Here is a 143,465-nt window from a genome sequence, read left to right on the forward strand (position 1 = left end):
ACAATAGTCAGATAAGTCAAAAGAACTGAAACTCAGCTTTATTATTTTTCTTTTAAAAAGTATTCTACAATAATGGCTCAGAATACTACCACAATGTGCAGGGACAAGGCAGTGCTCTGGGCTATGACTGTAGATTACTCTCATATATATATATATATTTAAGAGCTTAAGAAAGGTTGAAGCATGGCAGTTCGACATTTCTTAAGCATATATTTCATAATTTTAACATCTTCTAGATCTCTCATATTACAGCAGGATTTATCAAATGCAATGTAGTCACAGAAGTCTTGCATAAATACAAATATTGATACTGTACTTTGAATATTGTTTATGATATAAATTCTGCCTTACCTTTAAAAAAAATCTCCAGATCTTTATGTGACCTGAGAGTCTTTCCTTTTCTTCCTCTTTAAGAGTTTTTAAATATATATATATATATATATTTATATATATTTGCTATTGTACATCAAAGTATATATGAATCCCTTCATTCCTGTTTTATTTTCTGCAGACATGGTCTGAAGCAAAATCACCAACAACTAAATCAAAAACTTCCTGGTTATCATAGGAAAGCCAAAGAGGATCTTTCCTCTTTTTTTTTGTTTTTCAGTACTGATATTTTTTAAACTTGAAAGGATTCTTCATAAAGTAGAGGTCCATAGATCATTTAAAGCAGTCTTTATAAGCAAATTTACATATTTTGACATGCTTTTGTGAGGCAGTTAGTATCAAAATCCAATAGCAATTCTTACAGAGCCATATGACTTTCTGCGATGCAGATATACATTTCATTTCTAAAAAGCCACAGTTCTTTTTCTACATCTGCTCTCATCAAATCCCCAGGATTCATTCATAAAACTGCTGCTGTTCCAAATGCTGATGCTGTTTTCCCCGCTGTGGATTAAGACATACACCCAACCTGGTGACATCATCGCGTGGAAGATTGATAAGTAGGAAAACACCCTCCCCAAATCCACAGAGTCTTTTCTAGCTCGGAATCCTCATGATTCATGTCACCCAACAGTGCAATGTGACGAAGACACGACTCAGTGCAGGCTAAGGGTCTTCTTCCATCAAAGGAATCTCTAGGAGAAACAAAGAAATACCATTGACTGCTGATTGCAATTTCTCTTTTTGCTTTTTGCCGAGTATTATTGTTTCCAGTTCTACAAAACCAGAAATGGACATTACAGATATCTGAACAAGACATGGAATATTGCCAATTCTAGATCCTCTCAGACTCTAACATCTCTATGAAAATGAGATAACTAAAAGTACACAGCTTTTCTCCAACAATTTAGGACCCCAAAAACCTAAATGTAAACATCCTTGCTACAACATTAATCAATGAAGCAGCATTCAGAGGTGACAGAGACTTTAACTGGCAGCCCTATAATTTCTTCCTCTCCTCCTGGGTGCCCTGTTCTCCTTGTGATACCAGTAAAACTACCCAAATCCCTCTGAAGCAGAAGACTTCCTCCACCCAGACCTTCATCCACACTGAATTTAAGATGCTGATCTTCAGCTCAGTGACAATGAAGAGTAGGATATGAGCCTCTCCCTCTAAATGTCTCCAAGGAAAGGCATCTATTTTCCTTAACACAGTGAGTAGCACCAATCAGAACCCCATGAAATGGTGTCAGTACATGCTCATGTTGGATTTAAAGGCAGGCAATAATACATGACAAATTCCCTCCTGGCATATGGACCTCTGGGCACGTTCTCTTTGTGCTGTGACTTCCATGTCCATGGCTTAAGGCTCACATACCTCAGATGGAAGAACGTTTTGCTGGATGCACAGACTTGATGTGTTTGTCAATAAAGACTGCTAATTTTGGCCAGGATGAAAATATGATTTATTTTCTCTTTCAAGGAGTAAATCCTGTTATTTGCTGTGAAAGCCAGGGTATGTGAGGGAGCTGTGAAGGTAGGCGCTGAGGAGCAGGTGAACAGGCCAGTACAGGCAAGGTGAGGGTTGGCTTTGCTGCTGTACACAGGGGTTTGCTGACATCCCTGTTGATGAGGCTGGGGTCTGGACAGGAGCCTTCTGGCCTGGCATTCAAATCACACGCACCACAGCTAGCAAGGACACATCACAGATATGAAATTCTATGACCATGGAGTTGTATGATTTAAAACAAGTTTCAAATAAAGGTGTAGACAAAACCACAGAGATAGTATGAGTCAGCTGTGCTCTGCCAGTACAGACAAATCATGTCCCCTGTTCACAGACTCACCTATTGCACCTATGCAAGACTCACCATCTGTGATATCGATCCGGGGACTCGTGGATGCAGCGTCCCCGTCAGTGCTGGGGGATACATCAGTTCGATCTGGGCTGGGAGGCGCTGCCCCTTGGCATGTCAGGGATGGGTACAAACTTTGGAGCAGTTCAGAGGAACCCGACCCACTGTCACAGGTCTCAAATTCACTGGGCTGCGTGTCTGGAATCCTGGGACCGGGGTAAGCAGGAGGATTCTGATCTTCTGTCTGCAAAATGTGCCCCTGCCCTGCAGCAGCCGAGTATCCGGGTGCCAGGGCGTTCAAGCTGCTGCTGACAGCTTCGTCGTAGGAAGGCAGCATGACAGGAACACCATCCACCACCACGAAGTCAGGGTCACCCATGGAGCCCTCCTGGTTGCCTCTACGTCAAACACAGAAAGGTTATGGCAGAGAGCAGGAGCAACTGCTGAACTTCAACAAACACAGCACATTCGAGCGATGCCAAATGAAGCTGCAGGGTCATTTACAGTCACAGAAATGTTTCTGCCAAACTATGCTTGGGTTGACAGGGGGAATCTGTTACAATTGGAAAAACTGAAACCAGTAATGGGAAGAACAGTCCCAAGAAGGGAAGGTAAACAGATAAGTGGAAGAGATAAGGAGCACCATTTGCTGTGCCGTGCACAGTAGGTATCATGGATATAAGATCACAGATGGAATTCACCGGGCAAAAGTGTCTGAACCCCTGGCAAAATGCATGCTAGAGCACAAAAGTGTTTACAGCCCAAGTAAATAGGTACTGAGATCACTACTGCTGGATGACAAGGGCTTGATGGAAAGATTTGTTGTCTCCTTCAGGCCTTGATTTCAAAGGATGGGGACTTCTTTAACCAGTATTAAGCTGGTTTCTTTTTTAAGCAAAACATTTCTATTAATTGGGAAAGTCTGTTGAACCCTAAAATATCTGTTTAGTAGCCTATTAAACACATTATAGTCCACGCAGGAGGGAACTGGTCTCAGGTACTTTTAAAACATGAAAACATCTGAAAAGGAGAGGGCTGAAAGCCATTTTAGTAAGCTAGATAAGTTCAGGCTACAGGCCTTCCTCATGAAGAGCACAATGTCAATCAATGAGAAATGCTCCTAGCTCCGTGATATTTTATGGAAATAAAGGAAGATACAGGAGATGTTTATGAATTGTGATGAAAATAACACTAATGAAGATAAAGCAAACCTTTAATATGAATTTGTCCATAGAGAAAAAAGAAATTCTTTCTTAAAACTTACATTACTAAGTCTACAGTAGTTAAAAAATTAATTCCCCCAGCACCTGAAAATGAGTATTTAAAAATATTGTCAGCTATTTTTACAGGCAGAAGTAGCAGCTCTCAAATGAAGAGTGGTAATTACTCCCAAAGTGAATCTGGCAAACTTTGCCTTTTATCTTAGCTGCATGAAGGACTACTGCAGGTTTTTGGGGGTGCCTTTCCACCACTGGTTCAGGTTCAGGGACTTCTGCTCAGAGCAGAACAAAGTGTCTGCAAGGCTCATGAGCTGCTCCATCTCTCCAGCAAGGAGGGCTGAGTGTGAAAACTGAATCAAGGCCCTCAACCTTCAAAATAAGAAAGAAACCAGTACAAACCGTGGAAGGAAATGCGTCTTAAATTTGGTCTGGAACATCCTGGCTAAAATAACCAGTAGCAGTACTAATAAAACACTGGTAGCAGTAAATGCCACTATTTTCCATGTAGTCAGGAGGGTCTCCTGTGTATTTGGCCAGGTTTGTTCTGTAACAGAAAGACAATACAAGAGTTGTGCTTATATATTCCTGTTGTTATTTTATATTCAACACTGCTGGGAAGTGCCAGTTAGGACCAGACATTTTTTATATGCAACTTGTAAAACCACACATAAACCCTTTGCCACGTACCAAAAGCAGTGTTAACATTAAGCTGTCACAGAGGCTGGATCTTGCTTTTTCCCCTTGACTGGTCTTTTATACATGCAATCATGACCTTAGCTTGCATACATATAAAAATACCCAGATGTTAAAAAATACATTTGATTGATCAAAATGTGTGGGAAAGGGATTTGTTGAAAATTCTCAAAGCCTGACAGAAGGCTCACATAGTATGCATCTGTATGCAAACATCGAGATAGATGACTTAGAAATGCCATGGAATAGGACAGACATTCTTGAGAGAGAAATGGAACTAGAAACAAGTTCCAAATGATGGCCTTGCAAATTAAACTAGATACTTTGAAGAAAAAGAACTATGAAACTATGAAAAGTGCATGGAGTAGAATCCATCAGGGTGATTTTAGATGACTGGCTTTAAGGCATTAATAGCATTGTGTGGCAAAAGCTGATAGGCCAAGAAACACTTATAATGTATTGTAATTAGGAAATAATTGGCTTCTGATTGTGATGGCGTGAATTATAACATCTGTATTGCCTCATCCTTCACATGAGACTGAAAATAGAATAAAAGTTTCTAAAATGCCTCTCAGTTGCCCCATCTCTGGGCATAATCTGAGAGGCATAAGGGTATAATCTGACAAAAATGGTTTAGAATCCTTCAGGATCTTATGAATGCATTATATTTAGCCTTTTCCAAAACCTGAGACTCTTGAAAGAAGTAGCATCTTAAAATCAATGCTCATCGCTTAACCATGAAATAGATGAAGCTCACCAGGCATTACCAACCTACAAATTAATCCAGAACGCGGGACTGTCACAAGACAGGACTGTCAGGACAGGGCCATCCTTTACCTGTTTTGACACAGTACACTTGGTAGGAGGGGAACCACTCTCCATACTGGCAGGTGATGTACTTGTAGTCGTTGGTGAGGGTGTAGCCAGGGTCGCAGTAGAACTCCACCACCGTGCCGTGGTTGTAGCGCTCGCAGGGCCGCGGGTGGCAGATGTAGTCTCCGTGACTCACCATTGGAGGTAGTGGGCAAACTTGGGCAAACAAACAAAGAGAAAAGGAGGAAGACATTAATGCCAGCAGCCCACCACTGGGCAGCTTCAGAGTGCCAAAATGCAGCAGGCACACCTCAGGCTCCCTCTCAGCTCCCTGCGGTTCTGGGTACGTCAGTGGCACCAGGGCACTGCCCGTCCACACCACTGGAGTGATGCACACGCCAGGTGGGATCTGGGAAACTGCCAGTCTTTGTGGGAAAAGGTGGGTAAGAGGAATACAAAAGGGGAGACACATGCCCATCAGGTGGCTACACAGGAATGGAGCAGGGTAGTCAAAATAAGGAGAATCATGCTTTTCATGAAGCATTTATAATTCAGCTGTAACATGCTATTTTTTGTTTCATTAACATAATTAAATGGTTATATGCATTAATTAAATTACTTTAAAAAATAAGTTTGCCATCAGCAGTGCTGCAAGAGATGCAAAGCACCTAGTGTTGCTTAAGCATGTGGAGTCTGTATCACTGTAATTTTATTAAGTTGAGCTTAAAGTCTACTGGTGGTATTTGTGTTTTGTTATTTCTGAACAGCCCAACTGATCTCAGTGGGACCACTGGTGGAGTGAGGTCTTAAATATAGCAGAGGCTGAGCCTGTGTTAATTAAGTAGAGTGGTTTACTTAGGGTTAGATAAATAAGAGAGAATTGCAATATAAACATGAGGGACTTTTCCTGTAGGCCCTGACAGCCCAGGCAGATGAATTCCATGGAGGACTGAGGGAGCACTCTGGAAAACAGCAGTGAGGAAAGCAGCTCACAAGCAGTATTTTTACAAGAGACGAAACTTTTCCACTGTGTAAGTGTTGGTTGATTACTGACTTCTTAAGTGCTTCCAGCACAGGGCAAAAAACCCCCGTACAAAGTGTAATGATGTTTCAAGTGACTGCATGCTGACCCAAAAGGGGCTTCAGTTACTGGATGGCTGCTTTTATTTCCCTTCAGAGGCAGTTCCCATCTGGCTCAGTGCCCCATCTGCGGGCCCTTCCCGTCACTTCATGCCTTTCTCATGCAGGCAAGACCTACTGCACTGATTTAAATAATGAAAATGACATCTCTTGGAAGAAGAATCTTCCCAGAAATTACAATTCAGCTGCTTCTCCCTGTGAATCTTGTTACATGAATAATGCATTTCATAAAAAAATACACAAGATATTAAATGAATCTTCAAGAGAGGCTGATTACAATGTGCAGCAATGTCTATTCCCCATCCTCTGGAGACATGGTTTTGTTTGCATTTTCACTGGCAAGGCTTAATAATAACTTGAAATCAGAGTAAGTAATTCACATAAAAATTCACATCCTCAATGCTCTGCACACTTTCCAAAGTCTCTGGGCCCACAAGAAAGGGGATTACTTTACTGGGAAGTCAACTCGAGATTGAAAACAATTTTCTTAAGACTAGGGCGAGGTTGTCAGACTGAAATAGTAGGAAAGCAGCTATTAATAATCCTTGTATTAAAAAGAAAATGATCAGTGAAAGCCATGATCCTGGCCTACCATAAGGAAACCTGGTATATTTTTATTACCTATGCTTAGAGCATGAGAACAAAGGAAGAGAACAATTTAAGCTCCTCTGCAACTGAATCTTGCCAAGCTCTGGCAGTGCACAAGAGATGTACAGATGCTCACAACCTGTCTAGCAATGAGCAAGTAGAGCACACCTTATCACAAAGAGCAACACTCAGAGAAACTAATTTTCCCCTCCAGGAATGTAGCTGCTACATCATCCCTAACCTCTTAATGTCATTGAGAGCCAAAGCAGCGTGCTGAATAGAAAAATCCCTCAAAGTGGCATCCCAGCAATGTGGGTCAGCTCAGGAATGACACATTTCCAGGCAGATTTAAAGCTTTATACTGTGGGAACAACCCAGATACGGAGCTGTCAGTCTGTTTACAAATGGAGGTGTATTTTATAACACCCCAAAAGGAGAGTATCACTCTTTGTGTAGGATATGTCCCCAGTACTAAAAAGAGAGCCACCCCTTCCACGGACACATCCATATTTCAAGGGAAGTGTTTGTGTATTAGTGCTGCCTGGAAACTCCTGCAAACAATTTTTTATTGCCCTGTCAAGTATTAGTCATGAATTAGTCAAGGTTTACAGGGTCATACCTGCCAACAGCTCCTGCATGAAACACTGGGAACCAACAGATGCAATGGAATAGGCTTGGGACTGAGGGTTTTTAGCTCAGCTGAAAGAGTGCTTCATTCCTATGTCAACTGGACTGCAAGAGTCAGGCATTCTAGCCCACCTGTACTATCACTCACCACCTCCCGTGAACTTTATGTTCAGCCAGTTTCAGGATCCCTTTAACAATTCCATGGGCAAACTGGCCCCATGTACAGTCTGTAGAACTCAGGTCCAAAGCCTCTTTTCACAAATCAAGTCAAAGATACATCACAAACAACCCTAAATGAACTCACTCAGAGCTCCGGGCAATTAATTGTACACTCATTCCTTTTCTCAACTCACTTCATTCCCATGGTCATCCTGATCCAAGATCTTTTAAAGCCGGTGGAAGGACAGCCAGCAAGTGCCCTTGGTTTTGAGCACAGAAAACAAAGATTACGAAAGTCTGGAGGGCTGCTGAACTCTCTTTGCTCTCTTAGAGAGAAAATTTTTAGTGCAGAGCCAGTCACCTTAGAGGGTCTGAACCCTTATTTATGCCGGATGCCAGTGTATGATACTGGCTACACGGATTAAAGGAATGTGTCGGATCAAGTATGGAGGGAAACTCAGGTAACAAACCTAAGGCCACTGAAGTCTTCTAGGAAAGTTAAAATTCTAGCATTCCCAGTGATGAACCCTAACTGTGTTTGGAAATTACAGGCCATGGACTTCAGGCAAATGTATCAAACTCACAGAATGAAAATAGCCTGAAACTGATCACAATAAAAGCATATCTGACAAGTACATTTTCACTGCCAAGCCAATAGCAGTATGCATAATAATCGTAGAAACAAGGGAATTCTACTTCAGCAAGTCCTCACAGATCAAAAAAAGCCCTAAGTGCTGTTCTTAAATGTTATATTAAATCTTTACTACCAATAGCTTTCAGCATCTTCACTTTATAAGGCTTTGGAGACTTTAATGCTCTAATTACAACATCCAGCATGGATAATCCAGTAGTATTTTCTGACGACCAGCATTAAAAGACCACATGCCTGTGTCCTTAACTTTGGAGCTTTGCAGAGGGATGGACATAATTCAAACAGTGTCTGCTGGTGGTTCTGCAGGAGGTGATCCCAGGCCTCTGGATCTGTCTTTGTACAGCAATTGGCCACAGACTCTAAGGGGATTTACAGGAACTTTATAGCTCAGCATTCTCAGCTGAAAAGTTGAATCATTCATCAAAAAGAAAGAGCAATTGTGTTTATATGGCAAACAAATCCCTTGCTGGATGCTCAAGAGTCCCGTTACTCAAGGAAGTTGAAGGCAAAAATTCCCGATTCGATTTGGGGGACTTTCCTGCCTGCTCCTAGGAGCTGCTGGAGCTCTCCTCTGAGATCAGCTTTCTGCTCTGGCTGATTTTAATGAAGGACTAACACTATCAAGAAGAGCTTAAAACCCGGGGAGCTGAGCCTTGTGTTACCAGCAGTGTGACACTGTGACCTGGAGCAGGGCCAGGCGAGGGTGGCACAGGCTGAGGGCACTTCAGGAATTAGTGAGGTTCAGCCAGTGATTCTTCCTACCCATTATGGTCAAGAAGCTTTTTAAACTCTGCCCAGAGGATGCTGCAGTAATTCTGCAATGTTGACACTGGAAGTGGAGGAGGGAGGAAAGATTTTTTGGCATTAGCATATTCTCAATTAACATCGATGGCACAGAATAAAGACACTGCATGACTTTTTAAAAGCCACTAGTAGAGAGATAACAGTGGAGTTACAGATATTTACACAGCTCGAAACCCATTTGTTAGACAATGTTCAAAGCCTAGCAGTTTTAGTCTGTTGTCAAAGTAGACAGGTGGTACATCATTCAGGTTTTGCCCAGCATTTTTTATGTGAGCCAAAAACTAAAAGCAAAAATGTCTTGAAGTACAGGACACTTACTTTTTAAAAAACAAATAGTAAGGGGTAGGAACAAGCAAGCTTATTTTCCACCTGTGATTTTTTGAACAAGCCACTAGTTCACCTTTTGTGTAGGATATTAGTTTTTTTGGTTAGCTGGGTTAGCAGAAAACACAGTGTAAGGGCAGCCATTTCTGTTTGACACAGGGACGGAGAGGATAAGAGACATTTGTAGCTTATAAAGAATAACACCTCTTCCAAGCACATCGTGAGTGCCTGCTCGTTATGCAGAAAGTGAGAACAGATTAAGATGAAACTTCCAGATGAGAAAGACACAGATAAAAACCTGCCAGTTCCACTGTGCAGGAAAATGCTGGTGTGTGTCACTCAGAGAATCGTCTGAGAGGGGGAGACACTGTATGCTTTGCTCACTAATTGAAAGAGAACAAGAATTCCTCCTAACCCTCACTAGTCATTTTTGTACACATCAGGACACTGATTATCACCAGGAACCTCGACACCTGTCACCTGGCTACTGCATCCCAACCACTGTTTAATTCAAGCTGTCACTTACTCCATGAGATCACAGCTGTGTATGTCCCAGCAGACCTGACCCTTCCCATAGAGGGTGGCCAGGTCCCCACCTGGAGCTTTACTGGCTGGCTCCTGGATCTTTTTCCATATACTGCCTCTGTACAAGCACATGCTTAGGGCTGCAAGATTGGAATTTTTTTTTTTTTTACAGGAACATAGAAGATGAAGATTATGGTTGTTCCTTTTCCTTCTTCTTTATGAACACTGTGCTAATAAACTTGGTTTCTTGGTTGCCTCAGTGTCATCACCCTTCATACCTTCAGAATAAAACAAATCATCAACCAAGAAGTTCTTCTCTTGTATTCATATGAATTCCTGCCCAGTTCACCTGACAGACCTGTCCATTTCCACAGGTATTACCAGCAAATGAATCACACCTGCACTGCACAGTACAGAGCCTGAGGAAATTAATTCTGCACTTTGAATACTAAAAAAGGGATTTTTCTATTCTATACTTAGATTTCAATTTACAGAAATGTATAAAAACCAATGTATTTTAGTTTTAAAATAGCAAAACAAAAATTCCCATTAAAATGCCCAGTATTCTAAGTAGCATGGAAGAAAAACTACTGGACTTAACTGCTCATATCCAATCAAAAGTTTGAAAAAGAAATTTAGAGGTTTGTAAAAGGAAGGAAATAGCAGATCCAATTGCTTTAAAATAAGCCCTGTCAAAACATCTCATTCTAAGAGCAGCTGCTTAATAAGACTTTTTCTAAAATTATACTCTTCAGGAATGTAAGCAGAACAGGAAGCATTACTGGAGTAAATTTTCATTTATCATGAACATCAGCTTAACAATATCCTAATGAAACATTCCTACAAGAAATGCTGCTGGCACTGTGAAGGGAGACTTGGTGCCTATTACAGCTGTACTGGAACAAACTTGGAGGCTGTTGAATTTGTTTTCTGAAAATGATGCCATGCTTTCAGGAACTTTTCTGATTACTCATTCCCACAGCAAAACAACAGTACCAAGAGTAATAACAGAATAGAAAATTTGGTGGAAACAACTGAGCACTCATATATAAAGTAAATCCTATTTAAGCCTGACTGAAGATTTAAAGTAATGAAGATACAAGATGCTTACCTTGAACTCTCAAGTTGCCAGAGAATTTATTTCTTGAAAGCCTAGAGCAAAAATTATTAATAATATTGTATTCTTAGCCAATAGTGTCCAAACTCTTTTCAATCCTAATCTTTCTTGATTACTTAACCTTCATAATTCCACTTAGATGTTTTCTATTGAAAAGATACCTAACAGGTAAGCAATTTCTTCTCAACCACTCAGCAAGTCAATGTTCAAGCAGCCAGGAACACACCCCAGGTCTCCTGGCTCCAGACTGCTGGCTGTACCCCTAGAAAATCACCCCAGGGTAATTCTGACCCAGCTTTGACACTGAAACAAGCCTTTCAATGTGCACAGAGTGAGAACAACTTCTCACCTTCTACAGAGTGTGAAATGAATTGAATAATTAAGTTTTTTAAGAAAAGCTGCTTTTCTGGTCTAGCTTTGACACGCACCATCTCACTGAGAATTGCATGAAACTATATAAAACTTGCATGAAACAGTATAAAACTAGTTTCAAACTATGTTTTAATAATAATTTAATATTAGCTGATTCCAATATGGAAACAGACAGTGTTTTACAATCACTTATGGGACACACTTCCTTCCTGGAACTGCAAATTACCCAGCAAGTTTTGCAGTTCCCGTCAGCTGAGCTCCTAACAAGAGCATCATGTCAAATTCACACTCAACCTCAACAACTCTGCCCTTCCCAGCAGAGTTGTTGTATCAATGCTGAAGTCTTTGGTTTCAAATGCATTTCACAACAAATACAGGATGAAGCACATCCCAAGTGATCCTCTTCCTATAAATTATAAGTTAAACAATGAAAGTTTCATTTAAACTACAAAAAATTGATGACTAGTTGCAGCTAGAGAGCTAGGACTTCTTTTAGAAAATGGCTCACTATTATATTTAAGGAAATATTTATATTCATTATTAACGTGTGAGTGCTTGGAGCACTGTGGCCTCATTACAGCAGACAAATCTGGCTTTCTTCATCACTTGCTTCCAGTTTTGTTTCTTCCTTCCCTCATGAGTGGATGGCTTTATGATCAGCAATGGTCTTCTCAGGCCATTGGGAAACGGATGCTGGGAACTACACAGACACTTTGCAGGGAGGAATTAGAAAACTCAAAAATCAGTCAAGGCTTGGGTATTTGACAGGCATCCCAGGATAACCTGACGACTGGAAAAGGTCAAAGTATAATGGAAGGGAGAGAAAGAGCAGTCAGAAAGCTGGCTAAGAAAACCAGACAGCCAAAAGCTCCTGTCAGGAATGTTTGAAAAAGCCAGTGATCACTGAAAGCTGGATGTATCAGTGGGTTTTTATGTTACTTTAATCCCTCTTTTTTGAATAGCTTTTTATTCTTTGTCATAAGCAAGACTCCCTTGAGCTTGTGTGAGGTTACCTACACACATCATCAGGGACTGATGGAGACAAGGAATGCTGGAATAGACAACCTGTAATCCAGGGCTTAGCTGAAGGCTGAGGAAATCAAGCTAGACAACATAAGGAAGGAAAAAGCACAAGGTCCCATTCCCAATGGAGAGCTACAAGGAAAAAACCAACAAAATGGGGGCGGGGGGAGGGAGGAAAAACAGCACATGACCTTAGCACTGTAATTTCACAAACCATCTTACAAGACCAGGAAGGCATGGGGGAGTGTTGGTTTCTGGTATTTATGTGCAGTTCCCAAGTGCCTGCCTACACTGATTGGTGGAAGTGCCGCCCTTTAAATATTGGGTTTTGTCTCTGGAAATGAACAAGTGAGTGGACTTTCTGATGCAGAGTCCATAGCTACAGTTCCTTCCATTTGTGGAAGATGTTCTGTGAGTGCACTGTGTGGCCAGATTTAATTAACATGTCCATAAAGCACAGAGATACTTGATTTCAAGGTAGGCAATGTGTTATTTTCCCTTCCAAGCAGTCTTGTCAGATACATTTAAGATGAATATCAAAAAATAGCCCTCAGGAAGAATCTTTGCTTGCTTTCCCCCACCTAACTCACAGTATATTTAAAGCACTACAGATAAAACACTACATGCATGTGGCAGCTAATATGGAACTTCAGGGCAGAAATTATGGCTCCATGAACAAGTTGGGATGTCTGGCTGATTCTGGAAATGCTAAGGAGTTCCTGAAATGTACAGAGGTGATAGAGCAGGTGTAAAACAATGATTTACTGTGGCAGTCCTGTGCAACAAGAAATACCACAGACATGAAAGAAACAGATTACAAGATGTTATTCTGTTGCTTTCTTGAAAAATTACAAACAGTGAAGAGGGCATTTATTTCAATCACAGCCAAAGTCAAAGAAGATTTCTGTAATGCAAAAAAGGAGCAGTCACTCAGAAATATAATGCTAGTTATGTTCTTCAATGTCTTTGACTTGGAGTCTGTTCTCTAAACCCTCTATCCCTTGCAACAAGAGCTGCAAAAAGCCCAGTTTGTTGTGTATCCATTCTGTCTTGGATTTGGACTATTTTCCTTCATGTTTCACTTTGCAATACAGGTGCTGGAGTTAAGAGATTGGATGAATATTTAGCAGCATAATTTGACTTTTCTGTCTAGCATTTCATGTCTCTGTGCTCCTTTTGAATTCAATTTTTTCCACACCTCTTCACAGCTGTGGGTAACAGATCAAGTTCAGCATTTTCCAACAGCACAAAAATTCAGATACTCTAAGTTAAAGTGTTCACCTTCCACACTCCCACATGGATGCATATAATTTCTGCACTCCTGAGTGACGAATGAATCAACTGTCTACAGTGCAGAAAGAAGCAGATTTATTGAATGACTTTTTCAAAAGAAAAATATACTCTTAATCTTCTTCCTCATACTTGCTTTCCACAACAAGCACCCCCAGGGTGAGACACTGTTAGCCTATTTCATCCTTCAGGTATCAGGCTGAAGGTGTCACTGACATAAAGGTGTTGCCCTGGTAAAGGTCCTTAGATATATGGTTGTCTGCAGCTATTTGAGCATTTACTGCTGGTTGTAGTTTCTGAGTCACACATTTTGCTGTAGGCAGTGAAATAACACTGTAGTCAGAGCCATTAAAAAGCAGGCTACCAATATGTCCTACGCTAACATTAACTCAGTTGACCTGGATGACCTCTCTGGCAGTAGAGCAATACTTAATTTATTCTCCCTCCTGCCTGCAAGCTGAGTAGGTGCAAGCCTAAAACAGAATCCTGGTATCTACCTCACTTAATTTTCTCAATACCACAGTGTTTCATAACTTGCTCGTATTGCTGCCCCTCTGCTCCCTCTACAGGACTTGTATCTGTTGGAGACGTGCTGCATCAACATTATCATCCCTGAGGATACACATCAGTCTGTCATGTTGGAATTTATCTAAAGCCTTCTCAAAGTCAGCAAAGTAGCACAGAGAGAAATCCATTTGTACCACTGAATAACATCTCAGGCTCAGGATTGCTTACTTCATCCTGTCTCCTGAACATAACTGATTACAGGCTGACTTCTATCCTTTTCTCTCAGGGTGTTGCTCCATGTTCCTTCAAGAATTTAAAAGATTTCAGGTGGCTAGTTTATCAGATAGACAGCTCAGTGTCAATCACTGTTCCTAACATTAGGAATTGTTATGGAAGAACGTGAATCTGTGAAGCTTTCCTTCAAAGTGTCCTGCACATAGCTAGCTATTTTGTTTTGAACTATTACAAGGCTATGGCATTTCATCTGTAATAACACCCTCTTCTGTCATACCCTTTACTTTCTAGGGTCTAAGTCAGAATTATCAGCCTCTCTCTATGAGTGTCTACCCCCAGGCTTATGAGAAGAAAAAAATTAAAGCTCTGTTCTGTATTCTGACCTGTCATTCCAGAGTATTTTTTTTTTCTCTGCAGCATACTTGGTTGGTTCTGATTTTCATCTGGCTAATCCTTTTTTATTCGCCAGAAATCTCCTGATGCCCAGGTAAAGGGGGTTGTGTTCCCTTGTACTTCTGGCTTTGTTATAAAATTTCTTAATTCCTTCCTTCTCCTACCTTTCTTCCACAGTTTCTACAATTTTCAGAACCCTGTCAGTACCTTTATGGTTGCTTAGCTTTGTATCTTTTCATCTACTCTCACAATGAGGTGGTTTTATATTCCAGAGTTCAGAAATACCTTCAGGCTTTTTCTGTGTTTTTAACTCTCTTCCGTTTATTGAATCTGCCCTTTGAAGTTTATTCCTCATGTTTGTTTCACTCTAATTTCAAATCTACCTACAAAAATTTGAAATTTTCTATTTTACCTTCTTTCAAGTTTAACCTCAGCTAGAGAATCTGCTGGTCCCAGAAAGCAGAATGAAGTTTTGATATTGCAATATATTTGATTTCTTGCAAGACCAGCTTTTCTGTTCAGCTGGGATGATGCTGAAACAAGACATTCTGGATAACAGGATCATGTCTATTGTTTGAAAATTGAATCAACCTGTTTTCCCTTTTACTCTTAAATATAAAGCCAGGAATTCCCAATGACACTACCCATACAGCTGCTTTATTTTCTGGCACTATCATCAAATTCTCCTAGCCCTTCCTCTCTTTATCTGCTTCCCTTACCACTCCCCACCCAGTTCTTTATAAGTTCTTGCACCTCCTTGGAAGATTTCCAGAGGGCATGAAAAATTAAAATACAGACTCCAGATGGCAAGGAGTGTAATCATATGCAGATCATGTTCCCAAAAGTACTCATGGCCAAGGTTTCTTTTTCCAGTTTGGTTTGGGGTTTCTTGGATTCAGGGGTTTTGGGGGTTTTTTGTGGGTTTTTTTCCTCAAAATCCTGTGTAATATCTTAATTCACTTTAAAGTACCATATCATAAACATTTCCTACTTTAAAATGTTGCATTTCATGAAGTTCCATACAGGTATGTTTTCAAGTGTTTGTTCTCCTCTATGTTTTCGGAAGCCGTTTGATTTATTTTACAATTAATATTTATACCCCCTGTGGTATTCTTCACTCTCATTAATTCTGCACCCATGTTTTGCATACCAGATTTTATAGAAGGCAATAGCTAACTTACATCAGTTTCTACAGATGGATAATTAACCCCAATCTAGTAATTTAAAAATCATATTAAAAAAAACCCAAATACCATTTTCCTTCAATTTTCTTGGAAATGTCTATTGAATTTCAGTACAAAAGAAGGTTTAAAAAGTTTCTGCATAACTGTGGAAGTCCACTAGAAGATAAAAGAAAATTCAGTGTGAAGATGCATCATCTTATCCTCTAAATGACTGTAAAATTTTCTAGAACTGGTAAAACAACATCGTTTCCCTTACTGTCCTCTGATATCACTCAGCCAATTCAACTGAAGCCACCCAAATGATTCAGCTTGAAGCAGACACTCAAAAATCAATCCAAATGTTTTAAACCTGGCAAAGGTACAAGCATTTAAGAAGAGGATCTCGTACCAGTGAACACTTGGCTGAATCTGAGCCAGAGGCATCTTTTTTCACCTGAGCCATAAGCACTGCCCCAGCCAGAAGCAGCTGTCCCTGAGCAGTGGCTGCTCAGCTCTGCACTGCACTGCTGGCTGCACTTCAGTGCCAGGTGACACAGTTCCTATGCTCTGCTCTGACTAAATCAGCACTGATTTCACTCATCAGAAAAAAAAGTTTCCTTCCCTAACAGCAAAAATCAGTCTCTCACCCAAGCTGGTGGAAGCTCCGTGCTCACTGATATTGAGGGTGGGCCTGGGAAGGCTCAGAAAGCTGATGTGCCATAGGAGCTGCGTGGTCCCTGCTGTGACCTTCTATTTAAATAGAGCTACAAACCCTTCATTCAGAATTTATTCGCCCTGACAAAGAGGAAAAAATTCACCAGATTGATGTGAAGTATTTTTGTGACTACACACAAATTTAGGAAATCCCTTCTATGGAGGCTTCAACAAGAACATACATCTAAATGAGGAAGCTGTAAGCAGCATTGTTTATAGGAGAATAAAAGCTCTCAAATGGCTTGCTATAGCTTCCTAGCAGTCATTTGCTTTTAATCATTACCATATTAAAATACTGAGCAGGAAATGTCATTACAATACATATTTAATTGAACATGGGAAGAAATAAATGGAATTAATTTGTTATTTGCAGATTTCCTCTGTGAAAAATACTGCTTGGTGAGATTACACTGCACACAGAAAAGGAACGCTGAAAAATGAGCTTGACATTGGAATGCAAGGTGGAGAATTAAAAAAAATATGCAGGGAAGGAATTTTGTCCACTAATTAAGAGTAGTGGATTGTAACAAGATTCCTGGAGACTGGCACTCCTTGCATAAATCACTTGAACAAGCACTTTCAAACAAGGGCATCTCGCGCTGATTTACCCTATCTGGATTCTTTCTGAAGATCACTGCACACCTGCTAAAGCAGCCCTGCAGCAGAGTTCACAAGGAGAGCTGTCAGGAGTGACCTTTCAGCGCTGCTGGAAGCTCTCTCTTCTCCCCCAAAGCTGAGCAGAACCAGCTCTTGCAAGTGTTGTGCTCCAGATTTGGTCTCCTGTGGTTCACTTAACAAACGCACTGATGGGATGCCCACATGAAACCACCATGGAGAGTTTTGGCATTTAAAGAGAGCACTAAGAAAGTGATTCAAAGGGAGGCTGAATGGAAATTGGAACTGAGGAAGGCTCCTCGATGGCCTTGGCCCAGAGTCTGGCACACACTGATGCCCCCCATCACAGATCATCATGGTTGGATGGGGACGATAATTTTTGACGTGTAATTTAAAATGTAGAACTGTCAGGGCTGAAGTTCTTGCCTCATGTTTTAAATTATCAAGAAAAAGAGCCTCTCTATAACCTTATAATACAAGCAAGAAACAATGAGCACATGAGTTTTCTCAGATATTTTGATAGCAGCTGGGATGCTCACCTGTCTTAAGTGACAGTAAGACTCAACTTCTTCTGCTTCACATGCTTGAGTTTCATGCTCTTTTCTAACTGAAGAATTGTCATTTTTATCAAATCAGTTATATTGTTTGGATTAAGCCTAACAGGGCCCTTCTGATTTTTTAATGTGTTTTCCATGCTATAAACAACAACAAACAGGCCTTCCAAAAATGGCTTACATAGAGCCGATTGAGGATTAATCTTTCATGGTGAGCTAAACAAACAAACAAACAAAAAATAATCTTGTTTTGTCATTCCAAAATTGCAAAGGCATTTTTGAATTTTGGAACTTGTATTGTCAGCTAAAAATAAGGCTCATTTAATCATTTTTGTGCAGTTTATCACTTTGTTGATGCTTTTGGCAAATTTTTGCACTTCCAGAATGCTTAGCATTTAATTCAGTGACATAAGCATCACATATGAATTACTCTAATTGCTTTTAGCTAAATTCTACATATAGAGAGCTTCCTTACAGGCTTGAAATAGAACAAAATTTAGTTCTTTTAGGGGAATGAAATGCCGAGGATGTATTTGGATTCTCATGACTCCCTAGGACGTTTCATTCAAGATGTGAAGATGGGGGAGGGTAGTTAATGCAGTTTTGGCAACGAATGGAGCAATCCATCCAGTATCACTGTGTTAAATGTCTGGGATGCAAATACAAATGCACTACAACACACTCCATCCCAGCTCTAGCCACAAATTATTCCTTTTGGCTCAGTAGGATCTACCTGTTGCGCACTGAATGGTTTTTACGTTCCTCATCAATAAATTAGCTCAGTTGTTTTAGCTGTCAATCCTTCTTTAAGGCTGACTGCTACGAGAGACGGCGAACACTCGAGCGTGCAGCACCGTGTGGTGCTGAGTAATGACTGCAGCTGGCACAGCCCAAACCGAGAGCTTCTGTGGGGTATGTTTTAGCTGATCATGGAAATCTATCCATACGTGTAGGAGCTCTGACCACCTGCACAGGAAGGCGAGTTATGTAACCTCTTCAGCATCCTGATCAGCAAGGCAGCAGAGAGTTGGCATTTCACAGGCAAAGCAATCATTAGGAGCTTTCCCTCTTGCACTTGGGACACTGCGAGAGCAAACGCTACTTGGGGAGCACCACGGGCTGAGGCTGCAGCCGAGCACAGCGGGCTGCACACAGCAGAACCCACACGGGCTCTGCACACCCCGGGGAAACGTCACCGGGAGTGGGCCCGGGGCTGCAGCCCTGAGGAAAAATCACAGGGAGCATGCAGATCTTGCAAACTGGAAAGATAAAACAAACAGTAAGACATTTACCTTCCACATCAAGGCACCTAGGTGGGCTATCTGACCAGATAAGGTTATACATGCACTCAAGGATCTCTGGCCCTTCTAGTTTATATCCAGGAAAGCACTGATAGTACACCACTGTTCCTACGGGGAAGGAGCCCCCGAACTCAGATACGTTAATGTAACTATGAGGAAGAACCAACGGCCTCAGGCAACCTGCGAATTAAAGAAGAGGGAGGTTTCTTTTATTATCAAGTGCTTATCTCAGTCATCTTCACGCATCTCAGTTACAGCTTCTAAATTGAGGAGTGTGATATTTTTCATCCTCTCCACTATGAATGGCATGTCTGCACGATCTCCCTTGGATAGATCTGCCTCATTATCCTGTTTCAAACCCTTTTGTTGTTTAGCCCACACGCTTTGCTAGCGTGGGCTTGGCTCCCAACAAATCCAGGGAAGGCTTTCGGAAACTGGCAGTACTTTGTTTAACAAACATGCACCGTTTCAGCAGATGGCAATTTCTTTCTGAGGTAGAATTTTTAATAAATGAAGCTTGTCATTTATATAAATGGTGAGTTTTATTCCTCCTCCTAAAAGTGACAGGCATGTAAACCCTCTTAAATATTAAAACTGCTCCTGTGACAAAGTGCACGCAACTGTAAAAGATTTGCAGGCAGAATTAATGACTTTGAAATTCTAGTCTGAGAAAGTCCATAGGGACATGACTTCCTAGGAGCAATCCCATGATAAACATTGAGAGAGGGCTTAGACTAGGTTATCAAAAAGGTAAAGTCTCTGTTATCATCAGAAATTGTAAATGTAGTCAGAATCAGAGACTATGTTCCAGTTCTACTTCTGGAATTACGCCTCAGGGATTTGTATCATGGCTGGCACTGAGCAGTGACAGTTAAATGGTCACCAACCAAATTTGGGGCAACAAAGAGCAGTGAATTTAACAGATGCCATGTCTTTGTAACATGTCATTCCTCGTGGCCCTAGAAATGACCCTCTGGGTAGTACTTGATACTGTTTAATTTTTTAATTTGCAATAATGTGGAGAAAAGATGACTAATAATCATGGCACGAAAAAGAATATTTTAAAATTATGTGACTAATGGAAGCTGCATTATAGCAGTCCATAAATAGGTCTCTTGCCACTACTAGGAGTTTGTGAAGGATATTCATAGGACTCCCATAATTTTAAGCTAGAAGAGGAAACAAAAATCAGTCTGAGAACTTCTTGTAAAGTACTGGCATTTAAAACAAAAAGCCTCAGCAGCATTTCAAGCAGCCATTTCCTTGCAATGGTCTTTTGAGGGAGAGGAACAAACCCAAAAGAAAACAAAAGAAAAAGCCTGAAAGCTTTTTGCAGCATGCTGTACCACCAGAGCAATGATTTCATAGCTGTTTAAGCAGCTGGTTATGTCCCTGCTCAAATAAAGCCCCAGACATCCTATCTGCTGGCTGCTGCTTCTGCCCTGATCAAGAATGCCCCACACACAACACACTAATTACTGCAAACTGAGAACCCCATCGAGCAGGACGACATAAGCAGCCCCCAGTGGGACAAAAAGAGCACAGACTGCCCAAGCAAGACCAAGCTTACTCTTCTCTGAACTGTATCTGGGAAAATTTGGTCCTGCTGGCTCAGAATTTTAATGCTCATTATGTTCCTGGTCATGCAGGACAGAGATTTATTTGAATTTGAATGACAGCCAAGCATTTGTGAAAATTCCTACGTCTCCAAACTAGTCAAGCTGCTTGAAAAACTTCATTTTGACATTTTTGGCTAAATAACATCATTCCAGACCGGTAATTAATATTATTATCTCATGGCAAAAATAGAGGTTAGATTCTCAAACACTCTATAATCCTTCCCCACTGCTCTGGCAAGGAAAAAAAAGCATCTTAGTGTCATCAGACTCCCCTGCCTTTTGTAATCAAAGGGCTGTAGAAGTGTAACTGACAGCCTACCTGGACCAAGCAGACAAGTGGCTTTGATCTTACCAATGCCTGACGTGGCAAAAAGGAAATTCTGGAATTCTGCAGTAACTTTCTGGAATTTTGCAAAACATGGGTCTTGAATCTGAATTGCCTATTCTCTGCCTGCCTGGTAATCACAGCACTTGGGTCTTGTGCAATTGATTTCTTAACTTTTATTAGCAGGGCTTTCATTTTGAAAAGCAATTAATATTGACTATTGAGTAGGAGCAATTGATTGTGTTTCACAGTGTAAACACAGCAATAGAAATAACAAGCCAAGGGTATTTGGGGTACTTCTGCTTACTCAGTAAATATTGCCTGTCACAAAGTTTGCACCTGGATCTCTGGCAAATACAGCATCTGCAAATCAATCTTTTAAGCATTCATCTCCCCCTACTGCAAGAGTCTTTTAATTTACCTAAATTAGATGTGAGGTGCACCCCCACAGAGAGGGGCTGTACACTTCCTACTGCCACACCTGATGCCATGGCTGATAAGGTACCCCAAAACTGGCATCTGCTTTGCTATGGTTTTGCAAAATGTCCCCTTTGCTGTTAGGCCTGTTCAGATACAATGTGTGCATCTAAGATGCTGAGCTAGCCTGGAAATATGTCTAAGGTTCTGCCATAGTCAAAGGCAAGATCTTGGGGGACAGTCTGATGTGCTATTATTGCTCCTGAGAAGTGTCCCAGCTCCCCTGCCTGCTTGCCCTGACTCTGCAAATTGGTGTGACAGTGCAATTAGGTGCCTGCAGAGGAGTGTTAGCTCTATGAGGTGACAGATGGGTTTGAGGGAAGTTGGGACTAACCCAGTCTGCTCCTCAGTTAGAATCTCTGGCTGCTGTTCAGTGGGCCAAGCTTGTTACCAAGACGTGACTTGGTTAAAGCGGAGTCAGTGGTACTCAGACGTGCTTATTAGAAATCTGAAGGGAAAGGGAGCCCAGGGTTATTGAATTTCCATTCACTAAATCTGGCTTACCCCCAGCCATTCCTCACAGTCTAAGCTGAGCTGGGATCCCATGCTGTTGATATTTCTAATTCTATGGCTAATGGCTTTTTCTGGTCAAAATCATCCCTGTGCACACTCTGAATTTCCAGTCAATACGTAAACGTTTAATGGACTGTGAATCTAATCAACAGCTCTGCTGAAAACTCTGACAGAAGAACACGTTCCAGTTTCTCTCCTCTTCCCCTGCCCTCTGCACAAGGTAAAGGAAGATAAAGTGCAGTTAGAAGCTTAAATTTTTCCACAAATTCATTGGTGAAAAAATGCAAGATGCATTCAGAACTTCTGACTGATTACCTTGGTTGTTTTTTACTTTTTGATGCAGTGTATCTGTGTCAGATTTGAGCTTTGCAAACAAAAAAGCAGTATTTAAAGTAGTATTATAAGCATGGGAATTTTCAGGAAGCAACATCTTTCCTGGAGTTAGCAAAGGGGGAGAGAAATAAAAAAAAAATCTTAGCAGCAGTACTAGTCAAACACTGCACTGTGGAGCTTATCAGATCACTGACATTCTTACAACCGTAGGAAAAAATATTGGCAAACTATCACAAGATGCATGAGCTATAAAACAGGACGTGCTGGAGTACTAAACCTTGACATATGGGTAGATTATCCCATGTTCCATCGTCTTGACATATGGAAACCATGTTGTCTAAGTCAGGGTAACGGATCTGGAATCCTTCATGACAGCTGATTATTAACTTATCGCCAGTCCTGTATGTCTTGTTATGAACCTCTGCATCTTCAACATGTGGAACAAGGCAATCTGTGACTTCATGAGAAAAAGAAATAGTAACTTAATTAAAAAAACATGGCTAGCTATTCAGTAATCAAGCTCTTAAACAGAAGTTAGCATTCAATACAAGTGCTCTGCTTAAACTGTTTGGAAAATACATGCATTTCAGTAAAAACACCCTTTCCCTAGTAAACCACCATTTTATGAAGTCTATAGCACTGTAGGAGAAGCTGAAGGGATACAGTAATGGATCATTCCCCCAGCCTTTTTAAAACCAACAAAATTAGGAGCCTTTAGGAAGACTGGTTAAATTTGGCCCTCCATTCATCATGTGTGCAAAATACACCCCCAAGTCTGACTATCCCAAGGCTCCACGCGAAGGCAGACTCTGACAGAACTAAGGACAGAACAAAAGAAAAGATAAAATACAGATATGACACAAGGAACACAGAAAAGCTGCACTTTTAGCAGAGAGACAGATGAAAATCAGGTACATTCACAAGGGTTTATCCAGCTCCATTCCACAGAGTTCATCATAAGAATGCCTTCCCTTTATTCTCCTTGATTATGTTTTAAACCAGATAGTTTTGTGTGCCTGCATTCATATGCCATTAGAGGACATGATGTTTAGGGTCCTGAGCAGTATCTTGAGTGCTTGTAGAAAACTCTCAAGAAGGGCCTGCAAACCTGAAGTGATATACAGGGATGGGCTCTAACACCTGTCTGTGACACATGTGTCAGTCAGTCACATGTCTCACTCTAGGTACCAGTGCCAAAGACACCAAAATACAGAATGAAACTCAGAAAATTGAAAGATGTGGAAAGTGGAAAGGGAAAGCAGAGGAAAATCCCCTCGTAATGCTGAATAACTGAGAAACAAGCCAAGAGGGTATGAGGGAATAGTCTAGGTGACTCAAGGTTCATCCTCATCACAAAGGCAAAGTGAGATGAAACAGAAGACAGGGAAAGATTAAATATTGGGAAAAAAATTTTGCTTGTCTGCCAGCAGTCAATCCATGACAGAGATGGTAATAAAAGTTTCCAGGCATCAAGACCCAAGAATTATTTCAAACACAAGAAAGACAAAAAAAATATTATAACCCTGTGTTATGCTGTTTTATTCCCTCAATAATTCTACCATGAGAGATAATTATATTCATTGAGGAATACTGTATTTTTTGAGAAAATAAAAAAAAAGAAATCCCTTGAGACTTGCATAGAAGAAAAAGTTTCTGCCATTTTCATGGGTAATTCTTGCTAAAGAGGAAGAGGCAAAGCTAAATTTGTATTTAGCAATTAATTGTTAGTATGCACTAAGCAAAGTGATAGTGACACTATCACACTTGTGTTTATTTAGAAGCACAAGTAGAAGAAAGATAAACTGTCATTTAGCACTCACAAACTATTAAGAGCAAATGTATTTCATAATGTTTTTATTTAGTTGGGGGACATCTATTACTCTGAGATCCCATCATTATATTTTATTATCCTGAAGGGGGACACAGTGTTGCTCTCCCAGTTAAAACATACTTTGTATCTTCCCATCACAGGGATGTTTTTAAAATACATTGTACTTAGCTAACTTTTTGGTATGGGGACTGAGCACATTATTAGTTAAAAATTCTTCCATTTCTCTTGTTACTTTTTAGCTTCTTGGCAGCTGCTGCAGGTGCCTCGGGCTGCTGGTAGCAGGAAGGGCTGGCAGCCTGCCAGGCAGGCAGAGAAACTGCAGCAAGAAGTTTTCTTAGGATTTATTCATTTATAAATGCACAAGTCTGGGAGGATCCATGCCCTAACTGGAGGCTGTAAAATACATTGGCAAGGGTGCAGACATTGCTTTCAAAGATGGAACAGTTTTCTCTCTCTCTCTACAAAGTTAATCAGCAGAGAAGACAGCAGAGGATGCCCCAGAAGAAAAGCCTTACACTAAGCCATAAATGCTGTCATGAAGAGGCTGTCCCGGGCACCCCACGAGGATGGGATGAGATAGATGGAGAACCTGCTTGGCAGCCACACAGCAGGAGGCTGAAGATGGATGCCAGAAGATAACGTCAGTGAACAGCTCCCTCTCCTGCAACAACCTCTTTCTGTCGCTATACAAACAAAGGAGGTGTGTGTACACACAGCAGGGTAAAACATGAGAATTCACTCTCAAACTGGGGGAAATTGATTCTGTAACAATGATCTATCACAGTAGCTCCATCCCCATTATTCCAAGGAACAGCTGTAGATGGGATCATTTTAATCAGGTAGATGTTGGCAGAGAACAGCGATAAGTTGCTCACGGTGCTGTCCTCTGCCTGCCACATCCTGGCTGACTTTGATAACAGGCTTATTACAAGCCCCAGCTAAATGCCAGACCAATGGACCACAATATTACAGCTCTTTTTCCTGATGCCTTGCAAGCAAATGCTTTCCCACTGGCTAAATTCATATTGTTTAGCACTTAGTCAGGCATAAACTGCAGTAGCCACCTCTCCACAAACAACTGGATTAGCTGGCACCAATTCTGCGTGGAAAAGCTAGAAGGAAGTGACTGAATTTTAAAATGTCCTGTCCTAGAAAATAAACTACTTTATTCTAAGTCCTTCTCAGCAAATCTGTGGAAGCTGCTAAACCATTTAAGGGAATATATGGTCTTTAACCAGCATCGAACAGCAAAGGCTGTGACTTACACCCCTTTCTGGCAGTTTTACATGATCTGCTTATATCTACTGTATGAGTATTAAAATGGGCCAGCCAAAAGGACACATTTCTTATCTTGCAGGGGCAGAAAGAGGTGGGGTAGAGCCAGCAGGCTCAACAGCCTGACAGGCACGAGGGCTCACCTTGCCCTTACTTTAATGAAGATTTGTCCAATAGGAACTCTTGGCTTTACTAAACCAAATGCGTCCACCATCACAGAAAATTGGTCTGAAGAACAAAATTTGTTAAACAGTATAGTCAGAGTGTTTTGCTGAGGTGCAAACCATGCAGAGCCTCTCAGAACTGTTCCTTCCAGCCCATGGGGAAGGAAGATCACCCCATCTCCTCCCAAGAGCACATGGACCACAGAGGTAGCCACACCATCCATGGGTACCAGCTGGCCTTGGATGGCTTGTTGATTGCAGGTGAGCCCTTATCATCCAAAAATTATTCCCGGTCCATTCTAATCCAAGGTGCTTGTAGGATTTACTTGGGACTACTGCTGAATGTTGGCCAAAACCACGCCAAGGAACTTTCCAACACTGTAAGAGTGTGTACAACTGAAGAACAGTGTCCCAATCCCTTCTCTGGCACTGTTTTGTTTACTAGCTGTATGTATGTCTACTATCTGCATGCAGAGGTCAGATGCTCCTGTGTATCTCACTGTGGACAAGTCTCGGAATTAGCCTTGACTGCATTGAGTCACACTGCTGGCAGGCTGGAACAGGGAGAAACAGGAATGAAGGATGAAAGGAGTATCATGAAGAATTGGTTTGATGCAGGGTCAGCTCATCTACACCCTGTGCTCTTCAAAGTAAACATTTAAGAGCAATATTGTCTCTTGTTTTAGTTTGGTGGGTTTTTTTTGTTGTTGTTGTTGTTGTTGTTGTTTTTTTACTAGTGTTAAATCCCAATACTCTGTTATTAGGATTGTTCTGTGGATGGCAAGTGGTATTTTAGCGCATATTAAATAACACTTTACTGTCTTTGCTCGTATTGCAACAGATGCAGAGAGACTTCATCTAAGATCTGTGGCCATTGAGCTGTGGGCTGGTTACACATATCCACACAGTGCTCATAACCAAGCTTAAGAATCAGCAAACGCTGGGCAAGACAAGTAAGAGATGGGGAAATAAAAATATTTCAGTCATCTCACAGACTCAGGGACAAAGGCAAAGCAAATGGAGGGCTAAATGTCCTACAGGAAAGCTGTAGTCAAACCATGTACTAGTTCACTACTTTCACTGCAGGTTTATCATCCCTGTCAGTGGGAGAATGAGGCACTAAGAACATCTCCAAGGTGTCTGCCTGCAGAAGCACAGGGAGAGGAGGGCACAGCTCTTCGCTTCATTGCCATCTCCATGCAGACTGTAAATTTAGATTCAATCTCATAGGAAAGAGCTAGCATTTGTTCCAAGTAGGGCAACAGCCTCAGCAGCCACATTATCACAGTGGGAGAAGATTAGATTAAAGTGTGAACAACATGACATACTGCTCTTAAACAGTAAATACAAAATTCCTACCTCAGAGGTTTGGTATTTATGTGCATAACCGTATTAGAGCTGATGAAAGGTACAGTCACAACATGCTGTAAATCAACATAAGGACATAACTCTAAGCCTACAGATTTTTGACAGGGCACTTATTGGGCACCAAGTCATGCAACTTCATTCTGGTCCTGACACTTAAAATCTCCTGCCTCTTAACGAGAAATGACAGACCTATAAAATCAAATTGATTGGGTGAAGAGCTCCAGGCAAACGTATTAGTTCCAAAATCAATTACATTCTGAAACAGGTTGCTTTGCTTCCTTTGGTAAATAGCATCCATTTGTGATTAGAGATTGTGCTAGTAAACACATAATGACAATTAAACGTACATAACATATAGACATAAAATTATCCTTCACCGATCCCAAACTCCTGAGAATAAATGAACACCAAAGTAGGGAGTGTTTTTACTGTTCAAGCTCAGCTGGCACTGCCTGACATTTATATATGCTGGGATGAGATGTGTGTAGAGCATACCATAGCCCACGGAGCAGCCAGCCCCCACCGTAAATGGTAAATGCAGCATAAAGTTTATTTCACCTTGTGATAGGTAATGATGAATGGGAAAACATTAACTTCTCCCTTCTCCAGCAGTTGCTAGAAACTTCAAATTTCTTTCTATATATGATCACAGAACTTCTGCAATGAAGACTTTTATGTATGTCATTAGACAGCTGAGAATCACAAACCCTGTTGTAATTCTCTCTTAACTCGTCTCCAGATGTGCCACATTCCTACACTGTCCACCTCCCTATCATGGCCCTCTCTCGATATTCTGCTCCCAGTGTGCAAAAGGATCAGTCTAAAAATCACTTAAGCCAATGCTTAGGCCTCATGGACTTCCACTGAGCCTTTGCTTAGTATTTCTCCTGAATCAGTGGTGCTATTGTGCATTGGAAAGAAGAATTAATGCTGTAATCTAATACCTGAGGTATTATTATAATGTTAATCAGGGAAGTACTTAAGCACTTGCTTCACTAAATCCTAAATCAGGGTCCTACTCTTTGGTCCAAATAATAACAAGCATTTTTGCATCTGCCTAATTTTAAGCACAGAACTTTAACAAGACTAATCACATAATTACAGCTATGCTCCAGCTTAAGTGCTTTGCTTGATCAGAGCATTGGCTAGCAATCCTTTTTAAGCGTTTTGTGCTGGAAAGTAATTATTATCTCTAAAGCAACTGCTGTCACATCATCCATCACATTCTCATCTTCCCATCCTTCCTTTTTTGCAAACACCTGGCTCGAGTGTTGATCACACTGACATTAGTGGCAGTTTTGTTGCTGGTGGCACTGTGATAAGAAACTTCCTCCACAGATTTCCACTGGGCTGGAGGGCCTGGGAAGAGGTTTGAATATTCAATAAAACACGTTAATGCTTATTTTAACAACTGCAGTGGATGATACGGGCAACATTTCAAAGATTCACATCAGCATTCCTAGCTCCCTGCTGTGCTTAAGGAAACAGAATTTCCAAGCATTAAAGCTTTTTCTGGTAGTTCCAAGGGCCAGTTTAGACACAGGCTGCTGTCAGTCTATATGTATTTTTTCTTAAATAACCATGAAATGAGAGACAAGGTCATTTAGGGAAAGTGGCTGTCACAGAAGAGGGCACGATTTTCATACATAGTTATTTTTAAAAGCACCAGGCTGTTTCTTTGAATCTGACCCATGTGACCATATGATGAGGTGCTCTTGGCACCCCTCTACCTTTATCTCTAGACATCAGCTGTCACCTCATGGGACAGCTCATGACTGTGCCCCTCATGGCTCAGTAGCCCATGGCCTCACACATGTCCAGGAGAACATATATTACCAAAATTTCCGCTGCCAACAGGCCAGCTGCCTGAAAGTCCATGTACTCCTTACCAGCTGCCTCTGGCTACTCTCTCCAGCATCTCATGCATCACTTTCACACTGGCCACTATTTAGGATTGTTCCCTTCACATGCCACTCCTGAGTGTGGTCTTCCCAGGCCCTGCGTGTCCCGATTGTGGCACATCCCTGTCCTGGCACAGGATGCTCACACCAATTCCCCCAGGATCACGAACAAGTACCTGCAGTTTTCATAAAGGCTAAGTGATGCATAAGCCTATGCAGTAAGTGTATTTGTGAGCCACATAACTCTTCGACTACCTCTGAATAAAGTCCATGTATTTATTTGATTTTAAGTGGTGAAACATAACCTGAAGTAGAATTTATTTTGCTCCACCATGAAGACAATGAGGCAATGGCTAATGTCTTCAATGGAGAAGTCACAACTCTAAAATGTAAACACTTTATTTAACTCACACTTTTCATGTCTGTTGACTTTAATAGCTCTGTTGACCAAAAATAAATCAACAACAAGGACAGGTTATATCTTTAATATACTTGGTGAAATAAATAATTTGTCCTGCTTGGGTGTACTTTGGCCAAAATTTACAGTTATAAAATTGAAATTAATCCTGTCTCTAAAACATAGAAGAAGAAAGCAGTGTAACATACTAAGTATTTAAAACCAAATACAATTTCAAATATACAATAAAAATAAATTGGTTTATGCCATAATAGTCTGAATTATCTCAGAGTAAACTTCTATCCTGGCTTTAAACTTTTGCAGTCTATGTGTATTTGATTTTGCTACTTGACTCAGACTCATGCATACATCATAAAATACTGCTGTGTAAAATTCCTGATTAGCAGGAGCAGTAGCATAGGAAACATTGTACTTTCCTAGTAAAATACTGCAGAATGGAATATTAAGTGGGCAGCTTTAATAAATAGTTACAGTTACCTTATAATGGAGGTTGTTTTTCCTCTCTGCATCAATTTTTAACTAGTTAAAAGGGGAGGTTAAATTCTGTTTTCATATATCTTTATGTCCCTTTCAACACACACAGCTTCTCATGGTACAAATGTAACTGACAAACAAGGATTGTGGATGGAAAATTAAAGTATGGAAAATAAGACACAGTGAAATGGACTCCAGCCTGTTGTGTTTTGTCCAGAGACATGTACACAGACATGCTACATGGACGGTAAGAAGAACTGACATGGTGAGCAGCTTGAAGAAAACTGACTTACCTTCTTGTAGGCACACAGGTTTATCACTGGGTTTCCAGCTCAGGGAGCCATTAAAGTGTCTCACACAAAGTTTTTTGGAAGTGCCATTGAGCCTGTATCCCTCCTGGCAATGGAACCGGACCACCACGCTCTCAAAGAAGACGCCGGCACTGGGCGTTTTGTAGCCATGCTCAGGAGCTCCAGGATCAGCACAGGCCTGCAGGTCATCAAACCCTGTGTCAGACAAAGATACAATCAAACTGTGCTCGTTTACCCCTCATGCTGTTTCTGTCTTCATCCATTAGCTTCATGAGGACCTTGTATCTTCCATGTCAGCCGCTAGGAACCCTGCTCGGGTCCCAGGAACTCCAGAGTTGGGAGAGGACCCTGCCCCAGCTACAGCTGAAATGCTCAGGTGACAGAAGCACTCCTGTCTTTCCCCACAGCTGCTGGGGAAGCAGAAGTCAACACACTCCTCGGTAGCTGCCCTGGATAAAAATAAAGCACTTGACCCAGCCTACCAGCAGGGATTGCTCAGTAATGTATCTGTAATTACTTTTGGGGACTGTGGGATTTTGAAGGTCTCGTGCAGTCACTGGTAAGAATAATAATGTGTCAGAAGCAGAGAGGAAGAGGAAATAAAGGGGCATGAAAACTTAACTGCCATCCAAAGACACAGTAATTGAAATAGGAGAACTGCTAAGTACAGGGATATTTCAAGATGGGATGGAGATCTGCCACAGGGCAAAGGGACACTGTGGTGTTGAATGGATGTGACCCTCTTATCACTTTGGCTTGGTGGCCCTACCACACTTTCCAAACACTGTTACAGGAGTGCTGTATTACTTCACTGATACCAGAAGGGAGTTTGTAAAGTCCTTTACCTCTACAAAATTAACTGTAAAATAACAAACTAAACCCCAACAGTTACAATCATTAAATGTGCCTGTTTATCACTTTATCAAACTCATTTCAATGCCATTTGCATAAGTAGAAGCTTTTTTTGTTGCAAAGCAGCAAAGGTTTAGTGCAGCACTGAACAAGGGCTGCATACAGAAAAAGCAAATAGCTTTGGAACAGGAACAGCAGGGGGGCAATTAATGCTAGCAGGAGGGACGGCTGGAAAATGTGAAAATCATTGCATGGTAGTTTTAATGTTTTGATTTGAAAAGAATAGTATCAGAGAGCCTCAGCCACTTCCTGCATGATAAGAATGAGATGCCTCCACAGTGCAGTCAGAGAGAAGGAAGATATTACAGTAAAGGACTTTTGGAAATAAATCTCCGTTTCCCGAGGGTAAATCATTCCCTCTGCCAAGGGCTCATTGTGACGCTGTGGCAGCCAAATGGAGAGCACTGAAGGTGATGAAGGGGCTCTTGCATTCAAGCACTGAATGTCTCTGCTCAGTCCCCTGGCTGACAGCTGTTAGTGGAGGAGCAGAAGGCCCACACCAAGCCACTGTGTCCTATGTCCCATTACTGCTCCTGTGAGCAGAGGCTGGACACACTGCGGGTGTCCACCAGGGTGGACTGCACATTCCTGATTTCCAGGTCCTGTGCCGAGCCCCCAACCAGGCTATAATTCCCAGCAGGTGACTTGATGGACGGAACCCACCCCAAACTTCATGACCAACAGCCAGCCTGTGCCCCTCTGCAGTGCTCCAACACCCATGGACCTCCCTCTCCACTTCACCAGCATCCCCTCTGCTGGCTGAAACAAGAGCAGCAGGGCAGCTGCACTCCTCCATCCAGTGCAGTTTGTCCTGGGAACTGAAGGGTCAGTGCAGCGACCAAGTCAAACACGTCCCTGAATTCCACCCCCGCCTGCTCATCTGTCACACAGCTCAAGTCCCCCAATGCAAATCGGCCCAGACTCTGCCATTTGCCAGTGGGATGAACAAGGAGAAGCACAGTCATTATGATCATGGGATTACACGCTGTAGGCAATACTTATTAACAGAGAAAGGCTGTCCATTTTTACTGGAGATTAAAAAGAAGCTCCTTATGCTTCAGACAGCAAACCCACATCCTTTAATAATGTCAGCGAAGATCTTAATTATTTCCCATTAAACCAAGGGATAACATGACATTTAGATCAATTTTGTTACTTCAGTAATCTCGGAATTTGCAGTCAGGCGAGGAATATTGTAACCCACCTTGAGATATGTGTCCTTTCTCACTAGCTGCATCAGGGAAAAGTACACTACTGCCTACCAATTTGCCTCTGCAACATCATAGAAAAAGAAAAGGTGCTGAGGTCACACACAATTTGCCTGCTTAAAAAAAAAAAAAAAGAGCCAAGCTCATTTCTCAGTTTTCATTAAGTGTAATATGCAAAGTTCGAGATTTTGTGCCCATCAGCACAAAACCCGACACAGAAGGCAAAAATGTTTTCTCCCCTTGTGCAGGCTAATTCTGTGACCCTACTGCCACTTTTCTGGTGACCCTTCACAAGCAAAGATTTCAATTCCTCCTAGGGATCCTTTTGCAGTGTGTTGGTCTCTCAGGTTCTTTTTCTCGAGTGCAGTTAGCGAGCAGACAGATCTATCCCCAAGAGGAATTCCCAAGTAAAAACTGGAACACGAATGGGAAAATTGAATTATGCACCCTCTAGTTTCTACAGAGCCAGCAGCCAGCTGTTATTCAGCTACCACATAAGAGATGACACATGGACTCGGCACAGGATCATCGCTCCCTTGCTTGTTCCTGAAGCAAGGAAGAAAGAAAAAGCCTCAGGGAAGAGTCAGTTAGGCAGATGGGACATGCAATACAGTGACATCTCATGGTAAAGCCATGAAGGCAAAGCAAACGAACCCCTAACCCCAACTTTGCTCCATATGTAGCAACAGTAGACTCAGCCCAAACTGAAGCCCTGCTGGAATCAGTGGAAGGCACCTGTATGTCAGGCTTCTTTATGAAGATGATCCAGGCACAAAGCAGGGAAGCCAGGGCTGTGCTTGGGCTGGGAAGGAGGAAGGACACATATGAGGAAGGTGTGGGGAGGCTGCCCCTGTGCTGAGGATCTCCAGAGCACAACAGGTACTGCAAGTGTTCCAAAGGGGACATTGCCACCATCCAGAGGAGCCAGAAACTGCTCTGATTTTCACCAGGGCTGCCCCTCTCTTACACAAGAGCTGTGCTGAAGTTTCAACAGCTTATTTAGCTGACAGCTAAGTCCATTAGTCTTTTCCAATTAAAGTATAAAATTTCTGGTACAATATTCAAGAACAACAGCAGTCAAACATCCCTGAGAATTGTCATCTTTCAGTCCTTTGTATTTACAGCCGATTTGAACCCTTTACATAATAATCTTTTCCATATAATCTCATCTAGTTAAACTCCACCCTATCAAAAATTTGTAAATACATGTCTTTGATGAGATACAGATTGGTAACTTTTTTTTCCTCGCAATCTTTGTTTTCTTTTCTTTTTCAAAACTATGCATTTAAAAGCAGCTACTGCAAGTTGTGATACAGTAACTTTCTGATGGTTGGAGTAATCCAAGATCATAGATGAGATGCTCCAATCCCTTTAGAACCTGATGAAAAAGCCAAAAAACTTCTCAGCCAGAGCCACAATATAAATCTTTGGAAGAGAAAGCCAGTCTTTTGGCTACAATAAAAAGCTGCAATCCTTCAGGAAAAAAAGTATCTCAAATAACATAAAAAGTAACTTCAAACTACAGTGGACTCTCTTTCTTGACAAACACTTCAATGAGTCTTTGAGGAAAAGAAAATTACTGGTCTTTTTCTCATGGTAAAAAGGAGGGAAGGGGAAATCATCATCACCACCTACTAGTAAAAATTACACAACACACTTGCTAAATAAAGTAGTAAACTTTCATGTTGCCTATATAGTAAAAATTTAGTAAGGCCAGCAGCCATCATAATCAATACTACATCATTAGCAGCAACTTTATGGGATGCTATTGCATGGCTTTAAATCCCTAAAGTAAAGACCACACAATTACTGCTGGAACTGCCTCAGTAATCAGAATAGGTTAATATTTGGTCCAAGTTGCAGATTTTCTGTATCACAGCACCTTTAAGGGATATTGTGCAAAATATAATGGACAATTATGTCTTCTTGGCAAGGTTAATGAGCACATAAGGTGACTATAACCAACAAAGCATGCAGTTGATACAGAATATATTTTGGGTTTAGTATTTGCCAATTTACCACATTTCTATAGTTGGGCCAAACAGAAAATAGCAATGTTCTTATTTTAGATAATCCTCAAGAATATTATATGGGTGCTTACTTTACCTAAATTACTTGGTATTGTCAGTCAGGTAAAATAATGTAAAACTAACGAGAAGATTGAAAAATAATCAACGCCCTCCTTGGGGTATAAAATGAACCACTGCAAGTAACTTGATTGGATTGCTCCTAGAATTCTGCATTGTATGTTCTCAAACATAAAATGATTCATCTCATCCCCAGTGGAAAGCCTGAAATGTTGGAATCCAGGGGAAAATTACATATGTGTGATGACAAGAAATCATGACAGACACAAGTGAGCTTCAGATACACCTAAAAAAAGCAGGAGGAAGAATCCCTCAGTTCATCCCATAAATCTGTTTTTGTCTGTTTCCTTTTCTCAGTTTCATGTTGTGTTTTCCTTGTTTCCCTCTTTCCTCACCTCCTTATCTTACAGCTCCTTGTAAATTCATGGTGCTGGCAAGGTGATTTCTAATCCAGATTTGATGGACTTCTTTGCCTCTAAAGCTGCTATAAAACACTTCACTGACACACTGATGATGCATGTGAGCTCAGAACTGGCTGCACTCATTCTTAAACAGAGGCATCACTCTCATTTCAGTTTGTTACATGCACCCAGTGAATGAGAAGTGACATACAATGTGCAATAATATTAAAGATAGAGAATATTTTCAGTGTTTGTCTTCAGTAGGATGGAGGAGGGGCTTCTTGTACATCAAGACCTGCTTCTGGGTTCACTAAATCTGTCTCAGCCAGAAGCAGAGGGAGGCAGAGGCTCCACAGACTGTGGCAGGACCAGACTGCCAGCACGCACATTTTAGAAGGAGTCTGTAAACACTGCAGGAGCAGGTTATCTTAGGCCAAATTTCAGTAAAAAGCCATTCTGGGACTAAAACAGAAGGGCCACGAGTGCAGACATGCCAAGGGCTGGCTTGTCTTGTACAAAGGAGAAGTCGTTTCCATCCCTTTAGGAGTTTCTGCCCCGTTTCTGTGAAAGCCATGCAGGCAGAGCGCTGTGTGCCTCTGGCTGTTTATGCTTCCTTGCTGTGGATGATGTTAATTGAACTATCCATGTACCCCAGGAACAAGAAAAGGAAGGATGTGCTTCGATTAGCATCTAGACTTCGAAGTGAAATTTAATTATAAAGCTATGATTTCATTAGTGAAATGCCTGCTAAAATCTAAACTCTCCTTAATCCCTGAAGGGTCACTAGTGCTTAAGCTTCCCTGAGACTTCAGCAGCTTTGTAAAACGCTGCCCTGTTTAAGATGTGGATCACAACCTCCCTTGCTATCCTTGCAGAACACGCTCCCAACTCCCAGCAGGGCTGGATATCCCTCCTCACTTGGCTAAGCCTTACCCAGGGCAGCCTGACAAGCCGCTGGAAGAAAGGGAGAAGTTCAAATCATTTTGTAGGAGAAAAAGAAAAAGACCTCCAAGGGCAGGTATTTTGCTTAAGCCACAAGCTGTTCTATCAAACCAAGAACACCATTAAGCTTTTTTATCCTTCTTACAACACAAGATCATCATAGCAGCAAAAAGAATCAGTGTGTAATGCAGCTCATGAGCACCAAACTGACCCATCTGCAGTAAAAAATGAACATGGAAGCTTTGCATGAAGGGCAACAGACTCCAAGAGAGGCAATTGGTCATTCAAAAGGGTGAAAGGTTGATTCATTTGCAATTCCTTGTTTTCCTGATCTTTCACCTTCTCCCACAACCCTGGCCTCCCACCTGTATTCTCTATCCTAAGATAGAGAATATATCTCTATATAGATAGCTCTATCAACCCACCACCTGACCCTGCACTCTCCTCCAAGACAGTGCTCCCAAATCTTGCCCACCACCATGTTTCTCCTCCTCTCAGTGGGCCCTTGGAAAGGGTCAGTCACCCAGAGACTCTCCTAAGGGTGACAATCAGCTCAACCTTAAAATCCCTACTCAGGTATGACAAGTCCCTAGGCATTTTTGTGCTAAAACAAGCTGACATCTCCCTAGAAAGCCCAAGAATTGCTGCTGCCTCCAGAGCAGGTAGCAGGGGAAGGAATGTGAGGAGCCGTATGCAGGATAAAGTGTCCTCAGAGGACAAAATGGGTCTTTTAGGAACCACCCAGGAACTGCTTCTGCCTGGGAATGCCACCAGGGAGAAAGCAGCACAAGCCGCAGAGTCAGCAGGGCAGGTTCCAGGGCCCTGCGTAGATGACTGCAGTTGTAATAACAGCATCTTTATTTCAGGGGTCACGCCTCCAATTAGTTACTCCAATTACCATTCAACACTCACGGCTGACAGCACACCCCAGCTGCTGCTGGACCAGTGTCATACAGCAGGCAACAAGCTGAATTTCCTAGACATGGAAACCATCACCAGTTTTAATTTTGAATGTGAACCTTGATGCAGGATTCTTTTATTGCCTTGACATTAGGCTAATACACAAGGAAAAACCACTTAAAATTGCTGGAAAAGGAAGGCAGTTCAGAATACAATCAGCAAAGTGCTTCATAAACCCACAGCAAACTAAAAAGATGCATTTGTTTCTTCTGGAAAAGGAGTTTCTTCTAATTAACATCTTAAACAGCACAGGCCTATCCCTTTATCCCTTTAATCACAACTTCTCACAATTAATATAGCTATGTCATCTTTGTAAATAAGCCATTTCATTTATAATGCAAGAAGCACTTGTTACTTCCAGGCTTTTGTAATCCAACAAGTCTGACTGCATAATTTATGAACCCTTATGAAATGTCATATGCTGCTCTGTGATCCTCTGAACTTGCCATCACTTAAATGAAAAACAAAAGGCAGAAAGCAAATTTGCTGCTGGTTCTGCTGACAGAGCTCACTTCTGTGTTTTTGTTACAGAAAGTTACCATGGCTATCCTGGGATATGATTCAGGGGGAATAAAAGCCAATTTACCAAATAATAAATCCCACAACCTCCTCCCAGCTCCTAAACTTTTTAACTGGATATATATTTTTCCAACAGAGCCATTGAAAATGAAAAAATTGGTACTCTGAGGCCTTGACTGGGGCTTACCCAGTCAAATCAAGTATTAGGCTGAAATGATTAAAGACCTGAAGACAAAGTTTGGTCCGCTTTCTGCAAATATAGGGTGAATATTTTCTGAATCTCCATTTGCTCAGCTAGTTCAGTTTAATGACTAGTTCTATTCAAGCTGCAAACTCCACCAGAAATTTAAAAAAGTATAAAACCAGAGAGGTTTTTCCCTATTCTGTAAAAAAGCATGTGAGAATAAATTACTTCTTCAATTTCCAATACTATTTCATGTTTCTAAGTTAATTTAAAATACAAAATGTGCTTAAATAAGCTTATCTGTGTGCATATTTATTATCCTTAAGGTAATTTAAACTACTTTAAAATGGTTCTTCTTGGAAATGGTAGTTCCACATTTTTTATCGGAACCTTGAACATCTATGAATTCTAATTCCTATCTCTTTTATTTAATCTAGTTTCTATTTAATTTACTTATTCTAATTTCTATCTATTAAAAAAATTCTGAGCATGGTTTGACAAGGATGAGTAATTTTTGAAACAATCCAGTTTTAAAAAATAATCAAATACCACCTTTCACCATAATAAAAACAAGAATGCACACTAAGCTCTCTGTATGCTTCAGTAAATGGACAAATACCTAACACAACCTCCTATTCATTTTGCTGATGAGGCACTGTAATAAAGATGATATTTGCCAATGTGTGCTTGTAGACTGGTGACCCATAAGCATCATCATAAGGAATTAAGTATGTACAAATCCAGAATATAAAATATTAATACATCACTTATGCCAAGATTTTTTTTTACTGATTTAAATGAATAAGTGAGCTCATTACTTGGATTTAAACCGACCAACCCCATTTCTGTTTTCATCCTCAGATGTAACATTTTATATATTAGCTGTCTAAGGGTTTCATTAGAGTTGCAGTACTGTCAGTGTGGAAATCCAGCCTTAGGTCACTAAAATTGATTAATAACAATGTAGAAAGGCACTAATAAAAAAGTGACAAACAAAATAAAACAATATTCCCATAATTTCAAGAATGTTATGGGCCTGCTGTGTTTTTCAAAGAGCAGTATCTAAGTATTGTTGTTTATCTGTCCCATATTTTTAGCACTCTGGAAAAAATTAATTACCATGAGTTAGTTTAAACAGTCTCAGTCTAGACAGGCAAGCCTTAGGAAATACAGCAAAAAACCAAAAAACATAAGAAATGAATCATGAGCTAGTTACTATAGTAATGCTTCTTCTAGACCAATAGCATATAATATTATTCATCACAGCAAACCCAAAGTGATGAAATGTCACACTGCTCAGCAGAGATGCTTGTTTCTATAAGATGCAGGAATCAAATACTCAGGGGTATGAGTTGGGGGTTGATATTTATACTCTCATCAGCCACAGGCTTCCCTAGATAACACTATATTTTTATTGTATACCACAGTATGGTAATCCAACAATCTTTTGCTTTTCAGCTGTGCTGTATAAATCGATTTTATACTTTCTCAAGACCAGGCAGAACTGGATATGGGGACAATCAGGAATAATGTGTGAATATTGTAATATTAAACTTTTAAATGAAGTGCGCACTAGAGAAGACTGAGAGACAGGGGATTTAAAACGCTGGTACAGACTAAAACAGGAGAGCAGGCAGACACTGTTTCCACCTTTTGCAATGATTCCTTATCACAAATCCTCTGATGCTTCAGGGTACTCTGGCAGCTCTCACACCCTACAGTGGTTTTTCCCTATTTGCACCTACCCATGAAACCATGGCCTTTCCTCTTCAATGGAGACCTCATCAAAGCCATCCATTTTTAACTCATCTTTTCCTCTGTGCACGTTTCACTTGCAGGTACTTATTTACTTGGCCTTGCAAAGTTGGGATATTATTTAGCTACAGGTCTAGAAGATGTAAAGGAAGACGAGGTGGCCTTGTGGGTTCACCAGCATTTCCCACACGAGGACTGGCACTGCACCTTCCACATTTGCTTCAGATCACCCTGCAAAGAATTTCTACTCAAGTAAAGCTTTTATAAAGCAAGCAGATAATATCCACTGGGGAAAAAAGAATAATACCCTTATTGATTTTGGTCCTAATCTGGACCCAAGGCGAACTGCTTTTCTTCTATACTGAAAAGTTCCTGTATGCTTCTGTGCTCTGCTAGTACTGTTAGCATAAAATACAGGTTTTCCTCTGTTTCTCTTCATGAGAATGCATGTTCTGAAGAAAAATGGAATATAATCATCCTGCTCTTTTCCAAATATGTGATAAACCCCAAATTTATATAGAAAGGCAGCAAGAGTCTGGCTGGGCACTAATAATGAAGTATTGCTATCATATCCAAACACTTCAAACTTAAATTACTCATTCAATGTGGTTTGTCCTGTGAGTTATTCTGTCCATACTGAGAAGACTGGAAAAATCAGGAGGAGGTTGGGATGATACAGACACATTTTTATTCCCTTTCTTTTTGATTCATAATTGTGTTACACTTAATCCTTATGTGCCCATTTTCCTCACAAAGTCCTTCCAAGGAACTCCCAAAAGATAGAAAGTGATGGGAGGCTGCTCACAGCATCTGAACAAGCAACTCAGAGCAAAGTCTCAGAAGAGCCAGTGAGCAAGATGGAAACATTTATAATTAAAATGCTGTGCAACTACACAGCCACCATGCTTAACTCCCTAAAAAAATTTCAAAAAAATGTCAGTGACAAATTCCACCGGCATACTCAATCTCGGTGGCATCACCAAAAAATCACTGGCGTACAAAGTCCACTCTGGTCCACTATTTCCCCTTCCAGTGCAGTCTGTTTACCCTCTAGTCAGTTTTCTATCAATTCTCCAATTCTTCCATGAGCCCAAAGCTTCACAAATACTTTCCCTGGTGGCAGTTTACAAAAGTCAAGGTGGACAGTATCTGCTATATTTTTCATCCTTGGGAAACCAGCTGTTTTCTCAGGAGATTAACAGATTATTCTGACACAACCTTTCTTCTAATACAGGTTTTATTTTATATTATACCTCCAATATTTTTAGCTTTACTACCTTAAAACAACTCTAAAATCTCAAATTCTTGAAGCGAGAGAGCCGAGTCCCTGATTGCCAAATCCTGTGGTTTTCTATCTTTTTTTTTTTTTTTCCCTTTAATCTGTGAATATTACAGATAGTGGATTAGGGAAACACTGGAAGTTGCTCCATTTCAGTTCTATGGCAGTGAACTGAGGCAGAAGAGGAGGAAGCTGAGGGTGGAAGAGAAACTAAAGGAACTGGAGCAGGAACAGCAGGAGAAACTTGGCAAAGGTACAGAACTGGGATGTAGGGACATAGGAAAATATGTTAGCCTGGAAGGTGACTGGCAGCTGTTTGGATGGTGATGCACTAGCAGGTCAGAGGAGGAGATGGGAACACGAGAAGCAGCCCAATAGGGTTCCTAGAAAGCTGAAACATGGAACTGGAGAGGGACAAGGGGGAAGAGAGGGAGAGACCCTCAGTCACAGGCAACAGAGATGGGCAGTGCCTCTCAGGACAACTTTGGAGGCTGGTAAGACACTGTGAGAGCCTCCTCAAAGGTTAATGGCCTACCCTTTTGGATCAGAAAACATAATTTATTTTTTTTTTCTGATGACACCTCTAGAAACTACAGACTCCATAATATACCTGGCGTTGACAACACTGAAGTGGAGACTGTCAGATAATTCTGATAAAATTTATATAACACATACACATCACTATTAGTCAGCTGAAAGATTGAGAGTTAGGGTATTCTTGTGCGCAGATAATAGGTATTGCTGAGCTACCTGATGCTCAAAATATTTTCATAAAAGCCAATCTGAAAATCACATATGCTAGTTAAATTTAAAGATTATGGGCTTTTGTTCTTCAGAAACCATTCACATCCCTACTTTTCATGAAAATAGGTTCTCATCATTTTGAAGAAACAGAGGAAGAATAAGCTGTTATTAGATTGTTATGGTACTGTAAGTTGATTAACTGGGAACTAGGAAAGGTCTAGAGCTAATAAAGTGATAGTTCTTTGTTCTTATTCAAGGGACAGGAGTTTTAACCATATACACAAGCAATTCATTTGAAACTTATTTTTCTTAATAGATATTCATTTGAGGATCTCTGCAGCCTCTCTTTCCCCAGAGTGTTAGATCGTTCTTTTCAGAGCAACAGCTGCAGCAAACCTAGTTAAAATAAAGAGCAGGCAGCACACAGATCCATACATATGCTTTGCGAGAAACAGGCAGCATATCCAGATTTATATGTGTGCCACTCCCCTAGGATATCATAATTGTGTTTGTTCTTTTAATAACTTTAGGCTCCAGTGATCAGAATAAAAATTCTATGCTGAAGCTAATGCTTCATCCTTAGTTCACCTCACTACCCTGAATTATATAGTAAGCAGACTTAAATAAATGCAGGAGTCTGGCTCCTTCCTTACACCAGACTCCAGCCACACACATAATAGGTTGCCTGATTTAATTCAGGGTCTCTCTCTTCAAATCTTATTTTGTTTTTACAAAATATTCTGCTCAGCCATTTCTTTCCGTGCACAGCTTTCCGAGCCCGCCTTCCAGCATTTGGTGAATTGCAGTCTCCCTGATAGGAGCAGCACATCAAGCTTCCTGACTTGCAAGAGCAGTTGGGTTATTTAGACAATCGTGTTCTGCCTAATTATTATATCTACACTTTACATTTACAACCTCTTTCCACAAACATACCCTGAATAACTGAGTTAGTTGAGCAGCTTATTAAGTAGGCATGGCCTTTCAGCAGCTATTGTGACTACAGCATGCCAGTCCTAATCTAATGATTACATATGATTTTTTAATTACTATAACCAGGGATTTTTTAAATTACTACAACCAGGCTGCAGATTACCTTGTAATGAAGACAGATTTATACAATCTATACAGTTCCCTTATAAACTGCCAATATCCACGAGGGGCATTGAGACAGAGGTCATAGGTAGCACAGGCTAATGGGACAGTGGTGAGCAGAAAGCCAAATCCCAGCCAGTCAGTGCCTAGCCCAATGTGTCATACAACATCATGGCTAAAAGTGAGCTGAACATGCCTAAATAAAGCCCCATTTTCAGCTTCTGACCACCTCGAAGGATTTTTTTTCTTACATGATCATGATTTCTTACATTTTTTCTTACATGAACACCATCTTGAACCTTATTTGAGATCAGAGATAACTGCTTTAGGAAGTTATAAAATCATAAAGGGGTTTGGGTTGGAAGGAATTTTGAAAACAATCTAGTTCCAGCCCCTATCCTATGGGCAGGGACACCCTTCTACTAGAGCAGGTTGTTTAGAGCCCTCTCCAACCAAGCCTTGAACACTTCCAGAGATAGGGCATCCACAGCTTCTCTGGGCAACCTGAGAACCTCACAATCTTGGCCTCACCACCCAATTCTTGCAAAATTCTTGGATGCCTTGCTGGATTAGGCAAGACTATTTGTCTTTGTTACATGAAATACATGAGCATTTTTTGCCTTCAACAACTCAAAAACAGTTTCACAATAAAACTCCAAGCAAGGCTGTTGATAATGCCGGTGGGAAAAGAATGTTGATATGCACCAGTTCCCTGGCACTGCATTATGTTGACCCTTTTCTCTTCATCGTTACCAGTCCTACTGTACTCCTGAGAACAATAATGCTCCTTTGTTTCCGTATCTCCTCTCTCCTTACTTAACTTTCTTCTGTGGCTCTGCTGGGTGCCACCTTCCAAACACCTCCCTTAAAATATTTTCCTTTCTTCCTTTCCATGGATGGGAGTCACCCAACATAATTTGACATCCAGTGTCCGGTGCCAAAACTGCCTTTCTAGAATTGCCTGAAATCCCATGTCTCTGTTTTTCCCAGTAATGTCTCTGCCATTGTGTCAATCTCTCCCAGGACCCTGAGGGCACTGACTGGCCCCACCTGGAACCCCCACTTACAGCCTCTGCCCATGGCCAGGAGCTCCAGGTAGCTCAGCCTTGGGCTTCCAGACCTTGTCTGGGCTGTGCTGTAACTGTGCCTGTCTCCAGTCCCATCTCCTGGGTGAACTTTGGACCAGTGTTGGATCCATAAGCACGTTCTGCTGCTCTGGCTGGATTCGTCCCCTGGCTGCTTCTGGGGCTGCTCCTGGACCCCATCACCACCCCCCAGCTCTGCTGAGGCCCTGTGGGACTGTGCCCTGGTCAGTGAGAACACAAACCCTTCACTGTTTTCCTTTCTTTTCCTTGTGAAGTTCAAGCCCCTCAGCCTGTTCTTCCTCAACATACATCCCTATTCTCCATTTTTTCTGTGTCCTGATTTCCTTCCACGTTCTCCCCAGGATATTGTTTTGGCTTCTTTGTTTTTTCTCAAGCTTGAATTTATCTTTTTATGACACTTTCCTATTCCCCCATTTTCCCCCTTTCAAGTCCAGTTCTCTTTTAAAACCCTACCTCAAAACTCCATTTAATTCATTTATTCAAGCTGCTTTCCCCTTTCTGGATTGTCCTCCATGATGTCTTTGAGTTTAGGCAATAAAATCCACAGAGCAGAAAGCACCTTACCACACTTGGTGGCCTCAGACATAGTCTGCTCTAACCTTGGACTGAAAATGTTAACCTTTTAACTATTTGTTTCTGGAAAAAGCCACCTTTCTTCACATATCATTAGTTTTTCTCTGAGTATGTTGCTGTACATATAAACAGAGAGACTTGGATTGATCTGACCTGGCTTCTTGTTAAGGAATACTTGTTCCTGGCATGAAAAGAAGTGTCTCTGCTCATGATTGCTGACTCAAGCCACTTGGTAGCCCACATGCTGCTCACCAAACACCTATCACTCATCACACATCAGGCAGGAGTGACCTCCACAGGTGGTCAGAAATTCCCTCACTGAGATATCCCACATGGCTTCACCCAAAGTTCTTTCCCACTCACAAAGCAAGCCTGTCCTCCAAGCAATTCAGACCTTCTGCTCTCGTAAAATGCAGCATCTTGTGCCTGATCAGCAACCTGATGAAACTAGGCATGGATAGGGGAATGATTAATGTATTATTTTTATTTTCCACTGTCTTAATGGAAAAAATAATGTATAGCTATATGTTCTTGCCCATTTTAAAACTCAGCACATTTCCTATGTCATAGATACAATTACATACACAGTGCACCATATACACAAGTCTAACTGGAAACTGAGTGAAGGCAGAGGGAAAATAACTGTATCCCATGGAAAAAGTGAGGAAACTGCTACTTCTCAAAGTCTCTGCATGCAATCCTGGCTGAAGTATCTCAGCTTTCTCTCAGGAGGCAAGGGATGCTCTCTCAGCATTATCAGCTGTTCTACATGGTATGGAAAAAATACCAGAACAGATACTCCAAATTGGGATGAGTTCAGCACTTTTTTTACAGTTCATTTAATCAGTAATCAGGTAAACTTAATGTGGTGCCAAAAGCCCACATGGTTACACCTACTTTTGAAACCCAAATGAGGGAGGAAATTGCTTTAGTGTGATTTATAACGGCAATGAAGTTATATTCTTTTTGGTAATGACGTTGTGTGATACATTTTATCTTTGGGGAGAAAGGCTCTGAAGTGTTTTAAGCTGTCTCATCTACCCTTACAGACTCCAGCAAAACTGTGGAATCCTCACGAGAATCACGACTGTATAAAAATCCAGTAATAACCCACAAGCTTCTCTGCACTTTGGTTGTGGTTTTTTTTGTTGTTGTTGTAGATTCTAGGCTCCATCAAACTTTCATGGAAAATTTGCCAGTTTTATAACTCATTGGGCCATTGAAAGGGCTTTAGCTGTATATTATGGCTGCTGTGTTTGTGGGCAGCTTTTAGAGTGAAAGGGGAGAGGCAGAACGCGATGAGGAGGGAGCACAGCTTGTTCACGACCTACAGAAAATGAATGAACCGGGCAGCACAAACTCCCACTGTACAAATGGCAAGGGCACTACTTGAATCCAGTCCTTGCTTTGGCAGCTGGGAGGGTCAGTGGCACCTCTAGGGCTGGCAGAGGCTGGAGCTGGTGCCTGTCCCATCCCCCTTGCACAGGTAGCGTGCGGCAGCAGCCCGTGCACTCTCTTTGTCCATGAGATGAAACGCATTAGCTTCCACTTCCTGCAGCCACACTATTTACCAGATGGATTCCTAACAAACAGCAGAACCCAACTGCTGAATTATTTTACATATGCTTGGAAAAGCCTGGGAGGAAAATAAACACAAAATAAATTACTAATGGGAATTGAGTGATGCACTTTTGAGCGCAACAGACCCCATCATTATTTCAAAAATCCTCTGTGCATTACAATTCCATTAAAAAACGTCAAAAATCAAAGTAGTTTAGCACTCTAAGTGAATTAAGAGGTCTAATTTTCACTCAGTAGAAATATGAATCCTGTTCCTATCTGAGCACCTGTTCATTAGCAATGGTGTACAAATGTATTAAAGCTCATATTGTGCTGCAAATATGCTTCAGCTTTGCCTGCAAGAAATCCCCTTTCCCCTCTTCACTACGAATTTACATTGCTGCTTCTGAACAACAGCTATTATTATTATTATTGTTATTATTATTATTGCTATTATTATTATTACTACTTTTTCTTTTGGTTTAGGCTTTCAATCTTAGGAGAAAAAGCTCTGCTTTTTCAGCTTTTTTTTTTTTAAAAAACAACATCCAAATGAAGTTAATGCAGCCACGAGAGGGAGCCTCTGATGTCTTTGTAGAGAAGAAAAAGCTATTGACAGTGACAGAGAAATTAATGAAAATAATTATAGTTGAGAAATTGAATTCCAAGAAGCAGTGACTTTGCCTTAAGACCAAATTCTATTTCAGCGTAAGGTTTTGTGAAAAGATGTAATTTATAGTGTAACTGCCTCCTTTCAATATGCAAAATATTCAGAGGAAGGACAAAAATCTGACTGGGATGAGAAGAACTTTGATTAACAGTTGCTTAATCGAAAAATGCAGCAACTCTTCAGTCACAGTGAGTAGCAGAAGCAATTCAGGCTACTCAAGAGAGCCAGCCCTTTGCAAGCAGATATTAATATATAAATAACAGTAGGGTAGTAGAATAGTACCAAATTGTCATTATCTAGACAAACTTTTTTATGGATTTTGCAAAAGAAAACATGCAGCTTCTTTCCTCTGTGTGAAGTCTGTGTGAACACAGGTTTTATATATGTCACGGCTGCCTTGGCAAGAAGGGGATGAAACCAGAGCTCTCCAGAAAAGACAGAAGAGCTTTCTCAAACTTCACGACATCTTGCATAACCCTATCATGTTCCCTAGACAGCTGACCTTCAAAATGTCATAAAAATAGGCAATATTAAAAGTGCACTTCTACAGACTAGCATCTGTGCTTTATATCCCATTCCTGCCATGGCTCTTCAGAAGAAATCTGCCTTAAAGCATATTTTGCTTAAAGGATATAAAAAGGATATAGTATGTTTGCAACTAGTATCTTCAACAGTACATTTAGTGAAATATTCATCACTTGTTCTAGTCCCTGAACTACTTCTGAATTGTTTATGTCATTTTTTAGAAGATACTCACCATATAAAGACTTTTTATGTTGGTATTTCTTAACTATCATCCTTCTAACCAAGAAATTTTGCCAGAGGGGCTTTACTTCACAATTATAAAAACTTATGTTTTAGTTTACTTGGTCTGGAACTGTTAAACTTCCCTTTCTCCTCCTACTAATGGAGGAAAATACTGCTAGGGATTGATTGATTTCTCAGATATATAGTACTTACCATACCCCCTCAAGATGTTTGTCATGCGTGCTAGGGGACTCAGTTCTGGGCTTTTCTTTCCCATAAATGACACAAATATGCTACTGGAACCCACACCAGTAACACTGCTCAGCTGAAGCCATCTTTCATTCTCATATCCAAAACAACTCCGCACAGGCAACCCAAGGAGTAGCACAGTGGGCACAATTAGGTATTTTAAATATCTTGTCCTAATATTTCCCAAAATCCAAAGCTATTAAGGCAGAGATAAAACAAGAACAGAAAATTTCATTTAAATGCTTCAGTGCAAAGTGACAGGGCACTGAAAGTTAGGATTCCTACTGAAGCAGCTTTAGCTGCAAGCCTCGCTGCCAACTCCACCTTCCCCAACGCAGCACAACCCCTCTCGACTACACATCTGTTCATCACACCTAATATAATCTCAGTTATATAAGCAGCTCCAGCACAAGGCACTTGATATAAATGTTGATGTCATGGTGATTTTTAAAAACAACATTTCTATTAACATTCTGTCTTCAGCCTTCCCAGCTGGCTGACTGCAGACCATTTCCCAAGATGTTCCAGTTCTTCCCTGCAGAGCTTTCTCATGTATCTTAATAATAATTCATAACATTTCTATTGCACCTTTTACTTTGACTCCCACTGACATATTCAGCTGTGACTTCAGAGTAGCAGTAATACTGTTGTAGCTGTGATTGCCTCCAGGATACACCAAGGCAACATTTGTCAGGAAAAGAAATATATTTTACTAGACCAATTAAGTTAATTATAAAAAACAGACCATCTCACAGTCACACAAGGCCTTCCTCACAAAATCTGCTGTATTGTCTCTCCTGCAGTTATGAACTAGAAAATGCCTGCTTAATGGTGTGCTGGCCAGAAGACTGAATTGATTGGGAATGTAACCTAGCCTCATTACAGGAGTTACAAGTTTGCAAATATTTTTTATTTCAAACAGGGGCAAAATCTAATCAAACTAGAAACGTATTTTCAAAAGCACTTTTCCTCTCCCTCTCATCATTGGATCTCCTTAACCTTTTCATGTATATGTGGATCAGTGAGTAACTATTTACATTTTACATGCTGAAAATTAAGAGGCCAAGAAATGCATGCCAGAACAAAGAAGAGAATGTAGATCAATCTGATGGTAAAGCAATCAAGGAGAAAATGAGGTAAAATCACTTTGCACATCTGTCCCACATTTTCCCTCCCCAGTTTCAGGAACGAGTACAACAAGCAATCACATGCTACTATAAATTAGCCTACCTCTAACAGCATATACACAAGCCCAAAAACCAGTGAGCAAACATCCCTGAACATAGTCTAAAAAGCATAAAAGTTATTTTCCTTTTGGAAAGAATGTAAAATACTATGAAGTAAAACACCAGAATCCTTAGTAGAGGGTGATTGCAAATTTCTCCCATAGCCCCAGCAGTTCTGTCTGATCCCAAGGAGTTAAATTCTAGAATCAAGCACCGTTCAACTTCCACAATCTCATCCAAAGCCGGCACCTCTGATGAGACTGTGAAAGGTCATGAGGAGACCATGCGGGATACAGACATCTGAGCAACCGGAAAATCCATTTTACATGTGTGAGTTCATTTAATTATCTACTTAGATGGCAGGAATCTCTTGTCACTGTTGAACTAAGGTCATTGAATCGTGAGCTTAAAATACAGTATTCTTCATCCCTCTGTCCAGATTCAAGGTGTCAAGGCCATCATGGCTTTTATGTAACCAACTATGAGATGCTGCCAAGGGAGCAGTCATTTCATTGCTACACAAGGGAAACGTACCCACACGTTCAGAATCAGATATGTGAAGGAACGTCTCAAAATGCACGTATGTCTGTGAAATCAGTCACTTTGCAACTTCTGAAAATCTTTATTTCTGTGTGGTATGTCCTTGCCATATTTGACAGATGCTTGGTATAATCTGTGCAATGGAGAATTACATCTAGGGCTGAATGGTAGACAACACCTAACTGTAATAGCCAGCATATTCCACTGAAAGCCAGTTCATTTGACCTTCTGCATCTTGTTTCAACCAAGCCAGGAAGGCTCCTGCTATGCCATCTGTTCCTACCACGGAAGCAGCAACACAAGGGCACTGAAGAAGACGAGCTGTGCCTTAGCAGCCTGGTCCTACTTGAGCCAAGGCAGCATACGGTCATGTTGTGTGTTCACCAAGACACCAGTGCGACCAACTTCCTAATTTCAGCTGAGGACGGTAGCCAGGCTATGCTAAAAACAACTGTGTCACTCATAACAGCAATAACAAGGCTGGTAACAGTGACACCAAACCACAGCAGCACGGCCCTGCCTAAGGTCTTTATAGTTTCAATTTTCTGCCACTCACTTCACTTACATTGGGATGCAGATATCTAACTCTGTATTGAAAGACTTGCTAAATTGTTTCACCCTGCCCAAGTGCTCCATTTATCTGGACTAAAGTTAGAAGAGATATGAAAGGGAAGGAAGAGTAGTTACATGTTGCCAAAATTAAGTATTTCTTAGGCCATATTTCCAGGCTGGAATTATCCAGGTTCTGAAACATGAGAAAAAATGCTCCCATGTGTATACACAAATCTTGCTAGATACACTTGAAATTTCAAATAGCAGGTCTGAGATCTTCATACGCTTCTTCATGTTGTGAGTACACCACAGCCTTGCACCCAGCTTGCCATAAGTCCATGTACTTTGGACATGACCTGCACATCACACTCAGCCATTCCATAATTATACAATGTCTGTGTAACAGAGTGTCTCCCACAATTCTCGTTTCCCTGACAGGAACAAGTCTGACAGGGAGGCTTCCTCTGATGTGTGTTGATATTTGGTATCTCCCAGAACAGCAGAACTGCTGAGGCTGGAAGGGACTTTCTGATCATCCAGTCCACAGCCCGAGCTCAGCCAGGGACAGCTGGAGCAGGCTGTGTCCAGTACTTGAATATCTCCTCAGATGGAGACTCCACCACCTCCCTGAGAAATCAGCGCTTGGTCACCCTCACAATGAAAAACTCTTTCCAGATGTTCAGAAAAAAATCTCCTGTGTTTCAGTTTGTGCCTTTTACCTCCTGTGCTGCCACTGGACACCATTGAAAGTCTGGCTCTGTCTTCTTTGTCCTCCCCATTCAGGTTATTTTTACACATCAGCAACAGCTTCCCTGAGCTTTCTCTCCTCCAGGTTGAACAGCCTCAGCTGTCCTGGCCTCTCCTCACAGGAAACAAGCTCCAGTGCCTCTCTTCCCCAGTCCAGCCCAGGATGCTGTTGGCTGCCATTGCTGCAAGGGCACACTGCTGGCTCATGGTCATCTTCTCGTCCACCAGGACCCCAAGCTCCCTCTTTCCCAAGCTGCTTTCTATCTGCTCAGACCTAGACTGACTAATAAGGCTTGTAAGTGTCTGAAAATTATTTCCCCTTTAAAATGTGTTTCTGCAAAACACCAGACTTGGATGTAGATGCACAAATGGCAAAGAAAAAAAAGAGATCCTTTAGACTAGACCAGGCAGTGGAATTTGTTACAGCCAACTGTGAAGTGTTGATGAGTCAAACATGAGACTTGAAGTGCTCAGCTTGCAGTACCCTGACTTAAAACATTCCTCTCAGACATTCACATAGGACCAGAACAGACAGCTAGAGTCTTCTGCTTTGAAAACATCTCCCTGGTGTAGTTTGATAAGATTCCACTCTCTCCTGTACAATAAAAGAAGATAAATACCCATGAACAGCATTTTTATGCCTCCTATGAAACACAACTCATCCTCCACCTTCTACATCCATCATTTCGAACACAGAGATGAGACTTCCACGGGGCTATCTCAATTCTCATGTCTGGCCAAAGAAAAAGCAAATCTTTGAAAAGGAAAATATTCTACACGACTTGCTACATCATGAAGACTGCTTCCAAAATCAAAGGCCAGTGATCAGTAGCCTGTTGCAGTCTGAAGTGTCTTCTGGATTCTTAATTCAATATTCCACAGTTAAAAGCTTCTTCTATGACTTGAAGACATGGTGAAAGCACACTGTGTCTTTCTCTGGATCAACTCTGGATCTTCTGGATCAACTACCCTATCCCACTGTATATGGCAGCAGATGGAAGCTACCGAGTTCATACCTAAGGGAAGGAAGAACACACTCCCAATGACCCAGTACGCCAGGAGCCAAAACCAAATTGATCTTCCAAATCACACGGTGAGAAGGTTGCACCCTCTCCTGAAATTGCCCCTTCATGGCCACAGCAGTGTTCTTAGGATCAAGATTCCAAAGACAAGACGCGCAATACAACAGATGCAGGGACAAAGGGTGGCAGAATTCCACCTCTTCTGCTGAGATCTCACCTATGGAATATGATTGTGATCTCAAAACTTACTATTGCCAGAATGAAGCAAAAGGCTCAAGTCACAATAGCTCACAATTCTATAGGAATTTTCTCAATGAGAATAAATGGAAAATGCATCAATAAAATTTTTGCCATGTTGCACTGTTGCTTAATGCACTGCAGAGGAAAGGGGGAATATATACGATCAGTGTTTCCTTTTCTGACCTTTTGTTTTTCACAGAAAGCTCTAGTCTTTGACATCTGCACACATTAGACAGATACACAAGGGCAAGCAGGTTAAAAATGTGAAAGTCTAAGTGCGTGGTTCACAATATTTCTGCAGCTCTCTCTCAATGCAAAATTCTACTGAGTATCAGTCAGATTAATTCTTTTGTTGAAAAATGAATGCAGGATTTATTACCTATGACCTCTGCATCTCAAAGGACTGTACCTAGTATAAGGACAGACTGTAAGCTACAAGTGATCACACCCTCCTTCCAGGAGACTGAGAAGACAGTGATTTACAATGTGCTAGTCTTCAAGAGGTATTCAAAACAAAGAATATCTTGAGTGTTCAGTTTTGAGGATTATTCTAAAAAAATACCTGATTTATTTAACATAGTTCACAATTAAAATCTTTCTAATTCCAGATCTGTTATACAAGTCAGAACTTTCCAGAGTCTGAAACAGAGCAATCAGAAACCATGTGTGCATGATTGCTTACAAAATCAAAATGTTGTATAAAACACATAGAGGGTATAAAGGAAACTGAGGTGGGAGACCAGCTCCACTAATTTCTTCAGCCTACACAGACATATGCCCAAAGGATAAAACTATCATCTTCTGGATATTAAATCTATTCTGCACCATTTTAATTTCTAAGCAGTCAGATCTTTTGCCCAAGGAGTCTTCCAACTTGGCACTGCTAATACACCCCTGGAAAAATCACACATTCATTTCAAAATTGAATAGAAACACAATTTACTAACAATTACTTCAGCTACTTTAAAATTATTCCAGATTTCAAATGTAAGGCCACAGCTTTGCACCCCTGAAACAAGCCCGCCCTGCAGGCAGGTTATGGGTTGGAATCTCACCACTGTGAAACAAGGTGCACCGGGACATCTCAGCTGTTCCTGCATGACAAGTCCTACACGCAGTGGAATTGGAGTGGATCAGCCCATTTGGGGCAGACTAGGCACAGGCATTGCCTTCATTTCACACAGCAGCTGTTTGCTGTGGCCATACAAACCTGAGAACAAGACAAATCCAACACTACAGCAACTGATTCCAAGGGTACCTGGAGAGCACAAGCAGCCCCTGGAAAATTCACATGGCGGGGCCAGAGCAGGGACAGCATCTGTGAGCAGAAGTGGTGACCACTTCAGGATGGGATGAGGGCCCTCCTGCACATGCAGAAGACACATTCATGAATAGTGAGGTGTTCATCCTGAATAATCAATCTTAGGAACGGTCACCTGCTCGGGTGGAGTGGATAGAAGATCCACGCTTAAATAAATATAACCTGTTTGATTTAAAAAATCACTGCCTCCAGCAAACACTTGAGCATATATTTACATGAAGAACAGAAGAATGAGTAGGCAGAATACAATATTCCACTCCATTCCAGAAGCACATTGCATAAAAATCCCACAAATACAAGCCTGGAGCAATGTCAAGATTATTTCACTGCCTACTTAAAACCTGCAATTTTGCTGTTAAGCTTGATGTTTGGAGCAAGATTCATTAATGGTCTAACAAGAGGTGAAACCACTCACAGAACACAGTCAGTTTTGGTAGCAAGGGACACATGACCTCACCCAGATGCCGTGGGAGAGGTCCTAAATTCAGAGTCAGAAGCTGGATTCAAAAGCAGGGAGACATCTCTAAGAGCCACTGCTGTTAAAAGGGCAGGATGATGCAGGCACTGCCCTTGTTAAGCAGGAGCAGGTCTGTGAGCAGTTCTGCAGACAGAGTGAAGCAGAACTGAGCAGCGTGGCTGAAGAGCAGCCCTCTCATGGGCTTGGCTAAGGGGATCAGACTGTGTAGTTCCAGTTCTTAACATTTATCCATTTAGAAACCTTTTCAGCTTAGGTTATTCAACTCCTAGCATGTACAGCATCATCTATTGACAAATAACCTTTATAACATTTAAGCACAGGAGCACATATACTAAAAAACCTTCAGATTTAATATTTTCCTGCTTGCAGCTGATTCATTACGTGACCTGAACTTTATATTTAAATCCAGCGTGCGTGTGTGCTGTGTGTCTCTTGGTATTTGCTTTGGTTTTTCAAATATGTTGTTAAGTGAAAAATATTCTCCTGTACAAGCCAAAGATGCTGAACACAGTAAGCTACTGTCAGTCTTAAAATACATACTAACTTTTCAACTGCTACATTGCATAAATAGGTATTTAGAGGCTGTTTAAAAGCAGATTATTTATGTAACAGTTCATAATAAATCCTGTAGCAACAGTACCATCTTCATGCAAATTTGAACTGAATGCCTTTAAAAAATATACTCCTTTTGTCTAATATACTTACACAAAGGTAAAGGAGTTCAGAAAGTTCAGAAAGTGTTACTGAGCTGTGCTGTTGTCAATATAGATCAACTTCAATTTTGTGACTATACTGGGTCAGATTCAGCTGTGTCACAAGTCCAAAGATGTCAGAATATTCTCTAATTAGTATTTCCTGCCTTTGCAGAACACTGGGCAGATGGTCACATTTCAAAGAGATTTCGGTACAGTGGCCAGAAGTCCTTCCTCACTGATGGTGCCATATGATTGAGGTGCCTTAGGTCAGGATTCAATTTCAAAAAATGGTACAAAATCACAACTTCCATAGACTTTTACTAAAAATTTGGGATAAATCACCTCTGAAAATTAAGTCCTTCAATTAATCAGTAGTCTCCAGTGCTTTTTTTTTTTTTACATTAATAACATTTGATCTTGAAATGCCACCTCATGTGTCAGGGCTCAGCCCCAGGCAAAGATTTTTCATTAAATGGGAAAATAAATGCTTAGACAACAAACTCTGGAACCTGAAAGAAATTCAAGCCATCAGTGCAAATAAACTGGAGTCACAATCTAGCCTTCAGAGAGAGACAGGGTCTCCCCTGCTCAGTTTTATAAGTAACAGGATCAAGTAGGGCAGAAAAGTTCTGCTGTGTAGGCATTAGTCTGCTACAACTGAAGTCTGCTGAACAGAAATATCAATTTCTAAATTGGCACTAAGTTAAAAAAAAAGGAATGTGAGTTAAATTTTATATTTTCAAATGCTTTTAGTGTACCCCTAAAAGTATGATCCTAAATGGATCATCTACTGGACAATCTGCGCAAAGCCAGGAGTTGGATTTCCATGATCTCTGTGGGCCCCTTCCAACTCAGAATGTTCTACAATAAGAAACTGTTCCATGGAAATTTGGAAACTGAACTTCTCTACTTAATTGCGACATTTCACTTCTGATGCACAACTCCTGTGGTCTTCACTGAAACAGGCAACACTCAGAAAACACACAGGGAAGGCCACAGCAGCCTTGTGGGACAACTGGTGCTAAATGTAAAACTTCCAGGGATGGCAGAACAATCCCCCTCCCTTTGCTCACTCAGTACCAGCTTTTCCTTCAACGCTGACAGCAATTACTGGGAATTAGTGTCAAGTGGCCCAGGGCTGTGGGACAGACAGGTACCCCTCAGGAGTATGGTAAGAGAAAGCCTCCAGGTGAAAGGAGCTTCAGATTTGGAGCTAACAAGTGCTGGCCTACTGAGGGAAGAAGGACCAACCATCAAGTACAAATCCCTGTTGTGCTCAGCCCTCTTGAATATACAACCACTCAATATTAATTTTCCATTTTTTTTACAAGCTGACATTTCAACCCCCCTGCTCCTATTTCTGGCTGCATAACTTTGCATCCTGTATTCCCCATGTATAAAGAACAGGATTCTTGTGTACAAGTATATTTTTTCCTCCAGCAACGCATAAAGGAGTGGGTGTTCACATATGTGTAAGGCATATGTGCGAGCATTCACCCACATTAACATTTTTGGGTTGTCAATGGCTAGGTCTGTGTGCAAGTAATCACAAGACAGGTTGAGACACAACACGGAAATCTGTCCCATCTGCAAAACTGAATCCATCATGGGCTGTCAGCAGAGATTTAGCTCACAAAGAGCTTCTTGCAACATGGTATTGACTTAAAGGCCATACTGGTAAAGAAAATGGTCTAAATTAATTCTCACCACAGTATTTTATCCTTCATTTAAAATGTCTAGCAGAGGGCCAAGCAAACAAAAAGCAGGGCTGTCCAAAAACATCAGTCTGTAGTTCAGTGACCACTGCTAAACCAAGGGGACTGGGATTCTTTGGGCAGCTCACCTTGCACACATCAGGGATACTATCTGGGTTATTTTTTACCTGCCAGCTCAGGGGGTTTTGCATCCAAATAGTGTATTGCAGTTGACACAATTTCTTCTCTCTGAGGAGCACAGAGAAAAGAAGTCTTCTGAGTTGTGCTTCTCTGTCTGCTCAGGGGATCTGAGGAAGCAGGGAGAACAGATGGGCAAAGTAGCATGTGCAAAAGCATCTCTGAACCCAGCAAGTCACTCAACAGAAGATCTAGAAGGGACCCTTCAGCTGCCACTTTCCCAGAGGTATCACATAACATTTTTGGGGCTGGGTTTTTTGTATTTTTGGGTTTCTTCTTGTTGTGGTTTTTGGTTTTTGTTTGTTTGTGGGGTTTTTTTTGGGTTTTTTTGTTTATTTTTTTTTCTGATCGCAGGCATTTTAATATATTAAGCTGAAAATGAGACTATGTAAGTGGGACTTTTGGCATTGACAGCATTCAGTTAGCCCAAGAAACCAACAGGCTCTGTTCACTGGGCCAAAAATTATGACCATTCAGGAAAGGGCTATAACTCCAGAACTGCCCAATTCTGCTATACAGAAATCACTACAATGAGCATGGGGAGGGTACAGCTGAGTTCTGTTCCCATCATGGCATTTTATTTCCTGAGTCTGGGTAGCTCCTCACAAGAAAAAGGAATTACATCCTAGCAGCATTTACCACCCACAGACCCTGACAGATTTAGCAAGAGGTACGGTGATTCAGTACACAGAGGGTGGACTAAAAATAGTGACGTTGTTGAGGCTAAGTTGCCTCCACTGTGTCTCTAAACACTGACAGCCTCAAAGTAGCCACCTACAACACTTGAAAACTACCTGTGCTATTGGAATTGTGTGTCCACACAGCAAGGTCATGAAACATCTCCTTGGGCATGAAGGCAATGAAGCCAGGGAAAAGACAATCTGGCCAAAAATCATGGTTGTATAGATAGTTACTGAACAAACCCCCTACTTCCTACTCCATGCATTACAGCTTTAAAAACGGATGAGTCAAGAAGGCAAGTGGAGAGAGCAGCACAGCACGAACTCGGGAGCATCACTGTGCCCCAGGATATAATAAAATGGATAGAGAAGAGCTCAAATATACAGAGAGACTGTTCTACTTTCACTATCTGCAATCAGTATGTTTGTTCTGGGCTAAAACAAACATCCATAATCAATACTGAAGGAATGCTGGACTGTGTCTCATATACTTGAGCAACTGATCAAGAAATAATTTATCCCTATGCAAGTCTTGCCCTTGTAAGTCTGCCAAGGTCAGTGTCACTTTAGGTTATCAGCTGTTGGAAGTGCTGGCTAAGTTAAACTGCCTAGAGCAAGCTTTAAACTTACATACCCGACTTCTTTGACAAAATGTCTGTGTCTTACTTTATCTGAATTTGCAATCCCCTGATAATGCAAGGCACATTCTTCCTCTGTGCTCCTTATTCTGTGCCCTTACTTCCCTTTTTGGCTCACACAAGTCTTCCATATGTAGCAGACCAAGACTTCACTAAGGAGAACATACAACCATCACTCAGTTGACATTCACCGTCATATTCTCCTCTTAAGAGATAGTTCAAATTAGATTTAAATCCTGGTAAGGTGCGGGTTTTCCATTAAAAAGTCGCATATGTACAGTTTCTTAAAGTGATAAAATTTTTATTTCTTCAACTCACCATAAAACCAGTGATCTCTTTATCAAGTATGCTGCACCACCATTATGAGCCAGCGACTAGGACCACAGACTAGGACATTCAGATTACCATTCAGTAATCTGAATGTAGGTTTTTGCTTTGGTCACAGTCTTAGCAAGTGTCCCAAAGGCAGTAGCACCTCTCTGGTCTGTCCTGTACCTTCACAGTACCTCAGGCCCTTGGTTCCACCGAAATTTTAGGGACTTCAGGCTTAGTTCAGTGCTTAACCTAATTCTAAAGCAGTTCTTAAAACTCCAAAGTCACTTCACTGCTTTTTTAAGGTGCAAACATGGTTTTCCCTTCAAATCTGACAGTATCACCACTCACTTTTACTTAGAAATTCAGTGTTAGAAATTGGAACTGCTTGGGTACAAGAGAGGATTTTAATGACCAGGTATTCCCCAGGTAACCCTGGCAGGAGCAGAGGCCATGCAGCCTGGTAGGCTTTGCAGCATCCCATGAGATTAGAAGAAAAAGCCTTCAGAAATCAGTGCACTTTTCCAAACTGAATCTGGATCAGTTATTCCATGGGAAAACGTGATTTTTCCTTTATTATACCAGTACTACCAAATTATACCAGTACTACCAAACTACTCTGAAAATCATTCTTTAAACATAAAATAATTAGCCCTCTGAAGAAAAATGGAGAAAACATTTATATTTTAAACAGGACAAACCAAATTCTCAGACTTCTGTTGCTGTTTCAATTAAGTCTGTCACATTTTGTACTTTGGCTGTTTCCAGCAACAATTCAAGTTGCAAAGTCTCTATCCTGTGTAAGGGCCTGTACAGAATCAAAAGAGCATAGAGCCATTCTCTCAAGGAATGAGCCTGTTATGAACAGAAGCCAAACAGATACATGGCAACTTGCAGAAACCTGGTTAAAAACAGAAAGATGGACATTAAACCTCTCAGCAATATCAGATTGTTCAACAAAAGGCACAGCTGGTATGGAAAGATGAACCTTTGCTCCACTGTCTCCTCTTCAGAGCTAAAAATAATAGTGAGTCATGCCAGTAGCAGTTTTGCTATTTAGCTTTACAAATTCAGGTCATTAGGCTTGGATGTACAGAATCATTCCCTTCCTACCACAGATCATATAGACTGATAGTAAGGAACACTCAGGACAGGACACTGATCAGCCCTTGCTTTCAAAACTCACTATTCAAAACTCACTAAGCCCAGAACAATCCAAATGACTACAGTCAAGTTCAATCAGGGAGTCAAGAGTGAAACTACCACTACAACTAGGAAAAAAGAGGAAGCTTTACGTAAAGCTCTGAATAATACATCCCTTGACTATCTTTTTCCCCATCTAACACATCCCTGCCTTGTTTTTCTGACTCTTTTTTTCGTATTTCTGATCAAGGCAAATGGTTAAAAAGTGTGCATGAAGACATTTTTTTAAAAGCTAGTTGATCTAGACAGCAAAGAGACCAGATGATATGGAGAAAGCTGAATGGGAGCCAAATTACAAAAAGAGACATATTAAACATTTTTAATTGCCTTGTAGCTTCCCAGAGACTCTCCCAGAAAAGGCACTAGTCCACCTGTTCATTTTATTTCAGGTAAGTACTTTTAAAAATAAGTCAGAGGAAGAGATAAGTATGAACTGACAAGGATGTAGGGGAGAAAGAAAGAATGAGTGGTTTTCAGATGCTAAAAGGAGAGGCTGTACATCCCACTAGAAGGACCAGCATCATCCTGTGTTGTAGGAAAAGCAGATTTTCCTCATCTCTGCATGTTAATTGAGGGGGGGCATCATTTTAGAACTGTTTCATGAGGTCAAATCTCTTCCCTACCTCCCCCATTCTTAAGGTCAAGTGTAGGAGGTAACAGAGAGGATCCAGATTTGCTCCTGTAAGAAATTTGGCTGCGCCACTGGTGCCCAGAGTCCCCACAGCCTGAAACTGTTCCTGCCATGGAGCAAGATAGGAAATTCACAGGAGAAATGGAAAGCTGATGAACAGGAAAATCCCCACACCATCCTATTTCCTATGTTCAGATGAGGGAAAAAAACAGCAAATGGATTTCCAAGCTAACAAACAGCAGTCTTGTGTTAACATTCACAGTAAGCTGCCAGTCCCATTGGCTCCTGGAGCCCTGCTGCAGCTCCCTGCACTGCCTTGGGTTTGCACTTCAGAGCAGATTTTAAGATAACAGAATCACTTGACTGCAAGGACAGAAAATATCAGCATATGGAAAATATATTTTCTAATGCTATAGGTATATATCGACTACCAAAGGACTTTTCTCTCTCCCATAAAACAACCAAAGAATTAAACTGAGATTAAGTATGGCAAAAAGGGATCATAAACAGCAAATGCTAAGATGACTACAGAGTTGCAGCTGGGATCTGCTACATTGTTCCTTTGGAAAAAAATAATTATCAGATTTATAAAATATATTAAAAAAGCAGGTAAGATTTACAACTGTTTTCCCTGAAAATCTGCATTTTAAAATCACAGCTTTAAACAGGCCAGGATGGCAAATGTCCTGAATCATTTACCTGTGATACTAATGCACTGCAGCAAAACCTCTAGTTGAAATAATTCTGAGCTACTCCAAATGAGCACCCTCTTACATTTATTAATATTCTAATAATGTTGGCATTCTGAAAAAAAAGTTCAAAATACTCTTTTTTTCAGTCCTGCAACCTTGGCCTGGCTGGCATACTGACTTCCTGGGCAGCATAACTCTACCTGCTCTAAGTACAAGGTTTCTCAGCCTTTTGGAAGAACCAAGAAATCTCTTCCACATGCAGAACCCAGGGTTAAAAAGTACACCTGTTAGGAATCACACCTCCTAGTACATCAAGGCTACTGCAGAAAGGCATCTTTCATCTTGGTTTTGACAAAATTCCTCTCCCCGCAGTGAACGCAATTTATCTGATGGATTTCTCTTTGAAATGAGGAATGAAGTCCATCTCCGTAACGTTACTGAATATGAAATAAAAATGAAATAGAATCTAAATATACCCAACACTATGCCGCTCCCCATCCCTCACATGAATCCCGTATCACTCTTGTGTCTAAAAAGAAGCATTAGAGGCAGCGCTCATCCATATTTCAGTGTAAAAAGCAATCTTGCAAATGCTAAGAACCAGAAGAAAGAACTTTGGAAAGACTGTCAATGAGAGTAGTATATTTTTTGCTGTTTCATTCCTGGGTTGTGTTGGGTTTTTTTGTTCGTTTCTTACTCTTATTCAGCAAATACGCATACATCTCTCTATTTATTTTCCTCCCTACCCATCCCCCTATCTGTAAGATTAATAAGGGGCATGCTAAGTGCATGGCTGCATGCAAAGACAGATATGCACCCCTCCTTTATAACCTGTAATTTCTTCCACTGGCATCCCTTCTTACAGCCTCTGTGCAAAGCTGTGTCCCATCACGACCTAATTTCCAAGAGACCATAGGCATAATGGAGTTGGGCTTCATCTACACACATGCGCAATTCATTCATATAATATTATATCGTGAATATTTTCACCGGGATTTTCTCTTTGAACTAAAATATCCTAGCCTCTACCAAGACCAGCCTAGTCTTGACAAAACCAGTCCCAGACTGGTTTTATGCTGGTTCTTGAAGACAGACTCACTAAGGGCAGCAGTGACAGGTGATGCACATGCTACCAGCAGGGAAGGACTCTGCTAGACGCAAAAGGTGGATTCTTCCATCTGGGCAAACATTTCTGAGTGTCAAAAGAGAAGAGGGCAAGGCCTGAAACAACAGCCACACTTGTTGGGACATTAATCCCACCATGCAGAGTAAGGGGGAGTTTTAAAATGTGGGTACTGTGCTGTCACAACCATGTCACACCCTCCAGCTCACCTATGTAACTCCAGATGGTATTAAACTGGAGTTATGTCTAAAGAAAAGAGACCACACTTCTTCCCTGGCCCCACAGAAGAATCTCAGGCCTTGGAGAAGAGAACAAGGAGTGCAGAGAAAATAGCACGTGGTGTTATGAGTCAGCAATGGAAAGAACTACCCAGGATGATTATCTGTGAACCCAAGGAGGGACAGAGCAGGACCCAGGATTGTGGCTGCAGCAGCTTGGTGCTCCCCCAGAATGGCTGTGACTGTACTTTTGGGGGGGTCTTGGTCCCCCTTCAGAGGAGAGAAAAATGTTCAGCACTTTTACAAGATCAAGACAAATGTCTGTGTATTTTCATTTTTACTCTTGCTCATGATAACACCATTTTATCTTAATTCCTTCAAGATTACTGCAAAGCTGGTAATTGCAATCAAGCTATTTTATAAGTCCAATTTACAGGAGACCAAATTATTTATTATTTATTTTCATTTCTAAGTGGATCATTTGTGTTTTCTCTGAGTAAGATGATGTGTACAAAATATCCCTAAAAATGTCAACTAAGTGAAGAGATACAGAAAAATGCCTCTCTGTCTCATAAGTACCCATTGCTTTCAGAATACAAATCATTCTTACACAAACACAGCAATAGCGTGGTAGGCCTCCTCAGACTATTAGAAACACATTAAAAAACCCACTGTATGCCATGAAGTTCTTACAGCTAACACATTTACCCAAGCAAGCAGTGCTGTTGACTTCAGTCTTCACACCACTGCAGGTCTCCTTTGCTAATTCAGCTCTTAGTGCTGCCCTAAATCCAACCTCCATTTTAGCCTAAGCAAGCAACTCCTCCCCACCCAGTCTTCAACATCCCCCACCTCTCCCCCTGCCATTCCTGAATGACACAATCTTTCTGGATACCCACAATTAGAAACCATTTCACTGGAAACGGGAACTGGGGGTGACAGCTGTTAAGCAGCTGCATATCAAAATTCCAGTTAAAATTGTTTATTTGCAAACACACATGGAAGTCTTAAGCTATTGACTGGCTTTTGTGTGGATCTAATCTATTACCACAGGGCTGTTCAGTATATACAACTTCACTCAGTCTGCAGAAGTAAAATACAAAATCACTTGGGTGCAATTTACTGTAGCAATAACCATACTGTTTACATCATGATCAAGTACAAAGAGTTGGTCTAATATCCCCAAGGAGAACAGACTGTGTAAATAAGCATCTTTTATGGGAGGGCTCTGAGATTTATTCCTGATGCTTTCCAATTGTGACTTTGGAAAATCCTTGCAACCCCTTCAGAATGAGGAAGGTAAAGCTGACCTTTTTGATAGTTGCTGGTAAAATATCTGATCTTGTGTTAAGCAGAAACTTAGCTGTGACCTTCACTAAACCAGAAAACTGGGAGTTTCACCATCGAGAACCACAACAGCTCCTTCTGTGCTGGCAGCAACACATGAACACGGGGCAGCTACAGCCAAGCTTCAGCTCCCAGGCTGCTCATTAATCAATAACTTTTGAAAGACTCTTTGCTGGGGCAGTCTGCACTCTTCCAGCCTGACCCAGGAGAGTGACAGCAGCAGTCAGCATGGCCCAAGACACAGCACTGATGGATTTGCACTGACAAGCAGCACAGTGGAGGAAGTAACACTTGGGAATCCCACACTAGAGATGGAAATCCTGAGAGTCCTATGTTACAGCACTGACAATTTGAGTTAGACTTGACAAAAACATTTACAAAGGTTAGAGAATGAAGCATTTGGATAGGTGGTAGAGTTCCCAGCCTAAAGTCTCAAGTGATAATATGCCTGAGGAAAATGTGTTCTGGGCAGGCAGATAAACTACAGGCGCTTCTGAGCTCTCCTCCAGTCCTATTTCTGTGACTCTGCTCTCAAGTGTGTTGTCCCATGTCCTGAAAGATGGAAATCAAATTTCTGTTCCATAGTTTTTTTTACTGTACACACTCGCTGGCGCTAATGACAGAAGTGAGAACAGGACCCCATGTTTACAGGCTTCTTTTTCTGAGCATCTTCTCCTCCCTCCCAGCATGTATGGCAGCTTTTCTCTTGAACCTGTATGGTATTCTCTAGCCTCCTGACAGATAAACAGCTCTGAGTTCTGCTGCCTTTCTGCAGTGCCAAAAAAGATCAGAAGGCTTTGTATTTTCAAAGACAACCTCTTCTTTATAGCGTGTTCTCTCGGTCTCCAGAATGGGAGTCCAGTGATATAATGATTCCTCTGATTCATGTGCATTCCATATCTCATTTTTTCTTTAGCAGTGTACAAGCAAGTGTATTTTTAGGATATTGTCTCATGATACACTTGATAACCCAACTTCTACATAATCTAACCCTTAGTAACATAACCTATTTTCTTCCTCAGACTACTGTAAACTGTTTCCTCTTTTCAGTTTCCAGATTATTTTTTTCCAGATTTTGTAAATTTTTCTAGTTGCAGAATTTGGCTTTACACAGAAATTCTGCTGTATCCTTAGCCATGCTTCACCATGTGCAGAAAAGGATCGAGGGACCAGACCTGTTTCATCCTTTGTGTCCTCTGCATTACATCTTGTGTTTGCGTGAGCAAACATTTGTAAGCTGAACCCATATTTTTATGGGAGCACATCACACATCCACTGATTTCCAAAGCAGGATGGGCAGTAGAAGGCAATGGCACTCATGCCACAGCCCGCAGAGCAAGGCAGAAATACCCTTCCTGCTAATATGGGCTTTACACCATGAGAAACCTGCTCAATACCATTTTTCAGGGCTCTACCCTATCTCACAACACTTTTTTTGGTTGTTATTCTGAAGATGGTTTTGGTGTCTGGAAAAATGCCATGTGCTATCTCGGATATAAAGGAGTCAGGCAAGTAAACCACACTGGAAGAACTCTCTGATTTGCTTAAGTAGCAATTTAAGTGAATAGGAAATCTGCTGCTCATCTCAATTAGAAGACAGTCACAGCCAAAAAATCCTATTATAGAGACCCTATTATAAAAATGTGGATTAGGAATTTCCTTAAATTCTATTTACAGAAGAAAGAGCCGGATGAAGATCCAAAGGATCTCTTCCCCGTATATGGCAACATCTGTTTCTTACGTGAAATGTGTCTTCAAGACATTATATCTTTCTACAGCCATTTCTCCATCTACAAAGGAGCATAATAAAACTTATGTTCCTTTATAAAATGCTTTAAACTCCATGGATGAGAAGAGCTATATGGAAAAAAAGTCACATTTTTATTACTGTTGTTACTATTAAGCTACCACAAGCAAGAGTATTTGTCAAATTATGAGTTTAATAAGATGTATTTATCAAAAGTCAGTAGGGGCGATGGCAGAAAAGCCCTATACTCCTTTCTGAAGTTGGTCATACTGACAAAATCAATTAGTACAGAAATGTTCCTGATAAATTCTGGAATCTCCCTAGTAAAAAAAAAAGCTTGGTACAACCTCTTAAAACCAAGCAGAGGAGGAATCCAGGATGGACACTACTCGATTTAAAAGATTCAAAGATCACAAATGTGGAAACACATGTGGCCCACAGGATCTCAGTGAACACAGATGGCACCACCAACCGCTCCCACTGTTTACAGTACGAGGACAGAGAAACATCCCGACTCACAGAGATCCCATCAGCAGCCCAGCTGTTCAGTAAAAGCCATTGGGAGCCCCCTCTGAAAAGCAGGAGGCCAAACTTGGTGTCAACAGAAGCCATGGGGTAACACAGTCAGGTAGAAGGTGAGTGTGGACACCAAAAACTGCTGTTAGAAACCACCATGCCACTGTGAGAATTAATCAATGTACAGCCCACAATTGGTTTCATAGGGCTCTGCTTGTGCCACCTCCGAGGAAGTAGCTGAGGAGATGTAAAACCAAGTGAGGAGATGCCAGTTTCACAGTTAAATTGCTGAATTTGGTAGCATCCTTGTACCTTCAGTCCCTTAATATGTTATCAAAGCAAATTTTTCCACTTAGTGAATCAAATTGTACACACTACACCACTCTATCCCTCGAGCTCATTTTCTGACTAAGCAATGCTCACCAGTAAGTATAGCCCAGCCTTCATTCACATTTGCACCAGCACACAGCAAACATGAATTCAGGCCACACTGTTGTCCTTTTCCTGCCTAAAACCTCATGAAAATGCATAGCACAAGTGCGAGGTTTCCTACTTCTAATAATGTGTATTTTTTTATAAAAATAAATGAATTGCAATCAGAGTTAGACAATATTTGAAATAAAAAGTTGAGTACATGATCAACGCTGTAGAAAAAAAAATAGAAGAATCTGTAAAAGTTAAAAAATATAGCATTTTCCTAATTCTGGTAAGAATATTTAATTATTAAACTCCACAAATATCAACAGCAAAAACCATGAATAGTAAAGAATCTCCTACTTTGATAAAGCTCCATTTATACTTTGCTAAAAATTCCTATTTCTTATTCCAATAACATTTTCTTTGGGAGGTTCTTGAACTCCCTCATAACACGCCCACAAAATACATCACTTATCTACTTTACAGATGAGAAAAATCAAGCAAAGCATAATTAATTAATTCTCCAAAAGTTGTAATCATCCCAAATACAGAGATCAAAGACACTCTATTGCAATCCTGGGAGTAAGGGAGCAAAGCAGAGAAGCAAAAGTTAACCTCAGTCTCCAAATGACACAGCACAGCAGTGATAAAGCTCCTTCTTGCAGAGTGCTAAGAAATTGATTTAAGATTAATCTATCAAATATGCTCACCTCTCTCAAGGCTGTAGGCAGATGGATGTGCCACTAAGACAAATGATGAACTGCCATCCTCTGATGTCACTGGCCTTGCCACTTGCAATCAGAACAGCACTGGAATGGTACTTAACTGCTGAGAACAGAGGCTGCATGAGGCACATCTGGGACTGAGATCCTGTCTGGGCGGGAAAAATCTTGTTCCTTCCAAAATACTGAGCTTCTCCAATAAGCCAGAGGTTAAAAACAATGCTGCAAAATAACTGATGATTTCATCAAATGTACAGGGAACTCAAGATTGAAATGTCTATTTTGCTTGTCAAGCAAAGCAGACGCACTGAGAGGGAGACAGTAAAATACATTAACTACAGACTTAGTGAGAAGGTATCAGAAAAGACTCAAAGTTTTCAGAAAACCTTCTTTGTAATCCCAAAATCACATGCAAGGCTATTATGGCAAATCTCTGGCTGGCTTTTCTTGCCAGAAACAGCTGCAGGTTACCAAAAAGTGAGCCCTATCACAGGCCTGCACCATCAGCACACATCAAAAACTTGTATTACCCCAGGGAAACAAGTCCACCATCCTCAGACACCTGAGAGATGTTTTTTTGATGGCCACTACCTCCACAGTCAATGGTTAGTTACCACAACCACAGCAAAACCAAAATTTCAATCAAATGCAATACAATCACAGAGCAGTTACAATTCAACCTTGGTCTAGAGAAAGGAGCTCATCACTATTCTTGATGGAATCACTAAAATTCAGTAAACTTGAAGGTTTCACAACATGCCACATTTCTTTGCCATCACACATGATGTACTTCCCAGCTTAAAAGCACTACTGATGTACAGGGATGTTGCCAGCAGAACATGCAACCAGGGAAACACCACAAATTGATTACAATATCAGTAAAAAGCCTTTTTTGCCCTGGGAGCTGCAGGGAACCAGAAGCTGAATACAACCCAGTATCATCCTATAATGACAACAAAGGAACTCAGGATATCAGAGCAGGAGCAGAGCTCCAAGGCACAGGATATTCCTCAGCTCTGTTCAGTGCCAGCGAGGTGCATTCCACAGGGAGGTGGTTCCATGAGAGCAAGCTCATGGTCTCAATGACCAGCAATCCAGAAAGTGTGACAAAAACTTAAGAAAAGTTTAGAGAAACTGGAGCCATCAGGCTTTGGAGGAACTGGAGTGTGCATTTCTGCAGCAGAACATGGAAGAGATGAAACAGACCATGAAAGACAGCCAGAATGTTGACCCTGCTCAAGCCCAGGAGGGAAGACAAGGTCATGGCCCTCTCCAAGCCTATGGTGATGTGTGCTGCAGCCCTGAGACTCCACACTGAGCTCTGCAGAAGAGCAGAATTCACCCAACTGACCCATGACAACAAAGCAGACACCTGCCCAAGTCACATCTCGGTACAAGACCACATAACAAACCTCGAAAACAGAAGCTTATTGAACATTTTTTCTCCCTCTCCTTTTAGATTCCATCCTCCTTCACTATCTTCACTATCACATCCCATCCTTCACTATCAACACAGTTGCAGGAATTTGAAATATATTTAAAAATTTATTGTTACAGCTGTTATCCCCATACTACAGTTTTCACAGTGAACTCAGTACAATACCTTAAAACCCCAGAGTAAGTTGTCATCAGTTCCATCCACTATGCATTTCATTTCTCCTCATACCAGCCTTCCCAGCCTGCTCCTGCTTTGACTCTTTCTTTGTCCCTCCTGAAAAGCAGCAGCTGAGGGAGCTGGGGAAGCTCAGCCTGGAGAAAAAAAGGCTGAGGGGGGATCTTACCACTCTCTACAACCACCTAAGGAAAGGAGGATGAATCTGGGTGGAGGATGGCCTCCTCTCCCAGGTAATGAGCACCAGGACAGGAGGAAACGGCCCCAAGTTGCACCAGAGGAGGTTTAGATTGGATATTAGAAAAAAATTCTTCACCAAAAGGGTGGTCAAGCATTGGAACAGGCTGCCCAGGGAGGTGGTCAGGTCAGCCACTCCTGGGGTATGTAAAAGATGTGTGGATGTGGCACTTGGGGCCACGGTTTAGTGGTGGGCTTGGCAGCACTGGGTTAACACTGGGGCTCGATCATCTTAAAGGTCTTTTACAAACTAAACGATTTCATGATTCTGTAAACAAAAATGATTAGATGAAAGCCACAGGCTGAAGTATGAGAGATACACTTTATCCTCGGCATCAGCAGAGTTTTAAATACATCAGGGACGAATGAGGGATATTGATAGCTGAAAGGTTTGCTCACTTGACTTCACTTCTACAGCAAATTTTTTCGCTAGATTCACTTTTGCGAAAGTCAAAATGTAATAAACAAAGTTATTCTCTGTAGGGTTATTGACAAGAAAAAAAAGAGTTATAAGTAGTATTGATTTGGGGTGAAATGGTAGAACGTGACAATCAATAGAGCTTAGTCAGATATAAAATAGAAGGAGTCACACAAGCCATGACAGGATTATTACAGGAGACAAATCCTGGTATCAGCCAAGGAAGAGAAGAAGCTGTAAATGGGATCCAAAATACAAGTTGTAGATTGTTTCCTAGAAAAAATAACCCTAAATTATTCATTTTAATGTTTTAATATGTGAGGTAGTTTTTATTTCAGCATATTGTCAGCGCTGTTTTTCTAAAGCTTTTGAAACAAATTCTTTCCACCTCCATATTATTTTCATTATATGTCATCAAAGCTCTTTTCAAACCTCTGAGAGAAGTATGATTATCCTTATTTAACAGATAATGAGAAGATAGAAAGAGACTGGAGCTACATTTTCCAAACCAGTCAGTAATGCCGTGTGTCTCATGTCTAAATACACAAATCCATAAAATGAGAGTCCTACAGAAATAAAATTTTCAAAGGTCCCGGGAAATCACAACTTTGGTCAACAGCTGCTTACAAGTTCCCAAACTCTGGGTCACAGGCTGAGGAGCCAAAAGCTGAGCCCACACAGCAAACACAGCAAGCTACGTAAGCACAGTGAGCTTGCTCACAGATACAACAGAGCCTAAAATAGGAGAGATGCTAATTCACAGTCCTCTGTTCTAATTACAAAGCTCATTATTTTTACCACTCGAATGACTCAGGGTGAAAGAAACCCAACAACCGTGTATTCTACCACACGAAAGGACTGTACATTTGCTGGGATTTACACAGTGCCTACCTTCTGAGCACAACCACACTGGAAAATAATAGCAGCAATCAGAACAGCAATGAATGTTTTTCACTGGTGATTATGCCCATGCACAATCGTTCAGCGCACTGCCTTTTCCTAAACTCCGGACCAAAAAAAAAAGCCCCCTCAAATTATTGAAAGATGCTAAAATGATTTACAAATGAAATTCGATACAGAATTAGTTACACTACTGAGGTGAAAGGCAGCGGCGTTAATAACGATCAGCGTCGCACAGCGATTTATTGCAGGCTGTGATGGAAACTATTCCATTCCAGGGAGATATAAACCATATTTTGAAGAACCTCTTGCACTAATCCACTAAATAAGTGCTGACAATCAAACTGTGGGATATGCAGAGCCTCAGGGAGGAGGGGGCCTTGGAACAGCTTCATTTTTATGAATGGAGCCATAAGAAGGAGGTTAGAGAAGGACAGGAGCATGCACAACTCCAGTCCTGAGAAAGGCACAGGCTGAATAGCACCCCCACACTGAAACATGAGCTGCCCAGGAAATCAAGGCTTACCTAGTTGCGATAAAATAGTAATTTAAAAAATAAATTTAAAAAAAAAAAAAAAGCCATTGATTTCTAAAGAGGGATATGTAGTCACTGCAACAGTTTAAAAGCTTTTTTAGCTGGAATCACATTTGCAGTCACGGGATTTCTATTGGAAAATGGCATTATCGTCTCCAGAGAGAAAACTAGGACTGAATCACATCAGGAGGAGGATGGACAAGATGACCTTTTGAAATCCTCTTCAGCCCTATTCCTGTAAGTCCGTATTCAGTGACAGAAAACACATCTGGACTGGAGCTGTTGGGGCTTAGGCACAGAAGTTAGAAAATTTTGGCATAAGTCTTTGGCATGAGAAGAAGCCTGAGCAATTTTTATATTGGGCTCAGTCTGCCATCAGTGATGCGATTCAATCATAAAATGGCTTATTCCCCCAACACGAATATATAATACCATGCCGGAGTAGGAATGTGAAGCTGCTCTCATTATCACAGCTAAGTTCATTTTACAGCAAAGCAGTTTACTTTAAGACTTTTCCAGTAATCCAAGTCTAATTATGGAATCAATTTAAAACAATTTTGTAATTAAAAGTACCTGCTGAAAATATCTCACAGGCTCAATAATTTAAATGATAGTGTTAAAAAGGTAATTAAAATTAAAAAGGCCAAATGAGGCTGGGTCGCTCCTCCACTAGGAGAGCGCTGAAGGACGTCGCATTTGCAAACCCGGATCGCCAGCTTCCTCCCCAAATTCCTGCTTTCCCCAGCTGCACGGGGATTTCGCACTAAGAGTCATCCAAGAGATGTCTGAGCGGACCGCGGCGGGGCAAGGCTCTTTTTTTGTTTGTTTGTTTTTTTGTTTTCTTCTTCTTTTCCTTTAAATTCAAAAATTTACGCTGTTTCAAGATGAAGCTGTACTTACAGAGAGCCAGTGCTCCCTAGCCGGGGCCGGGTGAGGCTCCCTCCTGCCGGGGGTCCCCGCGCAGGGTGCCAAAGGCTGCGCGCCCCCGCCGCGGGCACGGGAGGGGCTGAGGGGCGCAGGGGGGGAACTTTCCCCGCTCCCCCCGGGCCGGGGCCGCGGGGGCGGCCGGGGATGGGGGTGGCGCGGGCCGGGGCCGGGCGGAGGAGGGGACCGGGGACGGGGCCGGGGCCCCTCACTCACTCACCGCCCGCCGCCAGCCCCGGGCCGAGGCTCAGCGCCAGCTGCAGCCACAGCGCCGCGGCCAGCGCCCGCCGCCGCGCCGCCGGGAGGGCACCGCCGCCGCTCGCCTGCTTCCCATGACACATCTTCTGCCCGCCAAAGGCATCCGGTTCGCCGCCACCTGCAACGAGAGAGCCGCTCCGCCTCGCCGCTGCCCGGGGCTCCGCGCCGGCTCCGCGGGTCGCCCCCGCGCCGCCCCCCGCCCGCCCCGCCGCCCTCCGGCCCCGCGGCTCCCCCGGCCGTGCCCTCCCCGCCGCCGCTACCTGCGGGGGCCCCCCCGCCGGAGCCGGCGGTACCTCCGCGGCTGCTGCCGCCGCCTCCGCCGCTGCGGCTCGGCAGCCTGCCGGGGCCGGGCGGAGCGCACACGCACACGCTCGCACACACACACACACACACACACACACCCGCTCGCACGCCGCACACAGGGGACGCGCACCCCGCCGCCGGCCGGCCCTACCTGGGAGCGGGGCAGCGGCCGCCGCAGCGCGCACCTGCCCGGCCCGCCCGCCCGGCCGGCGCGGAGCGGAGGCGCGGGGAGCCGTGCGCGGCGGGAGCGCGGGCAGCCCCGGCGCGCCGAGCACGCATGGCAGCCGCGGGCACGGCCGCGCCGCCGCTCCGCGCTGTCCCCGCCGGGCGCCCCGGCCCGAGGGACGCCCCCTGCCCCGCGCCGGGGGGCGCCCCGACGCTGCCGAGGCTAGGGGGAGGCGAAGTTAAGGCTTCGCTCCCGGTAGTTTCTGCTCGTTTTCACCTCAAACGGGGTTTCGCGGTGCGCGGCTCTGACGGAGCGTCTTTGCAATGCCCTGTGCTTCGTCACGTAGGCAGAACGTTAGATACGAGGCGCGCTTTAGCAGCGCTGCATCTTTCGCAGTTTTGGGGAGCGGGAAGGTGTGTTCCCGAGCACTCTCAGCCGTCAGCTGCCATTGGGGAAAGGCAGGACGCCTGGGCCTGCCGGCTGGAGCAATTTGCTCTTAGGAATCAGCAGCCAGCTGTATTTAGTGCATCTGTGAAATTCACAGCCGCGAATCACTGAATCAGAGACACGGTCTCGTGGCTCCAGCAGCTGTGGTAGCTCTGTGTTTCCTGGTGCCATTCCTCTGTGCTGTTAGGGGTATTGCCCCTTTGCCCACAGCTGGGCGTTGCATCTCTTCCCTTACTCAGAGCAGAGTGTGTCCTTTAGCTGAAGAGGGCTCTGCTAAGCAGATTAAGGTGTTTGCAAAGGGAACAAAACCAGGGACAAGGGAAGACACATTTGTAATGAAACGTACCTATGCTCGGTACAAATACAAACCCAAAGGTACGTGGGATAATATTAACAGCATGTGGACATAGCACATCCTGATGCTTCAAAGTTAACAGTAAATACTGGTAAAGTTGAAGTCCTTTTCAAGTGTCTCAGCTACCTGATGCTGTCTCTTCCAAGTTAAAACTGAAGGCTCTTCAGGGGAGATTTTAGTTTGAATCATGTACCAGTTCAAAGGCCAGCGTAAAAAGCACAGTTCTTTATCTCCCCTGGAGAAAATGGGCATCTCACAGTGAAATGCAGGTATTCTGCTAAGAATGGGGAAGTATGTGGCCAATTTTCAGCTAAGAGAATGTATTATCTCTGAAATACCTTTGCTTCTCCTTTTAAACAGGAAAATTTGGAAACTATGGAGCATTTTGAGCAAGCATCATTTCCTGATCAGGTCAGTTCTCGTGTCCCCAGCCAGCCCAAAGAGGGAGCAGCAGGTCAGCAGCAGCCCTCACAAACCGTGCAAACACAGCACAGGCACAGTTACATGATAGGCATGTTCCTCAGAGGAAATAAGCCATTGACTACTACAAGTGGCAGGACAGAGCAATAGTGCAGCAATTCCTATTATCTGTAATAAGAGGATCTTTATGTTACTGGTTTGGTGGCTTTCATTTTTGAAATCAAAACAGGAAAAGATAGGTCCCAAGCAATCTGATGCTATTCGTGGTCTCCATCAATTAAAATGTGAAGTGCTGGATGCAATGTCACTGTGGCTGGAGCACCCAGATACTTCTGAGGAGGAAGAGGCAAAAGAACTGAGGTCTGTCAGTGTTGATAGCTACTATGTAACCCTTGTTTCTGCCATTTACTCCTATCCCCACATGTTCACCTGCACCTCTGACACCATTCAGCCTGAGAAAGGACAACTGAGTGCTCCAGGCACCTGTCAGCCACCCCACATGAACGGGAGCACCACTGCTTCAAACAGCACAAGGAAATCAAGGTTCTCTTGTGCAGGAGCTCTTCTTAATGAACTGTAATAATTCACCTCTTGCTGAGCAGGGCAGGTATGTGCAAGGTGGTGGCAGTAGCTGAAGGGGCTGGGGGGAGGCTGCCCCCCCCCCCCCCCCCCCCCCCCCCCCCCCACTGGCTGAAGGAGTTTTGCAGGAATCTGTGTCAGCCAAGAGCAAGGAAGGGCTCCTGCAGCCCAGGAAAGCCTAAACTGAGTGAGGAGCAGCAAAAGGTGGAGGAGGATGACGCCTGAGGCAACCCCAACCACAGGGAAGGAGCTGCTTCGCTTTGGCTTGGACTTTGTTTCTGGAAGGGATGGATGGATTGCCTGAAGGGCTACAACCGCTCTGTGACCAAATCTGACATCTGTAATCAATTTTAGTGCATCCTCCTGAGCTGCAGTGGGGCCAGGACAGTGATCAGCAGGCTGGACTCGAAGCTCTGAGCTGCTGTTACATAGCACAGGACTGTAAAATACAGGAGGATTTGTCCCCTGGTTATCTCATGCAGATGTCATGATTTCTGTGCCTTCCTACATTTGCCTGCCCCTCCTCTATGTTTTTTTAAAGCAAGTTACAGATGAGCTTCAGACCTGTGGGGACTAACTCTGAATTGCCTCTGGTGGGGATAAACCCTCCCTGGTGCTGGTGCAGACAGGCTGGAAACAAGTCCTAGAGATTATGTGACTTTTTTGTTTGTTTGTTTCATATGTACTCACAAAGCTGCTTCCATCTCCCTGCACTGCTTCTGCAGCTAAAAATGCCACCCCTGAGAATGAGGGTGAAAAGTGTCAGTGCTCATCTGCACCCTCCAGACTCAGGTTCCTGTTGTCTGGGCCCAGAACATCGAGGTGGTGGTGGGAATGGGGGGAGAGCAGGTTGTGGGTGCTGCCATGTGGTGAGAGGCGTTCCTGGCCAGCTTCACCCTCCTTGGAGGGAGAGCCTTCAGCTCTGCTCCAGCTGGTGCACACAGTCAGCTCCTGGCTGCTTCTAGCAAGTGCAGGGTGGGCATCCCAGCCAGATTCTGGCTGGCTGTGGCCTTACAGCTCATCTTCTCCTGGGGTTTTGTAATCGCCTTCATGAATAAACAATTGTGTATAACTCCTGTAGTTGCAGGATTTTGGTTTTGTCTTGCCATACATGTTAATCTGCTTCACTATCTTATTTTTATCCTCTCACGTGCCCTCTTTTAGTTGATTATCCTATTCTGAGGTCTGTATTGGATAAAAAGCAAGATTGGAAAATTCAGTTCAATCCATCCAACACAGGAATTGGCCCCTCACTCCAAGCCAAGTGACAAGATCAGCAACACTGGCTCTGCCCAGGACTGGGAATGTGAAGGCCATGCCCACCCTACACAGCATTTGGCCCTGAGTCCTGGATACAGTGTGATAACTTTCTCTCTGTGTCAGGCAGCGTGGTCTCTCTTTCAAAGCATCCAAGTCAAGGTGGGAGTCTGTGGCATCACCAGTCCAAGTGGTGCCCTTACAACCTGAACCTGTGTTGCTGCCATGGCACAGGAAAGTGTTCAAGAATGCTCAAAAACCAGGACAAAAGTGGGCCAGGACCAGCCAAATCTGCTGCAGTCTCATTCACACTGCTCATTGAGAAGGTGTCTGGACTAAATTATTTCCAGAACTGCCGACAGGTTTTGTTTCAAAGGGAACAAATTAATTCATTAAAAAAAAAAAAAAAAAAAAAGGCTAGGGAATGAATGAGCTCACCCAGTCCTCCACCATCCTGACAGAGAGGGGAGGAGAATTGGGGAAAAAAGAGAAGAAAGTCATGGGTTGAGATCAGAACAATTTAATAATTAAGATAAGAACAGTTTAATAATTGAAACAAAGTAAAATATAGTAAGAATACAAATGATAATAATAATTAGAATGAAAGAGGTGGACAGAGAGAGAGAGAGAGAGGAATAAGCCCCAGGAGAAACAAGTGATGCACAACATAGTTGCTCACCACCCTCTGATGCCCAGCAATGACTGGTCCCTCCTGGCCAATTCTCCCCAGTTTATGTCCTGAGCATGACTCTCTATGGTGTGGAATATCCTTTTGGCCAGCTCAGGTCAGCTGTCCTGGCTGTGCTCCCTCATGGCCTCTTGTGCAGCTCCTCGCTGGCAGAGTATGGGAAACAGAAAAATCTTGGTTTAGAGTAAGCACTACTCAGCAACAACTAAAACATCAGTGTATTGTCAACACTGTTCTCATACTGAACCCAAAATACAGCTCTTACCACCCACTAAGCAGAAAATCAGCTCTATCCCAGCCAAAACCAGGACACTGATAAGACTCAGCTGGAAAGGAGGCTTTGAGGTCCAAACTCTTGGGGACCTAACACTCTGGTTGGTCTCAGTGCATGCATGAGTGGTCATTCACATCTTTAATTTGCTAGCAAAATGTAACCCAAAATACTGGGTATTGAATTAAGTGTTCAGGGGTTTTAATTATCACATGAATATATTCCTTCTCCGTGTTTTACCTGCTCAAAAACAAGGCCAGAAGGAATTATCTCGGTGATGTGGCTGTTGGGTAGGTAAGTTTCATCCTTAAACTGGACTCCAGAAAGGGTGAAAAGGGGGTGGTGAGGATTGTAGCTGAGGGTGAAGAGAGAATTTATCTGTGGCAGTGTGGAACTGCAAAAAAAAAAAGCTCCCAGGGCATGTTAGTGGCAGTTGAATTGTAAAGGGATGGTCAGTCCACGGGGAAAAAAACTGCTTAACACAGAAGTCTGCAATTAATTATTTTAAAATATAAAATGGCGATGACTGGCATTGAGATTTGGCTGCAGGACATCAATCCGGACTGTAAGTACATGTTGTTGCAAAACATCCTCCAGACCTCCTGGCCACAGACCAGCTTCCTATTTCATCAGCCACAAGGAAGAGCTGTTGCCTCGAGCTCACAGGTATTTATTGGTGTAAACACAATTCTGCCCACAAAATTAAGAAAAAGAGCTCAAGCATCATCTAACAGAATGCAGGGAGTTGCTGAAGGGAGTTCTGAATGCCTTGGAAGGCACAAAACTATTCAGGGCTAAGATTCATAATGACCTTGTTGTGTCCTTATGAAAGATAATGGCCTGAGATATGCTGTATTACTTGTATTCTTAACAGGCTCAAGCTTTCAAGCATTTTCAAATAGAAACTAATTTGTTGAACTCCCTTATATATCAGATAAGGTATTCAGTCACTTCCTTCATACCTGGAGTACACAGTATTTCCCTGTGAACTTAGAAATATTAATGAGCTGATATTTCACAAAGATAGGGTGTGCATGGGTGGCCTGGGGAGGTGCCCATTATTAAACCATGTAAGAATAAATAGATTCTTTGCAAAGAAAGGTTTTATCTACTTAGATGTTGGTAGTGATGTCTTACTATCAATATTCAGGAATTAACGAGCTCCTGAGTTCTTCCCAATCTATTCCCAAGCGTGCTCTGGTCCCCAAAAGTGTACTCCTGGAGACCCTCCTCTTCACCATGACATTGTCTTTGCTTGATTCTGCAGGAGACTGACCCCCTACCCTGGATTGGCATTGGAAACCTTGATTTCATCCTTTCCCTCCATCCATGTCTAAAAAGACCAGCTCTCTCACCTACCTCAGCCTGAAGAGGGTGATTGCTGGACACGCAGCAATTGCAGGGATTGCAGGAAAGCAATTATTCTAAACAGGATACTTTAGGGTGATTGCTTATAAGAGAGGCTTCCCTCATAAATGTGCTTTCAAAAACAGGTGAGCCATTAGGAGGATAATTATTTTGATGAATTCTTAGCCACTAACAGTTTTGATGGCTTGAGAAAAGCAGCCCTAAAGTTGTAGAGTCCTGATTCTGCAGATGCTAAATAGTGTTGGCTCCTTTAAAATCCTAGCAAATTCAAAGGAGAGCTGAAGGCATTCATTTTCTCACAAAGTCAGGATTTAAGAAGAACCTTTCTCTTCCCTAAACATAATCACTCTTGTTTGAAGGGAGCAGGGGGCAGTCTGAAGAAAATGACAGGAATATGAAAGGAGAATTCTTTTTCCTTCACTGAGCCTTTAGTACTGACAGCCATAAACTCACATCTGGGACCAATATACAAACATTAATAACCAGCCATCAGTGTAGTTTTACCAATTAGTGCTAATTACATTTCATTAGAAAAACTGGCAGTGTAGGGAGGATGGAGTTTGAACTACTTTTTTTGTTTCCTACTGACCTACATAAGTAATGAAAACTTTTAGTTAACAGAAAACCACGCTTTATTTTTATTTCCATCAACACAGTTCAGAGGACATCACAGAAATAAATGATACCTGGCTAATTGGAGAACTGGACCAAATCACACTTACTGGGAGGCCGATTCTTCAGCTGAACACATGGAGACTTTTGTACTCTTCTGATTACAGCCAAATTGAACTTGCCACTAGTCCTGTGACTACATTTGGCCCTTGCTTTCCAGTACACAGTAATTTCCAGCAGAAGAATGTAAAATGAAACAATTCCAGGAGCTGAAACAATTTAAATCAGTTACGAGTGCTTTTAATTTCATCCCCCCAGACCAGAAGAGGCTCGAAAACACAAAATGCCATATGTAGTGTTTGATTTGCAACACCATTCTAAGCCCTGAATGGTATTCATCACCCTTAAGTATAAACTCATGATGAATTTCCCTATGCCCACAGCACTCTTGGCACAGTTCATTTCCTTTGCATTATGATACCCGAAGTTCTCCATAAGAGGAGCCCAGTGTCTTTCACCTCCAGCCTACGAGTTCATTACTCACTGGTCTGTTTAAATTGAGGTACTCAGCCCCATCCATTTACCCTCTGGAAAATTCCCAAATCCCACTTTCTGACCTTTTCATCAGTCTGGCAGAAGCAGGGCTGAGTGTCAGGGTGTCTTTGGGGTGGGCAGCACAGTCTCTGGCACAGGGAACTGCACAGGGATGTCAGGACACAAATTCCTTCCGACCACTGCCTGATCTTATGGCTACAAGCAACTTCCTCAGACTCAGCTCCCCCAAAAGGCACCTACGTTCAAAATTGCAGCCTCCAGACTCTGGCTCAGCTGCAGTTTAAGTCCAAGGCATTTCACTATCTCTTAGCAAAAAATTCCCAGGAGTTGTGGTTGTGTTTCAGGCTATGGGCTCAGCCCTGGCAGCAGGGATCTTGTGCCTTGTTTGGTAGGGTTGCACCTCTGTGTGCTAGATTCACAGGAGCTTTCACAATGCTTCTGATAAGAAAAATGTCTTTCAGACCAGAAGGGATGTGCCTTCCTTTGTCCAAACAAAGAAGCTGAGCTTTCCACTCAGGTGCAGAAGAAATCAGCCTCCACACAACCCCTGAATTCTGGCCCTTGCATCTCATGTCTCTGCAGAGTTGGTGCAGGCAGAGTGTGTTTGCCCAGAAGCATTTAACTAAGCCATGTAGAAAAGTAAAGAATTGTGCACTACCTTTTCCCTTGCATGGAGAGCAGTTTTATGTATTCCTTGAGGACACAAGGAAGGAAGAATAAGGAATCGCAGCAGAGTCCCCATGAGAGAAGAGAATGAGAGGGCTGAAGCAGATGTGTTCAAACATATTCTTTGAAAAGCTGTGACAAAAATAGAGCAGTTGGTTGAGAACCCTTCCAGTGCAAATATCTGTACCTTTACAATCCTAAAGGTAGAATAACAGAAAAAGTTAAAATGTCACAATTTTATAGCACTGCATAATGACTTCCTAAGATGTTGAGATTTTTTATATTGAGTCCTAACTAAATGCCATGCAAAATCTTAACTTCATAACATATGGTCAAATATGAATTCAGAGAATTAAGAATTAATTTACATGCATCTTATGTATTCCATGTCTACACATTTTTTATGTTCCTTGGTAGGCATACAGCAATTTGCATTAACTTCAATTTCCTAGCAAAACCATGGAAAAGCTGCAAGAGGGCGGTTCTGTCAGAGTTACACTAGAATTTTTGTAACTTCCTCTGGCATCTGTTCTGTGCACATACTAAAAACCACCAGTATCGGGCTCCAAAACTGTTCCAAAAGTCCACAATGTGAAGCAACAGCCATACAGTGTGAACTAGTGCAGCCAGAAGAAAGGGATCCGAAAGAAAAGCCCTAGACAGAATTCAGTATGAGCAGTCCCTGAAGATGCAGAGGTTTGAATCTGAGCTGTTCTCGTCTTTGATTTCCATGTTTATTTTCTACCTTTTTCACACAGACACAAAAATAACTCTCTTCTGCTGTAGCCACATTACCACTGAGTTGTGCCAATTGTATCAGCTGTTCATCTGGCTCTCAGTACAGGCAACAGTTCAGGTTTGTTCAGGTTTCTCCCTGCATGTGATCCTTTTCTTCCTTTTTGCTGATGCATTTTTGTAGCGTAATATCTGTCAACTCCTATCAGGTGAGATAATAACAAATCTAAAACTGTCTGGAAAATACACGATCACCATCCCTGCTTGCTGTTGCCACCCTGAAATTCATAGCAACAGGAGGATTAGCTTGAATTGAAGACTAAACAAGATTAGGTTCGATTAACCATTCTCCTTTAGCAAAAGAAACTCTAAATGAAACAAAACAAAACCCCAAACAAACAAACAAACAAATATATATATGTATATATATTTATCAGCAGTTCCTAAAAGGAGGGGTGCAGGAAGGTCAGGAAAAGTCCAGGCAGCCCTGAAGGTTATGCATTGGGTTGGGACTTTGGTGGCTGTCCCTGCCCTCTCTGGTCCTTAGAGGCAAGGCTGTGGGTGGAGAGCAACAGAAGGTGGGAGAAAAGGGTGAGGAAAAAGGAAATTGTTGGAATTGGGGTGAGTTACCCTGTGATAATCTGTTTGGGAACTAAAAACATGGGAGTGAGAGTAAACCCTCTACAGTCTGGAGAAGAAGAGGGCAGCAGCCTGCCAGGGACACTTTGGTGCAAGTGGCAACAGCCTGGATTGGAAAGATCTCTGAAATGGTGCTGCTTTTCTCTTTTGTCATGTCCCTGCCGTTTCTGCACAAGGTCTACTGCATCCCCCAGGGAGAGCAGCTCCCCAGAGCAGTGGCTGGAGCCCAGCCTAGCTGCACAGAGAAAGGAATTCTGCCTTTTTTTGTCACGCATAAGATGACTTTCAGATATTTAGATCCCCATGGGAGTCATCTAATTCTTCATGCTTGCTAATGAAAAGCAAATCCAGCCAGGTTTCATCTTCCTCAACAGATTAATTGTCATAATATTAATTACTCCTTTTTATAAAGTTTAGTGACATCTAAAGCTTTGCCCTTCTTTGTTCTTAGGTGTTAAGGCTATATTAATTATATGTGATTGGTTTGTTTAAAGTGTAAAACACAAACTGAAACATAAACTAACTTTTTTTGGTATAGCAAAACATTTTTGGTGCAATAAAGCATCAGGTATTATGTACATGGATGGGACAATGTGTGGTGGTGAGATGGCAAGAGCTTCACATGACAGGCTTTCAAAATCTAATGCTAATTACATCTTCATCAGCTCAGAACCTCTGTGTGTCCCTGACCTCTATTTCTCTCAGCTGCCCTAATATATTTTGTATGCTGAAGCTCATTAGTGTCTGGTTAAAATGAAGTTTCCAGGACATCCAGTTTACTTGTGTTAGTTTGTTCAAACACTCGGTTACTTTCTGTGTGAAAATAAGATTTCCAGCTATCCAAATTGAATTTGTCAACTTCAGCTCACAAACGATGATCCCTCAGAGGGTTTCTTTTCCCCCTTATCCTCATTTGGAGTCCCTTCATAACTGTATTTTTCCTCCTGAAAATACTTCAATAGCACATTTGAAGCACTTCACAAAATTCTTCAAGGTAAGAGCGAGGTCTTCCAATTTCTGACACTGAGAGCATTAAAAAGGAGCTTGGTTTGAGCAGCTCAGGGGGCACCTGGCACTGAGAAGGCTGAGCAGAGACAGGACCCCCCAATGGTCTGGATGATCATTATGACTCTGTGCTGTGACAGGGGTGTGCCTGAGCTGGTGGCCCATGTGATCAGGAACCTGCCCAAGCCACCACTGCTGTGGCACTAAGGGGAAAGCACTGCTGGGCAGAGCAGGCCTGGGCTGAGCTTGCTCCTGCATTGTGAGCAGCAAGGAGAGGCGGGTTGGAGTCCCCACCTTTGCCAGCCACTGCCAGCAGCTGGGCTCTGCTGAGCTCCTGTGCAGGAGGGAGAAGCCTGGGCCAGGATGGGAAGGCTTTTCTCAGTCCTGACAGGAAAGAGCAGGAAGGAATAGGCATTCCTCTCTTACGAGGTGGTTCTTTCTCTTCTTTGGAGGCACAAACATCAGGCTTGGTTTCACTGTTGAGAGGTTCACAGTAGCCCCTTTTTCAAAGGGATTTCTCCATGCTGATGAGGGCAGCCACCAGCCCCAGCACCAGGCTGTCCTGCCCCTGAAGAGAAGCCCAAACTGCCTTGTGCCCAGCCTGAAATGAACTGAAAGATTTTGCTGTCATGTTTTTTGCCCCTCCTCCATTCCCCACAATTCATAAATTCTCGTCTATAATTGATCATAATATGTTGCTCTTATTTATTGATTGCATATCACTGCTTATCCCTAATTACTGCTTTCATTTTTTTTTTCCAGAATCAGGTTTTCAGGCAATGCTGTCATCTTTCTTGGCACTGGAATCACAGCTTTTTGGCTGTTTAATGAGCTCTTCTTGAAAGAGCTCACAGTTCTTCATCACATTTGGTCCTTCTGAGTTTTTTTCTCACTATTACTCTCTTCATCTGTGGGAAACTAGTCCTTCTGAAACACTAAAAATGTGTCAAAGTCTGTTTTCTTTTTGCCCATTGTGAATACTGGCAAGCAGTGATTACCATTCCATGGCTGACCACTCAGCTTTACCTGTAACAGAAGGGTCTAGCCTAGATTTTTTGGGGATGGGTGTTCAAGATTAGAAAGTTACACTTGTAACTTTTAGAAAAAAACCCCTTTGGAATAGACTTGAAGGATATTGCAGCTTCTTCTCTATACAAAGATAATGAAGAAAAGGGGGACTGTGAAATTTTGCTGTAACTGATTTGAATCCAGAAGTTCTTGTTCAGTCCATCATAGTCAAGTCAGAAATTATTTTTCTAACATTTGAGACTGTTTGGGTAGGAGGTTGTATTTCAGCTGATGATTTATTTATAAATCTGAGGAAAAGGATTATTTATGACTGCAAATGCAGGATAAATTGTGAAATTTTACCTATAACCAGAGTTACAAAACTTCAGCATATGTTTTATTCACAAGCTTCCTTCCTTTTACATTATTTAGCAAACATAACGTTATCTCATTATATGTGGTCTTTGCCCCAAAGAGTTTGCAGTCTCATTCAGGCACCAAAGATTTTTTAGCAGAGGAAAGCATAATGAAGTAATTAGTTTTCAAATAAACAGACATCATTGCAGATTAGAGAGGATGCACATTAAATTAAGGCATCATCCAGAACCCTTCTCCTGCGAGGCAGGCGTCCTGCACCACTCGTGGCTAAAGATGTTACAGGAATGACTTCACTTGAAAGCAGAAACATTTCCCTTCAGATTATGACCGTGAAGTCATTTTATCCATGCCAAGATCTTAAGGCCATCAATAAAACCAAGAGCGATTTCAGAAGCCATACATTATGTTTAGCCCTCCTTACAATGCACTCAGAGCACTTCCCCGTGGTTTGGTTTTGCTGGGAGCTGAAACCATTGAGGTGCTCAGTCCTCAAGCAGAGTTACAGCACCGGGAATTATTCCACCACAGTTCAGTGCCATTTGCCACGCCTCATCATACAGACAGTCCCTGAATGCAAATGGGAAGAATAATTTCATTAAATCGTTTTGGTAACTGCATAATTTTGGTAATTAAAACCTTTACTTATACCTATTCAGGAACGAGAAGAATATTATATTAATGCATTGCACTTATTAAATTTTTAAGGTTGACTGGTAAATTCAGAGGTGATGCAAGACATAGTTAAACACCTTTGAGAAAAAAAATGGTCAAAACAGCGTTTTGATTAGTACAAATATGTGGGAATTGTGTCCTCAAATTTAGTTTTGTGGGAACAGATGGGCTTTTCCACATACCAGACTCTATGGCTATTTTGCTGTGCTTCAGATGTTTCTGAGGCACAGGTGTTTCTAGGCAACATTTACAGAATTGCCAGAGGAAAAATATCAGCATAGGAAAACAAATCTGGGTCTGCCTGACCCAGCCCCTGTACTGACTTAGCATGTTATCTACTTCTTCAGTCATTCAAGGCCTAAAATACACTTATTTGTTTCTTTGGGCTTTGTGTCAAGCTTTTAGGGTATGGTTTGCAAAAACAGTGGGAAACCCAAACAGAGCAAAGTCCAAGAGGCATGTAATGAAGACATTCATCAAAAACTGATGATCGTTCTGACATCTCCATAAGCATGGACAGGACACAGAAAACAAATGCAACAAAGCACATGCAGTACATTAAAATCCTGATGCTATATATATTTTGTCCTGCCAAAAAACCCTGGATATCTCACATACACACACACACACACACACACACACACACACACACACACACACACAAAAAAAAAAAAAAAAAAAAAAAAAAAAAAAAAAAAAAAAAGGGAGCAAGGCTCAATACAGATTTAATCACAATGTCTGATCCTGGGTTAGTTTAAAGGAAAATGAATAAATGAAAAAAGTCATCTCACCTTTCATAATTCATTAGAAATGTAAGTTAGACACTACAATTGATTCAGATGAGTACATGACACTTTTTTCATTGCCTCTTCTCTATTTCTCTGCCAGAAAGCTCTTATATCTTGGCTTCTTACAAGATTGCTAAATTGCTAGTCAGAAGAACAAACCTTTGAAAAGATTTAGAGGTTTTACCTTCTGGATTATATACCATGGTAATTTAATGCTAACAAGCTGCAGTGCTGACTAGGGCAATTTGATTCATAAGAATTTATGGGCTATTCAGAATATATCCTGAAGCATGATTACAATTATCTGACAAATTGTTCTGTGAGGAGTGGGACTGATGTTGCATCTGTGTCCTCTTCCCATCCCAGGCATCCCAGCTCTCTACTTCCTCCAGCAGCCCTTGGCTGTGGCTGGGGCAGAGCTGAAGACATCCCAGCCATTGCTTCTGAGGCCAGACAAAACCTGCAGTGTGTTGATTCTACACCTAAAACCAACGTGCACAATAGAAGGAAGAATTGTTTAATAACCCTGGTAGAAAGAGGCTTTCTTTTCCCGGTGCCTTCACAAGTCTGTTTATTCTCACTGCTACCCAAGCAAAAGCAGGATTGCCACAACAGCTTTAGGCACCTGCTGGAAACCGAGATCACAAGTCCTTTGTAATTCATGGGGATTTGCCTTTGTCCCCAGCAGTTAGAGGATCATTATTGAAATCTTTCAGCACTCTGTTTGCTCCTGTTTGCACTAGCACAGGCTATCTCGACTGTACCTCCTACGCTTGATCACATTCCAGCTTTACAAACAGAAAAGTCCTTGGGAATATACAATTCTGAGAATATACAATTTACAGTTTCACCTTATCTGCTATGATTGCAAGGTAAAAAATTGCAAAGAAAAAGACACAACAACAAAAGAGTACAGTGGGGTGAAATTCTGTTTTCTCACCCTGGAATCACTCCCAGGAGCTATGGAGCTGAAGTAAGTGGATTTACACTCAAGTAGATTAGAGCAGATTTAGTTCCTAGACTGTCACCCATATCTGCCTCTTATCTCATCATTGTCGTGCTTGCACTACACTGTTAAAATTATTGAGGAATGATACATTCATGTAACATTGCCCACAGATCTCTAATTCCAGCTCTACCACAACGAGGTTTTAGCTGCAGCTGAATTTGGCTTCTGCTTCAGTTCTTGTAGGAAAAGAAGGTGCTCATTGCCCTAACATTTTCCCTAACCTTTGTCCAAAGTGATTCTGACTCCTATCAGCACTACCTTCACTTCACCTCTGGTCAAGCAACATCTTGGATGGCTTTGGAAAAGGAGAAATGCAAAGTGACTTCTGTTCTTTCTAGTAGCAGAACAAATGAGCATCCTAGGACTTCTGATCTGAGCCACTTTCTTTTCAGCCTCTGCAGTATCTTTATCACCTCTGGCTGTTACATTACATATCCATCTGTGATAATCATTCTGGAGTCGTTTCAAGCTCTTGTTACTTGGTGTTCAGGTGCAATTGTTGTCAGTAATTCTAAAATAGAAGGCTTCCTGCACTCTGAGAAGCTAAACTGCTTAATGTCCTGAGACTGAGTCTCCTCTGGCTGAATTCTCTTGGTGTTTAGACTGGCCCTGCCAGCTCCCCAAAAGTTTGCTGCCAGCTTTGTTTATCAGAGACTGCAATAATTAATTTCCTATTACTTTCCTGTGATGATGGACGAACATTTTCAAGGATCTGAGGGAAGACTCCAGCTGTGAAAAGCACAACCACGGTGGGAATTGCCATTGCAGGCACCAAGGAAGTCTGAGAGTCTGCTGCCTGCTCAGAGAATCCCCGAGTGAGCATTTCCATGTAAAGTGCTTCACACCATGCTCAATTGCCTAGAATTACAGATTGGAAAGCTGAAGGCTGTGCACTGACACCAGCAAAATAAAAGGGTTTTATGCACAACAGAAGAAATACTTGACCGCTCTACAGTCTTTGTAGGAAAAACAATCTTCAATCCCATTCCAACTGCAAAAGGAGGAAATCTGGTAAAAACAAACCACATTATAGTGTTTATGCTTATGTCTTGCATAAATTTCTTGCTCTCTATAAAGTTTGATGAGAAGGAAAGCTGTGTTAGGAATGATTATGTGCTTATTTTCATAGAAATGATCCACCAGTTTCTGAAGAAAACAACAGAGAAATATGCTTGAAAGATACCAGCTCTGAAATCACATTGCCACACTTGTTTCCTTCTACGAATACCAAAGTCTTGAGATCAATCTGAAAATTCTTTAGACGCTTAGACAAAAATGAACATACTCAGTTGTGAAATGGTAAGTTTCATACTGAAATCTCAAAAGCTGTGGAATAAACATCCTTTTGTGTAATATTTGGTTTATGTTTTGTTTAGGGTAGAGTCACCGAAGAATGTGATCTATGACAGTGAAGTGGATACATCACCCTCTACAAAGCAGTCAGATACGGATTTATTTTGAGAGAGAAGCAGAAGCCAGCAAGCTGCTGGTTTTCTCTCTTTACTCTCTGCCCACTGGCTAAAACACAAAATACCAAAAAAACACAACCCAAGCCCCTATACTAAACAAAACGCAGATGTAGTTCTAAATTTAATTTAAATAAGCATTTGTTTGAAACCTTGCAAGCCTTCGTATCCAGCAGCACTAAAAAGCCTGAAGCAGAAAGCACATAAAAAAGCAATAATAACTCGCATCCAGGTACAAAAGGAGGATGCTCTCCATGTGCAGTCCATCAAGCCTTATGCAAATAACTTCTGAAAACACTGCCCCGTACTCTATTGCTAATCACAGAACAAAGAGTAAAAAGGTTACTTCATATACATGTCAACAATCTCATCTAGTTGAGCTTGAAGGGAATAAGGTGTTTTCTAGGCATCTTAGACAGGCTATCCAAATTTTAAATCCAGAGAGGGTCATTAGGCATTTTGAAAAATTTTAATATTTTCCCTCTTTATCTTAAGTATTCTGTTTGCATTAAATAGTGAAGTTCTCATATTCCCTAGTGCCAAGATTTTGGTCTTCCAAATAATGCCCTGCAGATCTGGTGGACAGAGAGATAAGTGAAACAACCAGTTTCTTGTAGGGTGTATCACTGCTCCCACTGGTGTGAGGATACCCTCTGTAAACAAAAATGGTTTCTGTGTTGTAGGAATTTGAGTATCTCAGTACTCAGACCATTTATCGACTTTCAAAACCTGTATGGCTGAATTATATGGCACAAAACAAGTCTTTTATATTTAAATAGACTAACAGGGAATGCCACAGTGGTATGATGAAATGAATTTCTTTTTATAACAGGAATGTTGTTTGCTGCAACCATTGCAATAGAAAGATAACTGTGTGAGCTTGCAAGTTATTAATTCCTTTCCACTGTAGAAAAACCTAGTGATAATGTATTTTGCTTTGCCTTTGTAAAATGAGCTTGAGTTTTCTTTAGTTGAATCCCTTAACATCAGGGGAACTGTTCAGCTGAACTGGTCATGCTGAGTCATAACAATTCAGAAGTTGAGCAGACAGAAATCTAATTATCCCCCAACCCTCACCACAGATCAAGTCTCTCTGGGCAAAGGTTGGTGAGTATGACTAAATGACAATGGAAATCTTACCCATTCAGCTTCTTCAAGCTAGTTATTGCACTAGGGAGCAAGCAACAGTCCCAAACTCCAGTTTTCACACTGCCTCCTGCAATTTCAAAGTAGCTGGATGTAATCTGAACATACAGAGGAATCTGCATCCTTTTTAGATGGCATTGTGCAAATTATGTCTGCTTTATCCAGAAAAATTGCAGCCAAGAGGAATCACGTACCTGATACTGTCAATGTCGTGTGGCTGCCCCTACAAGGGAGGTGTAGCTAACAGGCGAGGCAGGTTGTACCAGTGGAGCAGTTCCCTGCACACACAGCACTTCAAAGTGCTCCTGCCTCCTTGTGGCTGTCCCGCAGGTGGGCTCAGGCTCCTCTGCAGAAATCCTCTCCTCTCCCTTTGATGTTGATGGCCAGACCTGGCGTGCAGCCCAGCACTTGGAGTAACACTGATGCACTCTCAGTGCTTTCCTGGTGGTCTCAACACTTCTGTAGGCAAAACCCTAAGAAAAAGGATCACTGACTTCAAGAAATTTCAGACCCTGTGGCTGATGTATCTGGAAGATATGGAGAAGAGGCACGTTTGAATAGAGTGAGGGAATAGAATGAAGCAAAGCACCCCCTGAACCTACTCAAGAAGACACACGCAGTGGATTAACTCCTCATGCATGTCCTGGGAAAATTAAAGCTAGAGGATTTGTTTGGATACTGATAAATCTACATTGGGAGACCATCCAATCATCTTGTTGTGGTCTGCTGAAGGTCTGAGAAGGTGTTAAAATCCTCAAGAAAAAAGCAGGTAAACAACATTTCCAATCTGAGCTGGACTGCTGAAATCTTATTAGAAAAATGTCTCACCTCAAAAAAAAAGTATTTTTCATAATTTCAGCAGTTTCCTAGGATATCTATGATGTCTTGCATAGCACACAGACCACTATGTCTCACTCCTAAAGGTCACTGACCGTTAATTAAAACTTCACTTTCGAGGATGTCTCCTCAGCTCGCCATCTGCAAGGTTAATGATGCGCAGGTTCACAGTCCGTGCTGCAAGGCTCGGATCCAAAGATGGATTTCAGACACCACTGATTGCAGCAGCTGTTCAGAATTGGATTTTGGGTGATTTGCATAGGAAGGGCCCTTCTGAAAGTTTGGGTTCAGTGTCAAGGCTTTCACAGGGTTCCATTCCAGTGCTGGAGATGCCAATGTTGACTACTCGAGTGCTGGACATGTAAATAATCAGGAAGGGTCATGTGAAAAGATAACAAGGGATTCTCTGTGGCTATCTGGGTGGAGAGAGCAACTGAGCCACCACCTGGGACTGCTTTGACAAACAGCTTCAGCCAGTTTTGATGCCACCTTCCCTTACATGACACTAAGCCTCAGGGCTGGAATTCAGGGGCAAGTAATAACACAGACATGTTACATCTTCTCTTTTAGCACCAGAGACAGAAAGATTAGCGAAAGCTTCCCAAACAGTGGACTTTCATAGCTTTCTATGACTCTTTTGAGTGTTTTGGGGGAATTCCTGGTGATAGACTTACAGCCATAGCACTGGAAATACAAACCCCCTGGGATGGCATTCCTGATCATGTTTAACCCAAACTCTTTCAATGGTCTCAGCTCTCTCTTTTCCAAAGAACATCCCACTTCATTCTATCTTTTAGTATTAAATAACTGATGTTTTCTTGTGCCTGGCATTTGTAAAGGTCTCCAGAGCAACAAATCCTGAATTTGAGCATTGGTGTGTGGCTTTGTCTTCCTCTTACAGCCCCGACTAATTTACCCATTTTTGCATCCACACCCTTGTCTAAGAGGTGCAGAGGAGCACAGTGATGTGTAACCCAGGAATGCTGCTCATGCTTGGAAAATGGTGTTGCACGCCTCACCCTATAACCCATGTAGAGCTGAAGTCTTTCACCACACACAGATCATCAGCCACAGAAGGGCAAAGGCGTTTGATCAAGCTGAGCTGTCCCCTGTGCACGGAGTCTTGTTTCCTGGTAACATGTTACAACCCATATAATAGAAAAACAGCATCCAGAACTGTAGGCAGCGTTCCCCAGAGAGGAAAAATTTGCAGCAAGAGAAAAGGCTGCTATTTGGTACATTATTCTGGCACTGCTTAGCATTTAGTTCTATTTTTGCTTGGAGAAGACAGCTCGTGATGAAGAATGTCTCACCTTATCAGCGATGGACAGCAGCTGCTGCACGGGGATGGGAGGTCTTTAGGTGATCAGCTGCACTGGGAATAATTTGAAGAGATGAGAGTTAATTAGTCCAGGATAAACTAAGAAGGGATCTGATTAGCCAGAGTACTAAAAGCCAATTACTTCCAGAACACAGCTAAATGGCTTTACAAAGCTAAAAAAAGACAGCATCTGATAGCTTTTCCAACACATGAGCTCTGATCACTAAGAAAACGACCTCTTCTTGCCCTCCTCCAGAAAATTTAGTTCTGGATGAGAGCAGACTTGGGAGGCAGTTTGCTGCCTTTTTTTTTTTTTTTTTTTTTTTTTTTTTTTTCCCCGAAGTAACTTCTACAAGGGTTTGTAAGATACCCAGCTACTCATGAGCAGGCTTTAATGTGCAGAAAAACTCATCACCACAAAGCATGATTTTTTTGGAGGGCCACTGTTAAGAGCAAATTGATGTCTCTTGCTGAGTCAAGTTGTCCCTTCTTTAAGTGGAGTTGGCACTCAAGCAATTTGGCCACCCTGGGAACTGCATCAGGTCAGCCTCCCAGCAGCTGGTCCCCTCTTCTCTGGCAAGAAGAAAATGTCCTGTATGTAACTAATGACCTGATTATTTTCTTCCCATGGGTTGCCCATTAGAATATCTACTAACTCTGTTTGTGGCTGAAACACGAAGAAATGCATTTCTGGGTATTCAAACACATTCAGTATCTTGCATGTAAAAACAAAAGGATGCTCAAGGAGGGCAAAGCTGAAAACGTGAGCAAGAATTGGACCATCTGTGGGCTGGTGTGTGGCTGCCTCTGTGGCTGCTAGCACTTAATTCCAGCTGGACTGTCAGTTCCTTCCTTGCAAGCATACAGCCAATGTAAATTGACAGGAATCCCCGGGATCCGAGCTTTGGAATGTATTCCCTTTTGCAGCGCTAATTGTTCACAACAGGGCAGATATGGCAGGAGAGGATGTTTGACTAATTGCATATAAAATTGCACCCAAGCCAAAAAGCAGCCACAGAAGAGGCAGTGTGCAGTTTCAGATAGGGCGAACTGGGATCCCATGAATGCATCAACTCAGCCACTTAGGTTCTGCTTAAATTCTCCCTGTAAATACCCAGCAGAATTTGCAGAGCCGTGAGCCGGTGCTCTGCGTGAATGTGAATTGCATCCCGAGCATTTATAAACTGTGCCTTGGATAATTCATGAGAATAGCCACACGGGGTCATACCAAAGATTCATTTAGCTCAGCATCCTGTCTCTGAAGCTGAACAGTGAAAGGTGTGTAGAAAAAAGCATGAGAAATGGGAGAAGCATAGCATGCTCCTTCCCCTGGTGTGCTCTCTATCTGCTGACAGTCACTAGTTCAGTCTTCTGGAAGCTGTTCCTGCTTCCCAGAGCTTAATGGCCCATGAGAGACCTTTCTTACTGATTCTGTCTAATTACTTCTTCTGCCCATTCTTGCTTCTATCCAAAACATCCTGTGGCAAGGACGTGTACAGTTTAATTATATGTTGTGTGCAGATGTTCTTAGTTTCATTTATTGTGATTAATAATTTCATGTGTTTCTTTACTAATTCCTGAGTTATAATAAAAAGTGAACAATCTTTTCTTACTCATTTTTGCAATTTTGTCTTCCTCCCATAGATTGCTTTGTATTATTTGGAGAAAATCAAAAAACCTTCAAGGGTCTCATTTCAGATATTAAACTGATAAGAGATCACACCTATTTGTTAACTTCCAGCTGTGAATAGCGCACCTGTTCTGAATTTCAGGTGCTAGAAATGATCTGTCTTTAAAGCTCAGGCTTTGAACACAAATTACAGCATGAACCTGCCTCCAGCATTATTATCCACTGGACTACTGGGATTTTAAAACTCTTTGTAGCTTGTGTGGTTACTATGGCCATTCTCGAAGTCTGCTATGTCTGTACTTTGTACCAGACCTGTAAGTATAAGGCAGCTTAAAAGGTGCAGCACTTCAGTGAAAATCTCTCCATGTTCAGACACAGAGATTTCAGTAGGCCCCCAGATGGGAAGACCAAAAAGAACCCAGAAACCTTGGATCTAAAAGAAAAACAATCCTGTTTCTCTTTTCCCCTCATCTCCACACATGATCTTGTGCAAAATGCTCCTATGAAGGTCTCCCTCTACAACTGCTCCACCCATCATTGGCTTCTGCATCTTATTCAAAGTCTCACTTTATGCAGCCTTCCTGTCCCCTAATACTGTACCAGATGCATCTTCCTGATTGCTTGCCATGGACAACAGTCATTTTTCCTTTCTCAAGGGAAAGCCATACCCACACATCAATTCTCCACCTTCATAACAGAATCTCTCTCCCTCACTTCTTGTCTTCAAAGCCCCTCATGTAAAATGCACAAGAGGTAAGAAAGGACAGAAATTCAGAGCATCTGCAGCTTGTATTCCTCCGGCCCTGGCTTGAGTGGCTGCACAAAAACACAAGCCTGGCGTTTTGAGGTCCCCAGCTCTCATCGCCCTCATATCTCTGCTTCTGTTAAAGACTTGATCCCCTTCTGGCCTGTCTGAATTGGAGTCACAAAAGCAGGAAAAAGTGATATTCACAGTGCTCCTCTTCTCATTGTGAGTGTCTGGGAACATTAACAAGTCAGTGCACCCTGACAATGGTTCATTTCAAGTTGTGGAGCATTACAATTCTCATCAAGGGCAAAGAACCCAGCACAGTTCACAAGACCTCAGGTGCTTTTAGCTCCTCTCTAAAATTGCATTTCTGCAGACAGCAGACCATTTAGTTGAGTCACTCTGTGCAAACTGAATGAAATCTTCCAGTTGCAGTTCTGTGTGATCAATAGTGGGTGCATCACTTGAGTGGAATATTTTAAACCATCCCGTGTAGAAGTTTGTCTCTGGCAGCCTGGGCAGTGGCCAGGCTCCACCACAGAGCAAAGGCCGGGGCAGCCCCTTTGTCCTCCTCTTGCTGCTGATCACTCCCACTGCAAAAGGAAGGAGAGCAAGAGCCCGTCAGTGGAGACGATGAGGCAGTGCTCCCAGGATGGGTGAGGAGCCAGCAGCTGGAACCATGGCTGTGGCCTGGAGGCTCCTGAGAGCTGGCACAGGACCAGGACAGCCTGGTCCAGCCCTTGCCTGCCCTCCTCCCAGCTGTGTGTCCCCACAGAACCATGTCCAGCAGATGCCCTCACTCTCTCGGATGTTCTCCATCTGTCCACCCTTGCATGACAACACTCAGGGGACAAGTGAACACAGCTCCTCCCAGCTTCAGCTGGGGAGCAGGGACCCATCTGCCCAGTTCTGAGGATAGAGCTGAAGCAGGCAGCACCTGGAGTGCTCAACACTCTTGAAGCATCCCAAGGAATTCTCTCTCCTTCTGCAGAATATGGGCACTGACTTCCTCCGGGCAAAGGGCAGCAGCACCAACCTCGGTTCTGCAGATGTGTAGGTTCAGGAGAAGAGACCTACCCTGCCTTTTTTTCAAAATTCAAATGGTGAGCAGGAGGACTCCCACCATTTTCAGACAGGGCAGTCAGAGCCCTTTGCTTGGCATCATCCTGCAGAAACCAGGCTGTGCTCACAGAGCAGCCCCATAGCAGAAAGGGTCTCTGGGGAGCTGCCACCCAGCACCAGCAGCCTGAGACTGGCAGAGCTGGGACATCTGACCCACATGGCAGCTCTCCTCCCAGCACCACCACCAAGGCTGTGCTGGTGCTCCTGTCTGTTGCTGGCTTTCCAACCCTCCGTGTTCCCTGAGGGACACAGCTGGACCATCTCTCCCTCCTGCCCATACCTTCTTCCTGGCTCACCCCATGGCCACACATCACCTCTGCACGGCCAGAGGCAGCTGAAAGGCTCCCTTGCTGCTGCCATCCTCCCCTTCTCCCTGCCCACTGCCTTCTTTCCACCACTCAGCACCCACAGTTCTCAGGGCAGAGCTCAGACCAGAGGGACACACAGCTCTTCTCTTTCTCAAGAGATGTTACGGATGGCAGACACACAAAGGAGGAATCAGGACACAGCCGAGGGGAAGGATCACCTGCCTCCACCTGTTGATCTTCACCTCCGCTTGCTTTGGGCTTCACTGCTGGTCCCGATCTCTGATAAACTCAGTGTCACTCTGGGCCACCAGGCTCTGGGCCCAGCCACTCAGCCAGTTTCCAAACCACCTCCTATTCTGCTCAGCTTGCCCACACCTCCTCAGCTTCTCCATGAGGCTATTCTGGCAGAGAGTCCTCCTGAAGTGGACAATGGCCACTGTACTTCTCTCATGGTCCAGCCCAGTCATTTCACCACAGAAGATATCATGTTTGGCAAGCAGGAAAAGTTTCCTTTGCTGTATTCGTGCTGGCTCCTAGTTCCAATCACCTTCATTTCCTTCACATCTCTAGGATGTGCTGAGGTATTCCCAGCATCTTCATAAACATAGGATCCCCTTTTATTACCAAATACAATAATAAGTTCAGGGGACCTGCTGTTAATTTTGGCCTTAATTTTTTGTGTTTGGTTTTTTTTTCAAGTGGCTCCAAGGATGTGACAGTGAACACTACAGCAAACATGTAACAAGATGTGTGGGCTCTGTCCTCATTAGCCTAAACACGAGAGGTGAAGCAGCAGATGCATGCAGAGCAGGCATTGCTGAGCAACACAAAGTTAATTTGAGCTTGCAAGAGGGGAGTCTGACTGGCAGACAGCCCCACGTGAACCAGCACCTGAGAGCCCTCACCTGCATTGCATTGACTATTGCCCCGAGGTCCTTCACTGGAATATGACTTTAAAACACCCCAAAAAGCCAAGGGCAAGTGGAACAGAAATTTTAGATCGACTTGTCATCAAAGCTGTTTTGAAACTTGAATTCACCTTGTGTTTGAGAGCTTATTTCCTTGAGGTGTGTTTGTATCACCCACAATGAAATTGTACTTCAGGGCACTTTTTCCTTGCAGGCTTGCTGTACTATCACCCACATTTTACAGCAAGAGAGCAGAGATACAGGGAGAACAGAGATACTTGCTCAAGGTCAGAATGGGCTGATGTGATAGAAATGAAAAAAGCACAGAAACAGTGTGGAAAAGATAGGTCTGGTTTATACAGGAGAACTTGAATGACAGTGATTTATACACCTGTTTATAACAAGCCTGAAATGAAAACACAGTGTCAAGACATTTACATTATCACTTCTTTTTATTTTTAATAAAGGCAATGATTTGGCTTGAAAAATAGAATTAATCTGACCTAAAACATTGACTTGATACTTTCCTTAGGGATTTTTAACTTCTGATTATTATTCCTTACACTTTCTCATGTCATCTTTTCCCTTCTCAAATTGACTGTCATTTGTTTATGACACTACCCAAGTCTGAGCTGCCAGGACATCTCCTGTGAGCAATCCTCCCAGAGTATTTTCCACTGAGGCTTGGGAGCAGGCCTTTTCCTTAATCTAGGCACAAAAGCCTCCTGCTATTACAAGGAGATTCAAAAATAGTCACTATTTGCAGGGAAGTTCATGAACTATGGGATTGCATGCAGCATTTTGTAGAAAACCATTAGAACAAAGCTGCCTGTTTTTTGACTTGGGGGTAGGCTGAAGTCAGTCAACCTCCATGACACAAGGTGACACTCCACAGTTCCCTCCAGCTGAACAGGACTTCCCCAGGAGCACCTGGGGACAGCCAGCACTATTGCAGGGTTATAGTCTTGATAACCCAGTGGGGAAAGAAAACCCATTTTTTGAAAAGAACCAGAGACAGGCATCAACTGTGATGTGCTCTGAACCCCCTTGAGAAGCACCATATTATGCCACAGTGACAGTCCAGAGCAGCAGTGATGCACATCTTGCCCTCAGACTCTTCAGAAGATTACAGGGATTTGAATAGAGAGTCCAGATTCAAGCTGCAAGAATAAAACTCTCTCTGCTTCCTTGGCTAGATCTATCTCAGCCACAAATGATATGACAAGAATCCTATACTGGAAAAAAAGATTAAAGCACATGAAAACTATGTGGCCCAGGGAGGAGAATAATGAGAAAGACCCTCTGTGGTGCTACAGACAAGACCACTGCGCCTGTGTGGAGCAGATGAGTAAAAACATACGTTTTAAATTAGTCCCCTGGCAAATGTATGGCTCTTGTTCAGTCTTACTGCACAGGACATAAAGCATCTGCCTGGACCCTGTGGTTCCTCAGCACACTCTGAAGAGAAGCCATTTGTCAAGTTGTCCCTGACGTATGTCAGCAGCTAGAGAGGAGTCAGAGCTGAGGGTCACAGCATCTCACTCTTTCAGTTCTATCCTGATGTAGAAAGGCAGCAGGATCACATGAGTTGGAACACAAGTTAGTGCAGGTCCCAGCACCATTTTGGTTCCCAGTTTGGGCTGTCCAGGCCTCCCATGAACTCAAAAATCAATGAGGTACAAGTGTGGAGAGTTCATTGCTCTGCATAATTTTGGCTTTGTTTATATCACTGTCGCAGGCAGAATGGGAGCTTCAGCGGAAGTTTATTAGAGAAGCCCTTCTGTCGAATCATGAGGGACAGAGAGAACCCCCTTGTTTTCTAAACTCCTTCCTAGAGAGGAATCTAGGTGCTGCTAGATGCAGTCTTAGCCCCAGATTTGTCAATGATTTATGGCTAAAGGATTGCATAGGGGTAATTGAACCTTTATCCAACTTTGTCCCACGAGGTAAAGGATGGCGAACCAAATGCATTTATATAAAAATAAATAATTATAATGACTGGACCAAAAGATCTCAATCAAAATTATTTACTACACAGTAGAGGAAGCTATAACAATTACTACTGTACACTATTTTGGAGCAATACTGAAGCAATTCTATTGCAGCAAGCAAAACCCTTTATTAACTAGAGATCGATGTTACCCACCCGGGCCAATGACTGCAGGCAGATCTTTCACTCACCTCAAGGAGTAGCCTTGAGAGATGTCCCCACTCCAGGGGGAATCTCCAAACACACTCCAGGGAGTATATTAGAAGGTGTGAGCCCTGACATAGGATGCCCAGGGAAGTCCTGGATACCCCATCCCTGGCAGTGTTCAAAGCTACATTGGATGGGGCTCTGAGCCTGGCCTAGTGGAAGGTGTCCCTGCCTATGGCAGGAGGGCTGGAACTGGGTGATCTTTAAGGTCCCTTCCAACCCAAACCATTCTACAATTCTATTAAGACCCTGCTGTTAAAAAGTGGGACCGGGTTTTTATATATAAAGTGATTTTCTGTCCATTATGTCTCCAAACCAGCTGTGTCAGCTCAGCATCTTTAGATAAGTTATCAGCGGTATCACTTGCTTGTCCCTTTATATCAGGTACTTTATCAGGTCTGCCACATCTTCAAGTCACTGTCAAGATGTTTATCTTTGGGAATGATGAGTCAGGCTGTTTTCAGCATCAATCAACACCAAAAGCAGCATGCCAGCCCCCTTCTCCTTTCACAGCTGATAGCTTTGCCAACAGGGGATTTTTGGAGTTGTTTTCCCCTGAGCCCAGGCAGAGCATCCTGCCCTTCTGAGCACTCACTAGAAACTATTTACTTTGACCAGAGCCTCGAATCTATAATTCACTCCTGCTCCCACCAACCTTGAATTCACATCAAACTTTTTGAAAACGTGTAATAGCATTTGCCAATTAAGTCATTAGGCCCAGTTATGGTCAATAGAGGTAATTTTTACTGGAAAAACTATAAACAGTTGTTGAGAGAAGAGATCTCTTATCCTACAAGTGATAAAATATTGCTAATTGGGCAACGTTTCATTTTCCAGTCATAGAAAATATGACTGCTGGGAGGATACCAATTGGTCTGATTCTTGCAGCTCCTTCTGAACTCCTGCCTCACGAGCTTTGCCACTCTCTTTCTTCAAAGAAAAATGTCTGCAAAAGGAGGAAACATTAGTTAACCTTGTGCTTTCTTGGAGCTCATCAGCAGAGTGATTAATGGTTTGAAGGGAGAAAATCTTTCTTGCATGAGCTCAAAGAGTGACCTGAAGGATTGCTGTAATGTAGTGTCTCCTACACAGTTTGTGATAGCAGTCACTTGCTCCCATTTGTTCCAAAATTGAAATTTGTGTCCAGTTTGTAGCACGCCAGGCCAGGTGGGCAATATTTTACTGGCCTAAGATAGTTACCTTTTTAATATCCTTGCTTCTCCTTTATTGTTTAAAAGGCAAAACTATGAGTGTTTTTTGCTCGAAGATTATATTAAAATCATGTCAATGTTTTGACTGTAAACACCTTTCCTGTAAATTAAAATTTTGAGGAAGAAGAAATTGCATCAATTCATTGATATTGCCATTCGGATGCAGCTCTCTTCTGAGACTGAAAATGCAGTAAGCCTAATTTGTTTCAACACAGAGGCACTTTCTGACAAAAAGAGCATTTTGAAGGATCATTTCTCAGGTAGCTGTTACAGAGGAAGGCTGAGAGCTTTCCAAGATCTCCCTCTGCTCACTATGGTACTTCACCATTACTACAACTCTCCTCTCTCCGACTTGTCAGTGCCATTTATATCACTGGAATATCAAAATAAGAGGCTGCTTTGTCATCCAGCAGACTCTGGTCTTAGTAAAATGGTTGAGGGAGCTGCTTTGGAGCATAGCTGCTTATAGGAGAGCTCAGTCACAAACTCCAGCTTTGCATTTGGGTTGGACCTGGAGATAATCTGGAATAGCTGAGGTGACTGTAATAACTTCAGTGGGGGAGGTGTGCTGCTGTGGGATGGCACCAGGCAATGCTAAATGAAAAGGGAAGAGCTCCCTGGCTTTCCCTGCACAGTGAGCCTTGTTCATCAGGACTTCAGGAGGTCAGGGAGGTGCAAGCAGAGACACACAGAGACATTCAGCATCAGCCGCTGCTCAAGCACTCCCAGGTTTATCTGCAAAATTAATATATTCAGTGCTGATAAAGTAATCCAAGATAAGATAGGAGACAATCAGAGCTGGTCTTATTAGGACGTGATATAATTAATTTTAAATTACTTATTTGTGAAACTGTGATGATCAGTGTTGTGTTTTCTCTCCAGATGACAGGGTTATTAGTTAGCTTCAGGCTGCCTGAGGGTATGAAGCAGGCAGGAATTGTAGTAAAATAGCAGGCATGTACATGCTACATGTATCACACTAATACCCTTTCCCTTTTTTCTCCCCATCATGCCCCCTGGACATATCTCCTTGATCTTTTACTTGTTTGACCTCTTGCATGTATTAAAAAGCTACTGACAATCAAAGGTTGGTACAGTCACTTACTACTGCTTTTGAACAATATTAATCAGAATTTAATTTCAGCTGCTGCAACACAGTGTGAAATAGAAGCACTGTCTTTAAACACCTCCTGAATTTTCTCTCCCAGCCTCCAAGATTTCATTAAAATTACCCAACTGAGCTTTATCTTGCAGCGTTCAGGTCACATTCACAAAATGTTTAACAAACAAGAAAAAAAAAAATTCTGCGAGGGGACACGAAGATTCAGTCCTTGATTCCTCTCCCCCATGCTAGGGCTCACCCAAAGCTTGTCCCTGGGCAGAGGTTTGCATCAAAGCAGTTGATGTGAGTTGGGATTGGGCTCATGCTTGGGATCCATCCTGTGCTGACAGTTTAATTCTGCACTCATCTCTGTAAGGCAGCTCCAGCACTGGTGGAAGTCACTGGCAGCATGACTGTATTGAATATAAGGTTAGGGGCATCCCTTCCTAGCTGGAAATAAAGGGTGCAGCCACCTGGAAAGCCAGGGGCAATGCTTTATTCTATTTGGCTTTTCAGGCATCATGGAGCCCTCTGTCATATTCCAATTTTTTTCTTAAAGAGAAAAGGATATGTATTTCTATAAAATCCAAATAAGGCTTATGTTACATTTTAAATGGTTCCTACCTATTTTAGTGTGTTTCAATGGAGTTCTTTTTAAAACAAATTCACAACATTCTTTATACCTGCTCAGAAATCAGCTCGAATTTAAAGTTTAGTGTCAACAAAATCAATACCTAGGAGCTTTTGCAATCTGTCCATGTTTTTTTAAAGACAGAAGGTGCTACATACAGGATAGAAATGGACATAACAAATTCCACCCCTTTAAAAAAAAGAAAAAGGTGTTAACTGGAATTTCAACAATCAAAGTGAGACCATTACAGCAAGGATAGATCAGAATGTGTCACTCAAGCCTCTCTGGGAGAGGGGACACTTCCAATGCCTCTCCATCATTCATACATCTTTGGCTCATTCTGGCCGTGTTTCTTAAGCAGGATTCTCAGTAGAGGACCTTTAAAATGGGGTGGATTTCCCTGTGAGGATCTTTCCCCTTGATTCTCCTCTGATGGAGCTTGTTCTGAACTCCCAGGGAGCACATATCTCTCCAGCAGCACCATGCCCCAGCCAGACAGGACCACATTCCGGCAGAGCCGAGGGGAGCTGGAGCTTTCCTCTGCTTGGGAGCAACTGAGCTGGAAAGAAAAGTTCCAGAAAAATAAAATACCCAGGTCCTGCCAAAAGGAGCTGGCACACTATCATTTCACTAGACCTGCCATGCACAAGTACTCCCTGGGTCTCTGCAGTTAAACAGTTCCAGCCTTGAAAATGCTTTTGAAAACAAGGGATACTAACTCCATCCTCTGAGTAGGAACTGGTGACATCCCCATGACTCTTCCCTGTGTATTGAGTCATGATCCTCATAGTCAAAAATTTATGTCCAAAATGAAAATGAATCATATTTATTCTTTTTAGAGCTAGCCACTGGCACTGGCATATGTGAGTATATTCAACAAGGTTGTTTTGAGGATTAGAGCACCCTCCTAATCTGAACTGGAAAGAATGAACTGTTTTATTATCTGATCTGACCTTTGCTTGTATTAGAGTCAAGCTTGTGACTTCAGTGATAACTCATGTTTTATTGTCTTTTATTCCTGTTACTCCTATAAACCCTGAAAAGCATGGTCCAGATTTTATTTCCCTTCTTTATCACCAGGGAAATCATGTCCTGAGTTCACTGCAAATTCACTTTAAGCAAAGATGCCACTTAGAATGGAAAAAAGGCATCAGGGCCTATTTTATCTGGTGGAACCTGTATTTAACACAATGGTCTGGGACATGTGCCCAGGCTGCTGGGTGGCATTGAGACAGTTAAGAGCTTTTTCACATGGGAGCTGAGCATATAAATTTAAATGGATATTGCGGGTGACAGAAGACACAGAGTTCTGCCAGCCTGCATGCAGAAGAACTTTTCATTTTTGAAAGAGGACTCTCTTCTAAAACTCAACACCAAGATGCATGGTGTTGCAATTCCAGCAGAGCCATATCAAGAGAGATCCCAAAGCAATAAGATGGGTCTGGAGGCTCAGGCAGACCTTGCTGCTGCTTTATACTGGTTTTAATCAGGCTGTGCTGAAAGGCAATTTTTGGATTTCACTGTCTGTGTGGTGCTCATGGATGCGGCACCTGGTACATGTCTGATCCAATTTGAAAGCAGATCTGTCTCACAGGTCTTGGGTGTGGGAATGGATGGCAGGGCCAAGGCCTTGTGTGGCTGGGAGTGAATTAAAAGTCCTAAATGAAAAGGAAGCATTACAGCTTGGATATCATCATCACTAAGAAGCATGTTTGCAGACAGATATATTTGTCGCTTTGGGCAGCCAGATGCTTTTCCTCTGGAGATTGTTCCCTGTCAGGATAGCTTTTTATATTCTAGTGGGGTTTTTATTCCACCCCACAAGTAATTCTCTACAGCTGTTAGAAAACAGGAGTTAGAAAGGGATGCTTTCAGGTAATCTGGGTCTATAGCCACCATTATAATCAGATCTGAAAATCAGAGACATGGGTTGTCCCCATGCTGTGTTTCCTGAGGGACCCCTAGAGCCCCAGGGAGGTATTTCTCAACTGGCAGAGACCAGGATTATATGAAATAATTTTAATATATGTGTTAGTGCCCCCAAGCCCACACTTATAAGTTATTTTTATTTTAAAAAAACAATTATGGTTGTCTTCTGCTTTAGAGTAATTGTTACTAATCAAAAATAGTTCAGCAAATTCAATAATTGGCCAGAACTGGGCTTTGCAAATACCTTTCACAGTTTCATTGCCTAATAAATCTGTAAATAAAGAATAAACATATGACTTATCACTCTGTAGCAATTATTTAGGATGCAGTAAAAGCAGCAAAGGAAGGAGGAGGAGGAGAAGTGAAATCCTTCTGAAAGGGCATAAGTTCCTTCTGCTCTGTGGCATGTCAGCTCCTCTCTGCTCAGCAAAGCAGAAGCTGACAGGAGGCTCTTGGCAACCCAGAGGGGTGAAATTCAAAGCACTGGTTTTACCTGTACAGCAGAGGGGGACAAGTCCATTTGAGGTAATGTGGAACAAGCACTGGTCTCCTGGAAGGGAGTCCTCAAAGTGTCCAAGATCAAGTGTTTCATAGTAGCCACACAGATGGAGGGTTATTTTAAACTTCACAGCAGGTTTGCTTTCGATCTCTAATATTAGTGGTTAGCTCAAAGCCTGAAATTATGAAGTTCTGTAATTTTTCAAAAGGTGGTTTAGCAATAAACATTAAAGCAAAACCACTGATTACCTTTTTGTCCATAAAGATCTCTGATCCCTCTTTTCATCTTGCAGAATACTGTAGATCAACAATATCCAGTTACAATAAGTTCTGCATTCTAGTTAGAATTTGTAAAATCTATTTCCTTTGAGCAGGTCTAAGTGTGTTACTTCAATATTACACTGAACATTTTCTTCTCCTGGAGTACAGCAGATGTTTTCTTAAGAGAGCTCCTGGCAAACCCATTGGCTAAGAAGTGAAGTTCTACAAAATTTGAAAACAAAGGAAGAAAAGAGATACAAAATCTACCAAACATTACTATGAAATCTTGGCTGGATTCAGCAAAATATGGGGATAGCGCCAAAAGGATCCAGATTCCAACTACTTGCCAGGAGTGGTGGAAACCCAGATGCACCAATGCAGTGTGTGAAAGCACACTGGTGCCGTTGAAAGATGTGCAATCCACTTAAATACACTTCAGGTATTTCATTTCAGTATCAGTGAAAGGGAAAGTGCACCACTACCTGGCAGATGGATTTGGCAGCACTGGGATGTGTTGGCTTTTTACTGCTGATTGTAATTACTCTTGCATGGTTTCATTGCATGCCAACCTACACCCCTGTGGATTCCAGTTACAATGGTGGGATAAATGGAGGTGTCTGGAGGTGGAGGTTCCTTCTGTCTGTCAGGTCATTTGGGGGTGATTGTGCTCCTAATTGCAGGAGCATGCCATCTACTGATAAAGACCTAGTTGTTTCCCAAATTAGATGGCACTGAAGAACACACAGCATAGCTCCTGGGTATTGTAGGACCAAGGAAACTGTGATTGTGCAGTGCCAATGGCTTCTTCTGGCTCTTGCTCACAGGAGATCATAACAACATCATGCAGTATCTCCACAACAGTCCCATGGCTTCGGTGGCCCTACTCAGCCAGGAGCTCCCTGTGAGTGAGAGCATCCATCTGGGCCTGGGAGATGTGGCTGCAGCAGCTGAGGGCTCTGTCAAGCATCCCCAAGCAGTCTGTGTGGGCTAGCACAAAATTAGTCTGGGGACTGCGCCGATACAACGACAGCCAGAATAATCTGAGCAATAGATAAAGAACCAAGAGTAGCTCCCCAGTGTAATTAGGAAGAGCAGTGTTATGCAATTAAGAAAATTAATTAGATCTAGACGTAGGGAGTGCAGGTTGAAGGCATATTGCAGCACAGACTTGTCTAGCTCTGTGGTACTTTCGAGATCTGCCGGCAGTATAATTGGTTTTACAGTGTCTCTGAATGAGTTGTATTCCCAGATTTCTCTCCTGACCACTCCTATGTCATGGAGCATAATTTACTACAAACAGCAGAAAACTTCAGCCTATTAGAACCAATATCAGAATATGCTGAGCACTTTCTGCTCAATGCAATGAACCTCATTAGTCTAGCCAAAATCACTCCTCCTCCAGCTGAGTTTGGATTTAGCTGTCTCCATCCCTCCATGAAATGATCTTGTGCTTAGGGATGGAAACATCAAGTATCCTCAAGCCAGCTATCACTGTGTTACCAGCTCCTTTTAAATGAAATTAATGGGACCTGGCCAACAGTATTTTACTTACCTTTTTCTCCCAGGAATCTCAAAACAGGAGAGTTCATTCAGAGGAAAAGAAAGTTGAAATACAAAATAATTCTCCTGGTATCTGAGGAAATTTCATCTGTTGTATGTGTAGGAATCCAGAGAAGCAATACCATGGTTTGACAAAGACTCTGATCATTCAAGACATGCTCATGTATATGTTATTCATAAAATGTACCTTGTGTTAAAAGAAATGTACATCCCTAGTGACAGTATGGCTTCACCATTACACAGCTCCTTTATATCACAGAATGGTGATAGGACATCAGCTACTGAGGGGAGATATCTTTTGAACTAGAAAAGTATTTGCATCCTATGGAGAGAGGTGGCTCAACGATTTTTATGAGGACAAGCAAAATTAAATCTGTGAGTGACAGTGTAACCTATAATAACAGCCCACATAATTTTAAAAATCATTGGTTTTTTCCTATTCACGTTACTTGTATCCCCATAGAGTGCAAGGTGTAGAGTCTGAAATTAATTGCAATTTCTCTCTCTATAAAGCTTGTTCATTGTTTGTATTCTAGTAAGCTTGGACACTAAAATTGGGTTAGATAATTTCTCATTCAAGCTTCCATGCACCAGACCAGCATGTCTGCAATTCAAACATTATCAGCATGTATAAAAGCACATACAAAAAAAAAAAAAAAAAAAAAAAAAAAAATCCCAGCCCAAAACTGAGATGAGTTTAAATTAAATTAACATGTAGAAAGCTGGCACTCTCTGCTGGAATCAGCTTTGTTTTTATTAAGGTTACTACTGCTGTTTCAGATAGCTCCTTCTCTAGGGGTTCTGGCTAAAGGTGCTTTACAAATTAGAGGTCAGGCAGGTACTTTATAATTTTCTCATTTTTCTTTTAATCTCCTTTTTTTTCCCATTTAATTAATTCTATGGTGATTCTTTCTGAAACTGAAAACATTTTCCTAGTTTCCTTTATTCACAGTTGCCATCTGCCAGGTGAAGCTTCCCCAGCAAAGATTCTTTCACTCAAGGCAGATGGGAGCATCCTTCATATGACACAACCTGCACACTGAAATATCCCTTGGGAATGCTGCTGCATCCCAACACAGAGACCCTGTGGGATGCCCTGCCACAACACTAATTGCCACCAGTCACCATATTTGACAAGCATCACCTTTCCTGAGCTCTGACTCCATGCAAATTAATAAGCAAATATGATGATCTTTTAAAACATAGCAAAACACAATTTGAAATTAACTGTGTTGGTCACGAAGCTCCTTTAAACTCCCAAGAGATCATACCTGCTCTGGTATGTGTACTGGGTAAATTTGCACAGTGGTCTAAGAGTGTGATTACAGCTTGGGAAAACACACAGTTTTACAAACACACGCAGTTTTAAGCTGCTGGCTTAGTGACTGCGCCAGATACTTACGCGTATCAATTACCAAATAAAGCTCGTGAAATGAAAAGGAACATTTCCTTTCCTGATCAAGCCTACATGGGTGACATTAAAGACAGGTAACATTGAAGTCCAGATATCCAGAGAACTATGCCCAAGAACTGGCCTACAAGTGCTGGCTAATCAAGTAAAGATGTGTTGAGCAACTAAGACAGAGAAATGAGAAATCTCTGGAAATGCCAGATCCTGTGCTATCTGTAGTTAAGCTGTGGCAAAAGGATGCCCATCATTACCACAGAGACCACTGATGATTTTACCATTAAAGCAATGTCACACTGTCTTGGCCTATTCTCCTTCTCCTTTGAAAGCTTCATCAGACAAACAAGAAGCCCAAGTCCTTTCAGAGGTGTTAAAGGCAATGAGAGCTACTGGTTTAGTAAAACCAGTTTCTGTGTCTAAATACAAGCCCTCAATGGCAAGGAGGTTGGTTGCTTATTTTCTCTTCATAGTCTGTGATGCCACTGCCAGGACAGTGACATTCGTGGTGGGAAGTTCAGTGGTGTCCCCGTGGAGCCACAGGGCTGAGGAAAGACACAGAGAAAACACTCACTTACATTGGAATGTGGTCACTGTACCCATGTATCTATGATGCAGTGAAGACACATCCGCGGGGAGATTTGTGGTGTTTTCTACATGGACAGACTGAAAGTTTTCTTGGGGACTCTGTGGGGACTCTGTGCCCCGTGTACCTGGGTCGTGTGAGCTGTTTCAAAGTGGCCTCAGCAGAACCCCTGGGTGATGTTTGCCAGTGATAGCAGCTATTCCTGCTGCTCCATCTCTGGTGCTGCTGTGACAGGTCTGGAGCACAGCACAGACCCTGTTATCTGGCTATGGCTTGTGTCTTCACTGGCAGGGAGAGAACAACTGAGGACGATAATCAAAGTTCCCCTTCAAAACCAGCCTCAGTGGTTTTTTTACGTGTAACAAAGGAACACTGAAACATTTCACTGTATCAGCTGAAAAGAGGCATACAGCAGAGATAAAATGTGACAGTCCATGCATTTAGGAGAATAAAAGAGAGACTACCAAAAAGGATATGGGAATTTAGGGAAGCTTGAAATGCTTTAAGACATTAGAAGAAGGCCCTCACTGTTATCTTCTCTGTAAGACTGAGATCAAGCCACACCATTTAAACTAGCCTAGGTGAAGGATGACATTGAGAAACACACCAGCCAGTTTGAATTTAAAGAAAATGCCTTTAATTTTGGTGGTTTGTGGGTTTTTTGAATGAATAAAAGGTGGTTAGAAGAAATACTCTAATCGCTCTTTGGGCTGACAATGTAGTTTTTATATGTTTATAGGTGAGTGAATACTACCAATGTTTTACTGAGTTTTCCAAATAGCAAAAGAGCATTTTTTTCTAAGTCAGCCATGTATATTTTGCTTGGAGTGTTCGTGTCTTCTTCCCTGAAACTTGCAGGGTAACAGAAGAACACATTTTCTCCAGTTTCTAACATTGTTCAGCTCCTGAATGGACAAAAAGCTGTTTCATTCACCTTCTTCCTGGTTATTACAGCATTTGTCCAGGTACTTCTTGGGTCCATCCCTCAGATACATTCCTACAGATTATTTTCTGCTGCCTGCTCTTTGTCTCTGCACACAACCCTCCCCAAGCACCTCCTGCCCGCACAGTGCAAGTCAGGTGAGAGCTGCATCGAAGATTTCAAAGACTGAGGAAGGAGTTAATGAGTGGCCAACAGTAACAAGTGAAGTAATTTGCTCTATTAAAGAAAGAGGGGATTTTATGCCGTACGTGCCAGTTATACAGAGAGAGACAGACACCATGGCAACAAGCTTCTCAGGCAGGAGCAGGGCACTACTTTAAGATGAACCATCACTGGGGACATCATTAGTGGTGGAGAAACTTCAAAACCTTTGGAATTTGGGTTCCTTTTGCACCCAGAATCTCACCTGCTTTTATGGAATTTGAATCTCCGGTCTATAAGCTTAGCCTAGGATAACAATAGCAGGCTGGGATGTTGGATGCATCCTGAATAACATGGAAAGGAAGAATGTGCCTACAGTATCTCGATGCTTCCAGGCCTGCCTGGTTGTCTGAACTGTATGGAAAGGAAGAATGAAAACATACCATTGAGTTAGGTTCAGCAGGATTGTCTGAAATAAAGATTGAAAAGGAATTTGTAAAGGACTGTTCCTTCTGTGCTTACTCATAATCCATGGATCTGGTCATTAGCTTGCTCTGATGAAGAGATCCCCCGTAAATCTCCCACTCTGGGACGATGAACCAGTGACAGATAATTGCACATACGAGGCTGATTCTTTTTATTCTCCTAGGTCATAGGCAGAATCTCAAATACCTGTGGTACCTGTTCTGTCCACAATGCAGATGCTTACTCTGGTGCAAAGCTGGAGTCAGATGCTGATGGGGTAGGATTTATACCCATGGGAAGTTCCTCTGTAGGCAACCACGAAGCAATTAGTGCACAAGGCATTTGGAACTCTGAATGTGGTCTAATGTGAATCTCATTTTACCAGAGCAATGTACAGAGTTCAAGTTTCCAGTTCACCAGCCTGCTGTGCAGAGGAAAACATTTCTATGGGCAAGCGGAGAGAGAAAAGAAAGATCTGAAGAGCTGTGGCAGAGTTTCTGTGGGAGTCTCTTTAGCCCTGCCATAACTATAAAGTGCTGAGAATGCCACACAGCACAATTTTCATTGTGACATGATCACAAATTCATGAACCTTTGTGAATTGCCTGCATTGTAATTCCCCATGACTGAGCTACTCAAATCTAAGGAGAGCTGCAGCCCTTCACAGCTCCAAAAATGAAGCACAGCCAACATGCAGAGTGTAAGAGTGAAGAGAGTCCAGATGCCCAAGCCTTGGCTCAGCTCACCATGCCCCACTGCTTCCACAGGAGCTGCTGCAGGCATTTTAGTCAAAAGCTATTTTAGCCCCATCAGGACTAACTAGGAGAACTGATGAGCACAGACATTTGCCCAGCTTGCAGCACAGGGAAGGAAAATCAGGTGGACATTAATCATCCTTTTGCAGACACTACAAGTGAAAAGGAGAAGCACGTTCAATCCCATGAAAAGGCTTATTTTTGAGCAGTTGTTCTCTAAGACCTGATAGCCAAGTGCTGTTCTCAAAGAACAGATGAAAGAAGAGGTGGCTCCTCTGGAGCTGCCTGCTTTCCAAAGATAAAGGAAGATGGAGTGCAGCACTCTGCCCATTCTGTACAGGAGGGTGAGAGCCATTGAGATAACTGTGAGAATTATTGTGATGGGGGCATCAGGCTTGCTGTAAAAGGAGAAGAAGTGGGAGCATGCAATGGATTTCTGCATATGTTTGAGTTTTCCCAATCCTGTGGAGAGAGGCCTCTCTGACCATAATTGGAACGAGCTCATGAATAGCGCGTGTGAGCAGAAAGCAAATCCGAAGCTGCAAGCAGCCAGCTCACCCTGCTGCATGGTTAGCAAGGAGACGTGTTGCATATGCAAGATGTAGGGCAGGAAAGGACACGATCATCCTACTGAACAGGCAGAGCATTCACCAGAATTTTCTGGTGGTTTTGGAGTGCTCAGTTTGCCCCAGGTAGCTCTGCCTTCCAGGCAAGTCTGTTGTTGGTCAGCAGGCAAATATCTGCCAGGAGACACTGGTGGCAACCTGTGACAGCTGCACACAGGTCATGGCCAGTGATATGTGCAGAGAGACAGTGGGGAAAGCTTGTGGTTCCTACTCCAGCTCTTTTTATCCTGCAACCCATAGCAAATATTTATTTCTCTTTTACTGGTAGAGAACATCAATTAGATAGGCAGAGTTGTGCACTGACACAGGTCATGCATCCCTTTTAGTCAGACAGCTGTGGCCAGCAGCAAGAAGAAATGCCGGGAGATGTGAGGCGTGGGGTTTGTCACAAGGCATTCTGTGTTCAGAGAGGGGAACCAAACAACTGCTTTCTTCCTGCTCAAAGAAAGAGCTTAGGAACCAGCAGGTGTGGAGAAAGGCCTCTCTCAAACACAGCACTGAAGAGAAGGAGGGGACAGAGTCTTGGCCCCACATCTGCCTTGAGGACACAGATCTCAGCCTGAACTCCTTCTGCTCCTGGGGAGAGGTGTCAGACATGTCACTGATCGCAACATGCATGGTCTTGTCAGATCATTACTGCTAGTTCCAGAAATATTTTCTGAATACTAATATTGGGTGATGGACTATCTCGCCTGCATTGCGATGGTATTACTCTTTAGAATACTATGAAATTTAATGTAGGGAGGAGCTTTTTTAAGAGGAGAAATGTTTTACAAGGTCTTAAGAAAGTGTCTCATTGTGAGCCAGTGCAAAGTTTAAGACAGTTGAAGCCAGCTAGCTTCAGTTTCTTCTTTAAGTCACAATCCACATTAGGACATCCCCTGCATTTCAGGCTCCTGGACCCCCTACATGTGCATTTTTTCTTTCTTGCCTTCATGAGCTTCTGAGCTCCGGTCACTCATTAAACTAAAGCTCCAAATCCCATCTTTGGGCATGCATATGGAAAGCATTCACAGGAGAAGATCTCAGCTGAAATAACTGCAGAATATTGCATCTAACCTTTCATTCTCTCTCCTCCTCCTGAAGGATTGAGCCGAGACTTGTGGAGGAGTGCCACCACATTTTCCTGATTCCCAGTTAATCCTTGGGGCTGTGTCTGTGCCCAAATCCTCTGTGCTCCCAGCAGCTCAGCATCTGCCTCCGAGCTCCTCACCCCCAGCTTCTGCAGACACTTGGCACAGCCAAAGCAGACAATTGTCTGCAAAGGGAGGTTGCCAGGGCAGCAACATAAATTTTGCCCACACTCTTGAGCACGGAGCAAAACATATGCTGGATTTTGCAGCAATGGAGGTCCCTTCCAGGATTTTGAACACTGCTGAACTTTTCTGCACAGTCAGAAGTCAAACCATAGCCACCTGGGTCCATCCGTGCTAAGTCAAAATTGATGAGATTTCAGCATGGCACGGAGCAATACTCTTTGGGCAGGAAAAGTGAAGGAGGTCAGTCCTGGATTTATTTGTTTGTTTCTTTGTTTAAGAATTAATTTATTTTATAACTGACAGTAGATAATTTTTATTGGCTTAAAGTAACTTGCCAGGAATCAAAACAAGTTTCTCTTTCTGTTTTTCACAAGGAGATGCCAGAGAAGAGGTTTCATGCTCAGAAGAGCCTCAGAGGTCTCTGCTGAATTGATTGACCGTGGTTCAAATCAGTGTGCAGCACAGCCACTGAGGGAGAAACAGAACAAGAAGTCAGTGCATCAGGAAGGTCTACAGGATGCCACTGGGGCACTCTTCCAGGCCTCTGGGAGAACAAGCTGGGAAGGGCTGGAGTTGCATTTTAATCTTTTATACATGTAGGATCCATCTGCTCTTGAACTTCAGGGAAATCTTCTGCCAGGATCAGCCTCAAACATTGCAAGTGGGGCCTCTTCCAAAGGAAGATGAGCTCTACAGGGCAAGCTGGAGAAAGCTTCAACTCTCAGCCTTGATAAACTCTAGGGTGGGAGTATGCAATGTACAATTTCAGCTAGATTTAACTAACTGTGACTGAGGGTCACAGGGCTCCTTAGCCATCCTCCCCTCAAGCCAGTCTTCAGCTGAGAGGACTAATTGGATAGACCTCTTGGGGCTCCTTCCAGCTGTTTCCTGAGATATATTTGTATTCTGCAAAGGGAAGGCTCAAACTGATTGCTTTTACAACAGCTTCAACAGGAAAAATTTGCATTAAAAACAATGTGGAAAAAAAAAAAGACCTGGCATCTTAAAAGGTTTCTTCTAATTCTGGCAGGTTGATCAGTACATTCTCTGCCAGAAAAGAAGAGTTCCCTGCTGTGTGTTTTCTAATGAATTGACCACTGCCCTCTAAAAAGAGATAGTGAAATGCACTGTGTAAGCACCTTCTCTATCAGCCTTGGGAGTTTTGAAGGTATCTTTACTTTTTTGCTCATACAAGGTAAAAGTTCATTCTGCTAATTCAGACAGGCCTTGTGGTCTGAAGAACATTTTCACATAAACAAACTTGCCCTTTGAATCACTACCATGTTTCTCTTATAATAGTGATTGAATCACTTATAATAGTGATTTTAAGTAAGTGTATTTTAGTGTGGTCTATGGATGCAGTTGGATCAGGTGATATTTTAATCTGACCAGCCTTACCTCAGGCAGAGAGATTTGGATGACTCCATTCTTGTCTTTGTCCAAGAGATGGAACAGTTCTGAAATGTAGAAGAGTGGGGGGAAAAAAAATAGATATATACCACAGAGTTTGGCATGTAGAGAATCTATGTCTGACAAAATGTAAGGGTCTGGCTTTTTGCCATGTTCTACTGGAAATCTAGGCTGGTTCTGTAAGATAATATTACAGCTGCTCTACTTTCTTCTTACAAATAATTTCTAAGCTGCTTCATGGGGTGGAATAGATCTATAGCAGCAAAATGGGAGTTGGCAGCAGGACAACTATAAAATCTGACGTGGTGGCATCTGGCATGATCTGGGGACAAACCTGTAAATCAGGTCTGAGTGAGGACTGCAAGTGATAAATGGCCCCATTTGTCAGAGCTGGGACAATGTGGGGGCCAGAGCAGTGACCACAAGTTGCTGATGGCTGTAAAGCACTAGAGAATGGTGTATTAAGGAAACATGTCCCTTACTCCCCACAGTCATTCAGACAGAAAGGCTTTTGTTATTTCTCTGCTGCTTTCTCCGACACAATTTCGCTGGCACCCTGACCTTTCCATGCAATTTGCTACATTCACAGCTAAAAGACACCAAGCACCTAAGGCAGCCCCAAAGCTTTCAGGAACTGCCCCTGGGCACTCACTGAAGAGGGTCTCCAGGCGGATCATGCAGGCCACAAAGCCGTCGAAGTCGATGGTCAGCTTGGTGCTGCAGGCGTAGCGGGCGACAACGCTGTGCTGCACCTCCTCGCTGAGCCTGAAACCTGAGGGCCAGGACAGCACAGCACTCACTGACACAGCAGGTCAAGTTGCTGCCTTGGATGTGACTTACTCATGTAGTGCTGCAGCTGCAGGTTGAAGGGCAGGACTATTCCACCCAGAAGGTCTGTTGGACTCCCACACCCACCTCTGTGGGTCCTTTCCAAAGCCCATTGTGCTGGGTGAAGAAAGGCATAGAAATCTCCCACAGCATTTTGTCAGACTGCATATTTCACATTGTTTCGCAGTATAACCAGTCCTATGTTCCCCAGATAAACCCCTAATTAGTGAGTCTTGGCACTGCAGCTGAATAGCAGTGATTGCAGCAGAGCCAATTGCTCACATAACACATTGGGCTCTATTCAGGCCCATATTCATGCTATTTCTGTCTCTGGATCATTCACACAAAATTCACTGAGCACAAGAAAAATCAAAAAGCAGTGCTCCTCTAGATGCCCCTTAGCTGGCAAGCTCTGCTCCAAAAGTGAACACATCAGAGAGGACATCATTGGGGCATGCCTTGATCAGGCTTGCACCTTCTCCAGAGGAGAGAAAGGTGGTGGGAGGAAATGAAGGAAAAAGAGGGTTTGGGCATACCTCTGAAAGAGGACTGTTAGATTAGGAAATAATGAGGCCAAAAATAGAGCAAGCAATAATCAGATGGATAAGCAATGGTCACAGCATGGACAAAAGTGCCAGTGGTTCATAATGCTGAACAGAGGACGGGGTTTGATGTATGAAACAGCAAAAGGATTGCAGTGTGTCACTGTCAGGAAGGGAGGATGTCACTGGCAATGCTGTGATCTCGGTGACAGGAGAGAAGAAAAGCCATTAAAATGCTCTGCTGTTCTCCCAGTGTTTGGTGATCCTGCAGTGTCCCCAAGCAGCCCACTCACCTGCTTCTCTGAGGGCATTCCGCATCTCGTGGGAGTCAATGGTACCAGAGTAGTCACTGTCCACCTTCTTATAGATTGCCTGTGGAAAGGGGAAGGAGGGAATGGGAGAGGTCCCTCGAGTGTGTGTCCCTGCAGCTGTGCCATGGGCACGGGAGGCAGGCTGGGCTTGCACAGCTGGCTCACAGCAGCCATGCAGATGTGGTAACACAGGTCTCATCAGGGGCTACAAGCCACAGTGAACTACCCAGAGGGCTCCTCTAGGCTTTAACCTTGGTTTGCTGGCCCACCACGCAGCCCATGCCCTGCCATCCTCCCTGCTTGTGTGGTAATCAGCGCCAGGACAATCATTCCTACCTCTGCCATGTTCCCATTGTCACTGCTGTGCCTACTGATGGTTGGGACAGGGATTTGTACCACCACAGGCTCCTACTCTTTGAAACATTAATGAGCAAGGGAAACATTTCAAGCAGCTAGTGGCAAGCCAGGCAGAGTGGGAAACACATTCCCATGGGCTGGCAGCTTGCCTGCCTTCACATTACATGGTGGCAGACAGGCCAGTGAGGAAAATGTCCTATCATTTGGCAAACACTGCAACAGACCAAGTCCATCTTGTTTAATATTGCAGACAAGATGACAGATGCCTCCTACTGCCAGCAGGTTTATTATCCAGAATTAGAAGCCACCCAGACCTACAGCTAATACTGGATTTGGGTCTCATGGCTTGCTTTTCTCACAAGCCTTAGGACAGAGCTGGGCCTTCATGAACCCAACATTTCTTCATGGAACTCTAGGGCAGATGCTCAGTGATGAACAACATCGAGTATGGTGGCAGCAGGCTTGCCTGAAAGGGAGGTGGTTACACCAAGAAAGTCCAAATGTGACCTTCCTTTAGACCACTTCATTCTGGGTGAACTTCTTCGGATATTAAGTCCTCTACCAGAAAAAAACAATTCAGCAGCTCTATAAGATTTCAGAAATACAAAGGCAGTTTTTTGTAGATTCTAAAAATATGTTTCTTCTGTTTGCTTATGCTCAGCCAGCAATGTAACATATTGCAACAGCCGAGATATGTTCACATGAGCTTTAATAGAGCCGGCAGCAGAGAGAGCTTTCTTTGCCAATAATCAAAGAGAGTTAATCTGTCTTTCTGTAAGGTGTTGCAAATTATGGAGAATGATGGGGCCAAGGTGAAAGAGGATTTGCTTGTGCCCTGCTGAGTGAGAGGTTGTTTCAGAGCCCTAGGAACAAACTCGAGCCCTGAGAAGGAAGGCTTCCAATTATATCTGCCTGTGAGGGTTTAACCCTATCTCAGTTCTGGATCTGTACTTCAGCCCTGAGAGGGGAGGAAAGGGGATAGACTCAGAAATGTTGTTACCAAATAATTTTGAATTTTCATCCAAAGGGTCTTGAATTCTACAAGTCCCAAGGTGCCGGTGCCATCGGTCTGGGCCATGTTAAGGCATGGTTCAGAAATCAGGAATCCTTTATCCTTAACAAAACTGGAGAGCAATCAGTTCTGATAAAAACAAATCACTCATCACAGTGTCATCTTAATGCCAGTTTAGTTCTCATTTGTAATGCATCTCCATCTCCCACAGGCATGCCCACAGCTCCACATTTGCTTGGCTAAAGGCATGCCAAGAATTTCTAGGCTATCTTCACTCTCAAGGAATGATATACGGGATTGCTAAACATAAAAGCATGATTAAAAGCATTCACATTTTGTACACTTAACAGTAGATTAGAGTACTTAGGGGGAAAAGGGCCTGGCCTTGCAGCAGACAATCGTCAGAAACCAGAGGCAGGAGCTGCAGTGAAGAGTCAGTAGCAGTCTATAGAGTCCTCTCCCATGTCCTTCAGGGCCTTGAACATCCCTTCCAGTGGAAAATTATGCTGAAACAGGGATTTGGACACCATGATATTGTACTTACTGAGTTACCCCATTAAGCTTGGGAGCCTGTGGAGCATTGCCCTTGTAGGGCAATGTCACCTCTCCTTCTAGCAGCCAGTTATCCACAAGCTCTCCAGGGAATCCCTGCTGGCCTCAAGACGGCCATGCCATGACACCAACACCAGCAAGATCCATGGCAGCATGGCTCTTCACCCTCCCAGTGCAAAGGAGCACTGGGTAGAGGTGTTGACCTCTCCTTTTCCCTTGGCTACACAAACCTTATAAGCTCCCAAGTGTCCTCCCAGTTTTGCAGAAGGGAGGCAGGCACTGTCTGTCCTTGCTGCCTTCCCCCTGGGAGCCTGTCCTTGCTGCTGTGAGCTCGGGGCTCTGTAAGCAGGACCTGACTCAGAGACAGCAGCTGAGGATGGGCTCAAAACCTGCATCCTGCCAAGCATGCTGTGTGTGCACCTGGAACTGCACAGGTGCAGCCAGGCAGAAGGGGCCCTGCTTCTTCTCCCCACTATATTTAGGAAAAAGTTTAAGCAATGAGAGATGCAGTTAGAAAAGAAGCTATTGATTAAATGGTTCAGGTTTCTGCCACCATGAGCTGATAGAGATGCTTGGCTGATTTTTTTGCCCCCAGCCGTGTGCCTGGACAACTGAAGTGTAAACTTAGCCCAGCTTGTCAGGAAGTTTTGGAAAAGGGATCTAGAAACTTGAAGGTGATGAAATTACATTCAAAGGATACATCTAAAAGGCTGATCATCTCCCTGCAAGTGTTAATGTTGAATCCATCACTTTTCACATCCTTTCCTGTACAAAAATGAAATATAAAAGTCAAAGTCAGAACTAGTTTAAGACATATTTTTCTGCAGGCAATGTTAGAGATATCAACCACCTTAAAATCTTGGTAGCAAAGTAAATGCTCAGCCATTTCTTCCACTATGTCCTTTCAGCTGATTAATATGGCACAGGGGTTTTTTTGGGGTTTGTTTTGTTTTGTTTTGTTTTCTCCACAGTGAGAGGAGATGTTATTGGCTTCTATCCACAGAAGTCAACATTGCAGCAGCATAATAACACTGCCCATGGTGGTCCCCCCAGAAAAGTCCAGGGAATGCTGTGCCTCTGCAGAACATCTGCTAGCAGTATCTGGAAGGGAAGCAGCAGGCAGTATTTCCACCCCACTCCATATTTAGAGGCTCAACAAGCCCTGAGAAATTCAGCTGGGACCAGACACAAACTCAGTTTTTCATCACCCCTAGCTGACAGAGCTGGGTTTTGTTAGCACAGACCCCATTCTCAGCTCCATCCAAAGGGAAGTACATAATGTCACTTACTCTTTGCCAAAATCCTGTTTAGGATCCTTTGAAGTTCAGTTGCAGTCACTTCACAGTCCTGGACAGAAAACAAAACAAACTGTAGGTGTTAACACAAAAATTATTTGAAACAAGCTTTACTGATTTGCTGTCAGACATCCAGAGACTATTTTCTTTCCAAATCTAAGGCATGTAAACCCTTATTTTTTTTCTAACCCTTTACATTTACCCTCAAATATCAGAGGGAGATGTTCAATCATATTTCCTAGACATTCAACCTAATAAAAAGGAAATAAGTGGTTTGTTAGGTGCTACAGTGACATGACCAGTTAAATGGCAACTTTTTAAAAGGTTTGACTGAATAAAACAGTTCAGGAAAACACTCGAGGTTTCCATGGCTTGTGGAAACTACAACCAAACAATTCTAAAATTGTCCTCTCAAAACTCAGAAACGTCTTCCTAAAAAGACGTTTTCCCTCTCCAGTAGCAGTGGCCACCTGTTCATTAAGAGGAAATCTGACATGACAGCCACAGGCTAATGCAGTGGGGCTTTGTAGATACTGTTTTTAAAATACATTAAGTAGAGAAAAAGCCCAGCCAACAGTTTTCCAGTTCCTGGGGCTAAACAGAAAGGAAGGAATTGGCCAGCCAAGCAATTGTCAGAATTATACGATAACTCCACAGGTAATTTATTTCACCCTGGGATAATATTTTCACAGTCCTTGCTCCTATCGTCCTTATTTTCAAAGTTATTCCCTGCCTTGCATTATCGAGGGGGAAAAAAATAATCACATTTTTCACCAATAAGAGGAACAATGTAGAAAATCTTCTCTATTGTAAAAGAAACAGAACTGAAGCTGTGAGTTAATAAAAAGGGAGAAATACTTGGTTTTTTGAACAGTCAGTAAAAGGAATTGGCAAGTCAAATATTTGTATAATCATAACAGAGAGGTCTCGGTCTTTTTTGTTCACTTTAATCCACTTACCTCTCCAGAGAGCTTTTGGAATAGAGTCTTGAACTCATCATCTATATCTTTGTTATCAACATGAGGCTAGAGGAAAAGGATGGCAAAGAGAGTGGTTAACAAGATGGCTCTAGAAAGCAAGCTGTGGATATTGTAAAGGTGCTGGACAGGGGCTTATTTACAGCAACAGAAAATGAGCATGTGCTCCGCAGTAATGGCAAAACAGAGGCACTGCTTAAGTCACAACCAGCCAGGGGCCGGCTTAGCTTGAAAGCAAATACTTCCTAAGGCTGATAAGAAAGTTTTCTTCTGTTACCAAGATAGTTTTAGAAAATAGTGAAAATATTGCTGCAGTTGGCCAGAGCAATCCAGCAGCTCCTTGGAAGCCTTTTGCAGCTTCTCCCAGGCTTCAGAAAGATTACTTGTTTCTATGGAAATGTGCCCCCTCCACCTTCTCCCACCCATGCTGGAGGTAAGGACAATTGAATGTCTTCCAGCTCAGTCTACAGGGGTGAAGTTACTGTGCCACATGGCCCAGGTACATGAAAATGAATGTGAAACTAAGACATGGATATATGTAAAAAATCCTCATGAGCAAAAAATATTTCTCCTCAGCACAAAAATATTCTGTAATCCCAGCTCAACTGAGAAATAAAAATCTTGCCCCTTTTACTTCCACATTATGAAGAAAACTATGCCCAGTGAGGGCATCTAACCTCATATGGCTTTGCAGACACCTCATCACCCATCATCCTAAGGAAAAAAAAAGAAAAAAAAAAATTAAACAATCAGAAATTATGAGTCTACTTTGAAGTTTTACCGTTAAAATAATTAGGGAAAAAACCCCAACCTGTTTAACCATAAGGTGTTAACAAATGAACAGAACAAGCCCTCAAGTTTCTGGCTTCCTGTGCTCTGCATGCCACCTCTGCCTGCCCCAACTCTTGGAAGATATTCCCAAGGGACATGCAGCCTTGCTGTTCTCGTCTTCCATCCAGACCCCTGGTTTTTGATCCAATGGATACTATTGATACGACCCTTTTAAAACTGTCACATCATCATCATAGTCTCAAACCCTATGGGAAGTTCTCCTTCACAGAGCTGGGGGATCTTGTTCCCAGCTGAGTGCTAAGTGCACACCTCTAAAGAGCCATCTGAAGATGATGATTATGAAGAACCATCTGCCATGGATTTGTGACCACTATGGTAGACTGTGGAAAAGATGGGTTGTGGAAACAGGCCTATTTTGCTGGTTAAGCCAAAAGACCAAGCCCAGGGTATGGGTGCAACATGTGACCTTCCCCTTTGCATGAAGAAGGGCATGGTTTCAGGGAAGGTACTCACTGTGATTTAGCCCGCTTCTCAGCAAAAACCCTCAGGCAGAACTCCCCATTCTTGTAGGGCTCAAAGGTGGAGGGCACAATGAGGTACTGTCCCCGGGGCAGTGTCATGCGGCTGGAGACCTCGCGCAGGTTCACGTAGGGGTCGGTCCGGGCTGCTGGCTGGTGCCTTGCAAAGAAAGCACGGCCTGCCTGCACATCTGTGCTGCTTTCCAGCTGTGGAGAATGCGGTTTTTGTTAGAAACCCTCTGGCAGTTCCCTGGTAAGACAGGCACCCGATTTCAATTTCAGCGCTTCAAAGCCATCTCAAGCGTTTCTTTGTGTAAAATAATAAATCCGTGAGGGATGGCACAAAAGAAAACCACCAGGGTTCTGTCATGGGAAACAGGCAGATGATTAGAAGGGGCAAGAATCTTCCTCTATAAAGGCTATCTTTTCACATGCCTTTTTACACTTGGTACCATAAAATGAATAAAAGTATCATAATGTGTGGTCATATCTGATCAAATTACTACTCTGTAAATTTTCCATGCAATGAGCATTTTTTGCTTTCATAGGCAGCTTGTGGACAAATTTAATTTTCAGAATGTTTTTAGCAATTTATGGGTGGAAAAAAATCTTCTAATTGAATAGGAACTGTAGTCTCTGATTTCTTTAAATAGACAGAAAAGAGTAGTAAACAGAACAAAGCAGTAGTCACAAGGGTGAGAGTTTTGGGGCCACATTAGGTAATTTACTCAACTTCTATTAGTAATACTAAGGATATTCATTTAGATTTTGTAGAAAACAGTACCTCACTTTTTCTTAATACCAATATACTCTTTAGGAAGTGAAACATCGCACAGTTCATAAAATAAAACACTGACATAAGAAGGAACAGTAGTGTAAGAACAACATCCCTGCTATAAAACTCCTGTTCATGACTTTTGCTCCACAAAGATGTCTTTCAAAAAGTATGATTCAATGACACACAAAAAATGCTGTGTGGTTGATGCAGGATGGGAAGCACCATTTAGGATTAAGGTTTCTTTCTGTCTAAGACCAGAGCACACAAAAATCCTACCAAGCATTGTATAATCATTCAGGTCTTCTGTTGTGAACTGTAGAAAAATATGTGGGTTTTCCCTCTTTTGTTCTGAGGTAAGATTGAATTTTTTATTTATTCAACAGCCCCATCCTTTCCCCTTGCTCAATATTAAGCTAAGTGGGACTGCAAAGGTTAAGAAGACAGATCCATATCTTCCCCAATATATAAAGTTCATTTTCCACTTGCATTTGCAAGGCTGCAAAAAGAACACAGTTAATTGCTACATGGCCACACATTCATTTACTGAGAGAGGAAAAGGGCTGAAAAGCCAAGGAAAAATTGGCAGTACAAGCTGCTGGACCTCAGTAATGAGTATAGGCTATTCCTACTGCCAGACACCCCTGGGGTCTCTTTCTCCAGCAATGAAAAGTCTCTTTGCCTCAGTATTGACATCTGGGGGCATTAGGGAAGGTTGAGCAGGGCTTGTTCATTACCAGGAGCCCTAGGTCAGAACTGTAAAAGGAATGGATCCACAGAGCTTGGCATTTCTTCTAAACAATATTAGGTACATTTTCTCAGTTTCTCAGAGAGTGCAAGATCCTGTCCTGCCTTCGCCTGAACTAAACAGACAAATTCTGACCTCAGTTGTACAAACCTCCTGGAAGCCAAATTTCAACAAGTATAAATGAGATCAAGACTGGTACTCAGACATTTGTAATAAATCCTTGTGCCCCAGTCCCTTGAATATGATTATTCAGAACTTGAGATATTGGTCCAGTGATTCAAGGGCAAAGGTCCCCAGAAGAGATATCATTAGTAGGGAAGAATCATCGTGGCAGCTAAATTCTCCAGTGCAAGAGGAGGTGCCCATGTGGAGGCTGGAATTCTTCAGCAGAAACTACATACCTCCTGAGGAATCTGGAAGGAAGGGAAAGAGACAATATTAAAGTGCTGCCATATACCCACACCTGCCAGAAGGGGAAAAAATTCAGATAAAGCCTCCTTCAGACACTTTTTGAAAAAAAAAAAAAAAAAATCATTTACAACCACATATAATAGTATCAGATACACATGAAATTCTGTTTTTTCCTAGAGCTGTTCCAAAGGAAAAACTGAATATTCATCTAGAGAAATCTATGGCATATTGAATTACTTTTTCCCTGATGTGGTGTTGTGAATTATACTGTTGGTTGGGAAAGTTTGAATAAGCCTTTAAACACTCAGTCAGGAAAGTCAAGAAGTTAGTCCTATCTTGCTAACCAAAACCAAAACCTTTTGCTAACCAAAGCCAAAGAGAATGTCCTCCCAAAAAAGTCCCAAAAAAGCTTTTAAAAGCATCGCCCACACAACATTTCTGGAGCATGAGTGGCCCCTTGAGACCTCAGGTGTTGATGCCTATACCCAGCACACTGGAAGGGCAGGAGCTGGGTGATGGACACACAGTTGTTGTCAGCAGGCAGCTCCATGACTTACAAAAGCTCTGCAGGGCAGGTAGACAGACTTAAACACACACCTTTTCACCTTCTCCTGCAGAGAGGTCTGCTTTAGGTCATCATCTCTGCAGCCCCAGCTGGAGCTCCCCAGCCACAGCATCAGTTGTGATGAAGTAAGTCCACTATGGTGCATGATCCAAGGAGCTGGGATCATAGCTAGGTGCCTACATGAGATGACTCAGCAGCCAGGGTTTTCCCAAAAATTAACATCTTAAAAGCCACTTAAGTGAGTTAAGAGTCACCAAGTCCAGCCTACTGTGGGTAAGGCTGCAGAGGACACAGATGGGATGGAATAGATGTAAAGCACAAGAAGTTCTCCAGTGTTGTACCCAATGATGGGAGCAGACAGACATCCACAATGCACAAATTTGGGATGCTGATAGGTGAGGGTGCCTGGTGCTACAGAGAAGGCAGTTCACAAATGTGCTCAGTGAGAGCCATGTGTGTGTGCAGGCACTTGGGCACTAGGGAAAACCTCCCATAATTTCGAGCCATCCCACACAAGATCTATTAGCAAAAGCCAGCCATTCCCATCTGCTCCACCTGTGCTGGCTAATGATCTTCACCCAGTGGAGTCTATACAACATTTAATTGCTTTTCTTCACATATGATATTGGTAATTATGATACTGATTGGAAATTTTACATTTGCTTCTCTCCCCTCACACCACAGAAATTAGAGGATACACTCTAGGTTTTTTCCTTACATTATATTTTTAGCAACATTGGGAAAACCAAGGAAAACAAAACCTCAGATTTACTGAACCAGAACAGTAGCATATGGCAGACAATGGATCAAAAAAGGTTAGAAATACACGGGACAAATAATAACAACAACAAAAAAAAGTGACTACCGAGGACTAATGATAGGCTGTAATCAGAAACACTTATCTGGAATTGCCAGGCACCCCAAGCGTGCCCCTATTCAGATTTCATAAAAGAAGATTCTCAATGAGACTGTTACTAAATTACTGGCTCAATAATTCACACTGCCATCCTGTTGAAGTGGAAAAAAACTGAGCCTCAATTTATCTGAGTCTTCCCATATTATGGGGGTCAGGAAGAAATGAGAGAAGTAATTGAGTCATTTTGCGAAATCCAGATCTCATTGAAGTGCAGCGCTGAATGCCAAGATGTAGCACGCTGCTAATTTTTTCCAGCTTAACAGGACAAGGAATCAAGCCTTTAAAATCAGGAACAAACTTTACCTGATAGAGTGAATAACCAATACTAAGCAGACCTTCTCCCATTCTCTTCTGCCTCCTGCGGTTCTTCTGCATCAAGCCCACCAGAATCGTACAGCACGGCTCATTCAAACCCCCCGCGTGGTCATCATCTGCTTCATCCAGCCGGATTCTAAACTGGGGATTGGTCCAGTATGTTGCTAGGAATTCCCAACAGGAGACAAGAAGGAGGAGGCTTTGCTGTCATTGCAGCCAAGACGGCTGTCACTAGACCTACAGAGAGTATCTCCCTGGAAGGACTTCTGCCTGGAATTTTTTCAGTTCTTTCCATTGAGTTGTGTGGGTTTATGTTTTCACAGCTATGCTGATCATCATGGGAAATCAAAGCACCAGGGTATTTCCTGGGACTAATGACCAACAGGGAGGAGCTGATACTGTTAATTCCAGCCAGTCATTTATCTCCAGGAAATGTCCTTGGCTGAGGCTGTTATTGTTGCAAGAGGACAAAATGCCAGACAGCCTCCCCAGAGATCTAACCCGAAAATGAATTGGAAATAACAGTGCCACTGAACTGTGACACTTTCCTGGCCTACCCAACCCTTGAGAGGATTACTCCAGCCAGTAGCAAAAGCCATGTAAGCAGGAAAAGCAGACAGAAAGAAAAAAAAAAATAAATATAGCCACAAATTAACTGCTTGGTGGGCTGGTAATCCCCCACGAAGAAGTAAGTGTGAATTAGATCTTCATTTAAACTCCCAGGCTCTTGCTTACTTCTAAACCTCCAAGCTCTTTTTTTCCCCTCCAGTTCACAAACAGTTTTTGAATGTTTTATTTCGGATTTCACCAAAGGCCTGTTTGGTTGGGTCCTTACCTTGGTAGTTCTGGCAGCCCCCAGCAGATGAACCCCGTCTCCACTGTCCATTGAACAGCGTCAGGTCCCATTTGTTGACCTTGTTGCTCGTCAGTGTGTCAGGAGTCAAATTGCAGATCTCAAGGCGGCTGAACTGCCTTTGGAAATCTGAAAACGCCATCCTGGCACACGAAGAGACCAGGTTAGTCCATCAGCCTGCAGCAGATGAGGTGGCTGCAGCTGGACACCTCTCCCAATGGGGCAGCAAACTGTGGTCTAGCAGAGCTGTCCAAAGCTGCGTTTAATTGAATTCTGAAACTTGGAACTGGTTTTTGGGAAACAAAATTGCCCACTGCCTGAATGAGCTGTATCTTCTGGAGACAGCCTCTGTCAATGGTTGTTACACATTATGGGCTCAGTCAAAGCATTTTCTGTCATCCCCAGCTGTGGGCAATCCCTCATGCTTCATAAACAAATTCACTGGAACTGGTGAAACAATATGTGCAAGGAGATCCCATTTAAAGGGAGTAAGAGTTGGCCCTTGGGAAAGCATCACTCTGTAGGAAAACAGTCTCGGTTTGGTGTTTTGCTTCAGTCCCATCATTGATGTTTGTTTTTACCATTCCTGGTAGGTTTGCATGAGTGACAGACCTTGATTGCCTCACGCTGGAAGCAGAGGTCTGCTCTGATTTCCTAGTGCCTGATGGCCCATGCAGCTGATTGCACTGGAGGACGGTGGCCGTTTATCTTTCCAGGCTAGGACAGAGTGACATCCGCTCAGCACTGATCCATATATAATCAGATCAGGGTTAGGACAGGCTTTCTATTAGGTCTGAGTAAACAGACTCTTCCCAAGCTGGTAATCTGAACTTTTTCATTAGTGGGTAGCATTTAAGCAAAAAAACAAACCTCAAAATGTAGAGCAGCTGAGGTTCATTCTTGCCACCTCATTAATTTTATTACCATCTGGTCTCTATATTTTGGATAAGTGCCGAGTTATGCAAGCTCTAATAAAAGGTAATATTTGAATAGGAAGGCAGATAAATAAGAGGCTAACAAAGCATGCATTATTAACCCCCTTGGTGCTGGCAGTTTTTCTCCATCCAATTGAAAGGATTGCTTAAGGCACATAAAATATCCAAAAGAATAAGCTAAATGAACAATTCTCACCAAAACTCTCCATCATCTACTTGCTTATCCAGAGCCTGCTTTTGTTTGGGATCAACATAATTCCACTCAGGAGCACTGCAGACAAAGCACAGAAGCACACTCTTCAGCTGTGGCATTTTATTCTACAGGGAGATCTGAGTTAGATCCTATCTTGAGCTGATAAAGGAGTATATATTTCTTCAACAAATAGACCCTGTGCCCCTCCAAATGACAGAGCACACCCTGCAACCTGACTGTGCTGGGCTGGAATTAGACTGCAACAGTATTTGCAACAAATAGGCCTTGAATTGAATCTCCCCTGCCAGGTGCCAGAAGGTACAAACAGACTGGCTGGATTAGGAAATTCACAGCCTGAAAGTCAGTCACAGCTTCTGCATTTTAAGATATATTGAGATGCCTGATATCCTCCCCAGAGAAATGATATAACCTCCATTGTTGGGTGTAATGAAAGAACAGAAAGCAAGAAGGTGAAATCAGAAAATGTACCGCAGAAAACAGCACTGCTCCCTTTCTGATTTCTGCCATTCTGATATCAATGTGCTCAGGATTCTGCTCTGATCTGCTCCCATGTGACAATGCAGTGCTGCACCTGCCTCAGCAAGGTTGTCCCATGGTAAAACAGGTGTGACAAAACCAGGATATGGCATGTGTGTGTGGGCCTGAGGCACCTTACCGTGGGGCTGAGCAAAGCAGCTCTGATAAAAGTAAAATTAATTGTAAGGTTATTTCTATCCTTAATTATGATACATCAGCATCCAGGCTGCAGTCAGTCAGGACAGGAAAGTGACATTTCAAAGTGCTGCATGAAAAAATATACTGTGGCCCAAATGACAGTAAAATTTATGCCATTCTAAACATAAAAATAAAAGTGGTGTTGTCACTACCAGGCTCCCAAGATTCCAAGATATTTGAAGCCCAGACAGTTTCTAAGCCCAGAGAGATTTTGAAACTTTTGTGTCCTTACCTTAGCCAGCATCCCCACTTTTTCAAGATTCTCAAATAGGTACCAAATTCTGGTGTGATTTAGAGCTGAGCAACCTCAGAGACAAAGCAGAGGTATAATGGTTTATCCCTGCTTTAACTCCCAGGAATAGGACTGGTTTGTATATTTTACTTATAAAAGTAAATGAAGATCCATTGGTAGGATCAATTTGAGAAAAACTGTCTTGCAAAATGACATGGATAAGGCTTGCATTGGGCTGCTCAGAGTTAAACCAAGGGCTGTTGCCTCTGATGAGAAAGCTCCGCCTGAGGCAGGTATTAATGCCTGCTGGAAGGGATGGATCAATATCCAACCTTGGTAATAAATTAATAGTGTTTTATTCCAACTGATTTAGTATCTCTCCTAAATGTGCTTTGTGATTGGATTAACTGCATTGTCCCAATTTAATTTTTAATAGATTCCAAAATACACCAAAGAGAGAGAAGCAGGGGCATATAAAAACCTACTTATCACTCCAAGATCCAGTCCATTCTACTTCACCCCAGGGATTCCTAAGCCTCACTAGTTTCTCTGGCCGTCCTCGGTAATATACCTAAAAGATCCACAACAAACAGAGCCTGAGCACTCCCATTATTCCAATCATCAGAGGGCAATTGTTTTTCAGATAGGATAAAACATGATTTTTACTTGAGTGATGCAGTCCATTACAATTTGCAATAGTTAAAAGACACCTAGATGCCTTCCACCCTTATTTTACATTATCTTGTGCCACCAAGTGAGCCATTAGCTGCAGCACTCACTATTTTATATAATGACAGCAACCTGCAAGGAAAATCATCAGCTACAAACCAGCAGAATATCTACATCTTCAAAAGAAGAAAACATTGTACAACACAGCAAGGTTGGAAGGAGGTTATCTGGCATGGACATCTGTGTAATGATTCCAGTTTCAGAAGCACAGGAATACCTGGGGCACACTCTGAAGATGAGACTCACAGTAAAAGAGGCTTTTACTCTTTTCCCATCAGCTCTGACTGGGAAAGTGCTCGCTCCCACATCACATAACATAAACGTGTGGGGAATGGCTGCCTCTTCTACTGCTCCTCCCTTCTGTACCCTGAGGTTTGAGTAACAGCTTGGCCCGCCTTTACACTTTGTACCTCAGCCTGTTGGTACCATGCAAATGGCAGACTGTACAGTGTGCTTCACACCACTACCTGTACAGAGATTCTGACCTGGCTGAGTACTACAGGTACCTCCTTTTTCTGTATGAATGTGTAAAATTAGAAACATTTTTCTGGTGGGTCACTGAAAGACATCAGAAAGCTGAAGGCACTGCAGTGTTGCAACCCCAACCTGGCTGGCATGATGGCCCCAGAGAGGCTGGCTTACCTCCTCTGCTCCAGTGATAGAGTATGCATGTCCTTTTACCAGCTTCAGACTTGTGATTGCTTCTATTTCAGATGTAGCAGTTATCTGGAGCAATAAAAGTATGCACATTTATGATTATATATTGTGTATGAACTGAGCTTTCATAAGCAAATTAATATGGGGGAAGATATCCAAAGTGGTGTGCACAGTGAATACAAATATTCTCGATGCAAAGTATATTAAATGAAGGTGAGATCCACAGCAAAAGCTGCAGTTTCATGCCCCTTAATATGCAATCCAAGAACAGAAAAATTCAAGAGCATGCTATGAAATCTAAATCCAGTTCCCAGCTGAGGTGACAGACCCAGTCACTTGCAAAGACATGTTCACATGAACTTAGCTCTAGCCTGTCTCAGTCGAGATCCAGTATACCAAAATTGGTACTCTATATGCCACAATGAAAACAAGAAAATGAAACAGGATGTGAAAGGTGTGACGTTTCCAAGACATGTTCAAACATCATCTGTAATTTGAGAGTGTTTGTATTACAGGTGTCAATAGTTTTTAGGACTGGAAAACAAAGCCAGAATCAGACTGCAGGCTACAACAAAGTGTCTCAGAGAATTTGTCTTTGGCAGTTGGGAGTCTGGAGCTGAAATTACACAAAATTTGAATGAAAAAAGATATTCAGAGGGTGGAGCTCCAGAAGACCAGTTGATTGTTCACAGCTCTGAGTTTTATCACATGGTGTCATGTAAATAGGGAGACATGGTGAGCATTGGTTATTTAGAACTTTGCTCAAATTTTCTTATACTAAAATCAATAAAGCTCTCACATTAATTTAACTTGCTCTTATATCAGACCTTCCTATATCTTACACTGTTCTGGGCTTTGGTGACAGTGTGAGCCAGAGCCCTGAGAAGAGGAGCAAGGAGAGTAAAGCTTTGTCAGCCTCTTACATCGATGGAGCAGCCAAGCAGTGACCCAGCTCTCAGGGCCTTCTGGATGATTTGGTACAGGTTTGAAGGAGCCCTCCGCAGCTCATAGGACTCAGAGATGCCTCCAGCGAAATCCTCAAAGCCCTCCACAGTGGAGCCTCCTGCTAGAGCTTCATAAGAGCCATTCAGCCTGGGGGAGAAACAATGAGATCTACAAAAGGGTCCATCTCCACCTGAAGGAAGGGTTTATCATTTAGGGTCTCTCAATTTGGTTGGTCATCAGTGTGACCTGGGGCAAGAAAACTCAAGCCCCTTGAAATACAGTTGGTGACTCCTTTTATGGACCATGGGGGGCTGTTAACACTGGGTGTGAGGGAGGCTGGAGGGAGGCTGCCTTAGAATGAGGTGTGTTGTGACTGACACCTGTGGCCTGGGCCACCAACAGGGGCACAGCCAGGGGCACAGCTCCTGTTCCCATACTTGGCATAGGCCTTCTCCAGCAGCGCGCTCCAGAACTCGTTGCCTTCCTCCGAGTGCACGAAGAGCAACTTCCCGTTCCTGGTGGGCAGCCTGTCGTCCACCACCACGTCCACCCACTCCCCATACTGCCAGAACTGAGGGAAAGAAAAAAGGAAAAGATGATGGAGGCTGGTGTGCCCATAATTGCTACACGCTGCCATCCTCCTACCCCTTCACCTGTCACCACTTCCCCGTGCATAAGCCACTGTAGGGTTCACTCCTATCCTGGATTCCTCTCCTTTGTAACTCCTCCCAGCTCTGTGGACCATGCATCAGGCTTCTTAATGCTATATTAAATTTTGCTGATAGGAAATATTAACAGCATCTTGTTGTACACAGCATCAGAACCACTGTCTGAACATGTAAATTGAGTTTACACAGTGGACAGCCCAGGAAGCCAGCATAAGGGTAGGATACTCTGAACTAGCTCAAGGCTCAAACCTTAAGGAGGAAAAAAATAAAAACCAATATGCCTGTAAAAATGCCTGTAAGGAGAGGTCATCCAGAGGGGAAGCACTCAATAGTGCTAGTCCTTTCTGAAAATACGGGGAAATGTGTGAAACACTAAGTTAGTGCTAAATTTTGGCCTCAAAGCTAGAAATGTTTACTCCAGGATTTGCTGCATTCCTGAAAGGAAAGATAATTCACACCATAACACTCAAAGGTGAGCTGATGGAAGGGCTGGATATGGGTTCTAAAACTTCTGTCCACATCAGAACAGCTCCTTTAGCAGGGCAAATCCACACTGCTCCCACCTGAGCCTAACCTCCAGCCAAAGCATGTTGGCTAAATCCCAACACTCTGGCTCCACAGGCAAGGAAATAAAGGCAAAGGGAGGGAAAGGGAGGAAGGAGAAGGAACCACACCAGCTTGAATTCCCTCTCAATAGCTGGCAGCAACAGAGCTTGGTTTGGGCTCATGCAGCCTGATGGTTCAGCTCAGTTTGCAAAATCTGTATAACTCCCCAGAGCCCCATCAGCTGTCAGACAGCAGAACCTCACCAGTGAGCAGGTCTCATTTAATATTATTTAATTCTGTTCTTATTTTCCTTGTCTCTCTCCCATCAATTTCACATACACACTGTAACTATTGATTATTTCACATGTTCCAAACAACAACAAAAACAGCCACCACAACAAAGCTGCTTCTAGTTAAATACTATAATTTTCCTTTTTTATTCTCAATCCCCTGATCATATGGGTACCTGGAAATGAAAGATTCCAGCATAGTCCTCCTGGAAACTCTGAGCCTTGGGAACAACACGGAACAGAATATCTGGATTCAAAGTGAGAGATGCAATGGCAGCTAGGAGCCAGCAATCACCTAAAAACACACATTACAAGGCAGAAAAGTTCATTAATAACTCCATTAAGTCATGCTCTCACTTGGACTAAAATGCCAGCGGTAATACCTATGCCAAACTCAGTCTTGGTTCAGCAATCCATTCTTGTTCTGTTATTTCTCTCTTTTGCTCATTTTCCTCTCACCCAAGCCACACAGGTATCCTGGGGCCTCTGAGGCTGACCACAGCAGTAATTTCAATGGTCCAATCTGTGCTTTGATTTTGTAATGAAGCTGTGAAAACAAGCTGCTTTACCTAAACTTGTTAATACCCTCAGGAGAGCAAGAACAGGGCCAGAAGAAGGCATTTGAGGTATGTGGGTTGCAAAGTGTGGCTGGGCAGGACAGAGTTAATGTGACACTTTAAGTAGATTCAAGCTGCCACATCTGGGGCAGACAAGGGCTTAGGAGATGTCCAGGAGAGGGCAAAAGCTGTGGGTTGATAGAAGAATGGTGGGACTTCCATTCCTATCTTTTGGAGAAGATTTAATGGATAAAAGAAACATTTGTGGTCCTATTCCTCCTCAGCCCTTTCTTTGAAGGTCTGAACTTGAACTTAGAGCTATTGCCAGAGATTTGCCCAGCAGTCTAATGGAAGCTGAAGTCTCCTGAGACTGTGAGTAGGTGAGTCTTTTCTTTGGCCAATTCCTTTCTCTGGAAAAGCTGGACTTGCCCAGCCCTCCCTGGAGGCTGTGTGCCTTGCAGCTGGAGCTGTTTGCTGGGTTGGTTACCAGTTTATTGAGGATTGGAGGCTGGGTAAGCAGAAGCCTCTGTCACACCAAAGGTGGTGCCCCGGGAAAAGCAGTGAGTCGTGGTGTTTGCACTGCAAACAGCAGGAGGAACTTCTGTGATTCTGTTTTATTCCTGAGGTGTGCAGAAAGCCTAGCAAAACAAAACTGCTGTGAGGGTACTAACATTTTCCTGGTTCCCTGAGGATTATCTGCGCCAAGACAGTTCCTTTGGCGGGTGCATATTCTGCAGAAGGAACTGGCATCGCTGCTCTTGCTTCAGAGGAAATAAGCGAATTGAGAAATCAAGGAAAGGGTTTAATCTGCAGCAAGATTGAACATCCTAGAGCAGCAGTTAACTTTTTATATTGACTTGGGATTTATGATTCAATGCCATGGCGATTACAAGTGTAAGAGTAGGATGAAGAGCCTTGCTGAGGTGCTCTCTGCTGCCTGTACCCCACGGGGATGTACCCGGGTGGCTCCTATGGGCTGCTCTGAGAAACCTCTGTAAAGGAGCGTCCCTGGTGTGATGTCCCTCTGTAAACTTCTGTAAAGGAATGTCCCTGGTGTGATGATCTGTAGCTGCCTGAGCTGGCTGATCACACCATGGGTCCCAACCCATGACGTGCAATATGATATCAATATGATATCAATATGATATCAATATGATATCATGCCACCTGTTGGGGCAATTCAGGCCTTTCTAAAGAGGAGGGAAAATCCATTCTTGGTATGTGGGGGGCTGCTTCAGCCTTCCCCCAGGATTCTCTGCCTTATCTTGGCTGCCACATTCAGAAAAGAGCATTTAAGCTGGAAGGGGGCAGACAAATGGTTGGATTGCCTGCTTTTTCCCCGTGCACCTGCATTTTTTATGAGGAGAGGTTAAAAAAATTTGTCCTGCTCATCCTATACAAGTGAAGTTTGAAGAGGAAGTGTGAGGCAGGTTAAATGCTACTTTGCAGAAAAGCTGTTTGAAGCAAGAGCTCTTAGTTGAAAGATAGTATTTTCTTTGCACAGAAGGAGATAAAATAAAAGGATTGTGACATTTAAGGTGGAAATATGGAAAAGTTGATGCCCTGCATATAGAAAAGAAAGTCCAGAAGCCTCAGACTATAGAACATCTATGAGCATAAACCTTCTCAAGGAGGGATCAACTCGCTGGCCTGGAAGTTTCCTCCCAGCCTTAGGTGCTTATGTATAAAATAGGTAAAATTATAAGAGAACAAGGTGTGGGAAAAAAGGCTTTAAGAACATTCCCTCCCAAGGAAATTTGGATGCCAAGAAAAAAATGAGACTGAGAACACTTGGATCTGCTTCGTAGCTATTTCTTTGAGGCTTTCCTTGGTACAGCGTATGCCTTAAGCTGTTATAATTTCTGCTTTCCTTGAAGAGGTAGAAATAATGGTGATAAGTCTGGGGAATGGATTTTCAGAGGGGGAAGATGAAAAGCCATATCAAGCCAGAACTGAAATCCTCCTTTTTCTGATGCTCTGGCTGCCCCTGGCATGCTGTGAAGTGCAAAAGATTATTGCAGAGAAGGTGGCAAGGTGGGTGTCCCCAGTGTTCCTGTTGTGTCCCTCCAACCTGTGAGACCAGAGAAGGCCTGCAGCAGTGACTAATTGATGCTCTCCCAATGTGCAACATCTGAATGGTGTCCCCTAAAATCCTGGCCAGGATTTTAAAGCCAGTGAGTGAGAAAATACTCCAAGCTTTGCTGAGGATGGTGTATGTTGGATGAACAACTAGGCAGCAGATTTGGTGAAATGAGGGGGGTTTCCTTAAATATGTTGTTTACTTCCCACCTCAGAACTAAACAATTACAGAATCTCAGACCAGAGGATGCCAAATGCAGCGTGAAATCCTTTCAGGTGCCTTTCTTACAGCATGAATTAACTTCTTAGAGCTCGGGAGAGTGAGCAATGTGGGTGCTGCTGCCTCTCTCCAACACACCAGTGCAGTCTGACCTCCCAGGGAAGCATTTCAGTGCATGCCTGCCCAAAACACACCTGGGAAGAATTATGTTGGAAGAATTGCAGTGTTGAACTTGGCCCTAAAAGCAGCCATGCCTCCCTTGAGCACTGCAGAGTCCTTTCTCCAAACCTTACTTCCTGGGGCCCAATATCTTTGACTAAACTTGTGCCAACCAAAAGGAACCAGCTGGGAATTGCTTGCTTAGCAGTAACTTGATAAAAATGGAAGTGTGTCTGAATGTAGGTGGTTTGGGGGCATCTTTGTATAGCAGAGATGCACGATGTTTAGGCTCCTGTGATACTTTCAGAGGATGTAGGAATCTGTCCATATCAAGGAGTTTCCATCACAAGGCCCAAACTGTGCAGTTGGCCTCTTACCTTCTTGTGCAGCATAATGGGACCCTGCCCTATTAATAAGCCTTCTCAACCCTACTGGGTAATATATGACCAGTTCTAAAAGAGTACAAACTGATCCTTCCTGTTCCCTTTCTCAAAGTTCAACATCATTTTGCCAGCAGCAAGTTTCGGAGTTTAGTTTGTGGTTGTGCCCACAGGACAGCACAAGAGCACAACCTCCCCAGAAAGGCACCTCATGTAGGACCCTCAAACTTGTTCTGGTTCTGCTGCAGGTTCTAAGTAATCTTTCACACTGTGAGGAAAATATTTTAGTCCATTCTTAAAAAGGGAATTTTTTTGAGGGAGAGAAAAAGAGGCCAACTGACCAATTAATTAGAATGTATTTCAAATAGGCTCATAGTCAAAAAAATGATGATATCAAAAAACATTTCTGCTCACCATATGGGTTTAAAGTTGCAGCATTTCAGCTTATAAAAATAACTATTTTTTTAAAAAATCCTTCTCAATACTGGCCCTGAAAGGCTAAATCACTTATGGACATATATCACTGCTTCTGTTCAGTTTCATATTCCATGAACAAAAGTTCCAGACAATTGCCAATTACAGTGTTTACTGCTGCTGCTGAACATCCTGTAAAGAAGCCAGCTTGATTTTGGGATCTGAAGTAATTTGAAATGGTAATAAAGTGAAATTTGGGGAGTTTAACTTTTTGTTTTTAAATTTAGCCAATCCTGACCTTGAGTTTGTGGTAGAAAGGGTAAACATGAAGCCTAGCTGTGCCTTTCTCCTCTATGTGTGTGTATATATATGTATATATATATATACCTACATGTGTGATCTTGGAGAATTATTTTGACTGTGAGTGCACTTGAAATAGAATCCCTTGCTGCTCACAGATGCCCTGAGTTGGCTCATGTTCTCAGGGCTGCCCAGGCAGCTGCTGGTTTACAGAGATAATCAAATTGCTGCAGCGAATAAGGAATCCTTGGTGACCCGGCAGCTCAGCGACTCCTCCGTATTGATGATGTTTACCCAAGCATGCTCCACTTGCAGAGGCCATAAAATAAATGAGAAATTTGATTAGTTTCAGTTGCTTCAGAGCTGTGCTCAGTTTCTGTTTAGCTACCATCAAAGTGTCTAGACACAGAGCATCTAAACTCTGCTTTGACCTAGAGATGAGTCACCTAGAGATGGTGAGTTTCAGCCAAAAGTCCAAGGGTCTGGTTCCAGGATGCGACTGGACACACAGAGGCATTTCTGTCCTGACTGCTCTGGCTTATTGCTATTTCAGCAATGCCTGGAGTTCAGAAAGGATCCAAACACAGTGCTGGGGCTTCCTGGATTGCCAAGCAGCTCTGACTCGCAGCTTTAGTCTCTGCTGGAAGCCCTTGTTCAGAGCTGTAGTACCTGGGGCATCACACCAGACAACAAGGAAGCACTGACCCACTAGCTTATAATTTATGGCAGTGCAGGTTGCCTCTGCTTTGAGATTTCTAAAGACTTTCTGAGGTTTTCTACAGAAATTAATTTTGTTCTGCAGCTCTGTACAGAAAGGCACAGGAGAATCCAGCAAAGGGGCAGGCTTTCTTCTCCCTGGGGTCTCAGAGTTGTTAGTGAATGTATTTTTTATATCAGGGGATATATTTGCTAGAACCAGGATCTCCAGTATCCCTGAGCCCATGGGACTGAATGTCAGAAGGGCTATGTATTAATGTCTATGGCAAAATAAGTGAACAAGCCCAGTACTATTTATTTCTCTCCTGCCTACAGCCACTTCAAAGGCTCCCTCCGCAGGTATCAGATCTATCTCAGAGCTGTCAGGCTTTGGTTTGTTTTCCAGGATACCTGTAATCTCCCCAAATCTGCCTGTAGGAAAGGCATGCACAAAGCACATGTGGGCTGGGCTCCTGGGCTGGTGTGAACTGGGGCATTTGCCTGAGCTTCAGGGAGCTCCTCCAGCTGCCAGCCCAGGCCCAGGGAACTGCCGTGCCTGCAGTGGCCTCTGGGCGCTCAGAACAAAAGGCAACTCATGAATATAAATAGTGTGGATCTGGAAAGCTAATATTAAACTGAGGGGGTTTCAGCACATTTGATATTATTTAAATTAAATTTTATGCCACTTACCTCTTAAGAACTTCTGCAAACAGTCCTCGGGTTAACTTATTCAGATAGCAGCAAGAAAATTTCATAAGTCACCTTTAATAACTGAGACTATGTGACTACATTTCAAGTTGTTACTAGGCTATCAAAAAGATATGGTTCAAAGAACGTTTAAAACATTTCAAGACTTTCAAGTCCCCATCAAACTTCCCAAGCTGATATTCATCTAGCTTACGCTGTTGTCAAAGAAATAAGCTTAATGGAGTGAGACCAACTCTGGACTTTCTTGTTCCTTTTGTTCATATAAATCCAGACCAGCAGTGTTATTCTTAAAAGAAAAGAAACATGTCAGAGAATATTATTAAAAATAGGCTCTATTTCCCTAAAGGATGTGTTACCCAGTCACACACGTGGCTTATGTAAATATGTAACCAGGGTCTGTTTCAGTAGAAGTGTTTTACATGAGGGTTTTAGTAACAAGGACTTTGATATTCAAGGTATTGGATCAAGTACCAAAAAAGCTTAGTATGCCTCAGAGATGTAAAGCAAATACCTGAAGGCTGGAAGGGAAGTCCCATGCCTGCAGTTTATTTTTGGGAAGGGTCAGTGTGTGTAGAAGCAATTATAAGCAGCCTTGAAGGAACAAATTGGATTATCTTTCATTGTTTTCTTTTTTTTTTTCCTCTTTTTTTTTTAATGTGTGTGAGAGAGAGAGGAAAAAAAAACAGAGAGAGAGAGAGAGAGGGAGACAATGAAAATCAAGCTCCTGATAGTAGCAGAATCAGACTTTGGAGCTTTTATTCTAGGTTTGGGATTATTTTCAGGACCAGCCTTTGGGTTACTGCCCACCAAAAGCTGTCTTGGGAAAACCCAGAGCAAGGCACCATCCCCGATTCACAGGAGGTTTTGGGGTCCAGTTCTGCTGTTAGCACTATGTGATGGATTTTGGCACTGATCTCTAATGAAAGCCCATTTAGCCAAAAGGACTGGGACTCCACAGAAACATTCAGCAGGTGACAGGAACAGAAAAGTGCTCAGGGTATTTGTATTCAGTTTCTAGGCTAAGCACAAATAATGCACTGGCCTCTTCTTGTTTAAGAGCAGATAATATTTTTCAGTCCTATAGCTTGTAAGCTGTCTGGGAAAATGAGGTTTTACTTCAGGTGTATGTTCTTAAATTATTTTTTTATGCCATTGTAGAAACTTTCGAAATAGGAGATGACAAGAAATGTCACTTTTACTACTTATTTGAGCCATTCTCCTGAAATACAGTAAGTGATTTCCCTATACTCCTTTCCAGCGTCCTCCAAATAAATATCCTGGAGCAAGTATATGATTGGGCATCTTATTTTTAGTATTTGGAGTACAGGCCCACACACCAGGGAATTTTTTAGCAAGTGCTTTAATAGTGCTGTGTTTACAAGAGCAGCACTGGTGTTATTTATTGCCAACGACTTGCAGAAATTGTTTCAATCTCATTTGCACAATGGATGTGCTGGAAGACCAGCGAGGTCAGGAGCAGTGCAGTTAGCAGCACAGGAGGGAGAAAGGCTGATTTCTCTGCGTCTAATCTATCAAATTCTCATTACAAGAGCTTCAGCCTTCATGCCTCTATGCAGGCAAGGGTTTGCTGCTGCTGTCCTCTGCAGCTGGATCTTATCAGCAAGGCAGGGAAGGCTGCTGCTGCAGCAGCTAGACAAGAGGGAACCAAGTCCCCTCACAGCTCCCTTCTGGCCACTTGCACAGCAGCTCTGTTTAGTCAAAGGCAGGCACTGCAGAAAAATGGGTAAGGAAGGTTTTTTTATGATGGATGTCTGGGAGAGGATGAGTGCTGCCTGAGAGATACGTCCTCTGCATCAGGCCCTGATTCAGGGAGCTGAGCAGCACTGCCTTTTTTGTCTGTGTGGCTGGTTCCTGGTTGCTCCTGTCCCTGCTCACAGCTCTACACAAATGCTGTTCAAGCAGAAAGGAGGGTTCAGCATGAAGGGCTTGGTACAATTTGTTTGTTGTGGATGGTATTACAAAGTTTACATTCCCTGTTCATTTCTTTCTGATGTGATCCTTGTTTCTAACTCATATTTGGACCATCCTGTTTGGCACAAAATGGCACATCTCAGACCCAGCCCCTCTACTAAACTAGTTCCTGCTCTGTTCCTTGGTTCTCATGTATTTGTCTTGTGTGAAACTGAGGCAGGAACTTGCTCTGCCTCCCAAACAAAAGAACCTAAGGACTAGGCTATAACAGAAAACTTCCCTGGTGTCCCTTGTCCCCTGAGTCTTTGGAGCTGCTCCTGCCGGCATGTGTACAAATCCCACTCTCTTGCCTCAGGGCAAGTGCTCCCATGATTAGGTTGGCATCCACCTCTGTCTTAGGAGGTCAAAAGCAAACCAGTTTTCTGTTCCACATGATTACTTCCTTCCTGCAGGAGACAGTTTGGTGTCTTCCAATTTTGACACAGCTCTTACAAGCCCTGTCTCAGGCAGCACTGCTGGTATGTGAGTCCTCTTTTTGGGTGTCTGTCCCTCCATACTGTGTCTGGCAGATAGCCAATAAAATGGTCCGTGTATCAGGAGTTTTTAAATGAAGCTTCATTTCTTTTTCTTCTTCAAAAAAACAAAATTCAGAAGCACTTTACATACCCAGCTCTCCTTGGCAGACATCTGTTCGGGTAGCTCCTCCGATTATAAACTGAGGGTTGGCACATAACTCCTGAAAAGACAAGATTTCAGAGTTTGTATCACCCTTTCTGATCTGAAAAGTTCCCTTTTCTTGTTCCTTGTTTCAATATTCAAAAACTATTAAACACTTTGAATATGTCTTTAAAAATATATCCTTTCTCCTCTGTCTGATTAACACAGTCCCAGGACAAAATTTCTTTATTAAATTGAGATCTGCTTTTGTTTGTTAGGTTTTTGGTTTTTTTCAGGCAAATCCTGATGCCCTTTGCTACTAGGCACTGTCAGTGATACTACTGAGAATTTTTGCTACTGTGGAGACAGAGGTGAAAATTCACCAGAGCATTTACATCTTATTTCATCTTGCTGAGATTTTGGTTCAAGCAGCACAAATGAGTTGGTGACTGTAACTGCTGCCTGTGCCACTGGAACTGTGCTGAGTTTCCAGTGCCAACAGTGTGGCACAGGATGTTTCCCCACCCTGACCCAACCACACAAATGTTTTCATTAGCAACAACCCCCCTTTCTTCCTGGACCTTTGGGGCCAGCCAAGTAGGTTATGGCAATGACTGTCACTCCGATCCCAACTCTGAGCTCTCCAACAACTCATGGCCTATATTAGGAAGACATTATTGTCTCTCTAGAGACAAAAGCCTTTTCTGTTTTTTCTGAGAATTTTCCATGAGCTTCTGGACGGCAGCAAGGAGCAGTTTACAGAAGCCTAACTTGGCAATCAGAGTTGAGGACAGTTTAGGCAGTCACTGGCTCTCCTCGAGAGCAGCAGTTTTCAGCTCTGAGCATCCCATGGAGAGACAGAGACAACCCAGGGCTTCTTGTGTATGATGAAGAGCCAGTCTGTGAATCTTCCCTCCAGTAGGAATCATCTCGGCTGCATCCTTTTGCTTCTGTCCAGTGGAGAAGAGTCCAGCAGCAGGTTACCCACCACACAGAAGAAAGTTTTATGTATTTTTTTCTCTTCTCCCTGCAAAGTGCTGCACCTGGTGTCAGTCAGCTGCATAGCACTTATTACTCACCCAGATACCTGTCCTTCCTGAGCCACTCCCAAGTGCCACATGCACCTTTCACACAGCTGAGCTTCCCCTCAGGGGTCCCACGGGCTGGTCTCTGCCAGGCAGGGCTGGGATATTGAACCCTGCTGGATCTCAGCCCTCAGTTATTCCTTACCCTGCTGTGCTTGTGGCTATGTCTCTGCCTGCAGCAGGCCCAACTCTGTTCTTGTGTGAGAAACCCAAGTCTAATTTAATGAGTTTTCTAAGGCTGATCTTCTCCAAGGATAGGCAAAGCCAAGATACATATCCATGGTATTTGCTGAAGTAACGTCCAGGTGCCAGAGTGAGGTGCTGATGGATAAATGGAGTTGCCAGGGTTATTAAACCTGGGGTTACTAAACCTGCAAGTTTCTGTTTCATACTTTTCAGGTGAAAAGATAATAAAGTTTGAAGCCTTGAAATTTTCTGTTCCTCTCATTCTCGTTTCCTCTGGAAAGGAGGTGAGTAATTTGTGGGGAGAGGAATCCCCATTTTTTAAAATATTTCTTGATGCTGTAAAATGACAAAGGAGACTTGGGGACTGAAATAAATTACTGAAAAATGAGAGTGCAGAAAAATCTCTGAAGCCCTGATTTTGGGACTTAAAAAAAAAATTATCATCTAATCTTTGCTGATGAAAATTACCTTCTTAGAATCAGAGGCCATTTCTAGGATACACGTATTTAGATAATAACATTTCCAGACAGTTGCTATTTAACAGTTACAGGCAGCTTGAAGTGAGGCAGAGGGTTTTATTTAGGTGTTTTCCTGAGGGGCACAGCAGGAAGACCTCAGTGTGGGTCCTGCTACAAATGATAGTCAGTGGTTCCTGGGGTGGCCCATGATCTGGGGCTGGATACATGTTGGGCTTTTGCATCCATCTCTGGATTGCACCCTGGACTTTGTCTCTCTGCAGCTGGGATGAATGGAAAGAAAGCAGGTTGCCAAGAAGCAGGGACCCATGAAGAATTTATAGAATTCCCTGCTTTATAATGGGCTTAGGAGATGATGATTCCTTTTCCCACCCCCTTTCCAACCTTGCTTCTGCCATGGAAGTAAAGCAAGATAGAATTAGGAAAAAAGACATACAGAAGCAGTGGATATTCAAGCTCACCAGTGATTTAACCCAGATGCTCAGCTGGGCTTTGGTTAGATTTGAACTCAGTGAAATAAGAAGTTACAGAACGCTCTTACCGTGGGGCGCTTCCAGACTATTCCCTGAGTTTTGTAGGAATATGGTCCCAGGTCCTGGTAGCCCAGAGCAGAAGGACAGGCTGGGAACTCCTCATCCTTGAACAGTGTGCCAGTCTGCAGGCACTGCTGCTTCAGGGCTTCATAGTCCTGCTTCAAGTACTTGATGGCATTCCCGTTGGATCCGAGCCCGTCCGCTGCTGCCCGTTCTTGGCACAGTCTCGCCGTGACCCTGGACATGCTGCCCACCTCCCAGCGTGTGCTGCAGCTCTCCAGCGCAAAGAGAGGAGGTGAGTATGGGCAGGCAGCAGTCTCGGGTGGAGCCAAGGACTGTCCCAAGTGCTCCAGCAGCCCTGGAGGGAGGAGGCACCAGGAGAGCAAATATGTACCGGGGAGAGGGGCGGGAGCCACAGCCATCACGGCTGGGATTATGGGCACTGCCTGCTGCTACTCCCATGGTATTTGCTTTTTCCGCTCTCCCTTTTTAAAATGCTTCTTTTTAGCAAGAAGCCAGGGAGAACTTTCTGCAGGCACACCTGTTAACAGAGGGAAAGAGACTGCGTGCATTCCACGTACTGAAAGTCAGGTTTAAGGATCAGTACTTTAAAAATCCAGGTGAAGGTGGTTCAAAACTCCTTTCTTCCTTCTGAAATCGCACTCTATGCTGTTGGAGGCACAAAACCTGGAGCTGGATATCTATTGCTACACCTGACATGGCTATGGAGATGCCATGGAGTTTTAAAGCTAGGGAAAATTGAACCCACTTCTGGCTTAAACAATGAAGTTTCTTAAAAAGACTCCTCTCTTTGGTACTCTCAAAGGAGTATGAATCTACAATTTAATTTACTAGCAACAAGAGGTGTGAAGCTGACAGAGCTAGAGCTGGCCACTTGCAGAGGACAAGGATACAACCCAGGAGCATGACCTAAGCCAAAATCAGGAAATTGTTTCACCAGGTAAGAGGGAAGCTGGTAAGCCCTGCTACCCCTCTCCAGTGTCACCTTGGGCAGAAAGTCACTGAAACGTTCCCATCTATAAAGACAGCCTCTTGTCTCAGCTAGTGAGAGATTACCCATCATATTTACAGTCTTCTGGTGGCGTTTCCTGCATATAAAATGTTTACAGGCAGAAAACAAAGAAAGCCTTGAGTGCAAAAGGCTTTATGGACCTTAGGAAACAGTGGTTGCTGTTCTTGTAGGAGAAAAACTCCATTTCTACCCTAGCAACCCCATCTTGAACAGGGGTCCACACTTCCGTGGCAAGGTGCCTTTGTAGGTTTAGGAACTGAAGGAGGAAGTACTTTCCATGGAGCATAGCTGCTCTCTGCTGTCATCCTGTATAATGGCTGGGATCACCCCTGTCCAGCTGAGAGCTGGGTAAACAGTAACTCTGTTTGCCAAGGAGCTTGTTTGATGACTACCTCTAGGTAAATTTAGAAAGAAGGTGTGGGGAAGGGAAGAGAGAATTTTTAAGGAATGAAACCTGGTGAGATAAGGAATCCAAACAGAGGCTAGCCAGGTTGCTTGTCCACAAATATTTGAAGTGAATGCAAAGGAGGAAACAAAATTACTTGGTCAGTTCCAGGCAGTGAAGGCTGGGCTGAGGGAATTGATGTATCAGTCACCCCAAAAATTAAACTAATTCTGTTGAAATTGAGTAAAGGAAATTCACTCAATTTCAGAATTTTATCCCCGTTGCCTTTCAGTACTTTCAGGCATGTCTGCTTACTGAACCAGAGGAGAGGAAAGGAATAACAAAAGGTTGAGGGAAGGTTTTTTTCTTTCCAGAGTGGATTTGTTTTCCTGTCAAATAGACCCACTCAGAGGTACCCACTTTCTTTGCTCATGAGGCAGAATATTGCTTTCTTCCCCCACCCTGCATCAATGCCTTGTGCTGAAATTTCCCCTCTTCCTTTGGTACAGAGGAATGCTCCCACTTTGCTGTGATTGCTGTCAGCTGCAAGGCTGGCAGCGGTGTTCCTGGAAAAGCACAGTGTTCCAGCAACTGGAAAAGGTCATTTTGAACAATTGCAATGTTTTGTTTTCCATGTACTTTTTCAGACACACACTTGATATGGTGTGTGCTCTGTAACTCTGACTAGATGTGAGCAGGCACAGCACAGGTGAACCCTTGTGCATCACCAGAGTGTAACAGGGAAAGACAGACAAAAGGTAGGAGCACCTCCCATGTGGAGGCAGGCTGAGAGTACTGGGGTTTTTCATTCTGGAGAAGAAAAGGCTCCAGAAAGACCTTAGAGCACCTTCCAGCTCCTAAAGGAGGCTACCAGAGAGCTGGAGAAGAAATTTTTACAGGGTTTGTAGTGGTAAGACAAATGGAAATGTATCTTCAGACTGACAGAGGGGAGGTTTAGATGAAACATTAAGTTGAAATTATTCAGTGTAAGGATGTTGATGCTCTGGAACAGGTTTCCCAGGGAGGTAGTGGATGTTTCATTCCTGGAAGTATTCAAGGCCAGGCTGGATGATCCTTTGGGCACCCCGTTCTAGTGAAGGGTGCCCCTGACCATGGTAGGGGGGTTGGATCAAGATGATATTTAGGGCCCTTTCCAAAACAAACCATTCTATAATACAATCAGGATTTAATAACTAATTTCAGTTTTCACATTTGAAAAGTGACTGAGGACAACCCTTTTCTCTGGGGGAAGCTTGGACCTGGTGACCACCCAGTGTGTCCATCACACAGATCACTATTTGATTCTAGTGATGTCACAGCACTTTGAATCCATTTTCCAAGCTTGATTAGCATCAGCATGATTTATTTTGTGTAGAATGTGATACACAAGCACCATCTAGAGGATATAAAGAAGAGGAGATGATGATGACTACAGTTGATTACAGCTACAGCTGACAGCTGTATTATAGGAGGAAAAAAGTTTTAAGGTTCCCCATGACTCAAAAACTGCTGCTGAAGTGGCATTAACCCCTAGGGTTAATAGTTGTAACAATTATTCTGACTTCTGTTGCTTCTGGGATTTGCATATTATTGTCTGGCTCTTCTTGCTTTCCTTTCCTTCTCTCTCCTCCTTTCTTGATGATGGCAAGAGGATGAGAGGAATAACGAAGAACCAATTAAACCAGAAAAATGCATCACCTGGGTGTCAAAGAGACTGAAAATTCCATGCAGTCAGGACTGTTCTGTATATGGGGAAATCTTTAGAAGAAAATAACTGCCAATCACCCAGCAGTTTCACATACATTTCTGACACAGTGCATTAGAGAGAAATGAGAGGGCTCTCCTGTACTGCAGCACTTGGCTAATGAGGACTGGATCTGCTTTGCTGTACTGTAGACCCTGCACCATGAAAACAGATCAGTTCCATTCTGAGAGCTTGCCTTCTCATATTCTAGATGTATGGGTTCCTGCCCACCTTATTACTGTGAAAATTGAGTGACTATCAATAGGAAGACCGCTGGGAGCTATGAAAGTTCCTAAATGTTTTTCTCTAAGATTATTGTTTTATTGTTTCATATTTTATCTGAGTGTTTGGGGAGGGATGGGTTGCTACAAGCTGCAGCCTCACAGGTTCCCTATTGGGAAACACATCTGAAATTAGCTGTCATCCTGCTTGCTTGTTTTATAAAAACCATAAACTTGCTGGTGCCTGATGAGGAGGAAGATGATGTCCTGCAGAGGTAATGCCTGTACCCCCAGGTGTGAAGCTCCACAATATGACTTGGGCTGATCCAGAATGATGGTTCAGCACTGGGAAAGAAGCTGGATTTTGCAGGATGAGCCAGGTCTTTCTGACACCTCACACTGAACTGGTCAGAGCTGGAGCCACCTTGTGATGTTGGGGAAAGCTCAGTACCTCTCCAGATCCCAAACCACAGACAGGAAAGCAATTCCCTTCCTCATGTAACATCACGATTGCTACTGCAAGCCTCTTCCCCTGGGAAACCACCCTCATCCTGATGAGGATGGGGCAGTTCCTCAGCAGGAGAACAGGAGCCCAGAAGGTACCTGGGCCCATTCCTCCCTTCCTGAGCTGTTGGCCATTTGTTCACCAGTATCCATGTACAGGGAAAGGACAAAGGAGCAAGAGGCAGGAGGGATGATGCAAG

The 143,465-nt window shown here is 42.7% G+C and overlaps 2 protein-coding genes across 3 annotated transcripts; both read right to left on the minus strand.

Moving 5' to 3' along the window:
• Window positions 1-896: 896 nt before the first annotated feature.
• On the minus strand, window positions 897-71,751 carry SUSD4 (sushi domain containing 4). Its single transcript, XM_066316257.1, has 9 exons — window positions 71,660-71,751; window positions 70,877-71,032; window positions 30,066-30,278; window positions 22,619-22,798; window positions 19,066-19,254; window positions 4,997-5,188; window positions 3,866-4,010; window positions 2,262-2,644; window positions 897-1,085 (listed from the first exon to the last, which is right to left on the minus strand). Exons 2-9 carry the CDS (start codon window positions 70,995-70,997, stop codon window positions 1,057-1,059), a joined length of 1,452 nt encoding a protein of 483 aa, XP_066172354.1. The 5' UTR covers window positions 70,998-71,032; window positions 71,660-71,751; the 3' UTR covers window positions 897-1,056.
• A 38,427-nt stretch (window positions 71,752-110,178) lies between these two features.
• On the minus strand, window positions 110,179-139,627 carry LOC136359550 (calpain-8-like). Of its 2 annotated transcripts, none has more exons than XM_066316275.1 (21): window positions 139,387-139,627; window positions 137,108-137,177; window positions 129,173-129,291; window positions 127,930-128,063; window positions 127,471-127,639; window positions 126,533-126,616; window positions 125,647-125,732; window positions 124,198-124,272; window positions 123,049-123,209; window positions 122,202-122,377; window positions 120,408-120,419; window positions 118,479-118,690; window positions 117,851-117,887; window positions 117,156-117,221; window positions 116,191-116,248; window positions 115,602-115,666; window positions 114,338-114,406; window positions 112,963-113,041; window positions 111,952-112,071; window positions 111,288-111,346; window positions 110,179-110,357 (listed from the first exon to the last, which is right to left on the minus strand). In XM_066316275.1, exons 1-21 carry the CDS (start codon window positions 139,621-139,623, stop codon window positions 110,334-110,336), a joined length of 2,112 nt encoding a protein of 703 aa, XP_066172372.1. In that variant the 5' UTR covers window positions 139,624-139,627; the 3' UTR covers window positions 110,179-110,333. The 2 variants fall into 2 exon arrangements, with proteins under 2 accessions (XP_066172372.1, XP_066172371.1); XM_066316274.1 differs by lacking the exon at window positions 110,179-110,357 and adding an exon at window positions 110,654-110,795.
• Between the last annotated feature and the right edge of the window lie 3,838 nt (window positions 139,628-143,465).

The sequence above is a fragment of the Sylvia atricapilla genome, chromosome 3 (genome assembly GCF_009819655.1).
Source record: "Sylvia atricapilla isolate bSylAtr1 chromosome 3, bSylAtr1.pri, whole genome shotgun sequence".
Classification (NCBI taxonomy): Eukaryota; Metazoa; Chordata; class Aves; order Passeriformes; family Sylviidae; genus Sylvia; species Sylvia atricapilla.

Bases quoted from the DNA above. Each gene is read 5' to 3' on its own strand.
- SUSD4 (XM_066316257.1), bottom strand. From the start codon at position 70,997: ATGTGTCATGGGAAGCAGGCGAGCGGCGGCGGTGCCCTCCCGGCGGCG. The intron at 22,799-30,065 runs GTAAGTCAGTTT...TTTCTCATGAAG, and splicing joins ACCTGTGTGCCTACAAGAAG to TCACAGATTGCCTTGTTCCA. The intron at 4,011-4,996 runs GTAAAGGATGGC...TTTCTGTTACAG, and splicing joins AGTGTACTGTGTCAAAACAG to AACAAACCTGGCCAAATACA.
- LOC136359550 (XM_066316274.1), bottom strand. From the start codon at position 139,623: ATGTCCAGGGTCACGGCGAGACTGTGCCAAGAACGGGCAGCAGCGGAC. The intron at 127,640-127,929 runs GTATGGGAACAG...TTTCTCCCCCAG, and splicing joins CTGGAGAAGGCCTATGCCAA to GCTGAATGGCTCTTATGAAG. The intron at 123,210-124,197 runs GTGAGAATTGTT...TTCGTGTGCCAG, and splicing joins GTAGATGATGGAGAGTTTTG to GATGGCGTTTTCAGATTTCC.